The sequence below is a fragment of the Gastrolobium bilobum genome, unplaced genomic scaffold (assembly GCF_033153095.1).
Source record: "Gastrolobium bilobum isolate Gb01-03AN ecotype WA unplaced genomic scaffold, APGP_CSIRO_Gbil_v1 utg2530, whole genome shotgun sequence".
NCBI lineage: Eukaryota > Viridiplantae > Streptophyta > Magnoliopsida > Fabales > Fabaceae > Gastrolobium > Gastrolobium bilobum.
Window position 1 is genome coordinate 595644 of NW_026899712.1, and position 127202 is coordinate 722845.

Consider the following 127202-nt stretch of genomic DNA (forward strand, 5'->3'; position numbering starts at 1 on the left):
GAATATTAAATATTAATATATCAGGACTGAATGGTTTCTAAACGGTGTATATAAGTATTTTTCATTGCAACCGCTACTAGGCTTGGTCAGCAACGAACGTTCTTTGTGGGCTCAACCTTTAGTTCCGTTGCCTCAACATGAGTTGCAACTTATATCAGTCTGGGCTTCACTCTGTGGTCTGTGCCATCGTCCCCTACGGGCCTAGTCCATGTTCTTTATAATTCTTTTTTCAAAAAAGCTCTTTTAACAATATATCAACACATTATTTGACAGTTACTGGATAAAAAAATTATATTTACGTTGAATCAAATTTAAATTCATTTAACATTAGACTAAGGGAAATCCATACGGAAATGTCACGATATTTTTATATTGTAGATGGACTGTTGGAACAATGTTTTGTATCAATATTTCATGCATAAATGGATTCAAGTGACAACAAAGTGATCATGCTACGAACAAATAGTATAGGTGGCAACATGATCTATCAGTTCATTCATAGATTCATCATTATGCCAATTCAACATCCACAATTCACCGATCTACATTTATGGAACAAGTGGAGGGTAGAAACGACGCAACTACTCATCAATGCATCATCCAGTCAATTATATTATTAAATTTTAATAACTTTTGTTGAGATATATAGTCCCATGTTGATTGGATGGGCAACTAATATGACCTTTATAAGGCTTTGGGCACTCTCACCCCTTGAGCTAACTTTTGGGGTGGTGTATCCCAAGATTTTATATATATATATATATATATATATATATATATATTTATGGATTAGGTGCCTTCCTACGAAGAAATTATTTTACAAAAATTAAAATTAAAATTACACAACACTATTTTTTAATGTGAAATAAGTCAACAATTGTTTAACATTGAGATTTTATATTAATATTCTATTCATTTAATGAAAAATAATGATGTGTAAGTTCCAAAATATATTTTAGGGAAACAACATATATCCTTTTAAAAGATATAACCATATGTCATTTTAGATTCTAGTCGTTTATTGCCGTTCATCAACGGTTATGATTTATTGGGTTAAATTTAATGGGCCAAACATATTATTAATTAATTAATAATTTTGATCCAATAAATTATACCTGTTGATTGACGGAGATTAACGGTTAGAATCTAAAATAACATATGGTTATATCCTTTAAAAAGGATGGATGTTTTCCCATATTTTAGAGATCAAACAATTTTATTTTATTTTTTACTTTTATCTTTACCCATCACAAAACCAAATTAGTTAAACCAATGAATCTAACTAAAAAAAAAAAAAACAACGAATCTCGAGCGTTGGAAAGCTCTAGTGTTTCCTGGCAAAATTGTTAATGTAAGTAGGAGATAATATTAGACAAATTTCAATTTTCAATCAATTTACCATAATATGAACTCCCATCATCCTTTATCCAATGCACAGAGAGCAAAGAAAAATTCTTTTTCATACAAGTCAACCTAACAGAAAGACTTTTGTTCCAATTCTTCGTGGTCTATTTTTATTACAAAGAATTCATTAATTGCTCTGGAAATCAAAGGTTATGTTCATGCTATTTAATTGATATCAAGAATTTCTTGAACCATTCAACAGACTGCTTTGGGTATCTTCTCAGATTGTCTTTGTAATCAATGAAATACAAACCAAATCTAGAAGTGTATCCAGCTTGCCACTCCCAATTATCCAGTAATGACCACACAAAATAGCCCTTTACATTGCATCCATCTTTACTGCAATCAACCACATCAAAACTTTATTAGCTTAATAATTATATATATATATACAAAGTATACTCTCATAAGTATAAAATATGATTACATACATGATAGAAGCTAGTAAGTTAATTAAATAGTCATTGTGGTATCTAATCCTTTTTTCATCCTTAAGAGCATCTTTGATGGGGATAAATGGATCATTTGGATCATCCATCCCTGTAACAAGTGAAAAAAATACCAATTAGCTCACAGTTCTATTCTCTGTGTACTATGAATGAAAGTGATGGATCAACTGAAAAGAGAAGAACAATGATGCATTTTATTCCAAATTATAGAAATGTGAAAATCATATAAAACCTACATTGTCAAAGAATGGATCTTTCGTCAATTAAAAAGTTCAACGAGAATATACATATGACTGTGTATACATATTTGTAGCAAGAGTGAAAAATAGGGGAAGGAAAGATAGAATTCCATTTTGTAGAATTCTACTAGATAATTCTATAATTGTGCCATGGTAGTAACTAGCATAATAAAACCTGTTATTCTATAGTTTTGCATGTCTTTTTTCCTAACTAAAACGCAAATTTGTACTCGAGAAAAGTGCAACTCTTAAGGGTTAAGGTCAATCAAATTTTGTCAAATTTTGTGATTACCATTTTCAGTGACAATGACCAAAGGATTCCTGTACTTCTGTTTGATGTAATTCATTGTGCTTCTCATCCCTTGTGGTACTATGTACAACCATACTGAATTTGCCTGCAAGTCATAATTTGAATTTCATTACCATGCTTGATAATATAATGTATTCATATCAGTAACATTTTCTGGCTACCTAAATAGGATAATTCATTCATGATTGGACATTCAATTCATCCAAGTACAATACAAATATTAACATAGAGTTAAAGACAGAACATGAATATCTTCTGTATATTTTCCAGTTTGTTTCATCTTTCATTATTAGTAGTAAAAGATTGTTCATGAATCAAACAACATTACATTAGGGATCTTAGGTTAAAAGGAAAACATATTATTCTCTCATATAGAACTTACCCTTTCTCCAATAACTTTGGTACCATTGAATGCTGAAAGGAGTCAGAAACACAAACAAAATAACCTTCAATTAGGTGCAGTCATAAAACACAAATTATAAATAGCCCAACAAATTAAAGGGACTGATTGATAAAGGTTCAGTTTTAACTTACGAAGAGTAAGGGCACCGGAGTCTGCAATGTAGTCATCATGTAGTACAACCCCAAGTAAATTTGAAGCATTGTGCATTGCATAAAATGTAGTGTAATGATTGATGCCCACAAAATCAAATGAGCCCTTAAGAAGGCTAGCTTGAGAATTAGAAAATTTTGGCAACCTGCTCCCTTCTCTACTTCTCATAGAGGTTGGATAATCTCCAAAAACCAATGGGTCGAGAAACCTGGGAAGGAAGTTAACAATTTTTTTTTTATCCATTGCTATCATAACATATAGATACGCTGGAGGCATATTAAAGGTCTTAATTTCAAGTGTTAACAAAAGCAAAATCATGGATATGCTTCCAACAATGTTGTTTTGAAACAAAAATCCCTCTCTTTCTTTTTGAAAAGATTTTTTAATTGTGTGGTTTATGTCCTTCCTTATATAATATGAAACTTTCAATCTACAAGGTTTTGCATGATAATCACCAGCCAAGTTGAAAGTCTAAGGCTCTTTGAGTTGCCTCAATATCTTCTTTGGAATTCGTTGCTGACTCAAACCAAATGACATCCAAAGATATCCCAATAGATCCACCCTGTATTTTCTGTGGAAGAACACTACCATTACTCAGTATATTGATTCTAACAACTATACGTTAAAAATGAAGAGAGCACAAATGTGAAAATACACTTGTACATGCCCAAAAGGATAGATGTTTGTTTCTTTTACTATCTTTATTTTTAATTAAAACATTAGAATTTATAATTACAAAAAGATTGTCTTGTTTTCATTTTGTTTTATATTTTCATCATTTTGTTAAAAAATGGTGAAAATAACTGAAATATAAATTCGTAAAACATACTGGAAATAAGGTTGTATTTTGTAATTATAAATAAAAATATATCAACTAAAAATAAAAATAGAAAAAAAACTATAGTATTTCATAAACCTCCAAATTATATGAATGGCACAATTTGCAAATTTCAATTTAAATTTCCCAATATTATGCCCAATTTGTAAATATGATTCTTTCTACTGTATGTATGATAACTATTCCAATAACAATTTATAATGGAATTATAAAAAAATGTTAAATCCATTACTCATCTAATTTAGTTCTCAAAAGTATTTATTAAAATTTTTTGGTGAAAAGTTGTTATGACTTTACGTTGTAGTTTTTTCTGTAAATATCTGTTACTATAGCATGGGAAAGAAGGACATTATGAGCCACAATATAAGGTTCAGTAGAAGAGTTCCCAGTCCTACATTGGTTAAGGAGAATGGAGCACCGTCCAGGGGCCTGGAGTCCAAGATCATACCCTTGCATGGCAAATGTATGAGGCTCATTGAAAGTGATCCAGTGCTTCACCCTGTCTCCAAATTTCTGAAAGCATATCTCAGCATATGTTCTAAAGTCTTTTCTGTTGTATACAAATGTCAAAGATTCATATTGTATTATTACCATGATAATAATAATAATGTGAAACTAAAGATATATAAGAAGTTGAAAATATAGATAAAATTCTATACATGATTAAAGGGCTAAGCCATCCTTTGTACTTGTCTTCCAAGGCTTGAGGTAGGTCCCAGTGGTAAAGAGTCACATATGGTTCTATCCCTACAAATATTAGGGATCATGCAATCAGACTCCCAAAAAGCATGCTTGCGTCCAAACAAATTCACGTCTCTAATATAACCTTGATGATATGTAGAACTCATGCTTATACTAATCTAATTTGTGTTTCTTTCTCTCCTTCATTTATTTCCTATCTTTTAAGGGAGTTTGAAGAATTTTTAGATCCTCCATGAACATGTCGACAATTTGTTTAGTACAAATTAATTGTGCAAGAACTCGTAGATAACAACTTGGTTTTATGGACATATGTAATTATAGCAAACATATAAATAGGTTTGTATTCACTTCTAGGAAACATGATTCTAACCAATTGCACAACAATAAAATTTACCTTTGGCCAATAAAGCATTAATGAGTTTATTGTAGTGATCAATTCCTGCCTGATTGACCTCCCCAGATCCATCTGACAATAATTAAAATCCATCGTCAAAAATTTTCTTCATTAAGTTTGATAAAAGCTATGCTTTGTCTAAATTCAGTGTGAGAGATAGTCATGGTTTTCTTGGTTAATGCCAAATACTGTGTAAATTGAACAATAATTTTTTACAATAATTTCTCAAGCAGTAAACAGGAAGTTAATTGAAATTGAACCTCATTTTCTTGTATTAATTGCTTTCATTCTAGTTGTTATTTAACTACCCATAAAAATTGGGAGAGGGAATATAAAGATCGTTATGTGATTTCAAGCTTTTATTTAAGAAAAATTCTGATATACACCCGATATCGAATTTGGGGTAATGTGTAATTTGGTTTTTAGACTTTAAAAACATGCAACATGGGCCTGATTGATAACTATTTTGTAAAACAGTTTTTTGTTTTTAAAAAATAAAATAAAAAAACTTGTTTGGTAATGGGTGTTCTGAAAAATGTTTCCCAAAACAATGACTCTTTTTAAGTTTTAAAAACCAGAAAACCAAAACATCCTTCAGATGTTCTCCAGCGCTGTTTTCAGTTTTTTGCATTTAGGCGGTGGCAAAATCGTTAATATCAGAATTCATTAATGGCAATTTCGTAAAATTAGGACTCAAAACAATTACTTTATGGTGGCATTTTGGTAATTCTAAAACTTCATTAATGGCATTTTTGTAAATAACTAGTACTACAACTTCTTTATAACTTTAATTTATCTACATTCAAACAAGTTTTTTTTGTTTTTTCAAACTCAAAATCAATTTTTAAAATTCATATTCAAAACAGTTTTTGAAAACAATAAAACTAAAACACTTTCAAACACACCCATGATTTCTAACCTTTTTATAAGTGCGTGTTTTAGTTTTTTGGTCAAATATTGACAAAAATATCCTCAGTCAAATCATTGAATGACCTTTTTGTACCATTTTTCTTGATAGGAAATGTTCAATTTACTCCCACTAATTTTTGTCGTGCAAATTAAAAAATGTTACAAATTCTATTAATATTTGATAGAAAATTAGATCTATAAAATTAATATGCACATTTTAAAAAGTTTAAGGATTGTGTTGCACAATTTGAAATAAATTGGACTTTTTTTTTAATTTAAATTAACTTATTAAATATACCATAAGAAGAAAATTATCTCCAACAATCCAAAATGATGTAATTTTGAGGTTAGGAAAAAAAATAAAAAGGTATTTTAAAAATTTTACTTTTATCTTGTATTATAAACTTTATTAAAATACTGTTAATTTTTTTTTTCAAATCTCAAAATAACGTCGTTTTGGAGTTGCAGGAAAAATATTAATGGGTTCGTTTTTTCTGCAGTAGATAAGTTATCTACATTGAGCCCAACATGATGCCATTTTGAGGCAGAAATCAAGATATTTTTATAATTATAATTTATTTTAGGGTTATAATAGTCTTTTTCGTTATACTTTTTTAATCTTTGAATCCAAAATGATGTCATTTTGGGAGTGAATGTAGATAACTTATCTACATTTACTGTAGAAATATTAAAGCCAATATTAATTCCATAATTTAATTACTGAAAAAGTTGATGCATGAAAAAATAATCAACGATTTTTTTGTGAAAGTGATAAAAATGCATTCCTTCTTTCCCTAAAAAGAGGCTACGAGCGTGCAACATTACAAGATTTCTCATTGTCTTCAATACTGGTCAACACATTTTTTTTCCCCCACATAATAATGACTTGGTTTATTCTGAAGTGGTCGAAGTATATAGAGTCTAAAATAAGGAGAGTGAGAATGAAGAATGATGGGAAATGAATTAATTTTCACTTGAGATATTATTTCCTTGTTGTTCTCTTAACTTTTATTCCTCATTCTCAACCCTTTGTTTTTACACACTCCCCTACCATGTACACCTTAAACGTCATAACCTCACATGTAAAATACCTTTCACCAAGAAATGAAAATAGTGGGAAAGAACTCAAGAAGTCTTACTTGGGAAGATCCGAGACCAAGAAATCGAAAACCTATAGGCATCCATTCCCATGTCCTTAATGAATCGTATGTCTTCCTGCTTGCAAAACAATCCAAGATTCAAATGAAAAATACATTTCACATACCAATAATTTTAAATCTTAGGATACTTTTCTCTATAATCCATAATATGTAGTTTTTGTGTATATGGATGTGCATCCTCTTAGAAAAATTTAAATATAACTCTACTTGAAGATAACTACCAAGCAATAAAAATAAAAAAGCAACGTGGCAACAATAATTGCTTGCTTGACAAAAAAGTTTTGGAGGGGTTTGGGAGTTTGAAGGGAAAGAAAAAGAACGAAATTTAAAGGGGAGAAAGGGGAAGGAATGGAAAAAAATAAACGGTATTAGTTTCCCTTTAGTTGGGAGTTAAAAACATGATAGAAAAAAAACGAAGAGTTAATGAGATGTTTTTATAATTTTACCTTTTATTAAAAAAAACTAATATAATTATTATATTCTACAAAATAAAATTAACTCTGATTTGAAGGGTGTGAAGGGTATTGAATGTTTTACGAAAGTCATAATCTCTTTCCCCATTTTTTAAAGGGTTTGGTGTTTGTCATTTTAAATGACATAAGTTATGTCATTTTAAGAGAGAGATAGACACAAGGAATGAAAATCATGAGAGAGAAAGTTGATGATTTTTTTTTAATTTAAATTTTAAATAAAAAAATATTTTCTTGTGTTTATCTCTCTCTTAAAATGACATAATTTTATGTCATTTAAAATAACAAACACTTTCCCTTTTTTAAAACTCACATAAGAAGACATAAGCAAAATCTTCTCCTTCTTTCCCTTTCACTTTCCCTTTTAATGTTGACTCTCAAACACACCCTTCATGTGTAACATCAATGAAATTTTTACCAAGTTTCGCACATAAAATTTCCATGGTTATTTAGCCTCCAATTAAACCATGCATTACTTACTTCAAATCGATGATATTGATCCACTGCAACATCAGCAGTGCTGTTATCAAGTATCTTGCCTGCAACATAATGCAAGAGAAATTTCAGTCATACCACTTACGTTTGTGTTTTTCTATCTTTTAATTATCCACATTTACAAGTTTTTTGGCATCTCTTTATCCACACACAAAATAATATCATTTACACATAAAGATTTACTGTGTTATTTTGTTATACGTTTTTCTTATAACATGATTGTTCCCTTATGCAGATTCACAAGAAAATGGATCAATTTTTATTCAATTAGTTTAACGAGATTACATAAAAGAATTATCCAGTTAACAATTTTCAATTTGGAGCCTTCATAGTATCTTACCATTTGAATGTGAAAAAGTATCCCACACAGAAGGACCCCTTCCGTCTTCTTTTAGTGCCCCTTCGTACTACAACCAAATCAACAACATTATTTATTCAACCCACATGTAAATAATTATACTTTCTATGACTTTGATTTTGAAAAAATAACAAATTATAATACTTAAAATCCACAGTGATAAGTATTTCACTTGACTTAATTGCACGTGATTTGATGAAAAATTACACATAAACATATATTTATATTTAGGGTGCATATTTTCTTATGTTGTAGGATAGTAGGAGAGAAAAAAAGTAGAGATAAGTTAAATGTGGGTCCCACGTTTTAAATTAAAAAAGAAAAGAAAAATTAATTGGCACGGAAAATGAATTTGTGTAGGAAAAAGTTTTTATCTCATGTAGATGGAGATAATGATTTCCCTTATATTTAATGTACATTATAATAAAAAAAATTATTAAGAAACTTGGTTTTAAACTAAGGGTTTGGTGATTGTCATTTTAAATGACATAAGTTATGTCATTTTAGGAGAGAGATAGACACAGAAAAATGGAAATCATGGGAGAGAGAAAGTGAGTGATTTTTTTTAATTTAAAATTCAAATTTTCTATGTCTGTATCTCTCTTAAAATGACATAACTTTCTGTCATTTAAAATGACAAACACTTTTCCCTTAAACTAAACCAATTATTCTGTGAAATTACCAAGAGTTAAACTGAAAAATTGTTGTATTTTATTTTTCTTAAAAAAAAGTGAAAGTTACAATGTGAATATTGAAGAGAAGGTGCCAACCTGAAAAGATGAAGAACCGGTGCCAAAAACAAAACCCTTTGGAAAGCTTTGCCTGTTGAATTCTGATATGCATATTTGAATCTTAAAAATCACCATCAATGCTATTGTAACAATGCCTTTTCTCAAGGCCATGGTATCTCTATAATTAGTGAACATTCAAACAAAGGAGAAATGAGGGATTATTTCTTCTATTTCTTTGAATATATAGTAAAATTCTTTTATTCTTCTTGGCCGACTTATATTCCCTCCTTAACTATTTTCTAGAACATAATTATTGACGTCTAGTATTGTTTTGATCGATGATAGTTATTTACACCATTCGAATTCATACCTTTTTATATTTGTGCAACTCTTTCAATAATATGCAGACTATTAATATTAACAGAAATTATATTTGTGTATATAAAATTTCACACCATTCTTATAATATTTTTTATATAATAATTTTGTTTAAAAAAAAAACGCATACATCTCAAAACATTTTTTTTAAACCTTTTTCCCTTTTCTAAACAAGCAAAGTGTAAAAATACTATATCATTTTACTTATGTGTAAATATCATTTATCCAATGATAACCGCATCTCCGAATTTCTAAACCTATTTGGTACATAAAATTATTCGTACAAAGAAATAACATCGTTTGCACCATCGGAATGGAATATTCCGAAAAATGCATCTAGGGCATGACAGAGTAATTTGAATATTAGATTTCAATGAATGTTAGCAGATTCGGCAAATAATTGAAAAAACGAAGTTTAAATTAAACAGAAGCAAACACATTAAGATGGATTTTAATTAGATAGCAGCATCAAGAGCCGGGAAAAGTTGGAAATACAAGAGCGTGGGTCCACTATCCCATTATTCAAAGCTTTTTTTAGATTGTTATCTCCTCTATATTTTTATTTTAAAGTTGTTTTATCCCTTATAATTTTTGTTAGTATTGATATTTATAAATGGATTGGCCATAACTTACTTTGACAACTGTCCAACTCTTCATTCGAGGCCAGATTAAGTGCGGGCAAAATATTTTGGCACGTCAATTTCATTACCCGACTTATTTATTTTATTTGATTATTTAGCTATTCTAATTATTATAAAATATTTTAATATAATCCAAAAATAATACTTGGACAACTTATAAATGGTTTATATTATAGAAAAAGTTATATTTACAAATTTTTTTGTCTATAAATTATATTATGTCTGATTGATCATACTTCAATCAATAATTTATAAATAATTTATACGATAGAAAAAATGTGATTCGTTATACTTAATATAATTTGTGAAATAATTTATAGACCGATACTTCCTCTTATACGATTGACCAATTTTTTTATTCCACATCATGTATAATTAGGAATGTTAATTTTGGTATTCCCTGTAGATAAAAGAAGTGTGATATTATATTACAGCTTTTATCTCAATAGTTTAAAGATTTAAATGAAAAAGATAATTAAACCATTGTAGCAGAAAGAAAATAGACGAACGCAACATAGAATAAACCAGTTGAAGATGAGGCACGAAGACGACGAAGAGGAACCACCTTTAGCTGTTCAGATTCAAGGCGATGATGAATCTGTTTCTCAGCAATCTTCCGTTGGGGTTACCCTCATCACTGGCTATCTTGGTTCTGGCAAGTCTACTGTAAGCTTTTTGTCCCTTTTTCCATTTCTATGGACTCATTCCAAACGCCCCATATTTTTTCTGCACTTGATTTGCTCACAAATTTCCATTTTTCTGATTTTTGGGCATTTGGGTACTTTAAAGTTGTGTTCTTTTTCACTTTTTTGTTATTTCTTTTTTATGTTCTTGTTGTTGCTTGTTAGTACTAGGTTTTGGAATGATAGTTTTTGAATGATTTGTGATGTGGAATTGTGATCTTGCAACTGAATCATTGAGTTTCAGCTAGTAAACCATATTTTGAATTCGCAACATGGGAAGAGGATTGCTGTCATATTGAATGAATTTGGTGAGGAAATTGGCGTGGAAAGAGCAATGATAAATGAAGGGGATGGTGGTGCATTGGTTGAAGAATGGGTTGAGCTTGCCAATGGGTGTATATGTTGCACTGTCAAGCACAGTTTGGTTCAAGCACTTGAGCAGCTTGTGCAGAGAAAGGAAAGGTAAAACAAGAAAACACTTTAAATTTTGTGGTCAATTTGAGGCATGGAAAATTGAAGCAACTGACTGTTGAATCACACTTAGTTCATGTTGTGGTCCAGTTTTGTTAGACCCCATTTTCATTCAATTATGAATTGATATTGTGTTTAGTAAAGTGGATCAACTTTGCTGCATATTTTGGCACAATTAAGCAGGTTCTTAAGTATGTTGTGTCTTTAGGCTTGACCATATATTGTTGGAAACCACTGGATTGGCAAATCCAGCACCTTTGGCATCTGTTCTTTGGCTGGATGAACAGTTGGAATCAGAAGTGCAGCTTGATTCTATCGTCACTGTAAGTATCTTATTTTGGATGAAATTCATTTCCCTTTTCTTTGTTTCTTTTTCTTTTTTTTGGCGGGGGGTGGGCGGAATCAATATTGCTGTAATTTTCTATATGTTGTTTTTAAATTAATTCTCTAGAATTTTCTGTATAATAAGACTTCTGCTTATAGTTGTTTTGTTCCATGTCAAACAAATTAAGCTGTTTTAGTTATTCTCGTTCTTTGATGTCCAAGAAATAGTTCTTGGAGACTGAGGTAGGACATAGTATAGCACTTGTCTTGGTTCTTGAACTAAAATACTTTTATCATGTTAATTTTTGTGGCTCAGTTTCTACTTATATAATGTTATAAGCTGTTTCTTTCCTTGGTATATGAGAGCATGTCTTGTGAATCATGGTCTCTTTTTTAATTGAGTTTCTGCTCAAGTAGGTGGTGGATGCCAAAAATGTTCGTTTCCAGCTTAATGAGCATCGTGACTCATCTTCATTCCCTGAAGCATATTTACAGATAGCATTTGCGGTAATTGTTTATAATTGGTCACATATTTTTCCTTTTCTCATTTAATAATCACCAGAATTTTAGAGATTTCATGGAAAAGGAACAAAAAGATTATGGGAACACGATAAAATATATTTCACCAATGTGACTCCAAGTTATATATAACACTAACCTTTTACTCCTATTTATACTAATAATTTATGTCAAGGACAAGCATAGTACAACTAGTACAAGCATTTAACCTAGGGTACCTATAATATTTTAACAATAATATTTCTTTCTGAATGATAAATGAAAATAGTGGAATTCAGTACTGAAGAGCTAATAATTTTTCTGCTTGTTTCAGGACATTATAATTCTTAACAAGGTTGATTTGGTATCTGCAGAGGGCTCTGGAGCTCTGGAGGAACTTGAGGAGGAAATCCATAACATTAACTCCCTCGCAGAGATAATTCATTCTGTCCGATGTCAAGTTGACTTGTCTAAGATCTTGAATCGCCAAGCATACGATACTGCAGTTAATTATACATTATTTTGTTCTCCATCCATAATTTTTTTACCCCACCTGCGTAACTGCCATTTATTTTTGCTGCCTCTCTTTTCAGCATGCCACTCATTTAGAGACATTGTTAGAAGAAAGTCGTTCTTTGTCTACTAAAAAGCTTCATGATAGTGGCGTGAGAACCATATGCATTTCTGACATACAGACAGTTGATATTGATAAGGTAGATTTTCAAATTACATTCATCATGTTATTGTAGATTACATTATATAAAACACTTGAAATTTTTCATTTTTTTCTGTAGCTTATATGCAAGTATCAACGTAGTTTATTTTTTCTCTAGCTAAATACATGCATCATATATTTAGCTTCTAATGTAGAAAACTGATTAAAACAATGTTTCCCTCTTTATTTCCCCACTGGCATCCGCTCATAAACTATGCTGCTAGAGTACTCCTTTTCCTTCACTGAAATCTCAATCGATTGTTTGTTTCTGTACTGCATAACAGTGAATTCAGAGTTTTGAGTAAAATATTCCCTGTCTCATCTTGTATTTGTATATTATTTTAAAATATGACAGACTCGTTTATGGCTTGAGGAGATTCTCTGGGAAAAGAAATATGATATGGATATATACCGTTGCAAAGGAGTGTTAAGTGTTCAAAATTCTGATCAACTGCATACATTGCAGGTAAATTATACTTGATGACATTAAGATTTTCCCAGAAGTTATCTTATGCTAAGTTTTTCCAAAGTGCACTTCCACTCATGTTGTTCTGTATCTAAGTAGATCTATGGTTATCTTCATCATTGGTTGGGCATGTGAAATTGTTTATATTTTATAATTAAGTGTACCTTTTCATTGGCTCCTCTATTACTGTTTGAAGAGATATTTAGTATATAGGACACCACCTCTGTACTTTAAGTGATCTTGACAAGTAAACTTTGTTATATCACCAATCACCAAGCTATGATGCTATACTTTCGGTCTCTAGATTGTAGATTCAGTAAATGATTTGTTGTTCAGGTACTGACGCTTGTTGATTTTAATTTGGTATTGTATAAGAAAAATTTGACGACCCCAAATAGTTTGGGATAAAAGTGATATTGATGTTTAGTTAATTGTTTAAGGAAAATTGCACATCCAGACTTAATTGCTAACTCCTTGATTTACAAATTTGAGTTTGAAAATAAAATAAAAATTGCTCATCTTCATCTCAAAACAAAGAGAGAAGAAAAATCTGCAATAAGAGAAAATAAGATAAATTTTATTTATATTCTGTATCGTCTAGTCACATCTGGCAAGCCTAGATTCTGAAACTCTATATCCTCACCTTTTGAAGTTTGTATTGTCCATATCCTCATCATACCTGTTATTTGATTGAGCATGAGATGTTTGTAAAGAAATTGGCATGGTGGTGGAATTACTTTGTCTCTTAGGTTTCTGTATGTTAACTATTATTGTTATTTTTGGTATTATTGTCAAATCTTCTATTCTTGAAAATATGGCAGGCAGTGAGGGAACTATATGAGATTGTTCCAGCTCGCAAGTGGGAAAAGGAAGAAAACCGGATGAATAAGATAGTCTTTATAGGTACCTTGATGAGCTTTTTTGTTCTAAGCACTACTGTGAATAGTGAAAAGGCCTTCTTCAGATTGGTAACATACTTATTTGTTTTCTGATTGACAGGTCATAATCTGAAAGAAGATGTTCTAATTAATTCCTTCAGAGCTTGTGCTACATGTTAAGCTGTATTTGTTCCCATTTTGTGGATAATAGCTGGATAATCAATGATTTGCTGATGATTATGAGATTCAACCAAATCACAATGTGTTTAAATCTTAGGTGTTTTCAAATCCTAGGTCAAGTTCTTGGATGCCATCTTGCTCAAGTCATAAGAATTTAAAGTTTTCCAATATCTCTCTCTCTCTCTCTCTCCTCAAGTAGTAGTTTACATGCATCTCTTACCCATTCTTCTTTCTTCACTGCCACTCTGCCACATTTTGATCTTTAACTGTTACAATGCAAACTCCAAGAAGAGTGAAGTTATTTTATGAAATGAAATTTTATATACTAATTAAACTCAATGTAAAAAGGGGAATGCTTAAACCATCTCAGTAAATGAAATCTCAAAACTCTTCTGTTGGTCTTTTAAATGAAATTAATTTACGGAATAGAAAGAAGTTCGTTTTATAAAAATTGATTATTGCATAACCAAATAAAACATTTAACATAATATGAAACTTTTATTTAGTCAATTATCTAAATAATTATATACAAGATAGAATTATGTTTGTGAGGAGGGTGAATAGACTCAAATTAGAAATCAAATTAATCGGAGCAGTTAGAATACTAGTTGATATCTATAAAGTATATATTATATACAACTACCATTGCTTTCTAATAAAAAAAATAGAGTAAATATCTTTTTTGGTCCTCAGCAAATTTTACAATATTCGCTTTAGTCCTTGGCTAATTATTTGTGATCCTTAAGAAATTTAAAATGGATTCATTTAGTTGAAATCGTGATCCCTCACAAATTCAAAAAAGATCTATATTAGTTCCTCAAAAGGACTAAAATAGGTCCATTTTGAATTTCTTAATAATCACGAATAACCTTTTTATTTGTTAGGGACTAAAGTGGGCATTGTAAAATTTGACGATGAACGAAAATGATATTTATTCAAAAAAATATGCACCTGCCGATATAATGTTTAAGTTCCATGCATGAACTTGTCCAACATACATAAAAAATTAAAAAGAAAAGAAGAAAAGGAAACTGCTTTTGCAGGTGCTGATCTAGCAAGAAATCATTGGTAGAACATGATGATTAGTGTCAATCTGGAGATTCTTCTACAAGATAGAATTATGCGGCAAAGTAGTTGCCTTCTTCATTCCCAATGAGATCAGAAGGATTATCATGTAAAAGCTTTGTCAGAAGGCAATAAGTGTATAGGAATAAAAAATTAGAAAGCATTAATAATGGTCAATTCTCCTAAAAAGAGGTGATAAGTTTTGAGGGCTAAGATTATGACTTATATGGGTTTTATTAGTGATAAGTTATCTCTTATAGAGATAAATTTTTATGACTTCATCACCTGGAAAAAAAAAGATGGCATAATTATCAAAAGGTATGTAGGAAGGAAAATTTATCTCATGTAATATGAAAATCGTTTTTCCTTATGTATATATTATGTTTATGAGTTTAGTATGTGTCCTTTTAAAGGATGTAAGTTGTGTCCTTTAAATGATTTACACAAAATTTGACCGATTATACTTTGTGTAAATCTAAAAAGTTACTTTTTTCACTTTACACGTCAACAATGTGACTGGAGAGAAAAAAAAATAACTTTTCATATTTACACAAAGTATGACTAATCATACTTTGTGTAAATCACCTAAAAGGACACAAACTTGTGTCCTTTAAAATTATACTTCTTTTTCTCTATGTTTATTTAGTATAAGAGTCTGATTGTTTAAAAATATTTATTTCCATAGATCATAATAATATGAATGTTAGTTACTCAAACTATAAGTTAACTATTAATCTTAAATATCATAAATCAACGTTTGATTCCTTAACTATAATCTCCCTTTTTATTTGGAAAGCTTAGTTCTCCCTCTTTTATTTCTCATATTGGTGCTAATTTACACCTGTCATACCTCTATTCTAAGAACTATGAAGCACGAAAAAGAGATTAGGGGAAAAGAGTAGAGGTTAGTGCAAAGCAATTAAATTGCTTACTTTCTAAATTTAGAAGCAAATGATTTGCTTCTAGATTCTACAATGAACCGTTGCCTACATTATGAATATGAAGTGAGAAACAAGCAATGCTACTACAAATTAATTTAAGATATCTTATGTAATTATATTTATTACAATAAATTGGCAATAATAATAAATGTTTAAATATTACGTTTGTTTATGATGTGATTACATATAAATAAATAGTATTTTTTTATAGATGAAAATTTAAGAAAAAAAATATAGATCTATATTTATTAATATTTTACAAATTTTAAGAAAAAATATTATTAATATTAGTCTAGACTACCTCTTTTTAATCAAAGCCATACGTAACAAATTTAATAAATATTTTATAAATCACTCATATAGCAATTCAAATATACTTTTCCAGTGAGTAAACAATTGAATAAATAATAAATATTTGAGTAAATTATATTTTATCCCCTATAGTTTGACTCAAAAACAGTTTACCTTCCTGTGTTATAAATTTTGACACTGTAGTGGTTTACTCTTATATTATATACTCATTTGTTGATATATTCCATATATTTTTTTAACAGAATACACATATTAAAATTATCAAATATATTGAAATAATTTCTCTCTAATACTGTATTCACATTTTATTTTTGTGTCACATAGGACAAAATGAGTAGTCACTCTAGTAAATAAAAGTAGCATCAGTCGAGCAATATTTTTTAATGCTTGTGCAAACAACTGTCGTTTTAAGAAATAACCAAAAAGAAGAGTTGGAATGAGAAAGAAACAGAATGTGAATAGAGTGTTGGATATAAATTTTTTAAATATTTTATGCAATTATAATATGCATATTTCATTAATAAAATAAATAAACAATACCCTATATGAAACAAAATATCACCTAAAAATTTAAGTGGTTAAGTAATAAATTTTCAATAATTTTATGGAAAATAGTTATATCATGTTGTAGGAAATTGGTAGTGTCATGTTATAGACACAACCAACGTGGACTCCATTGTTTTTTCTTTTCTTTTTATTTTAAACGTGATGAAATTCACATTGATTGTGTCTACAGCATGACACACTCAATTTTCTACAACATAATACAACTATTTTCTTAATTTTATATTATATTTCTCTATAACGTGACAAACTGCATCACAAGAAAATTATAAGTATTAAATTTTATAACTCAACAAGTCCAAGTGTTTTTTACTTAAACTGCGTGGAGTAAAGTACACGACGAATCCAAAAATAAAATAATTTAAAAATAAAAAAATTAAAATTAGAACGGACAATTTACATTTCAAAAATGAACTTGAACTTGTCATTTTAGGTGAAGGTGACCATTCCAAATAAAGATAAAGAGTGATGTTTTAGATGGGACTTTGACCAAAGTAACACCTTTTGACTAATATTTTACCAGTATGTCACCTTACATTTCGAAATTTTCAAAATGCCACGTTTCAATCCTGCTACACCAACCAGCGATATTGTCAGATGACACGTGGCGGTCAGCCATGGTGATCCATTCCCGCTGGTATGACAAGCTAGAATGGCTTGTCAATCAACCAGTCTGCACACTTTGAAAAGCAAGACACGTGTCACCCTCCCACCATTCGCGCTGGTCAGCCCAGCTATATTCGCTGTACTTTCTGAAAAGCAGGACACGTGTCACCCTCTCACTATTCGCGCTGGTCAACCAAGCTAGATTTGTTGTACTTTCAGACACGTGTCAGCACCCCCTTAATCGCGCTGGGTTGCCTAGCTGGTTTGGTACGTACTTTCACGTCACGTGTCAGCACCCCCTATAATAAAAAATTTACATTTTATCCTATAATTTTTTATTAACGCTACTAAGAAAAAAATATTAAATATAAATACAAAACCTAATTACAAATTACGATAATTAACAATCCTTAAATAATATTAAACTAATTATTGTAATTAACATTAACAATGTCTCTTATCCTATAATTTGTTTATTAATAAATGCTAATAATCACAACAATATTAAAAAAATACTACCCAAATTACTAATTACAAAGATTTTAAACCGTAAAATTAACTTATTCTTTTTTTTTTGGTGTGGAAATTTACTTATTCTACTAATTTATATAATAAAAAATAATTAAATTTTTATCCTATAATTTTTTATTAACAAATGGTACTAATTAATAAAACTAACTAATTATATTTAACATTAACAATGTCTAGGGACCTATTTTGTTAATTATAATAGTTAGTTTAATATTATTTAGGGATTGTTAATTATCGTAATCAGTAATTAGGTTTTGTATTTATATTTATTATTATATTAATTAGTACCATTTGTTAATAAAAAATTATAGGATAAAAATTTAATTATTTTTTATTATATAAATTAGTAGAATAAGTAAATTTCCACACCAAAAAAAAAGAATAAGTAAATTTTACGGTTTAAAATTTTTGTAATTAGTAATTTGAGTAGTATTTTTTTAATATTGTTGTGATTATTAGCATTTATTAATAAACAAATTATAGGATAAGAGACATTGTTAATGTTAATTACAATAATTAGTTTAATATTATTTAAGGATTGTTAATTATCGTAATTTGTAATTAGGTTTTGTATTTATGTTTAATATTTTTTTATTAGTAGCGTTAATAAAAAATTATAGGATAAAAATGTAATTTTTTTATTATAGGGGGGTGCTGACACGTGTCGTGAAAGTACGCACCAAACCAGCTAGGCAGCCCAGCGCGATTAAGGGGGTGCTGACACGTGTCCGAAAGTACAACAAATCTAGCTTGGTTGACTAACGCGAATAGTGAGAGGGTGACACGTGTCTTGCTTTTCAGAAAGTACAACGAATATAGCTGGACTGACCAGCGCGAATGGTGGGAGGGTGACACGTGTCTTGCTTTTCAAAGTGTGCAGACTGGTTGATTGACAAGCCATTCTAGCTTGTCATACCAGCGGGAATGGATCACCATGGCTGACCGCCACGTGTCATCTGACAATATTGCTGGTTGGTGCAGCGGAATTAAAACGTGGCATTTTGAAAAATTCGAAATGTAAGATGACATACCAATAAAATATTAGTTAAAAGGTGTTACTTTGGTCAAATTCCCGTTTTTAGATTTGGTGAAAAAGAGACAAAATGGGTGAAATGTGACCTTTGCAAACTCGCCTGTGTGATTGGTTGGCACAGAAAATATGGCCCCCATTTTGGCCAACATGTGCACGTATTTATTGATTTATTTGCCGTTCATTCCGCTGACACCAAGATCTCTAAATGCGCTAAGATCAAGACGCCCAGCATCGCTACTTTAATTTAAGTTAACTACGATGATTTTAATCTATTTAACCACAGTTTAACTTTTTTAGACATTAAAGTTAATTGAATGTAATGTTTTACACTTTTGTTTAGTTTCAAAGAAGTGTTCGTTTTTTTAAGTTATTTTAGATAATTTATTTAATATTTACCGAAACAATGTTATTAGGGGAGGAATCATAATATATTTATAATTTTAATTTATTTTAGAGTTATAATAATTTTATTATTATAATTTTTTAGTTTTTTAACCCAAAAAATGACGTCATTTCGATGAATATTATATAAAACTGTCTAAAGTAATATTATATTTTTTTTCCCTTCAAAGAATTATGGATCATAGCCGACTTTGTCATGTAGGAGTAGTTTAAATATCTTCATTCCCGACTCGTCCCGCACTTTGGATTAGTCTCATAGTCAACTCAAAAAGTCGAAACTTATGAGAATATCGAGAATAGCCAACTCACCTCAAATAAATAATTAAGATTAGGTTAATTAAAAAAAAAGTTATGTATCATAACATTTATTATTTTTAATTATTTGTTTTAAAGAAAAAATATTTAGCTAGCCCTAAGGGTTTATTATCATCATAACAAAAAAAAGGTTATTAAATTACTTAAGTAAATTATTAAAAAATATGTAATTGAACATATATAAATGATTTTGATAATTAACAAAAAATATGTCACCCTTGACCGTAACCTAGGCTGTACGTAGGGCAAACAAAAGAACATCATTAATAGCAATATTCCTGGTTCATTTTCGTTTACCCAAAATATTTAAGAATATTTATTGTTTTTCTCTTTTGGATCTGATTTTATAAATGATTGTTGGCATGCATATATATATATAAATGCCAAATGCAACATTACAAGAAAACTGAACTCAACTTCCCTCAATTGCTCTCTGAATCTCACTCTCTTCTTAACCAACTCAACTTGCTTGGTACCAACCAAAACCCTAATTATCCATTTCCCTTTCTGTTTCTTTTCTTCTTTTGCATTGAATTTACACCTTTGATCTGATCTGTGTTAGTTTCCCTTTTTTGTTTTTTATGGAAAGTTTTCTGTTTCATTGCTGTGAATCTCTTTTGAATTTGTGTTGCAGGCGATCTGATCGGTTCTGTCAGTATTGCGTTTGATTCAGAATTGGGTCTTTGAATTAATTTTCTTTTTTCTTTGGGGTTTTGATGAATCCATTCCTTCGTTATTGGGGAAGGAGTGTGAGCTATTGTTTCAATGCTAGCAAGGATAGTGAGGGTCCATGGTAACATATGCATAGAATCCTCTATTATGTTAATGATAGGTTGTGGTTTTTTTTCTTTGTTGGTCTTGGAATTTTGTGTTGGGGGAACCTAGAATTTAGTGTTGGTTTTCAATCTGTCTGTCAAAGGAAGTTCCGGGATTTGGGGACATGAGAAGATCCTGTTTCAAGAAATTGTCGATCATATTTGGCCCTAGACCGCCAGTGAGCTGGTTAATCCTGTGCCTTATCAGTCTGCTCGCGCTGATCGTTGTCTTAGGTTCATCTTCTTCGAGTATTATTGATCCGGCGCCTCACATTCCGGTATCTCTCATCTACACAAACTATAGGAGGATAAAAGAGCAAGCAGCAGTTGATTATTTAGAGTTGAGTTCTGTTGTATGGGGTGGACAGAGAGAACTTGACTTTTGTGGCAAGGAAAGAGAGAATTTTGTGCCTTGCTATAATGTTTCAGCCAATTTGTTAGCAGAGTTTAAAGAAGGTGAGGAGTTTGATCGGCATTGTGAACTGTCAGTTGCAACAGAGAGGTGTTTGATTCGCCCTCCTAAGGAATATAAAATTCCCTTGCGATGGCCAACTGGCAGGGATATTATATGGAGTGGAAATGTCAAGATAACCAAAGACCAATTTCTTTCGTCTGGAAGTATGACCAAAAGGTACATCTTTCTCTTAAGTTAATTTCTAGAGTGTGAAGTGGGACCTCCTTTGGCTAGAACTGTGTTTAGGCTATAAGGCTATAACAATTGACTGTTTCAACGAATGTATTGCTGCTTTTACAAGGTTATTTATTGACTGATTATTAATGAATAAGGTTTTTCTATTTCTTAAATTTTGCAATAAATTATCTAGGTTAATGCTACTAGAAGAGAATCAAATTGCATTTCAATCGGAGGATGGACTGATGTATGACAGTGTGAAAGATTACTCTAGCCAACTTGCAGAGATGATAGGGTTGGGAAGTGACACTGAGCTTCCTCAAGCTGGTGTAAGTCTTCCATATATCATCACTCACAAGCTCTTCTCCTTTGGGGACCATAATATTTGGCATGGCTAGTTTTATGCAAAATGGTTTAATGTAGTATATAAAGTCTCTTTTGAATTCTCATTAAGGACTACGTTGTTTTTGTTGCATAATATATCTGTCTGATCTATATTGATCACATTATGGCAGGTTCGTACTATACTAGACATTAATTGTGGATTTGGTAGTTTTGGAGCTCATTTGGCATCGCTGAAAACAATGGCAGTTTGCATTGCGGCATATGAGGCAACAGGCAGCCAGGTTCAGTTGGCCCTTGAGAGGGGCCTTCCTGCTATGATTGGCAACTTTATTGCAAGACAGCTTCCATACCCTTCATTATCATATGACATGGTTCACTGTGCTCAGTGTGACATCAATTGGGATGGAAAAGGTAATTATATTATGTTATTGTTAATGGGCATTAATATATCGTCTTTTCTTCCTTGGCTGTAGACTTCCCTGTGGCTTTTTTAAAAAAATTCACATCCTCTTCTTTCTTAGTTGCCCTGCTGGCCCTATAGCATGGCAAATAACGTTTAGCTTCTTTATGAACTGCTGTCTTTCTTTTCACTCTCTAACATGGAATCATCGAACAGATGGTATGTTCCTTATAGAAGTTGACCGTGTTCTTAAACCTGGAGGATACTTTGTTTTAGCCTCGCCCACAAGCAGGCTACAGAGAAGTTCATCACAAGCTAAAGAGAGAAACATGTTGATGCCAATGGAAGAGCTGACCCAGCAACTTTGTTGGACTCTTCTAGCTCAGCAAGATGAGACATTCATCTGGCAGAAGACTGCTGATGTCGATTGCTATGCATCTCGGTAAGGATAACTGTATTAATGCAAATGCTTGCTTTGTTTAATGATATTATTTTCTAGACTGTTTGATTGATGTTACTAATATCAACTACTATTAGTTCTTCTATTGGCTTGCTCCATTGGTCTCTTGGAGTAGTTTGCTACTATAATTTTTTAATGACATGTTTCGTTACTCTGTAGCAAGAAGTATGCTATACCACTATGTAAAGAACGTGATGATGCTCAGTCATATCATCAGCCTCTTGTACCATGTATAAGTGGGACCGCTAGCAAGCGCTGGATTGCAATACAGAACAGATCCTCTGGATCTGAACTGAGCTTGGCTGAGCTTAAAATTAATGGAAAGTACTTTTTTAAATGCTTTCTGGTTTTTTGCTTCACCTCTTTCTATCCTTCATTCCCATTTTCTACTACTTTGCCTTTTCATTGACCTCTCTCTATTATAGCAGAAATTGAGCCTGAAGATTTTTTTGAAGACTTACAATTCTGGAGATCAGCTCTCAAGAATTATTGGTCTTTGCTTACACCGCTAATTTTCTCTGACCATCCAAAGAGACCGGGAGATGAAGATCCACTGCCTCCATTTAACATGATACGCAATGTGATGGACATGAGTGCCAAATATGGGGGTTTGAACACTGCCCTTCTGGAAGAGGAAAAATCAGTTTGGGTCATGAACGTTGTTCCTGCTAAGGCTTCTAATTCACTTCCTCTTATACTAGATAGAGGTTTTGCTGGTGTTATGCATGATTGGTAAGTTACTTTTTGTTCTTGGTCTAGGCAAGCTAACGAGAGTCCTAGAAAAAGTTTTTATAATTGATTGGAGGTGATAATACCATTAAAGCCTGATTAAACACATACCAAAATGAATTTGAGTGAAGTGTTGAAAATATTTAGCATATGGAAGTTCACTAAATGCTTTTTGGAGTAACTCTCATTTAATAAAATTATTAAATGGCTTTGGTTAATATAGCCTCATTTTATTTTATTTTATATAAAACGGCAACATTTAGTATTAATATGGCCTCACAGCCCTTTATACACATTCAGCTCTTAAAATGAAGATCTTTTCAAATAATCAAAAATTTCATTGCTGAAAATTTTCGTCACTTAACATTCAGTGCTTAAATTTAAGTGCTAAAATATTTAGGTTTATTGAACACACCCTTAGCTTTCTTAATTTCGTTTTCCTTTTGAGACTGCATCTGGGGATAGAATGTAGCAAGCATGCATGTACTTGATCTGTTGGCTTCAAACTACTTGGATTATTGCAAAATAAAATTCGAAAGAACATCTGTTTTTTAATTCCATCTTTAAACTTTCTTTTCGTTGGAGTCATCGATGATATACTTGCAAAGTAAATGGTTCATCTTTGTTATCTGTTGATTGATCTTCAGGTGTGAACCTTTCCCCACTTACCCCCGGACTTATGATATGCTTCACGCAAATGGACTTCTCTCTCATATCACGTCAGAGAAGTGCAGCTTGATAGACTTATTCTTGGAGATGGACAGAATACTGCGTCCAGAGGTACAATGTGCCCCTTATATGATTATTTGTGCTGTTATGATCAATGTGATAACTTGATTTTTTCTTATGCTTATGTCAAAAATATATCATTTATTAGCAGAACAGTAATCTGGTACCTTCATTCTTCCTTTCAAACATTTTTTTATTTGACATATCCTCCAGCATGATGATACTTTCGATTTGACTCTAATCATGCATGCTCATTTATTCGAGTGATGCACAACCAAAACAATTAATTGGATTTTATTTATTTATTTTTCCTAATACAAGTAATTGTTAGTATCAGTATATTGGCAGTGGTCTGTGAAGTCTAATATGTTAACATAGCATTACATGGCTTGGTAGGGATGGGTCATTCTCTCTGATAACATGGGAGCTTTAGAGATGGCTCGTACACTTGCAACACAAGTACGCTGGGAAGCAAGGTTAATTGACCTTCAGAATGGTAGTGACCAGAAGCTACTTGTTTGCCAGAAACCATTTCTCATAAAATAATTGATTGGCAGCACTATGTCTCACCATGGCCAATGAACACTATTTTTTTATCTGGTAATTCTTCTTATCCTTTTACTATATCGGTTAGCATTTAATTTAGTATAAAATTAAACGTTATTGGATGCTTTAAAACACAAATGTTTGTCATCTGGGACATGGAATCTGCATTGGTTTTGATGTGGATTTGTTTAGATACTACAATATTACTGCTATCTTATATATTTGTCAAATTAAGCTCGATAATGTTGCGAAGACTTCAATTGAACAAAATTGGAGGGCATGGGGGGGAGGGGTGGGGAAGGGAAATCCATGATAACTTAACTATGCAAGAAGCACAGCTATTTGGATTTTGGGTAATTTTTTTTAATATTGGAACCTGCCAATAATCAATTCCCACAAATTTGTGAATTGAATTCTCTTGGTGCATATCAGAATGTTTTGCAGCTTATCTGTAGTCTGAACTGCAATATTGTGTTATTGTTTGTTCAATTTCAGAGAATGGATTGTTTAGTTGGCAAAGGTTGTATATATTGCTCAGAGCCCTGACATTTTTCCATCGTTTTGCGCAATTGGGTCGAGGAATCGTGGAAGCTGTAGATTTTGAAGGTTCGCGTTGAAGTGAACTCCAATTCATTTTTTGTCAAAGGTGTTTGTAGTAATTCATTCATTTATTATATTGTTAGCATTTTTTTTCCTTCATGGTTTCTTTTATTGATCATTGGATTTGAAGGCTTTCTGTGTGACCAATCACACTAATTTTTGAGAAAGAATGTGAATGGCCACAAATTCAAGAATGAATTTGGCATTGTAACACAGTTCGAGCCTGTCAGTATTCACCATATAGAATAAATCTTTGTTGGGCACGATTTATCACAGGTTCTCAAATCACTATTTGACGTATGCATAGAAATGCACATATCATTAAAAGTATTTTTACGCACCAATTAATAATTTGAATGCCTAAGAAATGACGCCATAGCCATATTTAACTAATTTCTCCACCAAATGACACATCAGACTAACATGGACAGATCTTGCACTTTGGACTTTTGGAACGTTCAAAATCAAATTCCTGACCATTTTCATTTAGCCAAAAGACTAAGGTAGTCACAGACTTTCAATATGAAATAAGAGTTGGATGAAATTGTTAACCAAATTTGAACCCCACCAAGATGAAAAGAAGCATCCTGAACTTTGAATATTCAAATGCAAGATGATGACGGTTATTAATCAGAAATTAAAAAAGTGTTTACCAAATAATTTCCTGACTTATTGAAAAAAACGTAAAAATCGACCATAAACTAATTCTTCCCTTTTTCTCAGGAGTATTCAATACACCCATAATTCTGAGCTTCATGTTACTTATCCCAAGAGACAATGTCAAATCCAGGACATCCCAATTCAATTGAATGGGATGATAGTTTCTCATTCAAAATCTGTACAAAGAGGCCAAGGCTTGCATCTATGAAAGATTATTATTATTATTATTTTTTGTTATACAAAAGTTTAGATGAGATTAGACACTAGTATTCCATCATGCTCGGGGCAAACCACCCAATCTCTTTGAGAAAAGATTATTTTTTTTGTAATAACACACATAACCAATGCCACATATATCAGCTATGCTGGCCAGCACATTTTAAAGATTCAATCCAACTCTATTGTAATTCTCGGAGTATGTATGAATGTGAGAGAGTAGCTGGTTTGATAGTTAGTTGTCCAGGGAGATAAAGCACAAAAAGGGGTCATACTTCACATTTCTAGTTTTATTGACATATGATTGAAGTAAAAGGAGCAACCTAATATTCTCTTATTCAATATCCTGGAGATATTTGCCTGGTAACATTTATGACAAACGAAAAGTCAAAGAAGTTTACATGCAGCTTTTCCATTTGTCTCTTTTATAAGGACGCGGTTCGGATTAGTGACATTTGATTGCTAGATGAACTTAGCTCAGCAAATGTCACCTACCAGTCCTTAGGAAACTTCTGCAAGCACAGATATCTTGGGGCTCCTGATATACCTCTCCCTTTTAATTTTAAATATGGTTCATTCCAAACAATTTTCAAAACCCGAACACTGGGAAGCGAAAAAAGACATGATTACTTTTAGAACCTACAAGCAATAGAGATATCCTCAATACAGATTCTAGGAAAGCTGAGTATTTTAAAATCCATATAGGGTGTGAAAAAGGGCTAGGTTCTTACATTTGTCAATTCTTAATCCATATACAAGATCAGAATAATTTAGACTCCAAAATCTCATGTCAAGAATAGCACAGGAGTAGACTGGAGTAAAAAAAAGGGATAGTAACTCATCAACCTCTGTTGCTCGAGTCTTTCTTCAAGAAAAACCACAATTTCAATGAGGACCCTGAAAAGAATAAAAGTTGTTAATGGGGGAGTTATTTAAAGTTGTAAACTAGAAAGATTGCGAACTCCTCCCAAAATTTAATACAGATGCCAAACTATCGTCCAGCCAAAGAGAAGGAAACATGAAAACGATCTCAAGGTATCACGTTCCTATTTAATTTGTCACGGCCTCGCTCACAGGCACACAGGGCCAGTGGTGGTATTTGGTATGGAAATTTTGGTTGTTCAGTTCATCTGTGAAATGGGAAATGAGATGAACTCCCAGGGACTTGCATGAGTGTAGTGATCATTGGATTGGTATCCTATCCATTCCCCTCTAAACCTTACTCTGGAATCTGGATAACTTGGTAGTTGGTGCCACAAAGAGGTAGTCTCTGGAAGAAAACCCCCATAGGCATAGCCACTTAGCCACCAAAGCAATATTTTTTTTATACCATGTTTCCAAGATCCAATTCCCTTCATTTTTTTTGGTCTGCATCATAACTCCTAGCAGAAGATAATCTTAGACCAAAGAAAGTCTCTCATGATTTTCTCTATCCTCGTAGCCACTCCATTCAAAATACAAAAGAGCAAGACATAATAGAGTAGAAAACTGAACAAAGGTGTTTTTTGAACTGAGGTAATCCAAACTACTGAAAAACAAATGATAATACAGATATATAATATTTAAGAGCTATATACCTGAATCGTGTACTTCTTGCAAGCCAACCTTCTTCACTGTCATTAAGCTTACAAACGTCATGTTTCATCAATCTGCTGCTTCATTTCCAATAAACTTGGGTTTTTGACATCAATTTGTACAGCCTTTAGATTTACGCATCCTGCTTATCAATCATTAGTATCTTCAGTTATTGGACATCTGTTCCTTCTCCTATCTCTAGTTGCCATTTTCTGCCCATATCTCTCAAGTATCTCTGCCAAATCAACCAACCCTACCTCTCTCAACTTTTTCCCAACCTCCTCAAATATAAACACGCCTTCCTCATTTGAAAAGTAGTGCAAAAATTTATTATAATCAAACCTTGGCACCTCCAGTCCTCTGTTCATCACCCTCTCCACATACTTGGTGGCTTCTCGCGACTTTCCTGCTTTCACCAAACCGCCAACAAAAATAGTGTCAAAATTGATAAGTGGATCAGACCCCTTCCTTCCTCTCTTCCCCAAATGGCCTTGCAGCAGCATTATGTAGGTATGCATAGTTGGTTCACAACCTCTCCTTATCATCTCCCTAAACACCTGAGTTGCCTCACTTGCCCTTCTCAACCTCAAAAGCCCTTTTATCAAACCATGATAGACACTTATATCCGGCACATCAATCCCCTCTACAATTTGATAAGCCTCTCTAACTCTACGTTTTGTTAGAAGCCCAAATACAACAGATCCCAATGTTAAGTTATCAATTTGAATCCCTCTCTGGCGCATTTCTTCAAAAACTACCTGAGCCTGGGACACCATCCCCTTCTTACACATCCATTTAATCACCAGCCTATAAGTTGAAACACCAAGTTCATCCATCCTCTTAAGCCTCATCATCTGAAAGAGCTTCAAAGTCTCACCATAATGATTACCCTTGAAAAGGGTCTCCATCATTTTCTCAACAGCATCAACATCAGGCTTAAACCCTTCATCCTCCATTAAATTCCAAATCTTGGAAGCCTCAATGAAATCACCCTTATCACAATAACCCTTAATCAAATGCTTATAAGTAACCCCATCAGGCCTAATCCACTCCCTCAACTTGAAAACAACAACCTTAGCCTCCTCAACAAGCTTGCACAAACACATTACCTCAACAACCTTATTCAAAGTTTCCAGGTTATACTCATACCCATTGGAATTCATCAAGTGGAAAAACTCCACACACTTCTTCAGCTCTCTGGCACCACCAAAAGTCCTCAACGCAATCACGAAGGTCTTGTCATTGGCAAAACGACGACGTGCCATGTCCTCAAGAAGGTTCCAGAAGAGGTCAATGTTTCGAGACTTGCCAATAACATCAAGCATCTTGTTGAAGGAGACAGGGGTGTGGTCGAAATGAGGGTGTGCTTGCGTGTACATGAAGAAACGGTAAACGGGTCGCCATGAATAAGGGAAGTTGTTGCATACCTGGAGGAAGAACTCGTGGGTGAGTCGGAACTCGCAAGAGGCGAGTTTTGAGTGGAGCCTTGACTCGGGCGAGTTCTGCTGCTGGTAGAGCACGGTGCAGACTCGGAGGAGGTGATCCTGGTTCACCGGCGAAATGGGGTTGCTCAGGTGGCGCGTGAGGATGTTTGAGCATAAGAGCGTGGCTGTTCGCCGGAGATGCATCTTGATAACTAGTCATTCAGAGAAAGGTTTAAACTTTGATTTATGCATAATTATACTCTTATTATATAACCTATTTCTGATGTAAAGTAATGTGCGTAAAAAAATGGATTTGGACATTATATTTAATCACAATCAGATAAAATAAAAGAGAGCAAAGCCTGTAATTTTTAAATAAATGGCACATGATGATTTTTAAACATTAGAACATTCAAATCCGTAAAAAAAAAAATACATATATCGAATGTTATTCAGAAATGAAAGAAATATTGATGAAGAATTTGACGTATAATAATGAGCAATATTTGTGTGTTTGGGGCCAAAAAAAAATTTGGTAGAACGGAGGTGTGAGAGAAGGAGAGAAAAGATTGGGAAGAGAAGAAAGAAAAAAAAAAAATTGATCCAGATATCAATTTTTTAGTGGAAGGATCAGATAAAATAAAAGAGAGAAAAACGTGTAAGTTTTAAATAAATGGTTATGCGATATGATCAGTTTTAAACGTGAGAACATTCAAATCCGGAAAAGAAAAAAAAAAACATATATCGAATGTTATTCAGAAATGAAAGAAATATTAATGAAGAATTGGACTTATAATATTATAGGGTTTAAAGTTTTAAAGATTCTTTAAATAACTTTATTTAAAATTTATCAAAATATATATAAAAAATGTGAGAGACTCATATTTTTTTTTCTCTTTCTTCTTTTCATATGGTTCACATAGATCCTATATATTTTTATATGTATTTTGATAAATATTAAATAAAATTATCTAAATAACTTTAGAAACTTTCAATCCAATATTATAATCACATTTGGGAGCTGGTGTAAATTTTAGAGGTTCCGACTTCAAAATATATATATTTTTATATTTTTTTTCCCTTTAACTTCGACTAAAAAATCATAATGGTTTTCTTATAAAACTAAATATTAATAAATAGGGTCAAAATTTAAATAAATTTTTTTAAAATTTCTTACTATTGGCATGTGTGGAGATTTTTATTTTAATGTTTTATGTAACATCCTTTAAAATTTACTCTTATCAACAAATATTACATGATTTCTTTAAATTTATGTTTTCTTTTTATGTATAAACAGTAAGAAATTAAATGGAGAGGTGTTAATGTAATTAATTGATATAGATTGATTTATTAAATTTTACTATTGATGATAAGAAAAATTAAAAAGGAACTATATAAACATCTACCTACGATACTTTATAGATAACATTAAGTCAGTACATACGAAAATTATTTTACATTGGTCTTACATTTTACTATATATTACATCACTTTAACTTATATTCCTTGCATCATATAATTATACAATACAAAAGTCCTATCCTAATCTAGTCTATAGGTGTAAGTCTCAACACTTTCAGCATGGAATATTGCAACGACTTCTTGATTTCCTACTATAATATAATATTCCATGTGATCGTCGTAAGAGTAAACATTGATAGTCCATCCTTCACCTGACAAGCTTAAACTAAGCATTATGATTCTTTGGAAGGTTAGTATAAAAATAAACAAATGTGAGAAAATTCTCAGTAATATTGAGGTTTTTTTAACTATAATCATTTTCAGCCGTAATAATGGAAAATACCATTCTCTCGTATAATTTAATAAAATGAAATAATATAATAAATAATGCATTGTGTAATGTTTAACTGAAGCTAAATAATTTCCCAACTTTGTGATTCTCTGCATATGAAAGATTTATTGTGGAAGAACTCAAGCCACGATAAGGCGTCCCTCACGCCCTATAATCGTCTGAACCCAAACTTAGTGGGTCAGTTCATAGCAGTCTTCATAAGTTAAATTTACACATTCTCTTCGTAATTATTTGGTACCAAACAATTCATCAACTTGATAATCAGTTTGTGAAAGGAAATCAAATTTAAAAGAAAATAAAGATACTGTAAGAAATAAAATCACTGAATGAAATCAAACTACTGTAACGAAGTAAACTTGAAAAAAAGAATAACAAGAGTTTGGCAGTGGCAAGTAAAATTAATTTTCGTTCGAAGAATAAAAAAAAATGAGAGAACGTTTTTTATCACCCAATATTACCTTATGCTTCGTCGCTTTCTTTTTTCTTTTCCTTTTTGATCTCTCTCTTTCATTTTTCTTTCAGGTTCCTCTCTTTCTCTTCTCATATTTTTCTTCTTTTTTTCTCTTTTTTGGAGTTACCTAACCCTAATTATCTCTTTGAGACGAGTTGGCTCCCTCCGGTATCCCCACGAGCTTCGACTCTTTGAGCCGGCTGTGGGACTAATCCGGAGTGCGGGGGAACAGTGATGGCTAAAGGTTCAGCCCCCTCCCCAAGAATGCATTCCGCAGGAATCGAACACATATCCAATCTTCTTTTTCTCTCTCAGGCAACATATATATATATATATTATATATATATATATATATATATATATATAGAGAGAGAGAGAGAGAAAGGGACTTACTTACGTTCGAATCGTATTTCGTTAGCTTTTAACAAAACTCGTTAAATTGTAACTAAGTAATCATTTTTCAGATGATAACTAACCACGTAATCATCAAAGTGAATGTTTCTAGAAAAATTTTCGTAAGCGTTTGTGTGGTGCTTCCACATTTTCCGTCATGTGTTTATATGTATAAGGTTTTATTTACTTTATGTAGTTCATTTATATATACATATATTCATTTATTTATCAATTATATTATTATTATTTATTTTATTATATTGTTTTTATATTTAGTATTTATTTATATTTTATTATTTAATAATTATATTACAATTATTATTATTATTATTATATATATATATATATATTAAAGCCAACTGCGCTATTTAAGCGCTTAACGCCTTCAACCTCTATGCTAGAAGCGCAGCCTCAGCGCTGAAGGCTTCAATTTTTGTTTTCTGTAGTTTTATACACACACACACATATATATATATATATATATATATATATATATATATATATACAAATATCTATATTCCTTCATTTATCGATTTATTTATAATATTTATTATTATTTATTTTATTATGAACATATTATATATATATATTTATTTCTTTTAATATTTAATTACTTTTTTCTTTATGATTATTATTATTATATATATATATATATATGCAATTAGCGTTCATTGAGCGCTCAATTCCTCGAAAGTTGGCGCAAAAGTAGCTTAAATTTTATTTTATTTATTTACTTTTTTTTAATTTTTGAAAATTATATTTTACACATATTTTAATTATCTCTTTGAGCGAATCATTTCATGAATATCTATACAACCTTCAATTCTTTAAGCCGAATATAAGCAATAATGAGTCTCGGCTTTATTATAGTTAAAATTGGTAGTCTCTTTCAAAAAATATATTTGATGAAAATTGAATTCATATTCTCTTTCACCTACTCAACGTGTATCGCAAACTCGTGCAAACTATTACGTAGAGATTTGTAAGATACTTAAAAAAGTAAAGGGACAAAAAAAAAAAAAAAACAGGCATGAATAAAGTGCATGCATAATAATAAAATTGCCCATTATAATAATAACCAAAAGAATGTCGAACTGTTAAGGGTCTGTTTGGAGCAACTGATAAAGAAGATATGATAAGATAATTTATCGTATTTTATTTTTATCTCTTGTTTGGTGGATCAATAAGATATGATTAGCTTATCCTATTGTCTCATTTTATCCTATCCAATACATGATTTTTTATCGTATGGGGGGAGATGTGTTAGGATTCAACAAGATAGGATATCAATATTGGATATCTAATATATCCTCACGCTATCCAATATATTTGTATTTATTGCATTATATTTTGTTTTTTCTTTCTCCTTCTACATAATCTTATTAGATTACTAATCAGAAATTCATCAAACACATGACATGATATAGACTTATCAGCCCCATATCATATCCTATCATTATCCTATCTACTCCACCAAACGAGCCCTAAAAGTTAAAAGAGCTCTAATATTAAATCTGTGGGGCACATAACGACACTGTGAATATTTAAATTTTAAAATGAAATTTTCTATTTTTTTCAATATAGTTTCAGTCAATTTTTATTTTATTTTTACATGTGTAATTATTTTTAATATTACTTCCGTTATTTATTATTGTATAATATTATGAGGTTGATAAAGAATTATTGTGAAATATAAATATTGATTAAAAATATTATCACTTATAGAAACTAAAAATATAATATTTTTAATACTTATACATATTATTTATTTTTAATTTTAGTTCGTATATTTTACTGTATTATAATCTTATAATATAATCTTATGACAATCAAATATAATAATATTAACTTAAAAAATTATACGTATAAACATTAAAATAAATTTCCTATAAAATTAAATGTAAAATCAAAATTATATGTGTACACAGACATATAGAATAAATTTTTAGTGCATCATATATACCGAATACACAGTACATTTGTTCAATTATTTTATAATATGTGAATAAAAAACATCTTATTATTTATTTATTTTAAATGTTATAATATTTTTTTATTCACATATCATACAATAAATGGACAGATGTACAATATTAAGGGCTCGTTTGTATTGACTTGTAAAAAAAGTTATTTTTATGACTTTCTTATTTTAAAAGCACTTTCTATAAAAGTTATAGCTATTTTGATTTTTAAAACATTTTATTTTTGAAAAAAAAAATATTTGGCTTTTGACTTCTATTTTTTTAAGAAGCTAAGATTTTTAGCTTCTGAAAAAAGTAAATTTTTGACTTTTTTTACAAACTTTTGCTTTTTTTTAAAGTAGGTATCCAAATAGACTTTTTTCAAGAAATTTTTTTTTCCCTAAAAAAAAATAACTTTAAAAAAAAAAAGGTCCATCCAAAGAGATCGTAAATGCTGTACTAAATTTTTTTTTTTTTACATATATAAAGAATGTAAGCTACCTCAGTTTTTTCTCAGTTAATTACTTAATTGGATTGGGGACAATACTGGAAAAAAAAAACACGTTTTGAAAAGAAAAACAAAAAACACAGAGCGTCGTGTGCTCGTACGTTAAATTTGCGAAGTTACAGATAAAGATTAGACTTGTCTCACCCGATTTGCGCGCTTCCTCTTTCAAACTAGCCGATCCAACGGTCCAGATCTCGGTCTTCCCTTGACCCCCACAACATGCTCGATCTTTAACCACTATATAACCACTCCACCACTCTTTTCCTTCTTCCTCGCACCATCCCCATTTCTTCTTCTTCTTCCTCTTCTTCTCCCCTTTGTTTTTTTGTTTTCTGATCTCTCTCTGCAACAATGTCCGCTGAGAAAGAGAGAGAGACCCAGGTTTACTTGGCCAAGCTTGCTGAGCAGGCCGAGAGATATGAAGGTGCTTCCTTCTTCTTCTTCGTTTTTTTGTTGACTCTGTTTTTTTTTTTTTTTTAAATTTAATCGTTTTTCTTGATGTTTACTGGATGGGGTTTGTGTTTTTATGCTGACATTGTTCTGGATCTGTTTATTGAATCGTTTTGCGGTTATGTTGGATTGTCACTTTTGTTTGGATGGGTTGGAAATGTGGATTGAGATGCAAAAGTTTTGATTTTGAGATTTGGGTTTTAAATGTTGTTTATGGATCAGTTTGTGGATTAGATCATTTTGGAAGGGAGGTGTTTCAAGCTGATGGATTCAGATTTTGACTTGTAATTGTTTTTTTATTGTTTCATTGCATTTTATTTTTTTTGAACACATTGTTTCATTGCATTGAGTATTGGCAATTTGGCATGTTACTTGTTTGATTTGATGTTTAAATGGGAAAAAAAATGACGTGGGGGAAATGATGCTTGGAAACTGAAACAGCTTACCTAAGTGTTGTCATGGAGCCAAAATGGCCCTTCTGGTCTTCTCCACTCATGATTCCTTCTGTCATCAAAGTGAATCATAGAGAAAGAAGTGCTCTTTTGTCCCCCATTTTTTCTTTTTGCTCTTGAACCTTTCTTCCTCAATTTAATAAACTCTATTTGCATTATTTCTTTTACCTTTTGAGTGTAGTCTTTTTGCCTGATTAAGTGAAGATTAATTTTGTTCAAGTTTTATTTAGTTAATTTTGTCCGATTTGAGACCACAGTAAAAAAGTATTGACTATGCGCAGAATCTACATCATGTGAGCTTAATTATTGTTGCATGATGCATAGTGCCTGTCAGTAATCCCATGTTGGAAACTGCTTACTAATTACTAGCAATATTATCGATATGATGATATCTCTCTGAAACTTCATATTTATTTTGCAGAAATGGTTGAATGTATGAAGAAAGTAGCAAAACTTGATCTTGAGCTCACTGTGGAAGAGAGGAACCTCCTCTCGGTGGGATATAAAAATGTTATTGGTGCACGGAGAGCCTCTTGGCGCATTATGTCCTCAATTGAGCAGAAGGAAGAGGCTAAGGGAAATGAACATAATGTTAAACTGATCAAGAGTTACTGCCAAAAGGTTGAGGAGGAACTGTCCAAAATTTGCGGTGACATTCTGACAATTATAGACCAGCATCTCGTTCCTTCTTCCACCTCAGCAGAAGCTAATGTTTTCTACTGTAAGATGTGAGTTATGTTGCTTACATTGCTTCCATGCTACTTGCTTGATTAATTCAATTCCTTTCCCTGTCCTTTTAGACCATTACTTTTATCTCCTTTATTGAATATTTTCTTCCTTTGAGTAGATATAATTGTCTTTTTGAATTACGATTATATCTCCTTTATTGCTTCCATGCTACTTGCTTGAATTACCATTACTGTAAAATATATCATGACAGGTCTGATTACAGGGACTCCAATGCTATGAATGAGTCATTGGACTTACGTGTTATATTATGCTCATCCTTATGCGATATGACATCTCTTGATGATAGCCGCATACTTAGATTTTCTATACCTGATTTCCTTATGCTTCTTTTGATCCAGGAAAGGTGATTATTTCCGGTATCTTGCAGAGTTCAAGACCGACCAAGAAAGGAAAGAGGCAGCTGAGCAGTCACTGAAAGGATATGAGGTATGCATTTGATCTCATGCATTTCTGCGCTGAACTTATTCATAAATTATTTCTTAAGTTTATCTATATGTTGTACTGTCCCTTGATTTTCACAAGTATTTTATTTATTAGGCTGCTTCAGCCACTGCAAACACAGATCTTCCATCAACACATCCAATCCGTCTTGGACTTGCACTCAACTTCTCTGTCTTTTATTATGAGATCATGAACTCTCCTGAAAGGTAAGTTACTGGTTCTCATATTCTGCATGGGTCCATTGAATTGTTTTCGTTATAGCTCTTGTCTCAATGTCATCGATGAAACTTACAGGGCCTGCCATTTGGCTAAACAAGCTTTCGATGAGGCAATTGCAGAGTTGGACACCTTGAGTGAAGAGTCATACAAGGACAGCACTTTGATCATGCAGTTGTTGAGAGACAACCTGACTCTCTGGACCTCCGATTTGCCAGAGGATGGAGGTAAGGGAATGATTGATAAACTTGATATAAGATGCATTTGAGTTTTTCCTAGGTAAATGAGTAAATATCACACGATATGTTGCTGAATAATGATGCGCACGACGCAGAAGTGGTTGGTGTACAATTTGTACAATGTCACCACAACAATTGTCTTCCACTCACCTAGTCCCCTTCTTAACCTTTTTAGAAAATCAAATTAGGATGAATAGAAGGGAAAAAAAATTTCTTGCCCCTGGATCAATTATCCTGAAGGTCAAAGTCATTGTTTCCATAGTGGTGTCTACATCTGAATCACTCCTAGTTAATTGCATAATTAAGCTTATTATTATTTGTTTTGTAATACTCTTGGAACTACTCCAAATAGCGAGGCTCTAAAAGTTAATGCTCTCATGCAGGTGAGGATAACATAAAAACTGAAGAAGCCAAACCTGCTGAGCCTGAGGTATGTGTATGACAAGTTTTAGCTATATTTACATGATTTTCTCGAGAAACGATGTGTGCAAAGCCATTAGATTATAGTAGCAAATTTAATGGTGTAGAATATAAATGAATTATTGTAACTGAAAACGGGTATATATGTGAGAGAGGCTAATTTTCTATAGTCACTGTTTCAAAACATAATTACTTTTTACTCCCAGAATTTGACGTTCTTCTTTGTTTGCAGCAGTGAGAAGGTTCCTTCCTGACTCGGTAGTCAGATATCAAAGTTACTCTATAAAGAGGGCAATTTTCAGCTTGTCTTGCAATGGGTTTGGACCGGACAAAATGGACTGCGGCCACATCATAATTCTTGTGCTCTCTTAATATCCAACCAAAGCCAAAAGAACTGAGCCTGTCTTTTTCTTTTTCTTTTTCGTTTTTTTTTTCAATCTTTTTCTTTCTATTGCCTTGTCTATTTTAAGTACAGTGGTCAGTTGAAGCAATTGACAATTTATATTTACCTTATAAGCATCTCTTTTCTGTGTTCATTACGTCTGAATTGATTATACATTTGTTTCCAGTATAGTCCTAGATAAGCAGGGATCTTCACTATAAAAATTTAGCAATGACCTGATAAGAGTTTGGTTCAGTGTCATGTCTAAACTCAAAACATTTTAGTTTAAACTTTAGGTCGTGATTTTAACTCTTGGGGATGATTATGCATACTGACAATAGAAAGGGCATCGTTGCCTTATTCCACAATCCTCCCACTGGATATAAAGAGCGGATAATGTACAGGTCCATTTACCCGTGCTTTGAAATTCCACAAGAGAAAGACACTGAGATTTTGATTCAATATAAAGAATTAGTTCAACTCAAAATCTTAAGGTGTTGGATGAAGACATTTTTAATGGTTTATATTGTTCTTTAACAGTCATGTTACTTACACATCAAACATTTCTCACCATCGTTCATTTCTTGCCATGAACAGATGAATTCGCAATACTAGAAATATTTATCAATACTATGGATGTATCGACTGCTTGATACATTCTTTATCAAAGATAAAGAATGTATCAATATAAAGAATTACTTCAACTCAAAATCTTAAGGTGTTGGATGAAGACATTTTTAATGGTTTATATTGTTCTTTAACAGTCATGTTACTTACACATCAAACATTTCTCACCATCGTTCATTTCTTGCCATGAACAGATGAATTCGCAATACTAGAAATAAAAATATTTTCAATACTATGGATGTATCGACCGCTTGATACAACATTCTTTATCAAATATGGAAAAATAATAATAATACATTTATTTTATTTCCTTCCATATCCATTTTTTTCCTTTTTTTTTAGGGAATACCTACTCCACTTGTTAAAAACATAGACAGTTTCCTTTGTTTAGCCAATTGGCATACATCACATGATGACAAATTGTCAGTAATTCCAAGATTTTATAACCTTTTGATGCATTGCATGAGCCCAAAGAATCAGTTCCTTAACTCAGCCTCGAATAGTCCAGGAGCTAGCACTTTTAGTAAATGGATCAGCTAATTGCGCAGGTGAAGCAATTGGCAGAAAGTGAATAAGATCATTTTGAATTTTCCCAATGAGATGACAATAAATCTTGTGCTGGATTCTTTGCTGAAAACTTGGATCATGAGCCAAGTAAATTGCCAACTTATTATATCATAATACACTGGCATAGGCTGAGCCAAATCAACTTGGAAATCCGTCAGTAAATACCATATGTATAGACATGCATACAACGTGTATCGTAACAAGAATTGAAATAATTACTTTTTTTTTTACACTGTCCGTTATTATTTGTTTGATATTTTTCTCCATTTGTTTTATGTTCTTCATGATTATTATTTTTAAACGGATAATTAACTTGAATAATATTTTTATAATGAAATATATTTGTACCACTCCAGTAATTTTATTTTCGAATTTGACCCCCCGCTGCTCAATCAGCCAATATGCATGTGCCACACACAATGAGCCAGGATTACATAAATTTTACCCTTCCCACAACCACGAATTTCAACGTGAAAATGTTACAATGAGCCCAACAAATTGTGACAGTTTTGTAAATAATTCATTTGTGCAAGTATAATTTTACCACCCAACAAATTGAATAGTGAATTTCGAGATGGCTACTGGCATCTTGCTGAGACGTCCAAGATGACCATGCATTTTATATTTCTATGGTCAAATGCCGCTTAAGTAAAAATCCTATCCTTATAAATTGGAATGATTAAGTGGTAGGATGAAAAATAAAAAATAAAATAATAGATTACGGTGCATGATGGTTTATCACATCGCATATCTACATACTATAAAGTCCAAATGCATTATATCCAAATCAGTGTAGTTAAAAGATATACGTGATAAGAACCAGGCTTTTTGACCCTTATGCCCCTTAATTAATAATTAATTACCAAATTGCCCCTCATTCAAAACTATTTCGAAAATTTACCCTCCCCAACAAACATAACACCAATCTGCCCCTGTTTGACCGTTGACCACGAAGCCTACCCGGGTACACCATTACCTACCCGGGTAAATTTTGAAACTTTTTATCTACCCGAGTATGTAGGGGTGTACCCGGGTAGAGTTCTTGAATCTGGGAAAATGTTTGAATTATTTACCCGGGTACGGAGCAGTGTACCCGGGTAAATCGCGTCCAGAAACCCCAATATGTATGGGTTTCGGCCATTGTTGCGAGGTATAGGGTTTTTGAAACCCCAAATCTTTCTCTCTTACCCTCTCTAATCCGAAACATCACACATATTTCATCTCATCATTTCAGAAAGCTGAATCTTGGTGGGACATTGAGATTACATCTCCACACTCCCATTTTGTGCTAAAAAATCCGAACCAACCTCCAAACCCAAAACCTAGATCTAATTTTTGTGTGAAAGATGAGTTCAAGTCCAAACATGGTTCCTATAGTTGTTTACTACAATGGGAGGCATTTTGAAGGTCCGAACGGTGTCCGATTTGAAGGAAAAACAAAAACGATGAAAATCAAAGTGGGCACTACATGCAATGAACTGAAGGAGAGAATTCTTCAAAAAATGGGGTCAGAAAACATACATTCCATCCACCGCATGATAGCCAGGTTAGAGACTGTAGTGGATATGGATACAATATACTACATTGGAAACGATATAAATGATGATGAAGATGTGGAGTTCGTAACAGATGCGTTTGTTGAATGGAAAGTATTAAAATATATTGAGATATATGTTGAAGTTGATGTTGGACAATCTTCATCTTTACCGGTGCATACAACCACTACTGCACACTGTACCGGTCAAGAAGATACAGTTGTACGATCTTCTGCACCTCCTCAGGTAGCATGGGATGAGGATGAAGACGAGGACTATGTGGACAGCGAAGATGAGGGAGAACCTGAAAGTGCTATTCCAGAAGGTGATTCGTCAGACACTGACGTGGACGGTAATTTTGAGGCTGACATGAGCGCCGTAAGTCTCGGTACCCCAGCCTTGTCACCACTTCATGTCGACCCAGTCAGTAGTGGTAAGTTATTAAATTTGAATATTTGCTTTAGACAATTTATTATTTGTGGTAAGTTATTAAATTTGACATGATCTTTAGATGCAGGGTCTGAGGAGCCATTCTGGAATGAAAGCCAACATTATTCATTCATTAACTGGGCGCACCCTAATGACGAGTTGGAGATCCTATATGGCGATGATGACTTGCACGGAGGTTGGAAGTTAGGAGATCCGTTATTTGTGCAACAAGAATTTGGGTCCAAACCAGAATTGCAACATGCTGTGAAGATACATTGTATGAAGGGGCGCAGGACAGCCATAGTTGAAAAAAGCGACGAGTCAAGATTTGTTATGAAGTGTAAAAACCATGCTGACGGTTGTCCCTGGTATATGAGGGCAATTAAGCCGAAGAAGGGAGCTAACTGGGTGGTCCGTAAATGGGGTCAAGGTCACACATGCCTAAATCAAGGCCTAGCACAGGATCATAGACAGTTGGATTCAAATGTCATTTGTGCGGCTATAATGAGTATGTATTCTACTGTTTATTTAATGATTCAGATTAATTGAGAATATGGTAAAGTTAATTTTTTTTTCCAGATATGTTAAAGGAAGATCCATCCACAAGACCAGCTCTGATACAGGAGAGGATACAGGGAACATATGGATACAACATAACGTACAGGAAGGCCTGGAAGGCAAAAATGAAGGCCATCGTTAAGTTGTTTGGTGACTGGGAGAAATCGTACGCATTCTTGCCAAATTGGCTGAAGTATATGACGGAGGTGAATGTGGGTTCTGTGTTCAAACTTGATACAAATCAATGTTTTGATGAACGTCGGGTTTATACAGACATGGCCATTTGAAGAAAACGTTGATGAAATTCACTAACCAATGCATATGTCATGGTTTTTTGCAGGGTACACATGTTCAAAGATAAATTTCGACATTAGGTACAAGGAATTTATCGAGAACAATCCTGAAGTTGCTTCATGGTTGGATGCGATTCCGAAAGAGCAATGGTGCAGGTCGTATGATGAGACAGGACGTGTTTGGTCATATGACAACTAACCTATCTGAGTGTGTGAATAAGGTGCTTCGTGGAGCACGAAATCTGCCTATATCTGCATTGGTCAAGATGACATTCAGTAGACTCGTTGAGTATTTCGTCAAGAGACGTGAAGGGATTGAAAAAGATATCTCACAAGGTTGGATAATTTCAAAGAAGGTTGAGGCAGCGTTGCAAAAAAATGATGAATTGGCTGGCACTTATCGTGTGAGGATATATGATAGTGAGCTGTTATTGTTTGAGGTTGAGGATGCCTACAATCAATCTACACACGAGGTCGGTGACATCATGAGAGTGGACTTAATCAATCGTACATGTCAGTGTGGTAGGTTTACAGCAAGGAGGTATCCCTGCAGTCATGTATTAGCAGTTTGCAAGGTAGCCAAGCTAAACCATTATGATTATGTGGATCATGTTTTCAAAATTCCAACCATTGCTAAAGTATATGCTGCACACTGGTTTCCTATTGGCAATGAATTGTTGATTCCATCCGTTGTTGGGCCTACTGTAATTCCGGATGCTCAGTTGGTACGTGCAAAAGGAAGACCAAAGTCTTCAAGGATTCAGAATGAGATGGATTGGGTTGAGTCTCAACCCTCTAGCAGTCAGAGCAGATGTAAGCATTGCAAGCAAGTTGGACATAACATTCGTACATGTCCATTGAGACTAAGACAAGCATGATTACGTATTGTTTTTGTGTAGTACTTTGTTTTGTAATGACAATCACTTTACGTATTGTTTTGTTTCCTTGTACCCTAAACTTTATCTTGTATTAGTTATGTATTGTGTTGTTGAAATGTATTGTTGAACTGTATTCTTGTGTTGTTGAAATGTATCCGTTAAGTTTAGCGAGTCACTAGTTCCGTATTGTGCAATCCGAATGTCTACCATACCCATTTACCCCTTCCCCGAGTCAGTTAAGGTTATTGTATTACACATCAATTACCAAGATGCTAACAAAATGGATTGAACAGCACCTGCTGCTGCATCTGCAACTGGTCTACCCGGGTAACTCGTAATGATATACCCGAGTACATCCTACCCGGGTAGACTAGTTCGTGGTACCCGGGTAGACCAGTTGCAGATGCTGTTTTGGCAATTTTTGTTGCATTTTGGTAATTGTTGTGCAATACCTACATACGGTATGACTTGGGGGTGGATTGATTTCGTAGAAATAGGATGCAGTAATCAAGATGTGCGCCAATCAAAGTTGAACATGAATATTAAAGTACTTTGGGTTGAATTGATTTCCAAATTAATTATGACAATATTAATGCAAGGTCCCATACTAATGCATATAACCAACAAGTCTGAACGTGCGCAAAACGAAAATTTCATTCATTCAAATTTTGAACATCCAGTACAAAAATATCCATGCAATGTAGGTAAAGTTCCTAAATGTACCAAAATGACTACATTACATCAAACTAAATCAATGATATGAAACCCTATGGACACACTAATCCGATGCCGTGTCCTCCCCATTCTCTTCATCCGATTGTGTGTCATCCCCATTGTCATCATCCTCCTCCTCCTCCTCCTGAGTATGGGCACCCTCGCCAATTAAACCCTCCAAGCGTGAAACCCTTGTGTCCAACCGTGCAACCCTTGTGTCCATCTGGTTTCGCCACTTGCTCGTGCTCTGTCTATATCCTCTAAAGTCAGTAGTCAGATCATATAAGGATGCCATGACATGATCAAGTGTCCATCCACCCTCAGGAGGAGCTGGTGGTCGCCGACTGCGGGTGGGACGTGTCGGTCTGACATCAACCTCAGCAACGCCATCATCATCGTCATCATCATCAAGGCCTACATCATAAACCATGAAAAACAAACTTCAATACCACATTAAAAATTAAACAACACAAAATTGCATAAACTCATAAAGACCAACACATCACCTGCAGGTGCATCCTCCATCTCAGCATCGTGGTGGAATGGGATCTCAGGTGGTTCTGGTGCCTTCTTCCACGTCCAGATACCCGCTCTGTTCGGTAGGATCCCACACTGCTTCAGGAGCCTCTCACCAAATATAGCATTCCAGCCTCTGGCGGTCTTCAAGGTCTCTGTTGCCATAGGCACTCCAAATCTATGCAGAATCTTCTGCACCAGAAATGCAAAAGGCAATTCAGCCTTCTTTGACTTGGCTGCCTTCCACATCAGTATGCATATGTAATGCCTCCAGTTCACCTGCTGACTGTGAAGGAGGGCCCACAGGATGACAAAGTCCCCTTCCAGCACCTTTGAGTGATTATGCGGGCGCTGGAAAATAATATGTGTCACCACATAATGAAGAATGCGAGCAGAAACTGACAAGTTGCTAACAGGATAATGAGCAAAATGACCGGGCTCAGCGTCTGCCCTCCTAGTCTCTGTAACAATGGTCTCCCGGTTATAATCACCAAATATATGATGGCTGTCTCCATCATATAGTGCTGCTCCTGTAACACCATCAAAATCGAACCCCAGTAGCTCTGTCCAGATAGGAGCAGTCATGATGATATCAATCCCGCAGACACGGGAAGTCAGCTCGCCTTGCGAGTAGCCAAGGTTCTGGTAGAAGGCTCTTACCATAACCTCCGAGTATGGGCACCGCATCTCCGCCAGGTGAAGTAAATGTGTCTGCTCAAGAAGCGGCACAATGTCAAAACGCTCTAGGTTGAAGAATGCCGAATCCAGTGATTTCGGTTCGCAGATCTTCCGGGTCATGAAAAACTTCACGAACTTCTCGTGTGAAGGAATGTCATCCTCAAACAAATATCCGAACGTCAAGTCCGGAGCCTGACTCGAAGCAGCCTGGGGCTGAGAGGATGACGACCCATCGTGACGACTCTTGGTTCTTCTCTCGGAATGGGTCACTGGCAGCTTTGAAACGCGTCGAGAGGTCATTGTGTCACACTATTAAACTGAAAAAATAACCAAAATCAGAAATTAGATACATGTTAGGGTTAGGGTGGGTTAGATTCAGGGTTAGGGTTAGGGTTAGGGTAAGCGTATGACATACAAATTGATAAAATAATTCGGACAGAATCAAATGATATAAACGAAAATACAATGAATCAGAACAGAAATCATAACATAATTGAAAAAACTGAAAAAAAAAATGCACCTTTGATCGATTTCAATCGGTAGAAGGCAGAGAGGTTGCAAGGTCCGCGAATGATGATCACAAACAAGACGAATTAGTGCAAGATTATGCCTGAAATCGTTCAAGATGACACTCCTCCAGCAGCTCTACTCGGGTACCCCTTTTGTGGGTTTTCGAAATGGGGCTGCTGAGGTATTTTAAAACCCTACCGTCGATGTTTACCCGGGTACACTGCTCCGTACCCGGGTAAATAATTCAAACATTTTCCCAGATTCAAGAACTCTACCCGGGTACACCCCTACATACTCGGGTAGATAAAAAGTTTCAAAATTTACCCGAGTAGGTAATGGTGTACCCGGGTAGGCTTCGTGGTCAACGGTCAAACAGGGGCAGATTGGTGTTATGTTTGTTGGGGAGGGTAAATTTTCGAAATAGTTTTGAATGAGGGGCAATTTGGTAATTAATTATTAATTAAGGGGCATAAGGGTCAAAAAGCCTAAGAACCATAGTAGTTAATTGCATTACAATAGCGCTGCAAGCCACACTGTATGGGCGTTGCGGTGCCTCGCCACAAGAAACCGCACCACGCCACACCGAAACGCAATACCGGCCATTGCTATCGCATTTACGACCAAATCACGGCTATATTGTTGTCATAAGAAAAAATGTCAATTTTGTCTTAAATTTAAATGTGTAACAGAACAATTTTAAGGGTTTTTTAGTCCATCTGTGTCTCTCTGTCACTTCTGCTATCTTTACCTTTAAAAAATGTTTCTTTTTGTCATTATTTCTGTCATATATCTATTCTAATATTTTCACAACCGCAACCCACTATAGAGTTTTTCGAGATTGGCCGCGACATGCCACAATCCGTATTTGATGACTTTGATAAGAACTACCACAACTTAAAAAATATCCGTGATAATAACCACTACCAAAGCATGATCTAGCCCAAAATGTGGGGAGAGGGGAATGGAAGAATGGAATAACCAGCTTTACAAATCAAAAGGTGAAACATGGTTCAAATGAAAATATATGTACTCTAAAAATTGTTGCTCAGGATTCCTCCTTGATAAAGTAATTCGGAGGCAAGCAGAAATCTTCTTCATGATTAAGCAATTCGATCTCTTCATCATCTGTTTTCTGAGGGAGAAAGATAAACCACTACACTTTATCAGCTCTTAAAATCCAATGCAATATGTTAAAACCTAAAACACAACCTAACATGTTATTTGAGGGGTATATGATACATACCAGCATTTCTAAGTTGTAGAATCGATCCAGCAATTGAAGGACCTCCTCAGATGAGAAGTGTCTGTCAAAACTGAATGAAACATATACAGTTCTATAATTATATATCAGAAAATAGATATCTAGCACATTATGCTTGATAATCAAACAAGCAAGACAGACTTAGAAGTGGAAAGAAGAACAAACCTCCTCCTCATAAATTCCATCAGACCATAAAGTACAAAGTGACGATGTATTCCTTCATGAAAACAATATAAATTGTAAGCATAAAATTTGAGAATCTTGATCCTTGACAACTAGTGTTAACTTTCTAACATCGGAATGCTTTACAAGGATAAAGTGATCATCCATCTTATTAGCATAACTACCCTTGATAAAATAAGATATACAAAGTAATAAAAACTAAACAAGCAGCATTTGCATGTGACAGATTCATATATTAAACATTTAAACTAGAGAAAAAAAGCAGTTCAATCAATAATGATCAATTTCGTCATTCTTCTTGTACTCACTAAAAATGCTTACTGTTCACTTAAAAGGTTCATACATAATAGAGAAGTATTTAGGCTAATAGTGTAGTTGCTCTCTGTATTACTGTATAGCTGGCCGTACTAACAGCTTCAGCTAGGGTGTTAGTATAACTAACTGAAGTTAGTTAGATTTAGAAACTTCTACATATTAGCCTATATACTTTTCTATTAATACACGAAACTTGGAAAAAGCTTTTCAATCAACAAGGGTAAATAATGAATCCTTCTACTATAAGTGACCAAAATCTAGCCAAATATTACTCATTGCAGAAATGGAGAAAACTTTATTTCTGCATTTTCTCAATCAAGAAATCTCAAAGCAAAGAGTTTTGCCATGCAACATAATGCAGTACGCCTTGGGCTCACATCCATTAACACACAGGCATCTTTTATCTGGGACCCCCTTCTCCCCCTTACTAGATAACAAATATCATAGTCAGCAAAACATGCTTAAGTTAAAGCAAACACCCTCAGTATCTAATTTGAAATCCACTACTACTATTATAAAATAGAATTTCATCCATTCAAATATCTTCCATGTCAAGCATTCCAAGTGCATGCATTCTATGCAAATAAGTGAGTCCAATCAATAATAGAAAAAAAATAAAAAAACAAGCATTAATATATTGTCCAGGAACAAAATAGATAGTTTTTGTTGGGAATGGCTCATACTTCGCATGTTGATGAAGGCCCTAGTTGTCGGAGTCAGCAGAAAGGTAACTGGGGTCCCGCTCCCAGGTGAGCGGGCGGGGTCCGGGGGCAACGCCCCCGGGCCCGTAGAGGCTAGGTACTGTTGCGGGCCTCTGTTTTATTGTAATTTTCTTAGCAGTTTGGGCTTGGGCCCATGAATAGCTGCTGTTAGGGTCTTGTAAACCGAGAGAGACTTATAACGAGTGGCAGTGAGGTGAATATAGTACAGACAAGCTGGACGTAACCTATATTGGGTGAACCAGGGTAAATCGCTGTGTCTAATCTCTCTACTCTTATCTCTTTTTCTGTTTGATTGTCAATTTCCAACAGTTTTAAGTCATCATATCACTTATGGCGGAGAAAATGCCTACAACCCAATACCATATAACCGTCTATGATCACGCCCAGTACAAAATATTTACACACATAAAGAGATTAAATTCAAAACAGAAAAAGAAAAATCACCTTGTAGTTTTATTGGAGGATAAATTTCAAGAGCTTCCAACAATTTCAGCTCCAATTCAACCTGGGTTTGCTCCTATCATCATAATTCAAATTCAAATTCAAATTCAAACTTCAAATATATATATATATATATAGAGAGAGAGAGAGAGAGAGAGAGAGAGAGACCTTGGAGAGAGAGGAAGCGGAGGAAGGAGGAGGCTTGCAGGGAGAGTGTACAGACATGCCATCTTGTTCCTCTTCTTTGGGTTTGGCAGCTCCTCCACCACTACTCATCTATTTCTTCAATTTATGATCCTCAAACTGATTTCCACAATAATTTTCACAATGGGGTAGTGATTTTTCTGATCAATTCACCTGCGCGAACGGTAAAGAACATAACACGCTCTGTTTTTTGTTCGGTTAGGGTTTTGGTGTTTAATCCGAAAAGGTTTTGAAACAGAAACTGTTTGTCTTCTGTCCTTTTGTTGGGCCAGCCCAGTGAGGGCACCCTTGGCCCAAACCCTAATGTGCGTCAGTTGAGCCCATTCAAGAAAGAAAGAAAAGAAAAATATGAGTTGCAAATAAACGTTATGATTTATAAGTAGTGAACCAGAGTGTTGTTTTTGCTACATCTGAGTTCGTCTCTAAAATAAATAAATAATAGTATATTTGATTTAATTTAAAGGACATTAATAACCATGATATACTAAAGTCTAAACTCTAAAATAAAATAAAAAACTTTAATTTGCACATTCTAAAAATAAACCCATGTTGGCGAAACTTTTTCCACTCGAATAATATAACTAGCATATTCCTAGAATTTGACATATGGTTTTTGGCTGGCTAGGCAAAGGATAATTAAGTTTTGGTAATGACTATGTCTCAAGTGTTGGTGTTTGACTGTTATATTATATGGGGTTTCATAGTTTGTTAGGTGGGAGAAGAGTTTCAGTGGTCTTGCACCACCATTTATTCAATGGTCCAGAATCAAAATCATACAACTAATGAGGAGAGCGCAGAAACAGAAAAAAATAAAAAATAACTTTTTATTCAAGTGTCATCTCTTAAATGAAAGGACCACATAAGGTCTGGAGCATAAAAAAAAAAATTCTCGTTAGATGAAGACCAAGAATTTTGTTGAGATCGCAACCCACGTTAACACGTTGAACATCTGGTTTTGTTATTACGCAACATGCTTTATCTAATGTTTTTCAAAAAGTACTCAGTTAGAATCTATTTGGATTATACACACAATTCACAATTTTTAAATAATAAAAAGATAATTGAACATCTTCAAATCATATAAGGACTTGTACAATAATTTAAAAGAATAAAAAAAGTTCATGAACTATTTTTTATTTGATAAAATAATGCATATAAACTCCAAGCTTATTTTATTTTTTTGGTTTCCTTCTTGACTTTTTGTTCCTTTTTTAATCATTTTTGGATGTTGAATTTAATATAGGATCATGGTAGTCAAACAAAAGAAATTCACTAGATATAAAAGAACTTAATAATTATTTGATTTTTTGGTAAATGGATCTATAGCTATATTAATTCCAAATCCCAGTGATTGGTTTGTTGAAAATAAACTAATAAAATTTGGCTTCATTACCAACTCCAAAGTTCATTAAGTTAATATTTCATTTTCCATTCATCTAAAAACCAATAAAGCACATTAATTACTCATTACAGCAATAATAATGCATATGCTGACGAGTGACCAAAAAAATCACATTAATTAATGGGAACTATGTTTCTCGTATTATAAAAGATAAATTATCTTATGCAATATATAAAAATAAATAAATGAAATCCATTAAAAAGAGAGAGAAAAAAAAGATACATATATTTTTTATATATTGTATCAAACAAAATTATGTAACATCACAAACATATCTCCCTTCGTTAATAGGGTTTTATTAGTCTCATTCAACATAAGATAGATATCTTATGTTGTAGAGAGAAAATAGATGGATCCCACCATTACAAGAAAAAGTAAAAAAAAGTAAAAAGTAGGGCACAAAAATCGAAGTGAGAGAAAATGAGAGATGATATCTCATGTGGAAGGAGAGTAATATTTCCCTCGTTAATATTGATAGTTGATGTCAAACCTCATTTTGTGCTTTCGGAAGCAATTATTGAAAACGTCACAAGGGACCTTCACTTTATGAGTTTTTTAATTGTATTTAGTATTAAGAAACTAGGGCGGCACTGGTACTAAAAAAGAAAAAAAAATTGTCTTGATTTTATTTTACTTTTAAAACATGTCTTTATTTTATTTTTAAAACATGTCTTTATTTTATATTATTCATATGAAAGATTTCAGTCATTTATTTATATTAATTATTGAAATTTTAAAGAAAAAATTTATAAAACAAGAAAATAAAAATCATCACTTTAAATATGAATATATAGCTAAGATATTTCATCTAATATTATTAGATTAAACCAAAAGATGAGAATATCCATTCTCCAATAAACGTCACTAGAACTAAATTGTAATTTGACAATTTTATCCAGATATTTAATTATTATTTTTTTGAGTAATCTCAAGGATATCCTCCACCGTAATTGAAGATTAATTCTCATTCAGCACTCTCGCATCGGACCTTTTCGGAGGTGACTCTCTCAAAAAAAAAAAAAATTCATTCCTAGGACTCGAACACAAGATCTCTAGTTAAGGAGCTCAGGCTCCTTATCACCTATGCCAAAGGAGTTTGATATAAAGTTGTAATTTTGAGAGAATTTTAACCTATCACCAAAACTGTAAAAATACAACTAGGTTTTTTTTGATAACATGTTACATAAGAAAAATATTATGTTTTGCACAAACAATAAATAGGAAAAAAATAGAATTGGAGGTAAGAAAAAAATATTCTTATCTGACTCATTTAAAAAAGGGGTTTGCATTTAGGGTTTTATAAGAGTTATTTTATAGGAAAAATAATTGTGTAATGTTATAGAGATTCGTTTTGTGTGCTGTAATTTTTCTTTTTTCTTCAAAAAGTGTGGGCCCCACAAAATGTTGTGTGTGTAGGAAAGTTTGTTGTGTCATGTTAAATGATAAATGCAAGGGGTTTGCATTTGTCATTTAACATGACACAAAAATGTTTATTACACACACAACATTTTTCGGGGTCCACACTTTTTGAAGGAAAAAAAAAAACTACCGCATGCGAAACGAATCTCTATAACATTACACAATCATTTTTTCTTAGAACATAACTCTTATAAAACCTTTTAAAAATATGAATATAAGAGATAATATAAGAAAATTATTATTTTTTCTTATTCTGCTTTGTTTTATGAAAGGGAAACTTGTAAACCATATTGATATTGAAATGCATTGTACTTTGTAGCTGTGTCTGTTGCTTTGTTTTTCAGCAACACCATTTCATTTCAAGTTCCTGAAACTGAAACTGAAAGGCATCTATGTGTTGGTGTCTCTCTCTCTCTCTCTCTCTTCCTTCAATCCTTGAACTGTTCCATAAGATATTCACATTTCACATAGTCCATGCTCTCTCTCTCTCTCTCTCTCTAAGTTCCACACTTTAGCATTTATTTTTTGTTACCATAATCATAATTTCCATATTGGGTCAGTGAATCTAATCCAAAATATCCTCCTTTTCCGCTATTGAATTTCAGATTCCGTAAAATCTACATCTTTAACCATTTTTCAGAAGAAAAAAAAAAAGCTTCACTCTGTGTTCTCTCCTCTTCATAGTATCCTAACAACTTGGTTTAATCGTTTCCGTTTGTTTCATTGCGTTGTTATATGCAACTTGTTTCCAAAACCCTGAAAAACTAGCAGAACCCGTATCGTGTTTGCATTGTGGTTTTGAAAGAATGGCTTCTGCTACCAACCCAGTTCAAATATCAGTTCAGAGACCTCTAATTTCTTCAGTTCATTTGCTACCCAAAAGAGTTTCAACCAGTTATGGATTGCTCAAGGCTCGGGCACCTCAACTTGAGGCTAAAGATTCAAGCTTGGGGTCCTTTTCATTGGTGGGGAGTGGGAAGCATGTGGTGCCAATGCAGATTTTGCACTCTGAGAAGGCCTCGTGCTTAAGCATGTTTGGTTGGGGTCAGCAACTAAGACATCGAAGGTTTCCTGTTGTGGCAGCCTTTGCAGCAGATGCTGCTGATGACAGTGAAATCGGAATCCAAAATGGGTTAGAGTTACACACTTTTAAGTTTGATTCGATTATGACCAAACAAAATAAGTCATTGTCTTACTTTTTGCTTGCATGGGATCAGAATGAGTAAATAGCTAAAAGTCATTGAAATTTGTTAGAGAAAGGGAAATAGTGAAATGTTGTTTATGAAACTTGTGTTAACAGAAATTGGATTGAATTTCTGATACTGTGCAAGTGTGCAGTGTTTAGTACTTTACATCCCAGCAAACTAGCAATTTTCTTGAACTGTTGAATTTTTTCTGATAATTCCTTTTTTTTCCCTTTGATATTTGATGCTCAATTACAGGTCTGTTAAACCCTCACAGAGTTTTGGTGAGAAATTTCCTGCATTGGTTACTGGTTTCTTTTTCTTTATGTGGTAAGAATTCCTCCCTTTATTTTAGGTGGTAAGAGATGTATATGAGACAAGGATTAGTAGTGGCTGGATGCTGCTAAATTGCAGCTACTATCTACTATCAATACTTCCATCTCTTATAAACACTAATAAGAGAGAAAAAATAATTAAAATGCCAAATGAGGAACATTAAAATAATGAGATCATGCATTCATATTATACAGGCTAGATTGTTGCATACTTACAATTTATTTTTGACATTCTCTTTCTTCCATGCAGGTACTTCTTAAATGTGATTTTCAACATACTCAACAAGAAAGTTTACAATTATTTTCCATATCCATTGTATGTTTTCTTCCAGAGTTGACTTTAAATCTTCTGCATATACCAATTTTTATCACTGTACTACATAATCAGGCCTAGATAACTGTTCTTTCTAGTTTAACTCAACATGATTTTCTAGCTTTTCAAAGATTCCTTCCCCTGTAACATATACAAATCTTTTCAAATCCTTTGCAGTTTTGTTTCTGTTGTACATCTCCTTGTTGGGGTTGGATATTGCCTTCTTTGCTGGGCTTTAGGTCTACCAAAACGTGCAGTAAGTTATAGTTCCTACGTGTTATATTTTATCGTCAAGGCTTATTATAAATTTCAATAACATGTTATTTTCCTCTTACCAGCCAATGAATAAGGAGCTCTTGGTTTTGTTGACTCCAGTTGCAATTTGTCATGCCCTTGGTCATGTCATGTCCAATGTATCATTTGCTGCTGTTGCTGTGTCTTTTACACATACTGTAAAAGGTAAGATATTTGGACGGAAAAAAAAGACAACTAGAGATTTCTTTGGCTGTTTTTATTTGCACACTATATGCATCTGTTGTCAACGATTGAAGTCAGCAGACATGCCTTTGCAACAAGAAGATGATTATGAAGTTTAGGTCAACCCATATTTATGAATTTCATACAGGGAATTTTTATCCTGATTGAAGTCTTATCACCTATGAGCGTCCCAGAGTTAGTTTCATTATATACTATGCAATCCAGACTACAATTACACACATGGGGCAAATGACAATGTTGGTCCAGGATAAGTTTGTTTGACATTTTTGGCTCCTGATTTACTATTTCTACTTGAAAATGAGCAAATGACTCAAGCATTGTGATTTAGATTATTTATCAAAAGAAGTTCAAAACATGAATATTCATGAAAATGTACTACTCACAATTCTCATAGATTTGAATATTTGGTTTTCTAGATTAATTGTCATTCTGTTTATTAATAAACTTATTTCTAAGTACTCATATTCATTGATCAATACTCTGGCTAAGAATTCATAACTTGTTTCTGTGTTTTTCCCCCTTTGTAGCTCTGGAGCCATTTTTCAATGCTGCAGCTTCCCAGTTTGTCTTGGGCCATCAGATTCCATTATCTCTCTGGCTATCATTAGCCCCAGTTGTTATAGGTAAGCTGTTGTCCCTTCTTATTTCCTTCTCTTTGATTCAAAGAAGAGCTAATATGCTACATATTTAAATTTTGGCGCATTCTCAGTGTCCTCTGCTTTATTATATCTTTATAGTCCATGTATGACCAATTCTTAAAGTTGACAGTTGCCTCTTGTAATGCTTATTTACTGATATGAGTTTTACTTTAGGTGTATCAATGGCATCACTGACTGAACTGTCTTTCAATTGGACCGGTTTCGTTAGTGCAATGATTTCAAGTATAGCATTTACATACAGAAGTATATATTCTAAGAAAGCAATGGTAAGATCTTTTAGCACATTACTTTTGCTCATAGGGTCTTCATCCTAGTGAGCAAGTAGGCCTGTTCATATTTTTGTCTGATCTTTTCTGGATTGGGATGCTTCACCATCATTACACATTCTAAATACTTTTAACTTTAACAGACTGGAATGGACAGTACAAATGTATACGCATATATTTCAGTAATCGCCCTCTTCTTTTGCATCCCCCCAGCAATACTTGTAAGTTTATTTGCTACAAAAACTGATGGAATATTTAATTTTGCTAGTGCTTTTCTATAAGTTCATGATTGATTGGATTTTGGCTGCTTCCAGATTGAGGGTCCTCAACTTATGGAATTTGGATTTAGAAATGCTATTGCCCAAGTAGGCCTGTTCAAGTTTTTGTCTGACCTTTTCTGGATTGGAATGTTTTACCATCTTTATAATCAGGTATCCTTATGTTTCAGTTAAAAATAAAGTTGATCATATTTGGAACCTTTTCTTTTCTGCAGACACAAATGGATGTGCAAAAGATGAACTTTAGCAATTTTTTGACAAATAATTGTAGCTTGCTACTAATACTTTGGAACGGGTTGCACCTCTGACACACGCAGTCGGGAATGTGTTGAAGCGCGTTTTTGTCATTGGATTTTCTATAGTGGTGTTCGGTAATTACTCTAATTTGCTTATAAATTGAAAATGGCAACTCACCATTATTGTTAAAATACAAGCAGTCTAGTAAATTTGAGTGCAGTTCTGCATTTAATTTAGCTTAAAATACAAACTATCCCTTCAACTTTGATCTTTTGGAAAATAGTTCTCTGTTGATTTAATACTATTGGTTCAATTCAGCAATTGAACACAAGGGATTATTTCATTTGAAACCACAGTAGCATATGTTAAAAGTTCAAGTAAGTTGAATTGCTAAATTTGAGACCTCGGGGGAGTTATTTGTCAAAGGGTCAAAGTTGAAGGGGTAATTTTAATTTTAATACATTTCCCTATTCGATTCTAACATTTGCTAACTTCTGCAGGCAATAAGATATCAACACAAACTGGCATTGGCACTGCTATAGCAATTGCTGGTGTTGCCATCTATTCTCTGATAAAGGCAAACATGGAGGAGAATAAATGGGTAAAATTTGATTGAAAATATTGCAATTTTGTTTATCCCATGTCTCTTGGCATCTTGATGAAATGCTAAATTTGTATATGTTGTCCATCATTACGTGACTAATTTGCATCATATTCACACTCTCACTAGTTTAACCGCCCTGCCCGTAGGGCAACCGCAGAAGAAATTTATCACTCCTGAGAGAGTATAGTAGTAACATTTCCTGTTTAAATCACATTGTATCGTAAAAGGAATACACATACTTACGAATAACTTTATTCCATTTCAGAAAGCTGCTGCAGCCATTGCATCATGATGGATGCTCTTTTTCCTATTAACAATGTTAGATCATGCTACATTGGCATAGGTTAAGTGACATGAAGCATTCAGATAATCCAATACTTGGAAACATATTTCATGGCTCATACCTTGAAAATTAAAAGCTGAGAAAAAGCGGATTGTGGAAGATGTACATCAGGTAGACAAGGTTGATTTTGCTTCATTTTATGTATGTTTAGTATTTATCTGCTGCTGTATAATTCCAATGCTGGTGGATCTTAGTTTATGAGTACCTGCACAACTTGGTTGCAGTGTTTAATTAAGCATAAGTTGCAAAGCCACCTTTCACTTTTATCTCTTTTTCTCTCTTCTCTCCCTCTTTTTTTTTTCCTTGCATCAAATGGTTGAAACAGCTCCTGTGTAGTTTCTGTGCTTGCACTTGTCTGAGGAAGCAACATTTCCCTTCTCTTATACAAAATATATCATGACTTTATTAAATAGGAGTATAAAGTTACAGCCTAGCATAGAAGTACAATTGCTACTAAACTGTTATTATATATGACAATGTGTGATCTAATCACTATATGTGTATTATTTTAGTTGGATTTGCTTCGGTGTTAAAGCTTTGTTTTTGTTATTGTGCTAGCACAATGAGCCATTACTCTATACAAAAATTAAAAAAAGAAAAAAGAAATAAAAAAAATCTACGTTTATCAAAGCATCTACATTCTATAAGGTTCATATTTCAAACTCATCTTCCTTCTTCACTCTCTTAAGCTGAAATAATGATGACATAAATGACTAGATGCTTGATGGAACTGAAATAGAAGCAAAGATTATCAGCAGTTGCATTGAATGATAGTAATACCGTAGATTGAAGATACGTAACACGCATTAGGTGTTGTAAAAAATGGACAGTTTATTCGAACAAAATGTGTGGATTTAGTTGAAAATTTTCAAGGATATAATATAACTTGGCCCCATTTGACTTGTTATGTTGCAAGTTGATCCACAGTAGGCCAAATTAGCAGCTAATTTGATTTTTTTAATTATTTTTTTATTGATTCATAAAGATTTTATCCTTATTTTTTCTCATATAAATTATTGTTTTAATTACAAAAACTTTTATTTTGTATTTTTTGAGATTAAACTATGTAAAAGACAACATAAGAATAAATTGATGTGTAAAAAACTATTTTTTTACAAGATATAATTCAAGACAGTGGACCAAGCTGCCCAACTTGTGGTCCACATAACGTTGGGCCTACAGTAATTGACTTGGTCTACATGGACCGGTTTAAATGAACATCTCTACTCCCACTTACATACTAATCACATCATATCATAAATAATTAACCTACTAGCAACAACCCACAAGGGATTAGACCCAACGGTAAGCAAACTGCACTTCTAAGGAACTTATTTGAAGAGCTTAACTCTGTTGTTTTAAGAAGAATTTCGCATTCAAAGGTTATAGACATACCTGGAAAAAGTAAAAAGCCTATTTAATCAAAATTTACGTATACTCAACTACCAGTTTAAAGGAATTATAGTAATAGAATACAATATAACTTACAAATAAGAGTAAATACCCTTTTCCGTCCCTGGAAATATTTGCGAAGCACAATTTAGTCCCTCGGTTTAAAAAAGTCACATTTTAGTGTCTAATTTTTGAAAAAAAGGGACACGTTTGTCCTTCTGTTACATGGATTGTGACGGCCCTGTTGACGGAGGCCAGGTGGAACGTTAAGTGGCTGAGTCACTAACGTCCTGGCCACGTGGATAGAAAGCGACATCGTTTAGGTAGATGTCTTGTGTCTATCCCAATGTTTGGACAGGTGACCCTTGCATGAAAGGGTCAGTGACCCAAATTCGTCCCTGTCAAATTAGGAACCCTAAATCAGCCTAAGCCATGAACAAAAAAAACTCCAAAAGCTCCCCACGATGAAGATTGAATAGAGTGTCAAGTAGAAGGTGTTTACTGGCTATTTTCTGGTGCGTAGAAGAAGATGAGTATGTCATCTGGCTTGGGGGGATCAAGTGGGAGTACGTCTTTTGGTTGTAGAACAAAGGGACTACCTGGCGGTCGAAGGTGCAAATGTGGGAGGCAAACAATCGTCTATACCTCCAAAACAGAGAGAAACCCAAATAGGGCATTCTTTGGGTGCCCTAATTTCAAGGTATACATTTGTAAATTGAGTTTTGATAACTTGGAATATTTGCTTACGGTGGACTGAAATTTTGGCAGGATAAGAAGCCCTTTTGTAATTTTCTTAGATGGGTAGATGATGTATGTAATGAAAGCTTGGAGCTTGAAGATGGAAGAATCAACAAGGTGGAGTTGGATGTTGCTGAAATGGATTTCAAGTTGAAGCATATGGACATGATAATCAGTGACCAATTGCAAGCTAAGTTGAATGACCATGGTGTGAAGATTAGTGAGCAAGAACTGAATATCAAGGTGCAGAAAAGAAAGCTGAATGAGCTATACCTGAAGATGGCGGAGGAGTTAGATAGGATGGACAAGGAAATTAGGCATGTTGGTAGGGCAGCTAGGGTCTTAGTTGCTACTTGTGTAGGGTTTTTGATGATTTATTTTTTGATTGCAATTGTTGTAACAATTAAATGTAGTGATCGAAATGTTTTTTTTCTTCAATGAAATGTAATGACAATGTAGTTCTGTTTGGTGATGATTAAAATTCACAAGATGCCATGATTATATGGCTTTGTATTTCTGTTTTATGTGCTATAAAATGTGAAATTGTGTATACTCGACCCTTTCATGATATACTAAGAATATGTCAATAGCAATTGTTATTGAGTTTTGGAGTAATACAACCCACATGGCAATGAACATATGAAGTTTAATACTGTTATGATTACACTGTCATGATGGGGCATAAGCTTTTTGTATAGGGGTTCACTTTTTTGTTGTATTGGCAACAAAGTTCATGACTGTATTTTTTGGTACCCCCATAGGTTCTGGTGCCCATCATAGGTTCTGTTTTTTGTGTATGAAATGGATGTTTTAGAATGGTTTTGGTGCCCATCATAGGTTCTGTTTTTTGACAAGCCTTTAATTATGATGGAAGGGTATGCAATTGTAACTGACTACAACTTCTTTTTTTATATCAGTTGTTTCCCATTGCTGCAAGTTGTATCTGTATGCTGATTTGTTAATTTGTGTATGAATCTTTTTTATTCTGGCTACAATGCAGGTGGTCCAATTTTGGGTACTGTTTGGTCGTTGCTGTTTGGACAAATTTGAATGCAATGTGTTCATGTCCAATTTTTGGATCGCAGCTTGTATGAATTGCAGCTTTTGAATTGCTGTAGCTTGCTGATTTTTGAATTGCTGCATTATGTCTTTGTGATGAATAGCTTTTGAATTGCAGCTTATGTCCAATTTAGTCTAAACAGGACATGTCCAAATTTTAACTGTCAGGGACCAAAAAGTGCCCCGATATATTTTTTCAAGGACCTAATTGGCCCTCGATAAAAAATCCAGGGACTAAATTGGGTTCTAGTTTATATCATTAGGGTCCAATATCCAGGGACTACATTGGGTTCTAGTTTATATCATTAGGTTCCAATATCCAGGGACCAAAAGTGCATCTTCTTAACATTATTCATCACAGTGGTCAACAAGTCATTCAATTTCATTCAAGAAAAACTACATTTCGTACGATGCATTTCATTGTTACAACCATTGCAATCATCACAGCTTTCTTTCCTGCACCTTCATACTCAGATCTTGCTGAACAACATCTTGCACCTTCGTCCAAAATTCCGTCAGGTTGTTCTACTCCCAAATGCACCAGAAAACTTGATCCCCCAAGCCAGATAACATAGTCATCTTCTTCTACGCACCAGAAAATAGCCAGTAAACACCTTCTACTTGACACTCTATTCAATCTTCAACAAAATGTGTTTTGGGGTTTTTTTTTTATTCTTAGGCTGATTTAGGGTTCTAAATTTGACAGGGACTATATTGGGTCACTCACCCTTTCATGCAACGGTCACATGTCTAAACATCCAACTAGACACAAGGCAGCTATCAATACGACGTCGTTTTCTCTCCACGTGGGCATGACGTTAGTGACTCAGCCACTTAACGTTCCAGGTGGCGTCCGTCAACAGGGCCGTCACTTTCCACTTAACAGAAGGATAAACGTGTCCCTTTTTTTAAAAAATGAAACACTGAAATGTGACTTTTTTAAACCGAGGGAGTAAATTGTGCTTCGCAAATATTTCCAGGGACTAAAAAGGGTATTCACTCTACAAATAATTGTCATTTTACGACAGAGGACCTTTTCCGCTAATCTTTAGGTAGTGTTTGGTAGAAGATTTATTTTGGGATTGATGAGAAAGTGTAAGTGGATATTGAAAAATATCACGTTTAGTTCAGGTTTTTGAAAAAAATACTAGGCAAATAGGATAGATGGGAAATGACTTTTGTGTTGATTTTTGGATGAAATTCTCTGTTACAGAATACCACTTGAGATATGGTATTTTGAGATAACTGAGGAAGTGAAAAAACAGGTGTGAAGTTTTTCCCGAACATAAATTTTGCAAATTTAAATAAATTTTCCTGGTAATATTTCGGTCAACCAAACAACTTTTTTTACATTTTCCTACCAAACTCACTTTCTAACCATTTCCCTAGTAATTACATTTTCATAGTATTCGAAAATTTTCTCTTCAACCAAACGCCCCCTTAAGGCTTTTACAAAGTAAAAGGAAAAACGAAACTACTGATTAAGCACACAAAGATTTTTTGGTCGAATAGGTTTCCCAGTTGATTAACTAGATGTGATAAATAGTTCAAGTGTACCTAATATAATATATTTAGGGTCTGTTTGGTGTGATGTATAAGACTTGATAATATAAATTTATACTGTATGTTATGATATTTTTAATTGTTTAATATGACAATCATATAATATAAGTTTATACAACAGAGTCTCTTAATATATCAAAATGATGTATAACTTAATCAAGCTTATGAGAGTTGGATTAGACATGATAAGATATTAATGTATTAACATCGCTAATTAGTATAATTCTCAAGAATTAATATAATATTTTAATATTAATAAATTAAAATAAAAAATAATTTTTCAATATATTAATTTTTAAAATATTGTAGATTTTTATTTTTATAAATCCTTAAACCCTATCTAGTATCCTATCCAGTAACGTAAATGAAGCTTTGGAAAAATACTGAGAAAAGAAGTAAAATTTAAAATTCGTTAAAGATTAATTTAATTATGATATATTTCAGACATTACCAAGAAATATTTTTTTTAACTTTCACAAAGCTTATCTTATGCATGTTAAGTTAACTAGTGTTGAAGATGCATTATAAAGGCCCTTTTGGTGATAAAAATAAAGCAAATTGACTCATTTTATAATATCCACAACACGATAAGCGAATTTTTACAGAAACTCGGATTAGAAATAGACAAGATAACATAATAAATGTCGCACTTCTCTCTTCCCAAAAATAACACTATGTTTTTCTCCAGCAAACTTTGTTGGGCACATAACGGTCAGCCCTTATCACTGGCCAACCACCGTTGGCCATCAACCACTTCTACAATCCACTATCGCCATCACTAGTCATTTATCAACCATCATCATTGGCCACTACTACCACCTCAGGACATCGTCAGCCACAACCATCAACGCTTCCATTAGCCCCATCACCAACAAAATATGAACTTATCAAACCCAAATCATTTTCTACATCCGCTATTCATTTCAATCATATCATGTTCACCAAATAAACCCTAAATTAGCTCGAGTTAAACCCATATTTGGCAAGAGAACCTTGGCATACATTTTGGGCAAGAATAACATTAATACAATTTGCTTTAACTAATTGACGTCATTAACATAATATATATTCATATACAATACAGTACAATTTATCAAAAAGAAAAGTTTAGGGAGAAGAAAACTTATCCATGTTAAAGTTAGCACATGTCACAAGATAAAACATAAAACTTAACAACCATTTATTTTGATAAATTTAAGAGATTAATATTTCTCATATTATAAAAGATAATTTTATCTCTTATACACATAAAAATATGAAAAATCTATATTTTCTTTTTTTCTCTCTTCTCTTCACATAAACCCCACACACTTTTATGTCCCTAAATTTAAACCTAAAATAAGTTTTATCAAGACAATTGAAGCAACTCAAAATTCACAAAGTATATTTAGGTTAACATTTCCAAACACAACCCGTTCCTTCAATATATTTTTTTAAATCCAGTAATTTTAGACATTATCAAAACTTGAAAATGTGACCATTATTTGCAGTAGAATTTAATACAACCACAGCTCCATACATGCAGCAGACCTGTAGTTCTTTAACTAAGGTTTCCAAATCCTTGCAACTTCTAGTCGTTGGCAGCACTAAGTTATTAAAAATAGAAGAGCCAAAAAAAAAAAAAATGAATCAAGAACAATGAGAGAAGTAAATGTCTGCCCTGATATCTATCCTACGGAAATTGGATCTGTCCTACAATTATTTCAAATAACTTTGCTGGAAAAGTCACTGCCCCCAGTTTTCCCCAAGAAAGCCAATTGCATCTTCAACCCCCTCCCCGCCTCATAAACACAAATACAAAAATGAAGATTGCAGGAAGCTATCCTTACATCATCCTGCTACGGCAAACCTAAGTAACATCCACTAATATACATACAGGGATTCCCCACGGAAATGGATGCAATATAAGATTTGCCGATTAGCTTAAATAATTCATTTCAACATCAATGACAAGTGCCCCTGCCAAAAAGAAAAACTATATATCAATATGAAAAGTAGATTTAGTACTAACACTATTCAACTGCAAGGATATCCATGTTGCAACAAGAACTCTCCACATGAAAGGAACAAGGGGAAAAGAAACCGAAACAAAATAATACAAGGCAGCCCTATAAAACAGTAACACACGTATATACCAGTGTGTCTGAAAGAAACAAAACCCTAAACCAAAATGTATACACAACAACATTCCCAAAGTAAATATCATCACTCATAAGAAAAATAACTCAATTCAAAAAAAATTGTTCAAAAAAGTCAAAACTTACCATTCAAGCATAATCCATACTGTAATCAAGATTGAACAGCATGTCCCGCCGGCCATCTGAACCCATTCGGTAATTCAGAGATTTAGCAACTGATTGCACTCGGTCATCACTTTCATAGTCCATCTCTCGCATGCATCGCCTTCTGACCTTTTTTAGTGTCTCTTTTGATGGTTCAAATCCAGCAGCTATCTGCCAATAAATTTATAAGTCAATAACCATTGCTTGCAAAATATACTCAAATTAAAACACACACACACACAAGAATGTAGTTACCATATCATCGATCACTGCCAGAGCAGATTTGACATCCCGGTTAATCAGGTGGGCATTAACAAGGAGTGAATATGATTTTGCATTAGGCTTAAGACCCAAACTCACTAGGTGCTCAAACACCCTTGAAGCTTCATGTGTCTGCCACAAGATCATTGAAGTTATAAGTAGGTTTTCAAGGTTTGACACTTCAGACCCTGCTGTAGCACATAAAAAATAATCAAGCAGGAAAAGAACATCCAAAAGGAAATGTGTTTGCCATTCCTCCATCAGCTTCAAATCAGGCCTCCATGACATAAGCTTCCCTTGATGCCTCTGAGGACCTTATGTCATCTCCTAAAGGCCCCCGAAGAAACAGTTGAAATGACAAAAAGGAGCTAATTTGAGTGGCAATTGACACCTATATATGTCAAATGTCATGCATGCAAAGCACATGCAAAACTGAATTTAAGTCCAAGGGCTCGTTTGTATTGCCTTTTCAAGAAAGTCCTTTTTATCACTTCCTTATTTTAAAAGTACTTTCTATAAAAGTTACAGCTATTTAGATTTTTTTAAAAATATTTGGCTTTTGACTTCTGTTTTTTTTAAAAGCTAAAATTTTTAGCTTTCGAAAAAAGTAAGTTTTTGGCTTTTTTTATGACTTCTGTTTTTTTTAAAAGCAGACATCCAAACAGACTTTTTTCGAGAAGTGCTTTTTTTCCTTAAAAAAAACAGCTTTTGAAGAAAAAAAAGTCCATCCAAACAGGCTCCAAAGCATGCTTTCAAAAGGAGGAGGTAGTGGAAGGAGCAGAGAGGATGAGCAGAAAGATACATAAAAAAAAGATGGTTGGGAGAATGAGTCATCACCTTCTTGAGCTTCCCAAAGGCATACATCAGCCCATTGTATGAATGAATATCAGGGGTCAACCCAAAAGTAGATCCAATTGATTCAAAAGTTTGGTAAGCACGATCAAGGTCCCATATGTTTGCACATCCTAAAATGATGCAGTTTAGTGCAGGAACAGATCTATAGTTCTCTTCACGGCTTAAATGCTCCAGTTGAAAATAAACCTAAATAGAAGATAACATGACTAGATTAAGCTGCAAATTAAAATACCATTATAATAAACCAAATATATCATATCCACAGTTTAATTTAAAATGCATGCATGCCAACAGTTGCAAAAAGGTAGTATAAATGGAAGGTATGTCAAAGAAACATGGAATTTTTTTATAAAATAAATTTATGTTTAATACAAGACATCTATATTTTGTAAAGAAAGAAAATTGGTATATTCTATTTCCAACAGAAAACTTGTAAATAAAATGTCAATAAAAGCTATAAATATCATGACAAGATTGGAGTAATAACAAATCCTAAAATTTAGGTGGTATGGATTATTTTCTTCAACAGATAGAAAGACATACAAGATCCAAAGTCTCAAAACCCTTCTTGGAGAATGCCACAACCAATGGATTTAAAGAAGTAAATGGACAGAACAAGTCTTCAGCTTCTTGACTGGAATCTCCATAAACAGCCCCATATTTATGCAGAGTTTCAAAAGCCTCTTTTAGACTTCCCAATGATGCAAGAGCATATATCTTTGCAAGATATGATTCTGGATTAGGAACTTTCTTTTTACGCAATGAGCGATTCAAAACAGACCATGCTTTCCCTACCAGCTCAGAATTATAGGTTCTACCTGCAGTCACAAGAGCTGACACAACTAAACCTTCATCCACAGATAGCAACACAGGGGGTCTCATACGTTCACCCTTTACAATCCATCTAGACAAAAACTCCAGCCCATGAAAAGCTAACTTGCTATTATCCTCACGAATTGCAATTTCGGCTAAATAATAGCACAAGTTCCAGGAGGGGCAAAGAGCTTTGTTTTGATCTGTTGTCTAGAAACACCAATGAGAACATCACAGAGAAGAAATGTAAAGTTATTAGTAAATCTGCTACCAAAAAATATCTTAGGTATCAACAAAATTAATCACTCACCATGCACCTTTCAATTATTGTCACCAATGTATCGAGCCTGCCCTTTTTGGCACAACTCTTCACACAGTCCATAAATACGTTCATCGACAACATGTAACCAGACTTCAAAGTTAAATCTATATATTTGAATGCAGCATCAATCCGGTCAGTCGAAAAGAGCATTGCAATGACCAAGTCATATGATTCAGCATCAGGGAGAGATTCATTTCCAGTCTGCAGCATCCTGAAAATAACAAAGCAAAGCTTGATACATAAAGAGGCAAATGAGCTCAATTTACACACATACAAGTAATACAAACAAATAGTGTATATTATCTATTAAGAGAGTAATTATGACATTGGTATGCTTATTGGCATTTCAATATTTTGTTCAATAATAAAGCGGGGATAGGATGCAAAAGCGAGTCCCAGTCAGCTGGGTGTGAGAAGTGAAACTCCATTTAAAGTAGAGGTACTCTCCTCTTAACAACCTAGCTTTTAGGAGTGGGCTCACCTCTAAATCAAATGGTATAGAGCCCACTTTGTTCACCCTCCAGCATGCATGGATTGTTCTTTCAAACCCGATGAGATTGACACAGAAGCCAGAGTCTCATACTGGCTGGGGAGTTAGACAAAAAAACTCCCATTTTTATATTAGTGGCTTTCAACTCCTAACAGCATGACTTTTAAGTGTGGACTTTCCTCTACATCAAGATCAACAAGAACATGCAACAGACACAGAAAAGAGTCAAAGGAACAATTAAAATTTAGAATTTCATGACAAAAATATTCAGTTTAATAACAATAAACTCAACATTTAGCTAGTTAAGTTAGCAAGTATATGGCTAACCCATTCAAAATTCTTTGACCATTCTTAAACCGGTAAACTGAAAATGTTTTCAACAGCAATTCCTAAATAGTAATTCTCCTACAACCAAATCCATAATGAGGTGGACGGCGTAAAAGTTATTCATATCATACAACTGGCTACTGGGGAAAGAAAAATGGAAAATATAGTACATATTGGTAAGCTTGAGCTTCTGCCAATCATTGACTAAAAAACTAATTGGAAAAAGAAAAAGTCAATTTTTTGTAACAACGCAAATAACTAAGTTAATATAACAATATAACATGCATAGCACTAAACACTTGCCCTAGCATTTCTGAAGGCAACTTTTCCTGGTTAATAAAACCAATGGATCCTAAAAAGGGTGGACGATCCCACCGTTGTAGGGTCTGGGAAAGGTTGTATGCAACCTTGCCCGCATGACCAGAGAGGAGACTGTTTCAGTGAAGGTTCATAGCTAAGTTAGCAGAAAATATCACCAGGCCATTATTTGTAAAATTTGCCTCTCAAAGAAACTGCTAGTTAAGTATTTCTTGCCGAAAGGTTCTATTTTTCATTTCCTGACAATGATGCGGATAAAGAACTACTAGCCAAAAGCTACTACTACTACTAGCAGCTCTAGCTCAGGTAATAACAATAGTAACCGACAAAGAAAAACATATTTTAAATCATTTCAGCTGTCTAAAACAATCATTAGTATCAGCACAACACTTGACAAATATGCTTGAGCCCAAGTAATTAGCAGATTTCAACAACGAGATTTACAGCTAACCATTTCAGCCATTTTTTTCATCAGTCTCAGTCACGAGACATCATTTCGAGAACAAATTAAACATGCAACGATGATCTAACCGTTCGAGCAATTTCTCAGCAGCAACGCCCTCATTTGCATGGTGCATAGCCTTGAGGACCAAATTAAACGAAGCCGTATTGGGGGAGATGTTGAAGTCGTCCATCTGAGCGACGAGGTCGAGTAACTCGCCGGCGGTGGCTCCGATCATCAAATTAGCCCTGAGATAATGGTTGAAGAGGTTGACATCGGGCTTGTTGGGCTTTCCATCTTTATCGAGTGAGCGAACCCAGGCCTCGAACATGTGCTTAACATCGTGCCAGCTCTGCGAGGTCATCCAATCGCCGAAGAGGTTCAAGAGAGAGTTGGAATCGTAGGTGTGAGGGGAATGGGCGCTATTGAAGAGCCCTAGTGGGATGAGAGTGTGGGAGACTGAGGGAGGATTGGGGCTACGCCAGTTCTCGTTGTAGAGGGGGCTACCGGAGGCTGGATTCGGAGGGAGTGACGTGGCGGCGGAGGGAGCGACGGGTTCGGAGGCTTCTACCATCTGAGGCTCCTGCGAGAGGAATGGGAACGTTGTGATGGTTTTGAAGGCGGTTGTTTTGGCGAGAAGAGAGCGAGTTCGACACAGGATCGCCATTTGCGACGCCATTGATGGATCAGTTGAGTGAGTGAGTGAGGGGGTTTAACACATTTAGGGTTTGTGTGATTCCGATTGGGTTTCGTCGTGGTGGCGGATGAGCGATTTGTTTGAAGAAATGATGGTAGATTCGAGTTTGGTTATTTTTTGTTTGAAGAAATGGAGATTTGAGATTGGGCCTTCGTTGTTTGAGATAGGCCCAATAATAAAAACCAGGCAAACACCCACTAAAAATGGAAACAAACAACAGTAATATTTTGGGTGTGTTTGAAGGGAGAAGTGTTTGTAATTTTAAATAATATAAAATTATGTCATTTTAAATTTAAGAGAGAGATAGACACAAAATAATAATTTTTTATTTAAAATTTAAATTAAAAAAACCCACCACTTTCTCCCTCGTGATTTTTATTTCTTGTGTATATCTCTCCTAAAATGACATAACTTATGTCTTTTAAAAGGACAAACATCAAACCCGTGTTTGAATGTGTTTTTATTTTTTTGTTTTTAAAATTATTTTATAAAACAACTTATAAAAGCTATTTTGTAGAAAAAAGACGAAAACAAATCTGTTTGATTATAATTATTAGAATGTCATTAATGAAATGTTGTTCTTCGTGTTTCTGTCAGTTTTAAACGTAAGAGTAGGAAAAGAGAACAAAAATAGGTAAGAGGTGTTCTCTATTTTTTGTTTTAAAAACTAAAGAATAGATGTTGTTTTTAGAACAACAAATACAGAAAACTCATGCCAAATAAGTTTTTTTAATTTTTTTGTTTTTAAAATTAAAAAATTGTTCAGCAGAACAGAAATCAAATAGAGCCTTTCATTCTCAGCCTAGCCAAATTCTCAGTAACAAGTATAGGAAGAATGATATGATTGACTCAAACTGACCCAATATTTTGATTTAGTCATTTCTTTGGACTTAGATCTTACTAGATCATGGTCTAATTAATGACCAGATGAAGACTGGGTAGTCCTATATTTAAATAAAATGCATTAAATTAGACATCATGCATAGTTAATTTGTAAGATTTTAGAAGTAACAAAGTAAACGAAGGAATGTTTTATAATATACATTTCAAAACAAAATACAATAGTATTATCACGGGGAAAAATGTTTCCGCAGTTAATGCAGAGAAGTTATTTATATTTATTCTCAAAACGACGTCATTTTGGTATTAAAATCTTAAAAAATTATAAATATAAATACTATTATAACCCTAAAATAAATTAAAATTATAAAAACATCATGATTTCTGTCTCAAAACGACGTCGTATTGACTTACTGCAGATAACTTATTTGCAGTAACTGCAGAAAAAATGAACCCATTATCATGACATGTAATATGAGTTTAAATTTAAATATAAAGAAATAGTATTATGCAACACCAAGTTAGATCGGATTAGGATTTAGGCCAACTTGATACAAACATAAATATAAAGTCAATGAGGTTTGGCACAATTAGTTGAACTTTCTGTTTGTTAGTTGTGGATTGGATTCGATTCTTAGCTTTTTCTATTGGATAGGTGATATACAATCTCATTTTAAATCCTCTTAACTTTTCCAATACGACGTTTTTTTCCCCTAATTTAAATTTTAAAATAATTCAAAATTTTAAACCTGGACTTGGCCCAATTAACTTTGGATTGGGATGGGTTATCAAGCCAAGCTGGTTTGAACACCCTTAATGCCTAGGTTACATCACAAAGCTTTATTGTCATGAGATCTAGGCTGATTATATATGTGTGACCTTGAAAAGCTTCAAATTAACAAAAGCTCATAAATAGCTAAAAAATGAGCCCATGATTAAGCAACTCAAGGACATAATTTAGATAATCACTTAAGTATGTGAATCACCTGATACACGATTGTTTTATCTTACTTAATGATCTTGAGTTTGAGTAAATTCAATAGGAAATTTTTTATTACTCTTGTGATTTTATCCGACCGGAGCAATCAATCAACCGGTAAAATAAAAAACACACGCAGCTTGGACGAGATGCTATATAGAGCTGATCAAATAACATGTCCCTTTTTTACCTTTATCAACTGAAGTTATGCATGAGAAAACAACTAATAGTTACAACTTTAAGCTCATTTTGAAAACTTGAACTTTTGTGAAATCATCGAGTCACCATTAGCCTATCATATAATAAAGATGAACTTGAACTTGTGTCCAAAAAAACAGTTGGTCAACACATTTTCTTTCTATCGTTATATATATTCCTATCATGCCAAGATCACGCCCAAAAACCAAAAGCTATGTACATAACAAAACATAAGCCCCAATCAAACCCCACTTTATTCTTTCAAATACTAGGCTGAGCTGCTTCTAGCTACTACTCCTCAAATGTAAGGGAAAGGTGCTCCGTTGATCGCTCCCCCAGTGCTTCATTATTCTCTCCTACGTTGCAATAGCCAAATTTCTATCTAGTTTACGTCTTTTTATGCTTGAGAAACTACACTTTTTTTTCCGGATATATTAAAGAATTGAACACACACTTTATTATATAACTACTTACACCCCTCATCGCTAGGCTAACCCAGTGACTTGAAATTACAATATCTTTATAACTTCATCAATATTACCTCGAAACAAAAGTTTACATATTATTGATAAACTGTTTAAATAATAAATAATTTGAAAGAAGATATAATTAAAATCAATTTTTTATACGATTATTGTTTAAAAAAAATGAAATCTATGAGTTTGATTGTAGCATTATATATTCATCTTTGGTTCCCTTTTCAAATATCGAATTAAACAAGTATGGATTTGGACGAGAATAAAGGGGGACAGATCATCGAAAGAAGCGTAGAAAAGTTGCAACTTTTGTTTCTTAGGCAATGGTCTTTTCAGTAGAAGGATTTACTTTTAAACAGTTGGACACTGGGACTTGGAGAGTGAACCCTCCATGATGAACCTTTTTATTAGCCTGATGAAATTTTCAAAACCCAATTAAGCACTTCAGAGACACATAAATAAAGTGATAAAAAAGCAACCACAAATTTTCAAGGTATGCTTCCATTACTCCCTTTAACGAAAAGGCGAAAGTTCCTTATTCCTTTGAAAGTCCTTGTCATGTTTTATAATAGTGTTCTCACTGATAACGAATCCATTCTCTCGTCATTGATAATAATCAACAACATGAAAGGTATATATAACACCGACTAAACAAGTTTTGCTGGTTTTGGATTGCATCTTTCTCCCTGTATTTTAGTTTGTTTTAAAAAGTTTTTATGTTAATCGAGATTAATTTCTTAAAAAAAACATTTTTAAGGTTATAGGTCATTATATTTAAGAAAATTAATTTTCTTAAATATTAACTTTAGGCAAACTCGAATGTGTCCCTTCGCGCTCCCTGTACATGTATAACCTTTTATCTGTCATGCGTCATGTAGTTTCACACCTAACGAGGTTCACGAGATTAAAAACAAGAGTAAATATTTTTTTTTTCCCTAACAAAAAATACGGTCCCTACTTTAGTCTCTTAGAAAAATAAATTAGTCAGTTAGTTCCTAACAAATTCAAAGTGGACCCATTTAATTAAAATCGTGGTCCTCACAAATTCAAAAAAGATCCATATTAATCCCTCAAAAGGACTAAAATGGGTCCACTTTGAATTTGTTAAGAACTAACTAACTAATTTATTTTTATAAGGGACTAAAGTGGAGGACCGTATTTTTTGTTAAGGACCAAAAATGATATTTATTCTAAGGGTTTTATAAGAGTTATGTTGTAGGAAAAGTGATTGTGTAATGTTATAGAGATTCGTTTTGCGTGCCTTAATTTTTTATTTTTTTTTTTATTTTAAAAAGTGTGGGCTTCACAAAATGGTGTGAGAGTAGGAAAGTTTGTTGTGTTATATTAAAGGATAAAAGGAAAACCCTTATTCTAAAAACAATTATGGTATCACATTTTATACATTTGAAGATAATCCCCAACCTCTTACATAAATGAACCTTGGCTCCCTTATTATTCATTTTCTCTATTTGTTCTTTATTATTGTTACTTTGCTGCATTCTCATCTCAGGTATAATCGTAACCCTAAACAACTCCCCTTTAGCACCCCCAGTTCATCTAAGATGACGACGTCTTAAAGCTGTGATCTATACCACTATCTCTTTCATTTATGTCAAATTGACATATTTCACCGTCTTGAGAAAAAGATTCATTTCATACTCTAATGTCAAAGATTTTTCATGAAATCGAACTTCTTTAAAAAGTTCAATTTCATCAAAAACTTTTGACATCAAAACCCATAACCTAACTTTTTAATATCTTGAAACCCTATAGTTATTAGTTGTAAAGTTGCGTTGCTTAAAGTTGATAGCATACAAACATAATAATTAGCTAAAAGTGAATATGCCCTTATTAACAATCATCATCGGCTGGACGGACACAATATTGAGTTGGATTTGACATAATTTGTTATCTTGATGGTTAGGAGTCCTTATGTTTGGGGCTAGTTTTGGATAAGGTTTATTTGAAGTCATTATACAATAAAGATAGATAGGAGTAGTAAGATACGGAAATTATATTGTACTCAGATGTTTGTTTTCAATAATTAATTTTTTTTTATTGTATTGCAGAACTAATAATGATATTTATAAAGGGTTAACTTTTTTACCGCTCGAGGTAGAAAAAGTTTCCTAGTCACTCTCACAAAAAAAAATAATGGGTCCCATCAAAAAAGAAGTGAGACCCTTTGCAATAGCTAATTTCAAAAATTACACTTTATATTTTCAAGAGTATATAATATAGGACAAACAAAAAAATTTGCAATAATTGCAGAAATAATTTTTTGTATTTATAAATAACTTATTTAAGTCAACTCATATTAATGCTTAAGAATTGAAGCGTGAATAGTAAAGTCTCATATTGGTTAAAAAAATCATATAAAAAAATTGAATACTTTGGGTTGTGAGATAATATTATATTCATTGGTAAATTGTCACTTAACCTTTGATGTTATAATAATTCTATATAATAATAAGAGTATTTTAACATATCCATAGGGGCAATCATATTCCTAATCTCACATAGGAAAGGAATAGATAAATATTTAACTACATCGTTTCGTATAAGTGATTAAATCAGTTAGTAAATAATTAAATTAGTTTATAATTAACTTTATGTTATTTGGTAGTTAAGCCAAATAAATAATTAAAGTTATATGCACTACAACATCCCAAATGGGGTAGTGTGACCCATGATATTGTACGTACACCTTCCAAATCCCCACTCTAAAAGAAACGATATTTACCCTGAAATTGTAAAATTTAAATCAGCCAATTATCTTGTGGTAGAAGTATCGATTATAGTATTAACCACTTCTCCTAACCAACAAAAATAAAAAAAACTATAGAAACCAAAAATGAGACAGATCTATATGTGGTAACCACCACTTGTCTACTTATGTCATGAAAGAATTCATTGTGCGAAGTGACATTTCATCAAACACTCTGAGTGGTAGAGAATCTTTATATGTTCTGGTCTTGTTCCTGTATTTGCAAATAACTGAGTCATTTATCTGATATAATGCTTTTATTTAGGAATGCTTGTGCTAATTGCCGGTTCCATAGAACTATTTGAATCATTGTATTTCACAAAACACTCAGCAGATTCAAACATATATTGCATCCAAGATGAGATTGGAACGTTTGTAAAGCATTAGATATTTTTATTACAATAAGGAATAGTTTAATATTGGAGCTGAAAATATTATATACTCCAATTGGCAACTTCAGTGCAATTATTCAGAAACATTGAGGGCCACTATCACCGAGACAATATATAGTAAAGCAATAACTTCATGTTCTTTAACAATAGGATCATATGGGGAAAATGATTATTTTTCTTCTTCTCTTAATAATTTTTTTAAACATATAAAAGGGAACGATTATTTTCAGGTTATTTTATTTAAGACAGGGAAGAACAGATATTAAAAATATTCTCATGGGCATATAACGGACCTTTCTCAAGTTTATAATCTGATTTTACAACGTAACTCATTCTGCGTGATTATATTATAAGATGATATAATTTACATACCTCAAATCATAAAAACTATATATTTGAACGAAGTGAGAGGGCTGAAGATCAATGACAAACGTTTAAAATATACAGAAGAATTAAGGATTGTGATTGCGAGATAACAGCATTATTTGATAATTCTCAAGTGACTTGTTTGACTTCTCAAAATAGTTTTATGTGTCAAGCAAGTCTCAAGTTTTTTTTTTTTTTTTAATATATACATTATTTTTGCAATTCGATCCGGTTTTCCCAAAAATGTTTTTCCAAGGATCAAACTATCGATATTGAGATTCAAATAACCACTTTTAACCATTGCGACCAGCAATCACGGCGTACATTTTCTTATTTACCATGTGTAGCTTAATAGATACTTGCTTGTTCGTCAACTCATTGTATAGTTTGTTTCTTGTAGAGTGATTCATCATTGTGACCCTGTGTTTAATTTTTTTTAATCATTTTACCCTTTTTTAAATTATTTATTAATTGGGGAAATATTTCTATTTTAATAGCAGAGAACATTGTCTCTGCCATACAGACAAAATCAAAGAGAGAGAAAACATGTTTGGTTGAGAGAGAAAAATATGATGGTGTCCACTTTAAATTATCTCTTTGTTGCAGATAATTTTCTCTATCTTTAAAGCACAAATGGTTTTCCCTTATTAATTTTAACATTTTATCAAAACTATATATCAATCCGCTCATATTTAACCACATTGACTGCCACGTACTTTAGTAGCTAGGCTAGTTACTTGAGTAACTTAGACAAGATGGTAACTCAAATTTGCATCCATAAATATTTTTAATTCAAACCAAGTTCTAATGTCCTGTAGGTATATAAATGGACTTGAGATGAGTGCTTGCAAATCCTTTACAATTGATGGCAGTCCTCATATGCAATTAAAGGTGTCAAAACATAATTTTCTCTTGATTTTCAATATGACTTGTTAAATTATGTTCATTTTTTATTAATCCATGCTTACTATTATATCATGCACACACATATTTGAGGCTATTTGACCATTTTTCTCTTCATCAATTAATTGATAACTATTTTGTCCCTGATTCGAAACTATCTATCATTCTGCCCCTCTTTAATCGACTACTTTGCATGTTTAATCGACTAAATGGTTGTTGAGAGATTTAATCGACTAAATCTCCTTACTTATTTTTTTTGGTCAAATATGGAGATTTAGTCGACTAAATAGGGAGATTTAGTCGACTAAATAGGGAGATTTAGTCGACTAAATATCCCTATTTAGTCGACTAAATCTCCCAACAGCCATTTTTTGTCTGTTTTAGCCATTTAGTCGATTAAAAATGCAAGGTAGTCGATTAAAGAGGGGCAGATTGATAGATAGTTTCAAATCAGGGGCAAAATAGTTATTAATTAATTAATAAGGGGCAAAAGGGTGAAAAAACCCATATTTGAACATCATATGTGGATTCGAGGGCTCAAAACAATTGAGAACTATCTCCATATACCCTAAACTAAATTTACTGAACTAAGCTTTAAGTACATCTTTATGTTCATTTGGCATTGTTTTTAAAGATATATGTCTATTTACTATGTCATTCCCAAAACCTATGAAGGAACCATTTTTTTAGAAAAAATTTTAGCCAAATTTCTTTTAGTATTTGCCTTCGAGTAGATTTTGAAGAGTCATATGAAATAAAAAAACATCTGATTCGGTCAATCGAGCCAAAAGTTATACTTTCCAAAGTTTACACAGTTTTAGGATATAAAGAGATTGCCCTTAAAATTGTTTAAATCCGCAAACACTCATCTCAAGTCCATTTATATACAAGACATTAGAACTTGGTTTGAATTAAAAATATTCATGGATCCAAATTTAAGTTGCTATTTTTCTTGAATTACTCGAGTAACTAGAAGTCAATATGATTAAAAAAAAACAAGGGTAAAAAGTTCATTAGCCCTTTTTGTAGCAGAGAATGTTTTTAACCGCTCCAAGTTATTGTGCCTTAAGAATCGAACCAGAGATCTTTCGTTCAATAGTTCAATTTTTTAGCACAATCCGCTTATTAATTATGTCATTAAAGTATATTAATTTAAACAAACATATTTATTGAAAAAGAAATATGTTTTTCATGTTACATTAGATAAATTATTTCTATAATATAAAAAAATTGGATGAAACTCACTAAAAAAAGAAAAAGGTAAAAAAAATTATAATATTATTTTTTACCATATAAGAAATATATTCCTCTTATTAAAAATGTATAAATTATAAATTCTCAATTTATGTACAAAAGTCAAAAACTGTACTACCAAAACGTATTCTTATAACAAAAAATTGGGTTCGCTTTTTCTCCAGCTACTACAAATAAGTTATTTGCAGTAAACTCAATACGACGTCATTTTGGGACGAAAATCATGGTGTTTTTATAATTTTAATTTATTTCAGGATTATAATAGTCTTTATATTTATAGTTCTTGGGGAATGATATTGTGACAACCCAATCAATCTTACCGTTAGATCGATTATATTGATCTAACGATTATATTTATTTCTATTTTTGTATGGTCATGATTCCCCAAATTTAATACTTTATATTTATTTTCACTTTGTATGGTTATGATTTTCCATATTTAATGCTTTCACTTTAAATATGGGGAATCATGACCATACAAAGATGGAAATAAATATAACCGTTGGATCAACATAATCGATCTAACGGTGAGATTGATTGGTAGTCACTTGGTTGTCACAATATCCTTCCTATAGTTTTTTAAGATTTCAATACAAAAACGATGTCGTTTTGAGAATAAATGCAGATAACTTATCTGCAGTAACTGCAGAAATATTTTTTCCAAAAAAATTATACCAATTCTAATTATAACTTTGAGACAAAAAGACTTCTAAATATTCCCATAAACAAAAACTTGTTTTTAAAACGGAGAAAATGTGTATCATTTTAAAGGATGTAAAGTTGTATCATTTTAAGTGAGAGAAAGAGATAGATAAAGGAAGAGAGAGAGAGTTGACAAAAAATTATAAAGATGTGGATCCAACCTTTTTATGAAAGTAAAAGAATATAAATTGTGTCATTTAAACTGACAAATATTTTTTGCTTTTAAAACTTGAAAGTCGAGACAAATAATAAGAAATGATGTTAGAATTAAAAATATATATATATGTGTGTGTGTGTGATAAGACTGAATTCAAGTGTGAAGTTTTACTGATTAACATTACCAACTCAAAACAGGGAGTTTTACTGATTAACATTACCAACTCAAAACAGGGACTGCTACAGTTCCATCCCCATAGAGACAGACTTGTATTGTAGCTACTGGACAGTACTAGTGCCAACACACAACCAAAGGAAAATATCAATAGGAACCTCCCTCGTACCAAAGCAAGCAGTACAGTGGACCATTTAGGACCTAAACCAAGTTGAGTTACCACATGAGTTTAGGACCGTTTGAAAATACAGACAAAATAGTCAGATACATATTACATATGTTGGGAAACGGTATTTTATATTGTATAGTATAACAAAAGCTTCACTTTAATACAATTCCCCATAACACTCTCCTGTCTAGCATATACATAAAGTTATTACTTAGTATTCTATATTAATTTATTAATGTTTATGGTACATATGTTACACACATATGAAGGCTTGAAAAGTGTACCAAACAGGTTCCTACCACCTCATTCACCTCTTGTCCAGAAATCTCCATTCTCTCCATTCTCATAGCTGCTTCTTCTCACTGTCTCTCTTTCTTTCTCTCTACCTCATACTGGAGTACCCTCCTCAAGTTCATCATATTCAGATCAAATAAATTTTTCTTTTACCATCTGAATACCCATCATCATCATCCTCATTAATCATGGCTATTTTGGTTTATTTTGTGCTTTTTCTTTCCCTGACTGGCCATTCAAGTAAGCACCTAGATTTGCTTGTGTTTGTTTCAAGTTTCAAGATTTAATCATGATAACTCATCTCTGAGATGGGTTCTCATGATTATTTGCTCTTCCTGCTTTTCTGTTTTAATTCTGTGACGTAGCTTTGGGATGGTGAAATGGATTTTGTTCAAGGAGTCTTTTTTACCTTGTTTTCTGTTATGATGAAAGATTTTAATGTTCTATTTTGTAGTGATAAAGAAAAATCTGGGACAAATCCATGCACCTCATTTTGTTTGAATAAAAGGTGGGATTTTGTGTGAACTAAATATTTTATTTTTATTTTCCCCTAAATTTTATCCTATAGGTGCTCTTTACTGTATATGTAAAGATGGTGTGGGTGATCAAGGTCTTCAGAAAGCAATAGATTATGCTTGTGGTGCTGGAGCTGACTGTACCCCTATTCTCCAAAATGGACCTTGTTACCAACCCAACACTGTGAAGGATCACTGCAACTATGCTGTTAATAGCTATTTCCAGAGAAAGGGTCAAGTTCAGGGAAGCTGTGATTTTAATGGTGCTGCCAGCCCCAGTCAAACTGCACCTGGTAAGTGTCATGTACTTGTTTTCAAGCCACCTTCAAATTTTTTGACATCCTTGTTGAATTTCACTTTTACTAATTCTCTCTTGTGCTTATCTCTCTGATCTACAGCTTCGACATCTACATGTGTTTTCCCCACAAGTCCTGGGTATGTTTCTTGATTATGCATCTTGCTGTTTTTGTTTTTTATTTTTCCAGTGATTTGGCTTAATATTCTTTTAAATCCAAGGAATTTTTTTGCTTGTGGTTAGTTGTTGGGTAATTTCCACAATGTATTAAATCTATTTTCCATTTACAGAATATAAAGGTCATCTTACCCAGTTATGAAATCAATTACCTGCTTTTTGGTTGTATTTTAGCATTTGCAAAAAAGTAGCTCTAAATTTGGTTTACTTTATACTAGTTAACATACATTCTTGTTTTGGTTTCTGGTATTTTTTTTTTCTTTATTTGGTACAACATACTTGTAGTTTACATTAGCCAAAAGGCCATTTTTAGGTTCATGTATCCACCGCCCCTGAATCAGATTTAAACACAACTATTTTGAAACATTAGCTGTCATGATTAGGATGTTTCACAATTATTTTTGTCCTCTTCATCCCTAGATGTTTGATTCTAGATCTGTGAACATATATAATATTTGGTGAAATGGTTTCTTTTGCTTAGTACATAATATTAGTAGTCTATGTGAAAGATCATATTAGTAACATAATATTAGTTGGCTTCTACTTGCAGCAATGCAGGTACACCAGGCACCACAACCCCAACAACAGGTACACCAGGCACCACTACCCCAACAACTGGTATACCAGGCACATCACCTTCCACTATAAACCCAACTACTCCTTCAAGTACAACACCAAGCACAATCCCTGGCACTGGGACAGGGACAGGCACAGGCACAGGAACAGGAACAACCACAGGAAGTCCTAATGTGTTTGGAATGAGTCCAACATCTTCAACTGGAACAGGCTTCAATGACTCTAGCAATGGAATGGTTCATTTGAAAGGCACTCATGTGTTACTATTATTATCCCTTGTTCTTACCTTCTGGTTAGTGTTGAGCGTCTAATGGTACAGTGCTAGTAAAAACTTGTGGCGGTTTGATGTGTGGATGAGATTTTGCCAACACATGATGGGTATTCACGTAATTTCATCACAGAGAATCATCCAGAAGCAAACCCCACTTTGTGGCCTTAAATGTTTTTTTTTTTTGTTTCTTTTGGTTTTGTTCCTCCTAAGTCCTATGCACACTTGGGAATATGGTTCCTTTTTCAGTGGCGAATATATTTGATATGACTAGTAATGGGGGTAGAATCTTATCGGTTTCCATTTGTATATTATTATCTATTATCTATGATTATGAGAGGCACTATTTTTTAATTTAATTGAGCCTTGCAACCTCTTATATATAATCTGTTTCTAATCCGTGACACTATAACTTTTTTTTTTTTGTTGAATTATTTTTCTTGCATGATTTGCATTCATCCATCGTTTTCAGCTGCTCACATTACGTAACTAGATTTTCCTATGTTTTCATCACACTAATGAGTGATGACTCGATACGATTATCACTTATTTTGGAAATATAAATAAATATAAGTATGTACTGGCAACGATTAGTGCATACTTGCATAAATTTACATTTATACACACTTTTTTTTTTGTATAGACATTTATTCACACTTTACATGTCCTTATCTTTTACTATTGAATGACGTTGACATTAGAGTATCTGCCTCATTTATTTTTTATTAATTTTTAAAAAAAAATTAATAAAAGATATGTTGGGTTTCATTCTCCCAATTTTGCTCCAGGTGTGCAAATTTTGCCACTTGGCTCAATTTACATGTACAAGTGTCTCCAACAGAGCCAAGTGCATTTGAATGAAAAGTGAAGGTGGCTCAACAAATGTCTCGGCATCACATGCTTGGAACACAATAATATGAGATAATTTGGAATTTCAATAATATTCTCTTTCCCTTGTGAGTTGTGATTATTCATGGTGGGGACCAATTTCTCTTTGGACATAATGTCAATACCAATTGTAAATAATTGAATTTAACATGCTTTCCCTAAACATATGAAATGAATGACGGTGCATGCTTTGGTCGACATGTTTGTATTCCTTTTCTTTTTTTCCCCTGATCTATATGTTAATCCAAAAACCTTAAAATAAAGTTGATGAGAATTTGAAAGAGTCAAAATAGAGAGACTAGTTTACTCGGTTTAAGTCACAAGATGATGACAGCTTACTATATCGGAACACTGGCCACAGTGTCACTGTTGAAAAAAAAAAAAACACTAAAATGTCACGTCAACAGTAAATTTTGCCAAAATATCACGTGGCATATTTCGCTACACGGTGTAGCGAAATATGCCGCGTCAGAATGCACAGAACCAAAAATGCCACATGTCAAACAGGAAGAATTTCGCTACAATGTGTAGCGAAATTCTTCCTATTTGACACGTGGTATTTTTGGTTCTGACGTAGCATATTTCGCTATACCGTGTAGCGAAATATTTGCACACATATTTCGCTACACAGTATAGCGAAATATGTCACGTGACATTTTGACAAAATTTACTGTTGGCATGACATTTTAGTGTTTTTGTTTGCCAACAATGGTACTTTGGCCACTGTCCCTACTATATCAGTGTTATTCCACTGCAAAAAACCGTCTCACGCATTTTCCTATTGGCATGTCTTAGCCACACACAACCATCCCGCCATATGATCCCTATCTTATAATACCTTGATTGTACCTAAGAATAGTTTATAGTATCTTACTATCTTATTTCATCCCTTAGAATAGTTTCCTTATTTCTTTGATTTATTTCTTTATTTGATTATGATTTAGATTCAAATATTAATATAAATAGAAATGAATACTTTGTAGTTTGTATCACATCATAACACATTAATCAATACCAATTTCACATTATCTAGTATTCCAAGCTTTTTTTTCTCTTTTCTTCACGGACAAAATGTTGCGACTTCAACAAATACATCAGTCGTATAAGTAATAAAGTGGTAAAGAGTGAGATTGTCATTCCCACACTTATTTATATAATTAAAGTTGGACTAATCTTGTAAGTTTTGGAGAATATAATTTTAAATTAATAAAAACATAATTTTAAAGAAAATATTTTTGGTTTTCAATATTAATAACTAAGACGCAAGAACACAAACAAGAGCGAGTTAAATTCAATTAAAGACGACGTAGCTAGGGATTCGACTTCCCCAATATTTTCCTAACGAGTCTAATCTTTCATGCAATTAACACTCAAGATCAATAATTGACAATCCTTTCTAATTTAACCGAATCTCCAATCCCTTGGTGGTTTCAATTTTTTACTTTATTCCAACTTTAAGGTCAAGAATTATACTATAGAATTTATAAGACTATTCATAGAACATACAAACTCTAGCAATTAATCAAACGGAATCAAGAAAACAATATTCCTATTGACATGCAAGATTCTAATGCCCATTCAAGATTGACCAGATCATAAACGAGACTAGAAATTTAAAACAAATTAATTACATAATTTAAACATGAAAAATAATTACAAGAAAGATTAAATAGCGTTCAGGAACTCATTGGTTCTGTCTTGCCCTAACTACATAAAAAGAACTAGCCTATCATGTTCAAGAAAACAAGAACAATAGATAAAAGAAAAAGATAATTTATGATAAAACCTAGTTAAAGATGATCCACGGTGAAGCTTTGAGTTGCTTTTCTTCCTTTTCCTTTCCAAAAGCTCTCCTTTGCTTCCTCTCCAGGCCTCTGGCTGCGTGAATCCCCTCAAAAGCCCTAATTGCGTCTCTTTTAAAGAAATAAATCAAGACTTTTAATTTGGATCAGGCTCGCTGCTCAGCGAGCAAATTTTAACTCCTCGCTTGGCTTGCTCGCTCTAGCGAGCTGTAGAGCAAGGGAACGCGAATTAGACAAACGTTCTCATTGGGCTTGCTCACTCCAACGAGCAAGAATTAATTTCGATTAATTTTTTATTTTTCTTAATCTTCATCCTTTTCAACTGCTTTTATTCTCTAGTATTTGTAATTATTATTTTATACCTAAAATAAGATGAAAAAAGATCAAAATCATATCAAGTATAAAAATTTATAATCTTTTGTATTTATTAATTTATATTATATTCTTTATCATATTTATCTTTATTTAATATAATTTTGCTCTTAAAAACATAATGTTTTTGACACTCATTACAAGACAAATACTTCTAAGAGCTTGAAAAATGTCTAGTTTTACTGTACTTTCTTTATTAATGAAAGAGGGGGGGGGGGGGGGGGGGGGGGGGGGGGAGAAGCTGTGCATGACTCCTCCAATAAGTTTAGTCTGATACTTATATTTATCCATTAAATGAAGAAGCTGTACATGACTCCTCCAATAAGTTTAGTCTGATACTTATATTTATCCATTAAATGATTTTCCAACCGAGACCTGATACTGAAATTTTGAAGTTGCTATTTATAGAGTTCTCATGTCCAAATATGCGTTATACATTTATCCATAATATTGGTGATTTATATATTAGAATTAATATTTCTCATGTGAAATAATTTTTTCTCCTATTTATATATAAAAATATGTGGGAGTCATATAAGGCCATATAAAAAGAAAGAACAAAATATAAACTCCACACACATATATATATATATATATATGCGTGTAAAAGATAAAATTATATCCTATAATAAAACAAACATTATTCCCTCATATTATATGATGACATCCAAGATTCTGATGGGTTTAAATGGTTTAGTATTAGGTGTAAGAGATTCCTATAATCGTATTATACTAAGAGCATGTTTGAATCTCTTTTTTAAGCTAGTTATAAGCTAAATCTAAAAATAAGAGCTTAAAAAGAAGAAGCTAAAAGCTGTTCGGTAATTACATAAAATTTTTAACTTAAAAATTACTTAAAAGCACATATTTCAAGAAAATTATCTCTCTCTCTATCTTTATAAATTATAACTCTTCATTTTTTTAACAAAAAGCACGCAATTCAAGAATAACAGATAAGAGCTTAAAAAAAGGCTCCTCCTAGGAGCTTTTAACTTTCAGTTTTTTTCTTCATTATAAAAAAAAGAGTTTTTCGTTATAAGAGCTTTTCTCAAAACCTGTTTGACCTAGCTTATACTAATAAATAGTTTTTAGGTTAAAAATAAAAAAATCCAAACAGGCACTAAGTATGAGATCGCCCTCCTATCAAACACCTTTTACTACCTATATTAATTAGAGGTAGGATATTCTTCCTATCAATTTTTTCTACTACCACCCCACTACCATTTTAAACACTATTAGATTCAAAAGCTAATTTTCTTTTCTCTCTCTTCATTCAACTATTCCTCTAATCTAATGGTGATTAGAGTGGTAAAAGAAAAAATTGTTAGTAAGAATATCCTATCCCAATTAATTATTATAAAATATTTCTAAGTCCTTAATTATATTTGATGAACTTCGTAAATCAGCAATCAATAAATACTTAACAACTCATTAATCCTATTAGTATTAAAAAAGAAATAAGAAAAAAGAAATGCATAAAAAAAAAAACAATTTTATTATCTATGGATACCAAACATGAACATCTTAATTATCTCAAGTGAGTACTTGTGCACCAAACACCACATATTTTCATGTCATCCCAACTAGAGACATCAACATCAACAACACCTTTATTCCAAATTAATTGAGATCGGTGGTAGATGAATCCAAATAAAAGATACGAAAAGGTTGAAAAAAGATAAAAATAAAAATAAAAAATAAATAAATAAGTAAAGTAGTAATAATAATATATATATATATATATATATATATATATATATATATATATATATATAAACATAAATATAAAAGTGATAAAAGAAGGGGAAAAGAAGAAAGGGAAGAGATGAAGAGAAAAAAGAACTAAAAAGGGACCATCTGGAACATAGGAATAACAATGGGCCTCCATGGAACTAAAAAGAACTAACCCTCCACCATACATATAGATTTTCTCCATTTCGTTCTAAGGCACATCGTCCGCCAATCTATATCCCAATCCATTAAGTCTTGTTTTACTACCTTTTTCCAAGTTTCGGTCTACCTCTACCTTTCTACCTTTCTTTGTGTTGAGCTCTTGGTTCTTACGGGAGCATCCAGGGGCCTTCTCATTACGTACCCAAACCACCTCAATCTATGTTCTCTCATCTTTTCAGCCACCGGTAGTGCTCCTACCTTTCGTCGAATATTTTCATTTCTCAACATCCTCATATCTGCTACTCCCATTTTATCCTCATCTCTGCTACTCCCAACTAGAGAATAATTGAAAAAGAGGGACACAAGCCCGACTTGCAGAAAATTTTATATTATTCAGGCAAGAGTCATGTTAGCACCGTCACAAACATATATGTGTATTTTGGCCAAGAGTTAAAACTCTCTTTAATATTCAAGTAAACAGTTCAGTACATAATATGAGAAAGGCTTCTGCATTGAAAACAGCATTAGGCTACTGCTGCAGCAACATTGATTCTATCTTACTCTACAACTATAGTTAGGGAAGGAGCATTCCGAAAACTTATTTAGCTCCATCACCGGCTGGTTTGCCAAAAGTCAAATTGCTAAGTTGCCTTCTTTGTTAGAGAAGGGCAAAAAAGATGTTCAACCTTCATACTTGTGAAACACATTGATTTAATTTCTTGGCCTCTCTCTGCAAAAATTCAGCAATTAATTTGATAGTAGTATCTGGTCTTTCCACATGAGGAAGGTGCCCACAATTGGGTATTTGGCGTACAATGGCATCAGGTAATTCACAGTGTAATTGCTGCAAGATAGAAGTTCAAAAGTAGTTAACTTCGGTTATAGTATTATTAGCATGGAATATTATTCCCTAGCAGTCAAATAAAGTGAAACAAAGTAAGAGAGCATTATGCTTCAAGATCATCACACGCTACAGAAATAGTACTACTTTGTAACTAACCACTGCAAACTTATTGCTGATGATGCGGTCATTTTCTCCCCATATTATCAGTGTTTTCTGCTTTACCTGTTAAACAAATTCAAAACATCTATTTCAGAAGGAAATCAAGCTTCTGGAAATAAAAATGGAGTCCAAGGTGCCCTTATATATCCATAGTTCATACAAATCTGACTCAAAATATGGACTAGAAACAATCTGGGGCAAATAAGGAAATCAAACTTCTTCTCCTGTTCAAATGCCATAAAAACAACATATATCACATACAACATTCTTCAGCAACTAGTAATGCTGCATATACCTTGTTTATCAGGGAAGCAACATTGTAACCACCGCTAGTCATAAAATCTACAGTAGCATCATCCCACCAAGGCAATAAACAATGCAAGCGGCCCACCTATAAAGACAATATGAAGACTTTATTAGCATTCTTCATTCTTGCAACATTCAAAATGACAAAGGATATGAGGCCCATTTTATAAGGGGTCTTCTGTACATAAAGGTACTTTTACAATTATCTTTCTTGGGTATCAAGGATATTTTTGCAGACAGTAATCACATAATATACATGAAATCTTCAGCTGACAGAGACAGTTGCTATAACAAATATAAGGTTGTTCGGATTATCAGCTATCCTATAACTGGCCTAGCACAAGGTGCTTGCCATGTGATGCTGAGTTATCCGTGAGTGCATGTCGCAAATGGCCCATTATCGAGCCAAGTATATAATATGTATACCATGTTATATAGATAAAATGGTAATTTTAGGAGCAGGCAACTCACATTAGTCCAATCAAGGCTGGTGCTGAACGATAGGTTAGTGAAGTTCAAATAGTTGGCAAGTAAGCGCAATGGAAAGCTCTTCAGTAAATATACCTGATTCAAGAAATTGTCAGTTGTGAGTTGCAACTAGTATAATTGATTCCTCAACATCTTCATCATCTCATTCTTATATCTCCCACAACAGAAGCATAAAATTCTAGTGAAAAGATTAAACTAGTCATGCACAAAATCCAGCAGCAAACAAACATTACTGGAGATAACAATGAATTATACAATCTTTAATGAATAAATACTATCATTAGAACCAGAAAATGTTAGGGAATAAAGTTATCCAAGATGAACTGTATCTCATGATTTAATTTTAAAATTCTGAAACATTGTAATTTGCTATCTTTTCGGCAAGCAAGGTTCTTTCTTACTGTACAAACTACAGAGGAGGTTCATCCAATAAAGACCCATTCTTTTTTCAGTACTTTCTTCTTGTTCAACCAGTTTCTATCAACTGGTATCGGAGCTCACATCCAGGGAGTTCTTTCATGGTTTTAACGAGAATGGAGGCATGATTGGATTCTTTTGGAAAAATCTCCAACCAGCTAATTGTTATGATTAATTTGGGTTTCCAACATAATAACACCAACAGATGTAAAAATAAATAAATAAAAAGATGCCATTTCCAAAGCTAAATATCATATTAAGAAATTGTGCACTTGCTTAAAAGTTTAATGAAATAGCCTCTTTATAAACATGTAAAGGTAAGGGTAAGGGTAAGGCCACGTACTAGGATTATCCTCACCCAACCCTTGCAAGTCGGGGTTTAATGGAGAATGGTTTTTTTAACCAAAAACATCAAATGAAGACCCAGAAATAACATGCAGAAAAATTCCATTGACTACTCTTTAGGGGGTAATGAATATTTCGAAATAATTTTCTAGATGATTGAATATACAAGTGAATTAATCCAGCAAGAGAACATTGCATAGATAGAGATGGGAAATGGTGTAATTTTATAGATAATTGCCAGGGATATGTACTTAAGGTTTAAGTAAGTTGGAGAATCCTCACCCCAGCATAAGCTACAGCTCTAGGTAAGGTGGCCAGATTTCCGGTTCCCTCTGCATATACACTAGCATCAATCAAAACAAGCTTTTCCACCTGAAAAGATGAACTGTAAATAAATGACCGAGTACACCAGAGTCATTTAATGAAAAAAAAATTATTAAAGAATTTTCTTGCCAATTGGATCGTGGTTGATTTTCAGAAGTTAAATTATTGGATGGCACATACAGCTTCAGGATAATTGACAGCAAAGTCAATAGCAACAGCAGAGCCAAGGCTTGGTCCAACCAACATCATTGGCCTTCTTATGTAGGACTTCCAAAACTGTTATGGATAAATCCAACTCAGCCTCAACATAGTGTGCAACAATTAGGAGGAAAACAAAAGAGATGTGGATAGAAATTAATTGACAATAGGTAAAAACATCCATTTCTTCAGAAGTTAGTTGATGAATAAATCAAAGCCTACATTTTAACTGATATGTTACTCCAAATCACACATGTTGATAACTAAGGCATACAATTTACTAAGTGAAGGTATAAGAGATACATTAACTACTACACAAGTACCTGATAGAAGTGATCACGCTTTGACACCACATCACAAGGTGGAAGTTTTTCTGATGGATAAAAGAAGAATAAGAGAAGAAAGCATGAAAAAAATCTCGCAAAATGGGAAAGGAATAACATTCAATAGGCAAAGTAGTAAAACAAACCTAAATCAGAGAAACCCCAACCAAGAATGTCAACAGCCCATGTCTCAAAACCAGATTCCTCAAGCAATGGATATGCATATCTCCATTCTAAACATGAGCTGAATAATAAGGCAGCATAAAATTCAGGGGCAACTTAGCATAAAATGCATAAACTAAATTTATCTCTTGCATATTTTGAGCACCTGTCAAAACCATGTAGAAGAACAACTGGAGTTTCCTTGGTCTGCATCAGTGGCTTCACACAGCTACTCATAATGGGATTTTCTGAGAACCTAACCTGATTGAGTCATATGGCATAGATAAGATATTTAGCTACAAAAAATGATTGTGAAGTTGACCTATGCTTAGCATGCTGGACTGTTGAGTGACCATAATGGATGGATGACAACAAGCACAACTCAAACAATTATTGCAAGTGAACAAGCTTAAATAACTTGGCAGACATTTTGCTAATCTAAGCAAATTTGGCAGATAAACAGTATTTCGGTGGAACAGACAATGAAAGTGTGTGTTCATAAATGCTAGGGAGTAAGAGGAAAATCAACAATCCACAGGCTTAGGAAGTCAGGGCTAGTTGCACAATTTTACTAAAATTATAAAATGGCAATGCACAAAGATGCAGTTTAGAGATCCTTAACAAGGGAAATGAAGACCCTTTTCTCTAATGAAAAATATTTGTCAATTGTGTATAATAATACCGCTAAGAAATTATGCAAGAAAAAAACATGTTCTAGAGGCAGAAAAACTTTTTTAAGTTTGGTAAAGAACTTGAGAGAACTGTGTCTAAGGGCCCACAATAAATATTAATGGAAAAAATAAAATAAAAAACTCTAAAGGACCACATCACCAAAGAATGTGTCCCAATAATAAATTCAACCAATCTCCAGCACTCCAAATCCAAAAGAACTTTTAGGAACAAAGAATATTTGAAACTACAGCAAATTTCAGATTCCAAAAAAAAAAGAAAAGAAAAAAACTTAGTCCCAGCAAAAGCGAGCCCAAGGATTTTGTACAAGTAAATTAGTTACATCAGGCTTGTAGTGATTTTCTGAGCAATGTCAGGGATAACACACACATAAATGTAAATAAAAGCATAAAACAAAGAGCAGTACTACTAAACAGTATACAATGCAGTAATTAACGAGTAACCAAAAATTTAGAAATGGAAGCAAATGAAATCCTGCAAAAACGGTGACTTTAAAAAAAAAAAAAAAGAAAGAAAGAAAGAAAGAATGTAATAGTTTACATGTACGGGTAGTCTCTCAATCCGCATGGCTAATTTTCGAGCAAAAGGGTCTTGAATTTTCTTAGCCTCCTTAGGAAGAAATGAAGGTAACCCAAACCCATCAGCAACAACCCTTAATCTCATGGGCAAAAGCCCTGAACCGAGGGACAGAGAAAAATACATCTTGTGTGTTCCTAGGAATAAAGTTTTGGAGGTTTTATAACAAAGACAACAAACAGCCTCCACGAGGATAAAAACTTCAAGCACGTTCAATACTGAACTCCATGTTTTGTTTTATGGCAACATAAGACTAATTTTATTTTCAATAGACTTTTCTTTTTCTTTTTCTTTTTAAATAATAAATCTCACCACATATGTCTCTAACATAGATGAACCCTTTATTTTATTAAACAGAATTTTTTTTAGTTAGTTTTTTTTTTTATATTTTAGGGTCGAGGTTTTCTCGACAAGTCTCAGCTTACAAACGAGAGAGGGCGGTTAGGTGTGTCAGTCTCATGCACATCACACAGTTCTTGGTGGTGTGCATAACGCGTTCTGAAACAGGAACGTGTTTCAAACTCGCGCTCATGTGATTAAGGATCTTGTCTCACGCGTTTACTTGCGTGTGGGTTAACAAGTAACAACAATAGTTTCCTTCTTCTTACTAATTGCAGAGTGATAAATGGTAACCGATAAATGAGTAAACCCGTAACTTTCTGCTGTTCTGACAAGTACAGTTTTAACTTTTAAGGCATTTTTTTTAATAATAATACTGTTTTTAATTTTATTTGTAGTTCCTATAAATTAAAGTAATATTCATTCATAATATTAATATGTAAAATACTTTAGAATAATATTATGCTTTGGTACAATAGTTACAATACTCAAGTGTTATTATGTGTAAGGGGATGTCTGTTACACGTATTTTGTTTTTTTAATTTTCGGCAAAGTGACATTCAGAATTTTAAAGGATTGTAATTTTTTTTTGCAGAATCTATTTTTTTTCAAGATTTTGATTTGTAAATACTTTTTAAAAGAAAATGTCATCAAAAATACTATAGAGGGATGATATTCTTGAATTTCTGACAAGTGAAAAAATATTTTAACACTAATGTGATGATTGCATCATTAGATATAAAATCAGAAAATTTGAATCAACACTCTTCATAATATTTTAACCTATCAAAATAGCTTTTTAGTCAGATTTTCAAACAATTCATTTTTTCAACATATTCTTAATAATCATGATTCCTAATCATAAAATAAATTTTCCTATACCAAACGATGTGTAAGAGTTAATTATTTTTATTTATATCACCTGGAAGTATGGTTACCATATATGGGCAGCGTCACCAGAAGCATTACTCTTCTGTTTTTGTTTTCCTACAAGACTATTAATGGTTCAAGAGGGAAACGTTGCTTTCTATTTAATGTGAAAATAACGTTAGTTTTGCTGCATTAAATATTAGAGTACAGTATCCACCAAAATAATAATAATCAGAGTACAGTATATTTATTTGACGATGTATTTTTGAAATGAGAAATGAATTCCTTGTAACTATTACAAAATTGCAGGATATATTAGTGGGAAATAAAAAATTATTGTCATACAAAATATTAATAAATAATGTAGTTTCATAAGTCTCAGTCTTTGAATTGATAGCTGTCCCGTCTACTCTTTTTTTTTAACTTACTGTTCAAATAGTTCTTTATGTGATTGATTTCCTAACCGTGAAAGGCAACAATTGGTGACGAGTGATCTATAATTATAATCAAAACAATATTATACTTACAACATTCTTTCATTTATAATAGGGAAATTCTTCTCTTATGTCGCATAAGATACTTGTTTTATGTTGCACGTTCATAAAATCTTGTGTTCATTTTTTTTTTTTCTAAATATTATGGGCCCCACAATTTTATTTCACCAACATAAGATTAATATCTTCCTTTATAATATTATAAAACCAAATTTTAATTGTTAATTTCTGTTAATTTAATAATTATAATTTATTGGATCATACTTATTAATTTTTAATAAATTATAACTTTTAAATTAATAAAAATTAATAATAAAAATTTAGTTATAAAATATTATAAATAATTTTTTTTTATAAATATAACCTCCTTTTATAATCGAGTTCAAGACAATCGCAAATGGTTGTTGGAGATTAAGCATCAATATTTTGTCTCATTGTTTAAAGACTCCGTCACTTAAAAGCTCTTGTACCTCAAATGCTCAAAGAAGAATGTTAAAGATTTAATCCAAAATGTTTACATATATTTTTTTTCATTGTACGATAATGATAAAATTCCTTTATTTTATTCCAAATTACTCATGACTAGTATAAGAAGGTCATTTTATAATATTGTTGCATATCAACATATCTACACCGCTTTAAATGTTTAACTTTTCTTTTTTTGGAACAACGTTATACTCTTTTGATTTCAATACAATAACGAGTTTATGTTTTGAAGAGATTTATTATTGCATGTGTTACTCTTCGTAGAAAAATAGTTACCTATAAAATAAAATTGTAACAAAAGTATAAAAAGTTATTTTCCATTGTGCTATGATTGAAATGTTGAATGCATTGTATCAACAAAAAAAAATGTTGAATGCCTGCCTTTTATTGCCGTGGTTGAATGCATGTCCCCTTTTTTTTATACCCGTAATTGATTGCACACATATCACCATTGATAGAACTCTTCCCACCAAAGGTAAGGGAGGTGAGTTTAATCCACCGAACTCATCTGAATAAACTGTTTTCAGATATCATGTCACCAAAAAATGAATGCATGTAAATGTAAGTAGAAAAGATTTTTCATAAATATTTATCATGAATATATATTTTTTTATGTTGCATAAAATAATTTTGATTCATGCACATATAAAAAATGGACGTTATCTCATTTTTTGTGTTTTTCTCTCTTCTTTTTCATAGGTTTCACTCGTTTTTTATATTATATAAAATTAAATTATCTTGAAAACATATTTCCCTCAAATGAAAAAGGTAGGTTGATTTATGAAGAGTATTTTCTAGCTACACTCAGAAATCCGGAAAGCGAAATTGCAGATTGCGGAGCACACAAATCAGAGACTAGTTGCCGTTAAAATTTTAAATATATAGTTTAAATTATTATTTATAAGTGAAATTTTATATTTTATTACAAAATTTATAAAGTTTTTTTTTTTAATTTCAATAATAAATATGAATAGCAATAGTAACCATTATAAAGTAAGGAGTATTCATAACAAAAGAAGCTTGAGCAATGATGACTTTCAATCGTACATATGAATCACCTATAAAGTGGAATTACTTACAATGATAATTAAACCAAGAACTTAGAAATAAAATCTTTTTAATCAGTACCAGCTAAGGCAATTCCAATTGCACAAACAGCAACTAAGGCATGTTTGGTGTATAGTATAGGATAAGGCTGGAAAGTATAAGGCCTGATAGTATAAGACCTGATTGTATAAGACCTGATTAAATTTTGATACTATCCAGCATTTGGTATGATATTGTATAAAGATAATATCTTCCAAGATTTTAAAAATTAATATATTAAAAAAAATTATTTTAATATATAAATATTAAAATGATATATTAGTTCTTGGGAATTGTACTTGTAAGCAATATTAATACATCAACCTCTTATCAGGCCTAATCCACCACTCTTAGGCCGGATTAAGTTATACATCATTTTGATGTATAAAGGGATCCTGCTGTATAAGCTTATACTATACGAAAGTTACACCAAACAACTAAAAATATCATAATGTATGATATAAACTTATACTATCAGACCTTATACATCACACCAAACAAGCACTAAAAGTAGTCGGTTAATGGGAACCTCGTAGGGACAAAGTCATTTGATGTCACGCCTAAGAAAGTTTCTTGGGCTCCCCTAAATTAAAGACACTAGTACCAAGGAAGGGTTACTTTCATAGGGTTTGTACTTGCACAAAACAGACACATGTATAAAAAAGCACAACAGAAGAAGTCATTATTACAGGTCACAACTGTGCAAATAAATGCGTGAAAGTCAATACACGGTGATTTATAAGTGAAAGGAGGAATTTAATTACGAAAAATCAATGGTTTTGAAGCATAATTAATAATTCACTACCATAGGGGTGGACCGCTTTCTTCTTTCATTTCTTTCTTCCTAATTTTTTTTTTATTAGAGAAGATCAATGCAACTTTTTTTTTCTTTTGGTATATATAAATGCTTAAATTAATGGAGTTACCTCCCATTCAAGGTTAGGGAACAATGTCAATCTTAATGAGAATTTAAAGTGAAATTCCATATCACCTATAGGAGGAAAGAGAGAGAATCAAATCCAAACTCAAGATTAATGCACCTTTCATTACACAAAAGATTTTCGTTTTATCCTTTAACATAACACAACAAATTTTTTTACACTCATAATATTTTGTGGGGTCCACACTTTTTAAAACAAAAAAATAAATAAAAAATTAAGACACGCAAAATGAATCTTTATAATATTATACAATCATTTTTCCTACAACATAACTCTTATAAAACCTTGACATAAATTACATAAAATAAACTGAGGTACTTCTTAATCTTTTTGCTTTCTTGGCCCTCCATTTGTTTTATTTATTTATTTTTAACATTTTACCTCCATCTATTTTTGTCATAATTCACAGGTCATCATAAATCAATGTTATTAAATCTTGACCAGTCATTGACTCGACTAAGGTACTGAGTTAATGAATTATTAGTTCAATCAATTAAATCAAATTTATATAAAAATATATAATAATAAGTATATTTTAACGTCAAATTTCTTGTAATATAGAAGCTCATTTTATGTGATCCAGACTTCATAATCCTTATCCTAAAATGGAAAGAAAAAAAGACCGAAGAAAATTTGAAAAGAAGAGAAGAATGTAAATAGATTTTTTTTTTCTTTTTTAAAAAAAGTGCACCCAAAAGATTATGTATAGGATGTATATTAAAAAAAATCCCTAACATAAAAAAAATCCCTAACATAGTGATAACCATTGCTGGCAAGCCCTAGCAGGTCATGGATTTGATTCTTAGAGAGTCTACAACTTCAAATATTTTATAAAAATTTCAAAAGCCAATCAATTAAAAAACCCGATACTAATTCCACGCCAGTTGGACTGTATTTAAAATATTAAAAGTGAATTTTTAGTATTTTATTAAATCCAAACCGGACTGTTTGGTCCGTCCGGTTCACTCAAGCAGTGGATCATGGATATCCAGATCAGTTAGTAGATTGGTTGTGCAATCAACCCGATGAACCAAATATAATCCGAAAATGGATACTCTCATAGTAAAAAAAAAAACATGATATGATCATGTGAGAAGATCATAATCATACAAAGGTAAATCAACGGTTATGATTTTATAACTATCTATTTTAACATTTTTTTTCTCTCCTTCTTTATTACCATTGATCCACCTTTGTATGGTTATGATTCCTCACATGACATGGTCATGTGAATTTTCACGAGAGGATCCAGATCCACTGAAGTCTTAGAAGAGTATAGGCCAACTCACACTCCGTAAATAAAAAGCTAGAACAAACACCGGATAAATATTTCTTATTACACATATTAAGTTTGAAGGGGAATGTTATACTTACAATCTATTCAACGGTTGTCATTTATTGCGAATTAATAATTAATTGATAAATTTGATTTGCAAAAATCTTAACCGTTGATTGACGAAAATTAACGGTTAAGATATGAATATAAGAAGTTGTAAACGAAAATATATTCTATGTATAACCTTCCCAAGTTTGAAAGTCCAAACATGCATAAAGTTGTGCAATGATCTAGGAAAGGACAACAGTAAACAACCTTGTATTATATTTGTAAGAGGCTGATTACTTGCACCAAACCTGAACTCCGAGTTCCATGGCGACAACACTAACCATTGTGGCTTTGTTCCTGCCTTAATTCTTGTTCAAAAAAAAAAAAAAAAATAGAGATAAAAAAAAAAAATCAATAACGATACTTCAACTCCGTTCCTGCTTTATTTCTTGTTCTACACCTACAACCTTAAACCCTTTTCTTGATAGTTTTGTTTTTGTCTCTGGTTGACACCAATGAACATTGCGAATACTTCTCCCTTCGCATTGGGCAATCTCTTATTTACGTGTGTGCACTTCAGTTAATCCTAGGCACATGCTTAATTGTCCTATTACAGTTCAATGAGTCATTTCAATGTCTTGCAATAACTATGAGCAGTTCCTCTTCAGCTGAATGATCACTGTTTCCTATGCCCTGATGAGGCCATGAGCACAGCAACAGCCACAATAAACATAAACAACATACTTCCTAGCAGTATATATGTTCTTCCTGATGATTTCCTATACTCCCCAAACAGAACGATGCCCCAAAAAGTGCTCACTAGTGGAAGTGCCTGTTTGAACAATTCAAGAATTCATTGAACACACAAAAGTCAGATATTGAGAAAATTGGTAACTCGTGTGTCCATGACAAAGTAAGTTTTACATTATTATCGTCTAAGTCTAGGCACACCAGTTGTTGCTGTGTAACTAGGAGGTTACAAGTTCGATTCATGTAATTAGTCTCTTGCAAATGCAAATTGTAAAGTACCATTTCTCTAGCATGTCCCCTCACATAAGAGTCCATTGGGCTTAAAGGGTGGACAATGCATCAAGACCCGCTTATTTGTGCTACGAAACTCCACAATATTTAATTATTTTTTTAATAGAATGAGGGGTGGTAAGGATCGAACTCATGACCAAATGACCACGAAAGCTCTTATACCATATAAAGAACTATTTCAACCCAAAAATTTAAGTTTTTAGATTAGACTACATTAATGGTTTTATATTATATTTTTCTAACACAAAGTAAAACCTTTCTTGGACCTTGAGCAAAGCGGGAACTTTATAGCACCATGTTGCCCTTTATGGTCATATTATGCCCATAAATTGTTGATATAATATGATCTAATGTTATAGATGTAATAAAACTCACTTGGACAGCATCTGCTGCTGCATATCCTGCAGCTTGACCTCCCATGAATTGGAGACCATTCCCAAACCCACAAAGGAGACCAGCCAACAAGGCCCAGCCTCTGCCATCCCAGTCCCCCAAATAAGCCTTCAATGATGAGTTGGGTAAGTTTAAGATAGGGTGGTAAAGGAAGGTGATGTTTAGAATTATGGCAATAACAAAACAAGAGATTGAAAAATAGAAGAAGGCAGTATAAACAGTCAAATGGGGAACCCCTTCTTTTAAAGTATGCCACTGGTCATTTGTTGCTAAATTGAATGCTGGTGAGAACAAAGAGAAGCAAAGTCCAGCAAAGAAAGTTATAGTCAATCCAATGAAAGTGCTCTTCCCAAAAACCTGCAGCAGAATTTCATTTTAGAGTAACATTTACGATTAGTGAGAAGGCTTTGGTTTCTGACAAGTGTATCTGCTTTTCAAGGTAGATTAATAGAATGCTTCTTCAAAGTCATCATCCCTTAACATACTAAATATATGAAATATTATAGTGACCTGCCTTAATAGCTCTTCTTTTCTCAAGCTCTATAAGAAAAACTGCAGTTCCTGCTTTGGATTTGTCTGCTGAATTACTTCCGCTCTCAAGATCCTTTGATTTAACTACATTAATATATATTGAAAAGGTAGAAAAATTTAGTATCTTAGAAAATATAACAATCCCACAATTTGAACCTTATCCGAGCTACTTACCTCTATTTCCTTCTTTCATAGTGTCCCTGGAAAAATAAAAAAAGTTGCTGATAAAATTAGCAAAATGCAACCAAATATAGATAGCGAAAGAAGACAGACCGCAGCAAAATCAAATACAATCAATGGCATGATAAGTGATACGCCAGGACTTAAACAGCTCTATGCAGACTATGCTAATACTCCAGTGAACAAGATACATATGGAAGACCTATAAACAACCAAATCAACACTCATCAAAATCAACACATATGGAAGACCTCTTTTATTGAGTTACTGTTCATAACATTAATTGAGCTGGTTGTTAACTTTTTGCTTATGCTAGTGTGACAATTGCCTTCATAAATTTAGCTGATTTACATAATAGCTGACAGTTCCCAAAGCACATGCACTTCCTGATTTGTTTCCAAACACAGCCTAAACAAGGGACCCCCCCCCCCCCCCCCCCCCCAAGGAAGAATACAGGGTCAAAAACAAGTTGAAAAGATACTAGGAAATGAGTAAGGGACATTAACCATAAACTTAACACCTGTACCCAATAAGTCATATCTCAATATAACTATAACCAAACAATACATACGAGGCTCCATCTTTATAATCACTTGGCAAATTGTTGAGCTTGGCTTTATTATCAGCATTATTAGATGAATGAACAGCAGAGCCTAGACAAACTGCAATCAAAAAGCAACCAACTCCTGGGAAAAGGATCTCAGCTTTATTGATTTTGTCATCCAAGAAGTAATTCAATGTTGTGCCTGTTACAATTGGAAACAAAGACAGTGCAGTAGAAATCAGTACTGGAGCAAGCCCAAAATCATTAAAGATGTCAAAAATTTTCAGTGCATAGCCTATGCACACTCTCATCCTTACATAAATCCCTACATGGCATGTTCATCCATGTCATTGAGTATGTATATATATATATATATATATATATATATATACTTGTTTGCTTTAGTTATTTAATTATTTTAGAGTGAGTATGTCAGTGAGATACCTATGACAACAGTTATGCTTGCTGTGATCACTTCAGTAACTGAGAGCCCAACAAAAGCAAATGCGTATTGTGAGGACAGATTCCCAAGGCTAAGGACCACACCACCCGCCATAGCAAACATAACAGAGGGCCAATTATCCTGCACGTAATAACTTAAGTAGATTGTTAAAGCAATTGCAGGCTATAATATGCAATTACAGATAAAGTTCAAAGCTAAGCATGCTTTTAACTGTATAGTTTCAAAGACAACTAAAATTAAACTCAGTACATAATTATTACTAAAGTTTGAATGATTAAAATATTAAGCTAAACATTACAACATTCCCTAGATTTTGCTGATTGCTCCACATGTGCCCTATATTTTAAAACCTACACATACCTGCCCTCTTGACATTTTGTAAGGGATGAGCGTGTACATGTTCAAATTAGCAGGATGGCTTGATGAAAATCAGGAACAAGCAGGGAAGGAGGGAGCCAATTCCCCTTTTGTTTGTAGATTTTCATAAAGCTTAATCATTAAGAGACTCAGCCATTTTGATTTGATTGAACCATTACAATATAATACCATTAAGAAATATTATTCATAACCCATTAAAATCGTTTTGCACCTATCACGAACATCGAAGACATTTTATCTACAAATTATATTCCACTTATAAATAATTCTTAGGTTTCTGGTATTCATGCACAAATCTCATAGCATATTAATGATAGTGACATAGCATGTAATTCTTCAACACGTCCAATTTTTCGTGCATGTTTTTGTTTCTAAAATCAAAATTTCCAAAATATCATCTACTTATAAGACTAGGGTGGTAAACAAACCAGGAGCCTTTGGTTTGGCTCGTGAAGGCCTGAGCTTACATGTCTAAAATTGGTTGTTGGAACCAGGCTTGAACTTGTATAAAAGCTCGTTTAATAAAAAGGCCGCAGGCTCCAATTCAAAAGTTCGACCTTAGAGCCTTCCAGGCTGGCCTAGTATATTAATTTTTTTATTTTAATTTTTTATACTACTTGTAATAGTCTTCTCTCTCCTCGATCCATTTCACCCCATTTTATTGGTTAAACAAACTTTTTGAATGATTTTGTTCTATATTATGTTGTTTGGATATATATTGAATTTACGAATATTTATGGAATTACTAGTACTGTTGATTGTATATTATGTTTGGATAAATTTTTGTTCTCTTATTTTTTCTAAACAGGCTAAAGCAAGCTTTTATTTTTTGTAAATAAGTCAGGTAACAGGCTGGGTCTTGCTGACACATTTAAACACAGACTTAACCTTTTAAGACCAAAGCTTGGCTCGGCTCGGCCCGTTAACACCCCTAGATAAGGCCTCTGTTTAGGATTAAGGTGACTCTCACATGCCTTGATAAAGTATCTTTTATTTTTCTATGATGATAACAACTTCAGAATACAATGAGTAACAGTACCTGAGCAAGTTGAGCTAAGAAATTTGGCTCACCAGGTGTGCTCTTGCCTATCTCACCAAATGTAAAAGCAATGATTAGAGCAGCCAAGAGATTGGTGATTGAGTAATCAAGGTAGGTATGCTGAGGAAGACGACCTCGCCTTTCTAACAGAGTTAAAAAAGCAGGCCATGTCCCCAAGAAGAAAAGAGACAAGAGCATGCACCCTATGGCTCCTCCCTTGCTCTCCACCATATACATTTTCAACTCAGTACATAAAATGCTTTCAGAAAGTGAAGTAATCAAGGAGGAAATACCAGAGAAATCCTGAAAGCAGCATCAATTAGTCGAACTTCAGAACAATACCAAAATGACAAGCCATTACTGGAATGTTACAAGCAATAAGGTCCCAAAAAAATTCACCCACAGAAAAGAGGACAGAAAATCATGCAACCTTATAAGCTGAAATAAAACTTAAAGGGGGGATGGATCTCCTGAAACATTAGAAATCACAATCAAAGTCAAAGGCAAAATTATGTATATAATAAACGGCATAAAAATTATTTTTAGAGTAAAAACTCTTTTTGGTCCTCAGCAAATTTTACGATCCCTGCTTTAGTCCCTAGCAAAAATAAAAAGGCCCATCGTGGTCCCTAAGAAATTCAAGATGGACCCATTTCAATCATTTTGAGGATTAATATGGGTCTTTTTTGAATTTGTGAGGGACTACGATTTCAACTAAATAGGTTCATTTTGAATTTCTTAGAGACCATGATGGGCCTCTTTATTTGCTAGAGACTAAAGTGGACATCGTGAATCTTGCTGACTACCAAAAAGAATATTTACTCTTATTTTTAATAGTGAAAAACTCAAATTGAATAAGATGGATGAAAAAGATAAGCATTATCTCCACCCGAGACAAAACTGCACATATACACAAGCACATAGAGAAGAACTGAAAATAGAAACTCATATTCTTGGTTTCCATCGATTAAAATTCACTGAAATCCGGTTATCTCTCCACTGATATGTTGAAAGGGGTTGCCAGCTAAAGGCAAGTATATAACAAAGTAAAAATTAAGTTTTTAATCTTGATGAGAAAAAAAGGAAGAAGCATAATCTTCACAAACTCAAGAATGCATATACACAGACACGCACTGACAGAGAACTGAAAAGAATCCTCTTACCTTGGAATCCATAGATCAGAAGCAACATAAACAAAAAGTCAGCAAAAAAAAGTCTTTATAGTAGCTTGCAAGTTAAAGGCTCAAACAGTGTATAAAAAGATTAAAAATCCACCCAGTTGATTGTAACGTTAGCAATAGTGGGCCAAACAAATTATTCATGGACCAAAATTTCCCGGGAAAAGGTTTCAGAATCTCACAAAACTGTTGATGGGGTCATGATTTTATCTCTGCAAGTTTGAAGAATTTGGAAGTACTTGACTTGATATCAGTAAGAAAAAAACTGTGAATGGAATTGGGTTCTCAGTTACCTACCTCTAAGAAAACGAGGAACCCTTTGAATTGTGAGTACGATCCATTGAGGCAATACAATCAACTGAACTGGAATCTGGACAAAGATTCCAACTTTTTGACTTGGAATATCAATTACTTGATTATTTTTGTTTTGATTAGACGAATATCTTCTCTCTCTCTCTCTATCTCTCTTTTTTTTTTTTGTAGTAGATGTTCTCTTTATTATCCTTAATTACTGTCTCTTAATATAATATATATTATGTATTAATACATACATATATATATATATATATATATATATATATATATATATATACGCTACTATCTCCTGTTACAGTGTATTTATTTTTCACTTTGTTTTGAATCTTCATTCACAGCTTTAGAATTGCAATTATTGTATTCTTGAAGAATGTGGGACAAAGTCATGCTGATGACTTTGATATCATGTCAAAGACTTACTTGACGTGTTACTTTAGCATTGGCAAGTTTTGTTTCTGCTTTTGCTCAAAATGCTAATGTTCTTCACAAATCTTTCAAGACTAGTGCAATTTAATCATGATTCAATTGCAAGTTTAACTAATTAATCTAAATAAATCATAACTTAAAAATATTGCCAGTTTAATTACTGATTGGGTTTTTAAAACATTAGTCTAAAGACTCAAAACTAAGTTGCTTTCCACCAAGATTACCATGAAGAATGATTATTAATCAAGTTATCTTTTCCTATCACATCACACAATTTTATTTCCTGCAATTCCAAAACAATTATTTTGAAATTTTGAAAAAAAAGAAAAGAAGAAGAAAGTCATAACCATTCTTTTGATTACCTTGTTCAAACTCAAGGCAAGCTATTGCTAAGGAATCCTGTTAGACTCACAAAATTCCGATGCAAGGGGCATTCTGTGTTGTACTATTAATACTAGCTATATTAGACTAGTTTAATAGTAATAGTGCCTTTTGATTCTTTGAATCACATTGGCGAACCCTTTCCGATTCTGAAAGGCAAACAGGCAACAGCCCCTGCACGTTTGAGTCGAGCCAGAAAGAGTATTGACCATTTGAGTCATAAAAGGGTCGCTTGCTTAATCTTTCTTTTATACACACACATATACACATGCCATTTTTTTTTTTAAGTGTCCTATTATATCTATATACTATATGGTTATCCCGTATGGTGTACTGTGAAACGATACCATAGCAAAAGGCCCTGCCTGAACATAGTCAAGTCTAATAGCTTTGATCTTTTTGGTGAGTTGATTTTCAACTTCAATTTTGAATGTTTTGAACACATCCAACGTCCAAGACTTTCATGAATTAGATAGAAGTAGCTATAACGGGAGTAGTCATCTATGAACAAAATGAAATATTGTTGTTGACTATTCAATGAAAGATATAGGAAATGACCCACAAATATTAATACGAATGAGTTCAAAGACATTTATATTGTTAGCACCTAATGTCTTAAGTAGTGTTTGGTAGAAGATTTATGTTGGGATTGATATGAAAGTGTAAGTGGATATTGGAAAATACCATGTTTGGTTCAGGTTTTTAAAAAAAATATTAGGCAAATAAAATAGATGGGAAAATGACTTTTGTGTTGATTTTTGGATGAAATTCACTGTTACAAAATGCCACTTGAGATGTGGTATTTTGAGATAACTGTGAAAGTGAAAAAAACAGGTGCGAAATTTCTCCCGAACATAGATTTTGCAAATTTAAATAAATTTCCCTGGTAATATTTCGGTCAACCAAACATCTTTTTTTTACATTTTCCTACCAAACTCACTTTCCAACCATTTCCCTAGTAATTACATTTCTTTAGTATTCAAAAAATTTCTCTTCAACCAAACGCCCCCTTAATATTTACTTCTCCTTTATGCACTCAATACAATTTTAAAAGTTTGAATCTTTTGACTCTAATACAACATTAAAAAATCTTACTTTCTATCTCATCCGTTGATTTTTGTCTATCTAATAGCAGTAATTTATTTGAAATTAATAATTAATTAATTGATATAACTCGATAAACTATAACATTTAAATGAACGGAAATCAATGGATGAGATGTAGAATAAGACTTCTTAGTCTTACACCAAAGTCAAAAAATCTCCCATCTTTTATTTATATAAGTATTTTAAATATTAGTAAATTAATAAAATTACTTATTTACAATTTACGAAGTTATTAATTTTCTTATTATGAAAATTATAATGTCAAAATTATTAATTTTTTTATTCCTAAATGACTTATTAGTGTCGAAAATTTAACGGAATTTTTTCCGTCGAAAATTTCAACGGAATTAAATTTTGTTTCAAATTTCAACGGAAAAAATTTTCGTTACAAATTTATAATAAAAATACAATCAACATAAAATTCGTTGAATAATTTAAAATTTGAAACGGAATTTTTTTCGTCAAAAAATTTGAATGAAAAACCACAATCCTCGTGAAACCTCATTAGCCAATGGGAACACTTGAATAATTTAAAATTTGCAACGGTATTTATCCATTGAAATTTTTGAATAAAAAAAACACACCATCCTCGTGAAACCTCATTAGCCAATTGGAACGCTTGAATAAATTAAAATTTGCAACGAAATTAAATTTCATTGCAAATTTCAACGGAAAAAATTCCGTTGCAAGTTTCGAATAAAAACACAATTCGTGTTCGCTTGATGAATAAAATAAAATTTGCAACAGAATTGTTTTTTGTTGAAATTTGCAATGGAATTTTTTCCGTTGAAAATTTTGAAATAAAACCTTTATATATCATTCCATTTCATTAATTCCCAATGTTTTTCATAGTTCCAAATAGCTAATGGGGAAGCAAAATGCAGCAGAGAAGCAAATGCAAAGGGGAAGAAATCCATGGTTGCAAAGAAACCAACACCGGTGGAGAAGAAGTCGGAGGTTGGCAAGAAGCTACCGAAGGAAGGTTGTGCTCCGCCAGCAAAAAGAAGAAAAGGAGAAACGAGAAGATGAAAGAGCAATGCTTTGATAAGAAAATCTCTGTAGTTTTTTTTTCATGTTTTTTTTTGTTATGGTGATAAAATCGTAGTTTGTTTTTTATGGAGAAAATGAGAAACAAGAATATAAGACCATAGTTTTTTTTCAAGTTGCAGTTGTAGAAATTGGGTCTGGTCAATCCTCTTGTTGGTATGAAAATGATTTGGATTGATGATGATGCACTTCTGTTGTTTTTGTTCTTTTGTTCTTTTTGATTTTGTCGGTCTGTTTTGTGAAGAAGAAGATGAACAAATTAGAAATGCTGGACCAATACGAAATTTCTCTTCTTTTGTGTGCGAGAATTTCCAACGAAAATATTTTCGTTGGTATTTTCGACAGAAGTCTAATTAAATTTCGTTGCAAATTGTGACGAAAGTCAAAATTTTCAACGAAATTTATGAAATAAATATTATATTATGGCTTTATTTGTTGACGGAAAAATACGGCTTGCGACGAAAAACATTTTGTGGAAATTTTAAACGGAAAAAAGAAATTCGTTGCCCTTTGACGAAGGATTTTCAGACAGAAAAATTCTGTCAAAAAATGCATTTCTGATGGAATTTGCATCATTTGTAACGAAAAAATTTCGCCAAAACTATAGATATTTCTAGCAGTGAAGAATAGGCAGAACCAAATATTTCAAGAAATCTAAGAAGTTTGAATCATACAAAAGAACAAGGTTCTTGGTCATCTTGCTACTACGTAATGTAGATATTTATATAGCAAACATTTGCATAAAGTTTTCGCAAACTTCACTCTCAATGCCCGTCAGCCATAGATTATAATGTCAAGTGCACATTTCACTAGATTACACACACAACAATAAATACAAAGTTATGAAAAAAAAAGAAAAAAAAAAGTGTTTATCTTTTTAAATGACACAATTTGTGTCTTTTCACTTTCACAAAAAGACGGGATCCACACCTTTATTATTTTTTTGTTCAATCTCTCTCTGTCATGATCTATCTCTTTCTCTCACTTGAAATGACACACATTTTTTTCTAAAAAATATATTAATCAATTATAATTAAATGATCATGAGTTTGATTTTCACAATCTTCCATTCTGTTCATAAATAATTAAATATTGAAGAGCTTCTTAACACAAATATGTGGACCTATACACTATCCACCCTTCAAGTTCAATAAGTTCTTGTATAAGAGATATGTTATAGAAATAAAATTAAAATCATTAACATGAATTTAACCTAACAACATAAACTTTTGAATTTATTAAATTGGTTCTTTACATTTACTCTTCTTAAAATCAATAACTTTTTATACTCTCTTTTTTGGTGAACTAACTTTTTATAATTTTTAATTTCTTTATCATATACATCTTTATATATTTAAATATTTTTCAATAATATATATCTTCTTTGGATAATCTGTTGTACAAGTAAAAAGTTTAAGACAAGAAATTTAATGTCTATTCTTCTTAAGTGTATGCATTCGAAAATTAAATATTTTTGTTTTCATCTTAACAGCGTTGGCTTCATTTATTGTCATATCTTAAAACTCGATGCGCTCTCATTGTTGCCCTGTGACGCTGTGACTCATACGTTTATAAGTTCAAATCATAGTTTATAAAAAAAAAATTAAATCAAATCATATAATCCAATGCAATATAGTCGATTCACACAATTTTACATTGACATCTATTAATATTTTGACACATCATTATTAGTGTTATGGACTGTATCCATATCCTAACAATCCTATTACTAGCAAGATTGGATAGGGATATTGCAACTATATAATCTAGAGAGAATTAGGGATAAGATCCATATCCCCGTCAATTAAGGCAGATTTCATATCGATTGGGAGATCTCAAAGGCCCAAACTTATTAAGGTAATTCTTATAAATAAGAGGCTAAAGACCCCAGGTACACACTTTGATCTATTTACTATTACTGCCAACACTGTGCACACACCCACGTCTTGGCTATAAGTTTATTGCTTATGCGCAGAGATTGGAGTATTGGCTATAAGCCAATCAAGATATCTATCTCAAAGATATCTCTGACCGCATACCCTTGAGGTATCCTTATACGGTTCAATAGAACCGAACATTGGCGCCGTCTGTGGGGATCGGAAAATTTCGACTCCCATCCATGGTGAACACGCGCGGCATAGCACGAAGCCACATATTGAAGGCTACCTCGCGCGCCCTGAAATTTCTAAAACCACATATATATGAGGAGACAAACCCTACCACAAAAAGGGCTTTTGATCCTCCGAGAGACTTTAGAATGGAGCTCTAGATCCAAGCAAATGACGATTTGACAAATATTCTTGTCGCCGCAATTCTTGATGGAGCAGGTGCAGATTTGGAGGAGGTCATTAAATCATAAGGAAAAAGCTTCAATCAAAAAGAGAGCTTAAAATTTAAAAGCTCGGCCTCGGCCTTGAGCTCCAACTCAGCCCAACCAAGGGCTTCAAGATTAAAAGCTCGGCATCAACCTTGAGCTTCAACTCAGCCTAACTAAGGGCTTCAATTTTAAAAGCTCAGCATCAGCCTTGAGCTTAAACTCAGCCCAACTGAGGGTTTCAAATTTATTAGCTCAGCCTCAGCCTTGAGCTCAGCCCAACAAAGGGCTTCAAGTTTAAAAGCTCGGCATCAACTTTGAGCTTCAACTCAGCCCAATTAAGGGCTTCAAATTTATTAGGTCAGCATCGGCATTGAGCTCAAACTCCGCCCAATGAAGGGCTTCAAGATTAAAGCTCGGCCTCAGCCTTGAGCTTCAACTCAGCCCAATTAAGGGCTTCAAATTTGATAGCTCAGCCTCGGCATTGAGCTCAACCCAACAAAGGGCTTCAATTTTAAAAGCTCGTCATCGGCCTTGAGCTTCAACTCAGCCCAGTTAAGGGCTTCAAATTTATTAGCTCGGCCTCGGTATTGAGCTCCAACTCAGCCCAACCAAAGGCATCAAGATTAAAAGCTCGGCATCAGCCTAGCTTCAACTCAGCACAACTAAGGGCTTCAAATTTATTAGCTCAGCCTTGGCATTGAGATCAGCCCAACAAAGGACTTCAAGTTTAAAAGCTCGGCATCAGTCTTGAGCTTCAACTCAGCCCAGTTAAGGGCTTCAAATTTGTTAGCTCTGCCTCGGCCTTGAGCTCCGCCCAACGAAGGGCTTCAAGTTTAAAAGCTCGGCATCAGCCTTGAGCTTCATCTCAGCCCAACTAAGGGCTTCAAGTTTAATAGCTCGGCCTCGGCCTTGAGCTCCAACTCAGCCCAGTGAAGGGCTTCAAGATTAAAGCTCGACATCAGCCTTGAGCTTCAACTCAGTTCAGTTAAGGGCTTCAAATTTGTTAGCTCGACCTTGAGCTCAACCCAGCGAAAGGGCTTCAAGTTTAAAAGTTCGACATCAGCCTTGAGCTTCAACTCAGCCCAATTAAGGGCTTCAAATTTATCAGCTCAGCCTCGACATTGAGCTTAGCCCAACGAAGGGCTTCAAGTTTAAAAGCTCGGCATCAGCCTTGAGCTTCAATTCAGCCCAGTTAAGGGCTTCAAATTTGTTAGCTCTGCCTCGACCTTGAGCTCAGTCCAGCAAAAGACTTCAAGTTTAAAAGCTCGACATTAGCCTTGAACTTCATCTCAACCCAACTAAGGGCTTCAATTTTATCAGCTTAGCCTCAACCTTGAGCTCAGCCCAGTGAAAGACTTCATGTTTATTAGCTCGGCCCAGCCAAGGGCTTCAAGTTTAAGAGGCCGACCTCAAATTAAAAACCCACGGAGTAAAAAACAAGGTTCAAATTAAAAAGTCTTCGCGAAAGAAGCGAGGCTCAAATTAAAAATCACGGCATAAAAAGTCGGGTTAAAAAAAAGATGGAATTAGAGAGATGTGATCATAGCAAAAGGATCTCACCCTAATCCGCGATAAATATGAAGACAGAATTGGAGAGATGTGATCCTAGCAAAAGGATCACACCCCGATCCGAAAAAGAAGAAGATGGAATTGGAGAGATGTGATTCTAGCAAAAAGGATCACACCCGAATCCGAGAAGACAAATTTAGAGAGATCGTGATCCTAGAAAAGGATCACACCCCAATTTAAGACAAAAGAAAAATCGAGGCGACATATGATGTCAGACTTATATTCAAGATTTTGGCAACAAAGCCAAATGAAAAGTTTGCGGCCCAATAGGCCAGCCTCAAATTCAAAATCCATCGCTAATGAAGCGTTGCTCAAAATAGAAAGCTACGGTATACAAAGCCGGGCTCAAACAAAATATGGCTAAAAGTCTAGTCCAACAGTAAAGCCACGGTACGTTAAGTCGGGCTAAAATCAGAAAGGCAAAGATACCACCTTCAAAAGTGTAGACAAGGCAAAAGCTAAGTCAATTTAAAGAAAGCCACGATATGTGAAGCTGGGCTCAAATGAAGAAGGCAGAAAATTATCCTAGTAACTTATGACTACAACAGCAAAGCCAAGTCATTAAGATTTTGGCCATATATGCTTAACAGCCTAGCCTCAAATTAAAAAGTCATCGCGAATGAAGCGGGGCTCAAAATAAAAGCCACGGTATACGTGTTCGGTCTTAAAATTGAGGAGGCGAACTCCTCCTTCAAGAATCCAAGACTATGGCAAAAGAAGCCAAGTCCCTCAAAAACAAGAGAAGTCATGGTATTCGAAGCCGGACTAATCGTTCAAGAAGGCACGAAAGACCTTCCCAAAATTAAGATATAGGTAGCAAGCCAAATCCAAAAGGAGGAAGTCGCAGTAAGAAAATTCCTGCTCCTAAAGTACAATACACCTTTGCAAAAGGATAAATCCATCCTAATAGAGATCTCGGTATGCGAAACTGAGCCAAATCTAGAACCATGACACTTAAAGCCAGGGAGTGCAAAGTCGGGTTAATTATTAAGGAGGCATAAAGCGCCGTCCTAAAACTTAGGTGGACGCCTATATCAAAGACTGACAATAAGCCTAGTCAAAACTAAAGAGCCTCGACAAGAGAAGCCGAGCTCAAAGTCAAAAAAAGGCAAACACTGCCTCACCACTCAAAGACTTCAAGAGAAAAGAAGCCAATATAAAAAGATAAACCAAGAAGATGTAGTCTCACCAGACCCAAGGCAGGATCATAGTACCTTGGTAGGGTCGAGCAATCAATCGGACTTAGACACCACAGCAGTCCAAGCTTCCGAACTGCCGAGCTGGGGGGCAACTGTTATGGACTGGATTCATATCCTAATACCCTATTACTAGCAAGAGTGGATAGGGATATCACAACTATATAATCTAGAGAGGATCAAGGGATAAGATCCCTATCCCCATCAATCAAGGCAGATTTCATATCGACTGGGAGATCTCAAAGGCCCAAGCCTATTAAAGTAATCCTTATAAATAAGAGGCTAAAGATCACAGGTACACACTTTGACCTATTTACTATTACTACCAACATTGTGCACACACCCACGTTTTGGCTATAAGCCTATTGCTTGTGAGCAGTGATTGGAGTATTGGCTATAAGCCAATCAAGATATCTATCTCAAAGATATCTCTGACCGCATACCCTTGAGGTATCCTTATACGGTTCAATAGGACCGAACAATTAGTATTAAAAAAATTTATATTGACAACACATGCTAATCAAATTATTTTATAGTTTAAATGTTTTGATTAAAAAGATAAATTTAGAGAAGAGAAGAAGCCGAAAATAAATTGGGTCAAAGTCTAAACAATATAAAATTAAGAAATTATCAATGTTAGTGAATGGGTATTTTTATGCAACATTTGAAAAATGAAAGATGAGGAGAGACAAAAGGAAAAAAGAAGAAGGAGAAAAGTTAAATTATTGTTTAAAATTTTTGTAACAAAGTGAAAAATGAAACTGGAAAATAAATATGAAAAGTTAGTACAATATACATAATATATAAAGAATTAAATTGGTAAAATAATAAAGATTGTGCCTATAATAACCCTCACATGTAGTTATGGATTTAATATTGAAGAATAATTATAAGAAAAGTAGAAAATAAATAAATAAAGTCACCTTTGAGGAAAAATGAGTTAAAATGACAGTTAAGGGGTAAAAATGTGAGTAAACAAAGTTATCCAAAAAGTGAAAGTAAAAATAGAAACATGACTAGAAAAATATTCTAGTTCATTGAGTAAAGTTTGATAGTGAATAGAGGTAAGTAGATAGATAAGCTTATACTCGCTGGTATAGTGAACTTACTTAAGTGACTCAAGTGAGTCACTATTCATTTTTCTTCTTCGTTCTCCAGCAACGACGTTAACAGAGAAGGGGAGAAAAAAAAGGGATTTTGATTTAAAATCTTCCGAAATTCATAACTTAGAGACCTCCAAATCATTCCGTTCCAAAGCCAAACTTGTGAGAAATTTCAAGAGGAACACATTGGTATCCATATTTTCATGTGAGGTTCACTGTAGAGAGATCTTCTTCCCCGAAGATTTCAAATTTCTTGGAAAATGAGGGTTTTGATGGAGCTTGAGGCCAAGGGAGCTTGAAGTAAGCTTCCATCTTCATTCTAGGTAAGTTTATATTAAGAAATCCTAGTTTTCTTTGAGTTTTGAGGAAGATTGAATTTAGGTTTCCATTGAAAGTTTAGCTTGATTGAGCACGTTAGAGCTTGATTGAGGCTTAGCTCATGTTGAGAAAAATGTTTAGATGGAGATTTTAACGGTGAAAATGTATTCGGAAAAATAAAGATACCGAATTTTTGAATAGTGTCGTATACGTGAATAGTGACGTATACATGAATAGTACTATAGAGATGAACAGTACCGTATGTATGCATTGATGATGGATACTAATGGAAATATGTTCCTTGGTTATAGTGTGAGATCAAGTGGACTTGTGGAGTAAGAACATGGACATTGAGCAAAGCTCTTGACTACTTGAGATTGAGGTAAGTATCAAACAATGGTTTGATGTGAAACTTATACGAAATGGATATATGTTTAATTGTGATAAATTCACCATGGATAGGTGTATTGGTCATTTGTTGAGCATTTTATTGGCTTGTGGACCTTTTGACATAGAAGAGGCTAGAAAAAGAGCTATTCCAGATAAGCTTTCGGTCCTTGGGGTTAATCCTCCGTTTGTTCCACCAAACTCCGAGGGAGGGTGGTAGTTTGATATGGTTTGTTAAAAATAAATTGTTATGTATTGCATGTATATGTATGTATGTTTGTGTGCCACACAAGATGGTGTTTTCTTGTGTGAGGCATAAGACAGTGTTTTTTTATGCATAGTATGCGACTCTGTTTCCTCATACAGTATGTTGCAAGACGATGTTTCCTTGCGTAATGCATACTTGCTATATTCTCTGGCCAGTAGGATTACATTATTGCACACTGCATTGTCATACATATTCTGATGCATGCATGGATTTTTATATTGTGTTTATACCAAAAGTGAGCTTAGGGGTGAAGGAGCCCTCCAAGGGTCCCTAGCTTACTGAGGTAATTATATTATCTCACCCCGCGTTATGAGGCTTACCATTTCAGGTACAGGAGCTGATGGTGCTGAGACATAGTGTGGCAAGAAATCAGACGAGAGATATTACCTGACCTGATAGTCAGGATTAGTTTGTTATGCTAATACGTATTTGGCATGATTTTATTTTGGATATGTATTTATATGCCATGTCATTATTTTGAGAGCATAGGAGATGTCTATGTCATGTTGATAGTTTATCTATTTTGTTAATTATATCTGTATATGTATAAGTTACTTATTTGATTACATCTCTTTTTTTTTTTTTTTTTGATAACATTGATTACATCTCTTTTGGTTGGTTGATGTAGTCATGTAAGTAAACTGTATGGATATTATTTTGAAACTTGTTATGTATAGAATAGCCTATGCCATGGATGACCGGGTAATATGTTGTATGCCTGGATTATATTAAACTGTCAATCGGTTGAAATTATCTTGGTGGAAATTATCTCCCGTGATCCAAAATACAGAGGAAATGATGTCCGTTTTATTTTGGCCATGGACGTGAAAAGGTTTGCAATACATAAGAAAAAAAGAGAAAATTTATTCAATTAACTTCCGCATTAGTTAAGTTGAACATGTTGCGCTTACTATCATATAAATATTAATTAACCGGTTGTAAACGGGGCGTTCTATCACATAAATATTAATTAAACGGGGCGTTAGTGTGCCCTGATTATTAACTATATCTTTTTAATCTTTTAACACCTCCACCTGACTATATATAACTCATATTTATGTAGGACTAAGTTATGATGAATCGGCGGGTTAATAAGACGCATCAATTTTGGCGAGTCAATAGGACCACCCTTGCCCTGTTGACGTTCCTATACCGCTGTGAGGAGTGACAGAATGATAAAGGTTAATATACTCATCACCGCAATAAATATGCAAGAAGCAATTTCCAATTTCCATTACCACAACAATAAGTAATAACTATACCAGAAGCAAATTTTAGTTTTTCTTCTACATTTCGCACTCTTTTATCTATCTTGTCTTTAGAAGCTTTGGAGTCAAAGTTCTTATCACGTACATTAGGTTCATGAAGTTTCATAAATTTAAAAGTAATTAATTAAAACATTATTAAAATTTTATTTAATGCATATTATATTATAAATTTTAAATCCTTATCATATTATGACACTTTTCTTATTGTCAATTAATTTCTATCCATATCTCTTTTGTTTTCCTTCTAATTGTTGAATACTGTGTTGAGGCTTAGTTGGATTTATCCATAAAAAGTTTTGGAAGTCCTACATAAGAAGGCCAATGATATTGGTTGGATCAACGAAGCACAAAACTTGCGTGTGGGACACTGATATGCTCTGACACGTGATCAACATTTGGAGACATGCAGTTAACTCTTCGATAAGTTTTTCTCACACGCGGTCAACTTTTTTCGACACGCGGTCAACGCTCTGACATGCATTCGACACATTTTTTTTAATTTTAGGTCTTAATTTTTTGTATTAACAAAACATCAAAAAAATAATTTATAAATCAATTTTTTTCTATTATGAAATTTAACATGAAAATTTAACAAGGTACGAAAAATTATTTTTGTTTATATTTATGTTATAAAATTTGAATATTTGATTGATTATATGACTTATTATAGGCCGTTACATGTATTAAATATAAATTATATTATATATATTAAAAATATTATTTAATATCAAAACGTGTCCCAACGTGTCAAAATATGGTATTTTTTAAAATTAACGTGTCGGAGTGTCATGTCATATCGTGTCTCGTGTCAATATCAGTGCAACATAGGGATGGACCAAGCCTTGGCTCTGCTGTTGCTGTTGACATCTCATATCATATCACTGGCAATTATCTAAAAAATCTCTATCTATGCAATGTTCTCATGGTGGATAAATTCATTTGTATCATTTGTATATTCATTTATGGGGAAAATATTTGTTTTTTTAAATGACACAATTTGTGTCATTTCCCTCTCATAAATAGGTGGGATTCACACTTTTTTTTTTTTTTTTGGTAAGCAAAATAACACAACTTTATATCTTTTAAAATAACACACATTTTTTGATTCAATTATCTAAACAATGAACCGCCTCATGGGCAATAAGTTTGCAGTGGTTAGTTACAAAGAAGTACTATTTCTATAGCGTGTGATGATCTTGAAGCATAATGCTCTCTTACTTTGTTTGACTGCTAGGGAATAATATTCCATGCTAATAATACTATAACCGAAGTTAACTACTTTTGAACTTCTATCTTGCAGCAATTACACTGTGAATTACCTGATGCAATTGTACGCCAAATACCCAATTGTGGGCTTTTTGACCCTTATAACCCTTTATTAATAATTAATTACTAATTTGACCTTTATTTTAAACTAATTCGAAAATTTAACCTCCTCCAAAAACATAACACCAATCTGCCCCTGTTTGACCGTTGACCACCAAGCCTACCCGGGTACACCCCTCCCTACCCAGGTATTTTTTGAAAATTTTTGTCTATCCGAGTATGGAGGGGTGTACCCGGATATTTTTCTTCGCACCTGAGAAATTGCTTGAATTATTTACCCGGATAGGGAAGGGTGTACCCGGGTACAGCCTTTGTTTTTTTTTTTAACCGGCAAGAGGAACAAGTTATGAACTAATGTCGTCGAGCTGGAGACAGCAGGGTGCAAAGATCGTCGAACTGAAAGTGAAGGTGAATTGAAAGAATTTTGCTATCCTTACTGTGTTCACATGTTTATAGATTGAAAGAATCATGCTATTTTGAGATCAAAGCTTGAACAATGCGACCTTTGGTTTCTTTAGTGAGCCTTGAAATAACTTTTTACGATTTTCTACTCTCCTTGTAGATTTTTTAGTGTGAAGTTATTGATTTAGGAAAAGTAGTCTCTTTAACAGAGTTCAGCCTCATTTGCATGCTTTTGATGTTATTCTTCTCCTAGTTAATTTCTTTTCGTTTTCCTTTTAATTTCCTTTTAAAGGAAGAGTTTCAAAAACAATATCATCATCCACATTCACATTCTTATTTACAGACTCCAGAATATATTCACATGTATTAGGAAAAAAAAAATCAGAAAAAGAAAACAATTATGATGCAGTGGTGATGGGTTTACAGCAACAGGTGGCTCATACATGTGTTGACTTCGGAATGAATGAAAAAAGGTAGATGCTATAGTAGATCTTTTGGGATCCAACAAAGAAATACACACTGAAAAAGGGAATGAATTTTATAACAACCTGCAGGGGAAGTTCAAGCTTTGATCTCAAAATAGCATGATTCTTTCAATCTATAAATATGTGAACACAGTAAGGATAACAAAATTCTTTCAATTTACTCAATTCACCTTCGCTTTCAGTTCGACAATCTTTGCACCCTGCTGTCTCCAGCTCGACGACATTAGTTCATAACTCGTTCCTCTTGCCGGTTTAAAAAAATAAAAAAAGGATGTACCCGGGTACACCTCTCTTTACCCGGGTAAATAATTCAAACAATTTCTCAGGTGTGAAGAAAAATACCCGGGTACATTCCTCTATACCCGGGTAGACAAAAATTTTCAAAAAATACCCGGGTAGGAAGGGGTGTACCCTGGGTAGGCTTGGTGATCAACGGTCAAATAAGGGCAGACTGGTGTTATGTTTTTTAAGAGAGTTAAATTTTTGAATTAGTTTAAAATAAAGGTCAAATTGATAATTAATTACGGGTAAAAAAGCCCCCAGGGCACCTTCCTCATGTGGAAAAACCAGATATGTTGTGTTCCAAGCATGTGATGCCGAGACATTTTAGCCACCTTCACTTTTCATTCAAATGCATTTGGCTCCGTTGGAGACACTTGTACAAGTAAAATGAGCCAAGTGGCAGAATTTGCAGATCTGGAGTAAAATCGGGAGAATGAAACCCAACAATTTTTTCATTAATTTAACAAAAATATTGCACAAATTAAATGAATTATGTCAACGTCATTCAATAACTTAGATAAAGACATACAAATGAGTGTATAAATGTAAATTTATGCAAGTATGCACTTATTGTTGCCAGCACACATTTACTTATCTTTATTTTTATTTTCACAATAAGCATTTGATAATAGTTCACCGATATTTTAAAAAAATTGAAGTGTCTTCCTGACACGACACTGTGACATGCTCCGACATTTATAATATTTGAAATTTCATTACATATTATAAAAAAAAATGATCGATGTTTTATCCAACTGATATAATAAATATTAAAAATAGATACCAAATAAATCTTAGGAGTGTATAAGAGATTTTTAATTTGTAAATATAATAATAAATATTTACATCTTATGTTTCTTTGCAAAATTGAAAAGTATTATAAGTTTATTTTCATTTTTTTGTTAAATTATTGATTATTAAATATAATATACATTATATAAATAAAAAATTATTTAATATCAAAATATATTTTAACGTGTCAAAATTTAATATTTTTAAAATTAACAAAGTTCATATGTCGTATCTGTTGTCGATATCGATGCAATATAAATAATAATAATGAATCAACGTGTCTAGGGAAAACAACGAATCAAGGATTAAAATTTAAATATAGGATGACCTAGTTACGCAATGTCAGCAGCTGAAAACGATGTATCAATACTAATCATGATAGAAAAATAGCTCAACAAAAGAAAAAGTTATTGCGTCATGGATTAAAAAAACAGATTATGCATAACAGGTAGCAAGGCTCAATCAATGTTAAGAAATCTAAGAAGTTTCAGTCAAAGAAGAAAGGAAATGGATTTCTATCATGTGAAAAAAATATATTATATGATTATGTGAGAATATTTATAATCATATAAAGATAAATAAATGGATATGATTTTATAACTATATATTTTAAGATTTTTTTTTTCTCTTCCTTTATTATCATTAATTCACTTTTGTATTGTTATAATTCCTCACACCATCATGTTATTTTTTTGATAAATGTTTTTCTCAAGTTATATAAAATTTTTTATCTCATGTTACAGACACATCGCAATCCGAGCCAGCATTTTTTTTTCTTTTAACCGTGGGACCCACCCAATTATGTCTTCACATGAGATAATACTATCTCATGTAGCATGAGAAAAGCATTGCCCTATTTTTTTTAAGAGAAAAAGAAGTATCCTTTTAAACGACACAAGCTTGTGTCATTTTAGGTGTTTTATACAAAGTACAACCGGTAGTACTTTGTGTAAAACTGAAAAGTTGTTTTTTTCTCCTCTTCTCAGTCACATCGTTGACGTGTAAAGTGAAAAAAAAGTAAGAATTACACATAGTACGATTGGTCGGACTCTGTGTAAATCACTAAACGTACTCTGTGTAAATCACTAAAAGAACACAACTTGTATTCTTTTGAATAACACAGAATAAACCTTTTTTTAATATAGGAATATCAAAGATCCAACAAAAAAAGCAAGGTTGTTGGTTCGTATGACATATCTCGTGTTAATATTGGTGCAATGTAAATAACGGTTGCGAATCAACAGTATCCAGGGAAAAACCACGAATCAAAGTCTCATTCATCTAAAAACGAATCAAGTATTAAAATTTAAATATAGGATGATCTAGTTACGCAATGTCAGCAGCTGAAAACGATGTATCAATACTAATCATGATAGAAAAATAGCTCAACAAAAGAAAAAGTTATTGCGTCATGGATTAAGAAAACAGATTATATATAACAGGTAGCAAGGCTCAATCAATATTAAGGAATGTAAGAGGTTTCACTCAAACAAAAAAGCAGGGTCGTTGGTTATACGTTATTGCGTATAGTTTGAATGGCCAGTTTGATATGATATATAAAACTTTATAATATAATTTTATATTATATATTATGATATTTTTAATTATTGTGTGTTATTATTGTATAGTATAAATTTATATACTAGAATTCTTTAATATATCAAAATGATGTATAACTTAATTAGGCCTAAGGAGGTGGAATTAGGCCTGATAAGGAATTGATGTATTAATATTACTTACGAGTACAATTCTCAAGAATTAATATATCATTTTAATATTAATATATTAAAATAAAAATTAATATTTAATATATTAATTTTAAAATATTGGAAATTTTTATTTTTATAAAAACTAATATATTTTTTTGGACATACTGATCAATAGATTTTTGTAAAAATTAATATCATATGCCTCTTTTGAAGAATTATATAAATTCTTTATTCAAGAGTATTTTTTTTTAAAATATTTATTTTTATCCTATTTAGTGTTATACAGTGCATTACCAAACACTGAACGGTATTATCTTATACAATACCATGCCAAACACGGGATAGTATTAAAATTTAATTAGGTCCTATACTATCAAGTTTTATACTATCAGGCCTTATGCTATACTATGCACCAAACATGTTCTAAGAAACAAGGAACTCAAGGATTGTGATAATTGGTAAAGTGGAGAAATATAAAAAAAGTATGCTAATTTAATTTAATAGGGAAGTTTATATTTACAAATTTTTTGTTTACAAACTCTTACAAACTACATTTTGTCTGACCAGTCATACACTAATTTGTAAAAAAAAATTTGTAAACGGATCATTTTTCTAATTTAATTATAAAAAATTAAATTAATTAAAAAATTTAAATTAACATCTAAGGACCATATTATGAGCATTATGAAAATAAACTTTTGTTATATTGGTGGGATTGAAAACTCGATAACAATCATGACAATAATTCATAATAAACTGAAAATGGTATAAAAAAAAACAAACAAACTGAAAATGACGTGAGCCACCTCATGGATCATGGCCCCTTTATAGTGACGATTTTAATGTATTTATTACAACAAGAGTAACCTTACGGCATTTATTATTTAAAGACTATCCCTTAGAATATCAAACTAGATTATATTCTTTAAGTTTTTAATTAAATTAATTCCGTACATGATATCAAAGTGATGTCACGAGTTTAATCTTCATCGCCTTCATTTAGTTAATAATTAATTAATTTTTGTGAAATTTCTTAAAACAAGTAGATAAGTATGTACATTGTCTTATTTTTAGACTAGTGAATTCTCGGATAAAGATATATAAAATTATTAATGTAACTCAGAGTAAATTGATTCTTTATATAGATTGCTTACTTTTTTTAGGGAAAACTTCAAAAAAACCCCTACAAGTTTCCTCAAAATCACTTAACTCCCTCCCCGAAATTTTTAATCATTTACCCCTTACTTAAATTTTTTTTATTACTTACCCCCCTAATTTGATTTTTCATCCAAAATTTTGTTAACAGAGTTAAATTTTTTAAGAAAATACCAAAATTATCCTTAATAGAAAAAAGAAAAACATAATTTTTTCACCAACACAATTTTAGACGAACTCACATAATGTTTTCTTTAAGGTAGCCTTGTTAGAATTAGTAATGATTAAAATTATTTCCTACAAATTTCATTACTATTAAACACCGTATTCATAATTATTGGTGTCGTTGTTCAAATAAAATGATTAAAAATTTCGGGGAGGGGTTAAGTGATTTAAAAATATCAATGAGTTGATTGCAAAGAAACCAACATGATACTCAATAAAAATTGGCATACTGGTTTTATTATACGTGAAATACGATTTTGGAAGTTGTATTGTTTGTGGATTCCTAGAATTCGAACATAAACCTAGATTCAGATTGGAAATTTGCCTAAGGTCATATTTGTTGATCATATAATAGAAGAAAACCCTAAACAACGACACTAACAATTGTGAGTACAGTGTTTTATAGCAATGGAATTTGTAGGAAATAATTTTAATCATTACTAATTCTAACAAGGCTACCTTAAAGAAAACACTCTGTGAATTCGTCTAAAATTGTGTTGGTGAAGAAATTATGTTTTTCTTTTTTCTATTAAGGGTAATTTTGATATTTTTAAAAAAATTTAACTCTGTTAACAAAATTTTGGATCAAAAATCAAATAAGGGGGGTAAGTGATAAAAAAAATTTAAGTAAGGGAGTAAATGATTAAAAATTTCGGGGAGGGGATTAAGTGATTTTGAGAAAACTTGTAGGGGAGTTTTTGAAGTTTTTCCTTTTTTTATAAATAACTCTAAATTTAAACAACTGTCATGATCCCTTCGCATGCTTTTCACGTCTTCAATATTTTGATCCTCACAGATATAATTATTGATTTCGTCACATAGCAGAATTTTGTATAGTGAAGGTATCGGCACCATCGGATAAAGTATATTATTAAATTCTGATGGGTTGACTCCGTATTCACGTGGTACTTTTGATTCTCATATACATATATTCCTAAAGCATACGACAATGCTTTCAGGGTTCTTCCTTGATTTCTTCGTATATATACATAGCAATAATCGATCATTTTTGTGTAGTGAGTTGAAAATGTATCTGGTGGAGAGCAAAGAAGGTGCCATAGGGTGCATGCTATTGTCCCTTTTCTTCTTAGGGACATGGCCTGCTGTAATGACTATGTTGGAAAGAAGAGGACGTCTTCCTCAGCACACTTACCTTGACTACACCCTCACCAATCTATTGGCTGCTGTTATCATTGCTCTCACTTTAGGTGAGATAGGCAACAACAAGCCTCATGAGCCTAATTTCTTATCTCAGCTTTCTCAGGTTGGTACCATGAACTCATGATTCATGCAATATGTTTTTTTTGAAGTTACTTTAACGAGGGGAGTAAAGGTGAGCTTTGAGTAGAGGTAAAGTTGCTCCTTGTATCGAAAGGTTACGGTTCGAGTCTAGAAACAATCTCTTCGTCAAAAAATACAAGGTAAGCTTGTCAGGCGAGCCAGGGAGAATTTATGACGGGGGACCACCACCAAAGGACTAAGTTAGACCAACCATACCAAGTGGGTCCGACACCATGTCACAACCCAAAACCTAAAGGGTATTGGATTCATGGGTCCCCCCCACTTATATACATTTCACTTAGTTCATTATCAACCAATGTAAGACTCATCACACTTGAATATATCTACCCCTCAAGTGTGAAACTCATCATTTGGTATGCTTTCCCTCAACCGAGTACCCCAAGTCCAAGTACTCAATCCGCCTTCTAGCCAAACACCTGGCTAGCCTGAGCCCAACTCAGCTCTGATACCACTATCAGGCGGGTTTCAGAGAAGTCCGTGGCGGGGATCACCACCAATAGGCTAAGCTAGACCAACCATATAAAGTGAGTCCGACATCATATCTCAACCCAAAACCTTAAGACATTGGGTTCATAGGTCCTCCCACTTATATACTCTTAACTTAGCCCATTACCAACCAATGTGATCCCCCTCAACCGAATACCAAGGCCCAAAGCACTCAACCTGCCTTCTAGCCAAATATCTGGCTAGCTTGAGTCCAATCTGACTTTGATACTACTGTCAGGCGGATCCAGGGGAAGCCCGTGGTGAGGGACCATCACCAATGGGCTAAGCTACTCCAACCACATAAAGTGGGTCCGACATTATGTCCCAACCCAAAACCTTAAGGTATTTGGTTCACGAATCCTTCCACTTAGTCAATTACCAACCAATGTGAGACTCATCGTACTGGAATATAGTGGGTCCAACACTGTGTCTCTACCCAAAGCCTTAAGGTTTAGGTTTGAGACATGGTGTCGAATCCACTTGTCAATGCTTGGTCTAGAATAGCCCATTTGTGGTGATCTCCCACCACGGACTTTTCCTAAACCCGCCTGATAAAGTTGCTCGTATAATCGACCTTCATTCCTACCCTTGCAAATTGGGAAACCTTATGCACCGGGGTTTGTTCTTTATTTTAACAAGGGCAGCCTTGATGCCCTTTAACTTTAACGAGGCATGTGAGCAGAGGCGGATCTAGGTTAAGGAGAAGGGGGGCAAGTGCACACTCTTAAAATATGATGCAAAAATACAAAAATATCCTTCTCTTAAAATTCAAGTTTTTCCAATTTAATTTTGGGGTAGGATATTGTAACGACCAATTAGGGTTACTACCAATCAATTTCACCGTTAGATCGGTTATGTTGATCCAACGGTTATATTTATTTTTATCTTTGTATGGTTATGATTCCCCATATTTAATACTTTATATTCATTTTCACCTTTGTATAATCGATCTAACGGTGAAATTGATTGGTAGTAATCCTAGTTGGTTGTTACGATATCTTACCCCTTTAATTTCGCTCCTTCTATTTTATTTTCCCGTGAGTTTTTTTTCTCCTCCATCTTTATTAACCAAACCTAATAGGAGAGAGTTCTATTCCAAACCCATCATTTGCATCTACATACTGTTTCATCTCCTCTCAAACCTCAATCTCCGTTCTTTGGAAGTTGGAACATTTGCTTCTTCGTCCATCATGGGTCTAGTTGAGTCGCAATCCGTCCAGATCTAGATCTCAACCAGACCCAGCCAGCTGGCAGCTGCTCGCAAGTCGTGTTTCAGACCAAACCCAAATCTATATGTATTTAAACTTACTGAATGTCCACCCTTCATTAATTTCCTGGATCCGCCGCTGCATGTGAGTCCTCCATAGAACTCTCGTTTTGGATGATATTTTTAGTTATGAGAGATCTTAGAAAGTAATATTTACAAGCATGAATAATTTGTAGGGAAAAGTGTGTGTCATTTTAAAGGTCGTAAAGTTGTGTCATTTTAAGAGAGAGAAAGAGATAGATAAAGGAGGAGAGAGAGTTGACAAAAAAAATAAAGGTGTGGGTCCCACTTCTTTATGAGAGTGAAAAGATATAAGTTGTGTCATTTTAAAGGATAAACAATTTTCCCTAATTTGTATGTACTATGTATAGAAGTTGAAGACTTTAAAGTATTGGGTACAAAGTCATCTTTATTCAGTCACGTCTTTAATATCTACCTGAATTAGATGCATATGTTTTGTACATGGGTACGGGATTTGAAAACTAGGCATCCAAGCCGCATGTGCAAGCATGCAATTTCCCTGAATTCCATATATCTCTGCTTACTATAATTAAGTTGTGGGGTGGTGACACTCCGAAGGTTTGCTTTAGTTTTATGAATTCATTAATTTTTTTTTATAGTTTTTCAATTTTATTCAGAACATGGGATGTTACAAACATATTTTGTTTTATATTTTAATATCTTGTGCTCATGTATTCAACATACTTAAAAATGAAACATCTACCTACCAAAATAAAAAAAATAAAAAAAATGAAACATCTCCATAAAAGTAACCGGTTGAATGCAGCATTCTCAGAGTTGAACTTGATAATTTATTGGGTATTATTGTTTACACTTGTTTATGAATGTGCTGTGGTTTTTTGATACAGGATAACTTGCCTTCTGTTCTGTTTGCCATGGCTGGTGGGGTAGTCCTTAGTGTTGGAAATCTGTCCACACAATATGCTTGGGCTTTTGTTGGATTATCAGTTGTGGAAGTGATCGCATCAAGCATAACTGTTGTTATAGGTATTTTTCATTCATACTCTGTAAAGAATCTTACGATATACACACCCCAAAAACATAGTTCAAAAGCTAGGGGTGTTTATCAACCGATACAAACTGATTCAAACCGCGAAAATCAAACCAAATAAACCGAAAAATCAAAGACCGAAAAAACCGCAAATTTTAATTGGATTGGATCGGTTTTCGGATGGGTTGATGAAAACCGATCCAATATATTAATTATCCTCTACCTACTTGTCCTTTCTACAATCATAACCCAACAATTTCTAAACTCAAGACCCATTAACTCATCAACTAAATCCAAGAAAAAACTTAGTAACGTCTCATCAACTATAGTATTGTTTACTGATATTTTTGTATTTCAAATTTTTTTTTACAAAACTAATGTATACAAAAGATGTTATTTGTACAATAATTATGAAACTAATTTTAGGATATTCAAAAAACCGAAAACCGATCCAATCCAAACCGAAAAAATTGGATTGAATCGGATCGGATTTGAAAAAAAATATAAACCGAATGGATGATTACATGATCAAACCGAAAGGATTGGATCGGATGAGTTTTGCTTCCAAAACCGATCCAATCCAGACCACGAACACCCCTATCAAAAGGTGGGAGTGTCCAAGGCTTTATAAATTCCACATTAATTACTCATACGACCAATGTGAGATTATATATCTCAACAAAGTAATGTTGAGCCTTTTTTCAAACTATAACATTTCCATTCTCATACAAAAACAATTTAACACAAGAAAATAGATATATAACACAAGAATTATGCACTATATATATACTATATATATATGAATTTAGTGAGTGTACAGTGACTGGATGTAAAAATCGGTCCAGTGCACTATGTTCTCCCGCGAGAACACAGTTATAGTAAAATTTATACTATGTTCTCCCGGGAGAACACCATTGTAATATTTATTGCACTAAGTTCTCGCGGGAGAACTTAGTGCACTGGACGATCCAGTGACTGAATTTTTAATTTATCATATATATATATATATATAATTAAAATTAACTATGCCTTAACTTTTGAGGCCTTAAACTGTGACTCTGTGAGAGACTTACATGTGGCCGAACTCTAAACTAGAATAGGATTGATTCCATTACTAATTGAATTAATATCACATCTTAATCTTCAGTTAAAATTTCATTTTCCCTTCCTTCGAGATGTTACATTTTATCTTGTACATTTAGGTAAATGGCAGACAACAGATAAAACAATAATTCACAGCATCAAAATATAAAGGGTTCCTATGCCAACCTGATTATACACAATCTAAGTATATAACTGAAAAAAAATCATAAAATAATATACAACACTAATCAAGTTATATTTACATATTATATTTACTCTTGATCTTATTTTATAATTGATACATAGTCTTGCCAAATAATTCATAAAAGTTTTAACTTCTAAAAAAAAGCAGAAGTCAAAAGTGAAAAGTTAAATAATTTTTTCAAAAACCAATTATTTAAAAAAAAATCTAAATAGCTTTACTTTTTTTTGTTAAAAATAAACAAAGTATAAAAAGCACTTTTTTTTGAAAGCCGATTCAAACGGGCCTAGAAGAACAAACATCAAACCCTTTTATTTATTGTTTTGTATATTACACTCCTCCTTGATTCTGGGGCTATGCACTCAAAAAGAGGTTTCAATATCTGAAATAGTTTACAGCTTGCTTTTGTCCTCTAATACTGAATTTCATTGCACTGTTTCTGTTATGATTGTAACAGGAACAACATTGAATTACTTTTTGGATGACAGAATCAATAAAGCTAAGATTCTTTTCCCAGGAGTTGGTTGTTTTTTTATTGCAGTTTGTCTAGGCTCTGCTGTTCATTCATCTAATACTGCTGATAATAAGGCCAAGCTCAACGATTTTTCAAGTCATCACAAAGATGCAGCTCAGTACGTGTTGTTTGTTTATAACTACTTTGAGATATGACCGTTGACCTTCTACAAAAAATAATAAAAAAGAAAATGTTTGCTGCTTCTGTTTGGAAATGAAGTTAACCTGTGCTGAGAGAATTGTCATGACTATCATGTTTAAATGATAAATTAATGAAGGCAATTATAGGAGTAAAAGAAATCAAAATAAGAGAATTATTATTTTTTTAATCCAATGTAAGAAGGTGATCTTTTCTTTTCTTCCTTTTTTAAAGCATAATTTGCAAAGATAACTGAATCTGCTTATTGGGTACTGATGAATTTCTGTTGCTGCAATTGTTTCTGCACTATTTCTAAGGGGGGAAAAAGAAAGAAAACTGTTTTCCCCAAGTTTAGGAGCAGAAGCATTTGAGTTGGTTTTTTAGTCCGTGTTGAGATATATAAAACCATCAATGTAATCTCACCCAACAGCTTAAACTTTTGGGTTGAATTGGTTCTTTATATGGTATCATAGCCTTAGTGTACCGAGTTCGATCCTCATCGCCCCCCACTTTCTTTTTAGTGTAATTTCTTTCTTCGCACAAGTAGGTGGACCTGTGCATTGTCCACCCTTCAAGCCCAGTGGGCTCTCGTGTGTGTTGACTTTCTTTTTAGTGTAATTTCTTTCTTCGCACAAGTAGGTGGACCTGTGCATTGTCCACCCTTCAAGTCCAGTGGGCTCTCGTGTGTGTTGAGATATATAAAACATCAATGTAGCCTCACCCAACAGCTTAAGCTTTTGGATTGAATTGGTTCTTTACACTCCGGTTGGAATGGTTATCCTGGTTTCTTGATTAATGTTGATTTCGTTTTGGATTATGATTTTACTGTGTCTTCTCTTCAAATCATTCTGATTTTACAACCAAATTTTGCTCTTTTGCCAGGGGTACTAGTTTATCCACTTTGAAAGAAACAGATGAAGGTAACAATAATTGGTCTTGTTTCCAATTTCATGGGATTGTTTTATTTGATAAATGCTGGTCTTTTTCCTCTTCTTTGTTACATATATAGTTGATTCAAGGGATCTAGAGAATGGAAGTGCTTCTGCATACGAAGCCAAAGCAGGAACTGCAGTTTTTCTTATAGAACTTGAGAAAAGAAGATCAATTAAGGTAGGTGGTTATGCTTCATGGAATTATACACTACAATTTTCACAAACCTTTTCACTTTATGCTTCGTCTTCTGTTAAACCTTTTGTAGGTGTTTGGCAAGAGCACTTTCATTGGATTAGCTATAACTTTCTTTGCTGGAGTTTGCTTCTCTCTATTCTCACCAGCATTCAATTTGGCAACAAATGACCAGTGGCACACTTTAAAGAAAGGGGTTCCCCATTTGAGTGTTTATACTGCCTTCTTTTACTTTTCAGTCTCTTGCTTTGTTGTTGCCATAATTCTAAACATCACCTTCCTTTACCACCCTATCTTGAACTTACCCAAGTCATCACTGAAGGCTTATTTGAGAGATTGGGATGGAAGAGGTTGGGCTTTTTTGGCTGGTCTCCTTTGTGGCTTTGGAAATGGCCTCCAATTTATGGGAGGTCAAGCTGCAGGATATGCTGCAGCAAATGCTGTTCAAGTGAGTTTTTACTTTCAATTTATGTTTTCAAATTTACTTTGCCAAGAAATTCAGATACACCAATTGTAAGAAAATGTTCTTACGCTATATAATGTTGGCACAGAACAATCACTACTCTTGTTATAAATCACTCAATTTACAAGGCAAATATAAATAAGCTTAGAAATCCTAAGCAACATTAATGAGTCAAACCCAAACTATTTAAAAAAGATAAAATAGAATAAATCTGAAGCCCACAGCAATACTAGTAGGACCTTATTTGACTTTCTATATATTCCGCTAATAAGAGTTATTGTCTCCATCCTAAGAATGAGCTATATACCAACATATAACATGTGTGACATGACCTTTGTCTAAACATTTGACTTGTGCTTGTTCCTCGAATCATCAATTCTTGGTGACTGAAGATGTGTTGTTTAATATACAGGCACTTCCACTTGTGAGTACCCTTTGGGGCATCATACTGTTTGGGGAGTATCGCAAATCATCAAGAAGAACATATATATTGCTGGGGGGCATGTCGCTTATGTTTATTGCGGCTGTTGCAGTTCTCATGGAATCATCTGGGCATCGAAAGTGATCATATAGCTTAAGGGAAAATGTTGATAAAGATTGAAAGGTGTTGAAATGAATGGTTCAGTGCTCAAAGGATAAACGTATAGTATCATTGTTAGAGATGCAAAATATGTACACACACTATTAGTTCCAACTTCAGTATGAAATAGATTGTCCAGTACAAAGGGAAAAGTATTCTCTAATTAAGTTGAACGGTGTTAGTCTCAGAATGAAATATTGTCGAGCAAGAAAGTAAATTAGGAACCCAGTTGAAATATTTTTATTGATCATGTGTGTTTAGTGTGTCAAATATTTGTAACATGAGTATTTTATATAAATTAGAGTAAACACCCTTTTTGGTTCCTGACAATATCTACGAAATCCTTTTTAGTCCCTGACAATAAAAAAAGACTAAATTGGTCCCTAACAGTATGTAAAAAGGGCCACATTAGTGACCGAGGAGTTGACATAAGGACTAACAAGACCATTTTTTCATTATTTTAGGGACCAATTTGGTCCTTTTTTATTGCCGGGGACTAAAAAAGATTTCGTAGATATTGCCGGGGATAAAAAAAGGTGTTTACTCTATAAATTATACAATGTTTTTGAAGCTTCCAGTATTCCCTTGTTTAGAAAGTTGGTTTAAGATTTTATCACTTCCATCTAACATTTTTCCTTGCATTCTCATCCAAATAATATGCAGGCATATAATGGCTTCGACCACATTTTCTCTTGAAGCAAGTATGGTAATTGTTTTTAATGAATTATTAGACATGCTAAAAATCGTAAAAGACTTTTAATTGTGACACTGGCTATCTTATGCCTTTGTTTGTTTGTTTTCCCTAAGTTTAAAAGAGTTGCCCACATTATCATTTACAAAATACAAATACATAGGACTTATACCTAAGTATATAATTTCAAGCAAATTAATAAAATAAATTAAGATTGTATTTTGTAATATTTTCCCTAAATTTTCATTTGTGTCAGGTGACAATATCGCTAAATATTAGCTTGCTTTGCCAGATTGTGTTTTTCACAAAGTATAAAATAAATACAAAATAAAAAAACCAATAAAGGGAAAAATTATTAATTTAAACAATTAAAGTTAAATCAAATTAAATACATTCAAATATCTCTTAATTTGAACAGATTTATAACCAAAACAATTTTGAAATCAAATTAATTTTTATTTTATAATTGATAAAAAAAATAAACTATCTATTTATGAATTCAATAAACTCTTAAAATTAAAGCCAGATTGAATTGT

General features: G+C 33.1%; 13 protein-coding genes and 1 pseudogene across 22 annotated transcripts; 7 read left to right on the forward strand and 7 right to left on the reverse strand.

Moving 5' to 3' along the window:
- Nucleotides 1–1565: 1565 nt before the first annotated feature.
- LOC133292824 (beta-glucosidase 40) lies at nt 1566–9183 on the reverse strand. Its single transcript, XM_061491278.1, has 13 exons — nt 9052–9183; nt 8264–8330; nt 7909–7967; nt 6938–7013; nt 4890–4961; nt 4453–4540; nt 4091–4343; nt 3411–3526; nt 2937–3163; nt 2785–2816; nt 2385–2487; nt 1836–1944; nt 1566–1743 (listed from the first exon to the last, which is right to left on the reverse strand). Exons 1-13 carry the CDS (start codon nt 9181–9183, stop codon nt 1566–1568), a joined length of 1512 nt encoding a protein of 503 aa, XP_061347262.1.
- Nucleotides 9184–10468: 1285 nt separating this feature from the next.
- LOC133292826 (uncharacterized) lies at nt 10469–14515 on the forward strand. Of its 2 annotated transcripts, none has more exons than XM_061491280.1 (9): nt 10469–10697; nt 10959–11176; nt 11394–11508; nt 11927–12016; nt 12342–12512; nt 12601–12720; nt 13078–13188; nt 14010–14103; nt 14188–14515. In XM_061491280.1, exons 1-9 carry the CDS (start codon nt 10566–10568, stop codon nt 14244–14246), a joined length of 1110 nt encoding a protein of 369 aa, XP_061347264.1. In that variant the 5' UTR covers nt 10469–10565; the 3' UTR covers nt 14247–14515. The 2 variants fall into 2 exon arrangements, with proteins under 2 accessions (XP_061347264.1, XP_061347263.1); XM_061491279.1 differs by having other exon boundaries at nt 10476–10697; nt 14010–14091; nt 14188–14512.
- A 5910-nt stretch (nt 14516–20425) lies between these two features.
- On the forward strand, nt 20426–25523 carry LOC133292827 (probable methyltransferase PMT5). The gene is made up of 10 exons (XM_061491281.1): nt 20426–20487; nt 20650–21461; nt 21655–21790; nt 21977–22217; nt 22423–22648; nt 22826–22990; nt 23138–23398; nt 24043–24175; nt 24521–24724; nt 25166–25523. Exons 2-9 carry the CDS (start codon nt 20956–20958, stop codon nt 24668–24670), a joined length of 1818 nt encoding a protein of 605 aa, XP_061347265.1. The 5' UTR covers nt 20426–20487; nt 20650–20955; the 3' UTR covers nt 24671–24724; nt 25166–25523.
- Nucleotides 25524–26835: 1312 nt separating this feature from the next.
- LOC133292878 (putative pentatricopeptide repeat-containing protein At1g26500) lies at nt 26836–29349 on the reverse strand. The gene is made up of 2 exons (XM_061491363.1): nt 27724–29349; nt 26836–27043 (listed from the first exon to the last, which is right to left on the reverse strand). The coding sequence occupies exon 1, from the start codon at nt 29347–29349 to the stop codon at nt 27871–27873; it is 1479 nt and encodes a 492-aa protein (XP_061347347.1). The 3' UTR covers nt 26836–27043; nt 27724–27870.
- A 5267-nt stretch (nt 29350–34616) lies between these two features.
- Nucleotides 34617–37721, forward strand: LOC133292829 (14-3-3-like protein GF14 iota). Of its 2 annotated transcripts, none has more exons than XM_061491285.1 (7): nt 34617–34695; nt 35595–35901; nt 36262–36349; nt 36461–36570; nt 36659–36807; nt 37203–37249; nt 37472–37721. In XM_061491285.1, exons 1-7 carry the CDS (start codon nt 34623–34625, stop codon nt 37475–37477), a joined length of 780 nt encoding a protein of 259 aa, XP_061347269.1. In that variant the 5' UTR covers nt 34617–34622; the 3' UTR covers nt 37478–37721. The 2 variants fall into 2 exon arrangements, with proteins under 2 accessions (XP_061347269.1, XP_061347268.1); XM_061491284.1 differs by having other exon boundaries at nt 34619–34695; nt 37475–37721.
- A 5469-nt stretch (nt 37722–43190) lies between these two features.
- Nucleotides 43191–43824, reverse strand: LOC133292814 (uncharacterized). Its single transcript, XM_061491263.1, has 2 exons — nt 43729–43824; nt 43191–43636 (listed from the first exon to the last, which is right to left on the reverse strand). The coding sequence occupies exons 1-2, from the start codon at nt 43745–43747 to the stop codon at nt 43287–43289; spliced, it is 369 nt and encodes a 122-aa protein (XP_061347247.1). The 5' UTR covers nt 43748–43824; the 3' UTR covers nt 43191–43286.
- A 1739-nt stretch (nt 43825–45563) lies between these two features.
- LOC133292856 (uncharacterized) lies at nt 45564–48250 on the reverse strand. Of its 3 annotated transcripts, none has more exons than XM_061491336.1 (5): nt 48017–48250; nt 47852–47921; nt 46353–46404; nt 46170–46239; nt 45564–46058 (listed from the first exon to the last, which is right to left on the reverse strand). In XM_061491336.1, the coding sequence occupies exons 1-5, from the start codon at nt 48122–48124 to the stop codon at nt 45972–45974; spliced, it is 387 nt and encodes a 128-aa protein (XP_061347320.1). In that variant the 5' UTR covers nt 48125–48250; the 3' UTR covers nt 45564–45971. The 3 variants fall into 3 exon arrangements, with proteins under 3 accessions (XP_061347320.1, XP_061347318.1, XP_061347319.1); XM_061491334.1 differs by having other exon boundaries at nt 45568–46079; nt 47852–47924; XM_061491335.1 differs by having other exon boundaries at nt 45759–46058; nt 47852–47924.
- Nucleotides 48251–51679: 3429 nt separating this feature from the next.
- Nucleotides 51680–55539, forward strand: LOC133292879 (triose phosphate/phosphate translocator, chloroplastic-like; annotated as a pseudogene).
- A 1972-nt stretch (nt 55540–57511) lies between these two features.
- On the forward strand, nt 57512–58814 carry LOC133292881 (uncharacterized protein At4g04775-like). The gene is made up of 3 exons (XM_061491364.1): nt 57512–57682; nt 57751–58082; nt 58721–58814. The coding sequence occupies exons 1-3, from the start codon at nt 57512–57514 to the stop codon at nt 58812–58814; spliced, it is 597 nt and encodes a 198-aa protein (XP_061347348.1).
- A 2943-nt stretch (nt 58815–61757) lies between these two features.
- On the reverse strand, nt 61758–67224 carry LOC133292840 (pentatricopeptide repeat-containing protein At1g26460, mitochondrial). Its single transcript, XM_061491303.1, has 7 exons — nt 66542–67224; nt 64864–65086; nt 64284–64763; nt 63723–63926; nt 62880–63017; nt 62607–62795; nt 61758–62301 (listed from the first exon to the last, which is right to left on the reverse strand). Exons 1-6 carry the CDS (start codon nt 67129–67131, stop codon nt 62610–62612), a joined length of 1821 nt encoding a protein of 606 aa, XP_061347287.1. The 5' UTR covers nt 67132–67224; the 3' UTR covers nt 61758–62301; nt 62607–62609.
- A 9483-nt stretch (nt 67225–76707) lies between these two features.
- On the forward strand, nt 76708–79022 carry LOC133292823 (PLASMODESMATA CALLOSE-BINDING PROTEIN 3). The gene is made up of 4 exons (XM_061491277.1): nt 76708–77060; nt 77389–77628; nt 77734–77770; nt 78358–79022. Exons 1-4 carry the CDS (start codon nt 77009–77011, stop codon nt 78692–78694), a joined length of 666 nt encoding a protein of 221 aa, XP_061347261.1. The 5' UTR covers nt 76708–77008; the 3' UTR covers nt 78695–79022.
- A 5036-nt stretch (nt 79023–84058) lies between these two features.
- Nucleotides 84059–88705, reverse strand: LOC133292855 (alpha/beta hydrolase domain-containing protein VTE7). Its single transcript, XM_061491333.1, has 10 exons — nt 88404–88705; nt 87340–87434; nt 87158–87255; nt 87012–87061; nt 86671–86766; nt 86449–86538; nt 85387–85479; nt 84905–85000; nt 84607–84672; nt 84059–84450 (listed from the first exon to the last, which is right to left on the reverse strand). Exons 1-10 carry the CDS (start codon nt 88563–88565, stop codon nt 84295–84297), a joined length of 1002 nt encoding a protein of 333 aa, XP_061347317.1. The 5' UTR covers nt 88566–88705; the 3' UTR covers nt 84059–84294.
- A 5563-nt stretch (nt 88706–94268) lies between these two features.
- LOC133292812 (ureide permease 1-like) lies at nt 94269–100200 on the reverse strand. 2 transcript variants are annotated; one of them, XM_061491262.1, is made up of 8 exons: nt 100024–100200; nt 98549–99018; nt 97113–97251; nt 96696–96870; nt 96119–96144; nt 95928–96028; nt 95396–95770; nt 94269–94811 (listed from the first exon to the last, which is right to left on the reverse strand). In XM_061491262.1, the coding sequence occupies exons 2-8, from the start codon at nt 98783–98785 to the stop codon at nt 94656–94658; spliced, it is 1209 nt and encodes a 402-aa protein (XP_061347246.1). In that variant the 5' UTR covers nt 98786–99018; nt 100024–100200; the 3' UTR covers nt 94269–94655. The 2 variants fall into 2 exon arrangements, with proteins under 2 accessions (XP_061347246.1, XP_061347245.1); XM_061491261.1 differs by lacking the exon at nt 100024–100200 and having other exon boundaries at nt 96115–96130; nt 96692–96870; nt 98549–98851.
- An 18618-nt stretch (nt 100201–118818) lies between these two features.
- Nucleotides 118819–125960, forward strand: LOC133292843 (ureide permease 1-like). Of its 5 annotated transcripts, none has more exons than XM_061491308.1 (7): nt 118831–119067; nt 121728–121866; nt 123613–123796; nt 124281–124294; nt 124817–124917; nt 125006–125380; nt 125808–125960. In XM_061491308.1, exons 1-7 carry the CDS (start codon nt 118831–118833, stop codon nt 125958–125960), a joined length of 1203 nt encoding a protein of 400 aa, XP_061347292.1. The 5 variants fall into 5 exon arrangements, with proteins under 5 accessions (XP_061347294.1, XP_061347292.1, XP_061347289.1 ...); XM_061491305.1 differs by lacking the exon at nt 124281–124294 and adding an exon at nt 124690–124727 and having other exon boundaries at nt 123613–123787; XM_061491306.1 differs by lacking the exon at nt 124281–124294 and adding an exon at nt 124699–124727 and having other exon boundaries at nt 123613–123787.
- The last annotated feature ends 1242 nt before the right edge of the window (nt 125961–127202 follow it).

Coding starts and splice junctions, on each gene's coding strand:
- LOC133292878 (XM_061491363.1), bottom strand. CDS start 29,349: ATGCATCTCCGGCGAACAGCCACGCTCTTATGCTCAAACATCCTCACG.
- LOC133292829 (XM_061491285.1), top strand. CDS start 34,623: ATGTCCGCTGAGAAAGAGAGAGAGACCCAGGTTTACTTGGCCAAGCTT. Junction 36,350..36,460: donor AGTCACTGAAAGGATATGAG/GTATGCATTTGA, acceptor TTTATTTATTAG/GCTGCTTCAGCCACTGCAAA. Junction 36,808..37,202: donor CGATTTGCCAGAGGATGGAG/GTAAGGGAATGA, acceptor GCTCTCATGCAG/GTGAGGATAACATAAAAACT.
- LOC133292823 (XM_061491277.1), top strand. CDS start 77,009: ATGGCTATTTTGGTTTATTTTGTGCTTTTTCTTTCCCTGACTGGCCAT. Junction 77,629..77,733: donor CCCCAGTCAAACTGCACCTG/GTAAGTGTCATG, acceptor TCTGATCTACAG/CTTCGACATCTACATGTGTT. Junction 77,771..78,357: donor GTTTTCCCCACAAGTCCTGG/GTATGTTTCTTG, acceptor TTCTACTTGCAG/CAATGCAGGTACACCAGGCA.
- LOC133292826 (XM_061491280.1), top strand. CDS start 10,566: ATGAGGCACGAAGACGACGAAGAGGAACCACCTTTAGCTGTTCAGATT. Junction 10,698..10,958: donor TTGGTTCTGGCAAGTCTACT/GTAAGCTTTTTG, acceptor ATTGAGTTTCAG/CTAGTAAACCATATTTTGAA. Junction 11,509..11,926: donor AGCTTGATTCTATCGTCACT/GTAAGTATCTTA, acceptor CTGCTCAAGTAG/GTGGTGGATGCCAAAAATGT.
- LOC133292840 (XM_061491303.1), bottom strand. CDS start 67,131: ATGGCGTCGCAAATGGCGATCCTGTGTCGAACTCGCTCTCTTCTCGCC. Junction 63,927..64,283: donor GTTTTGAGACTTTGGATCTT/GTATGTCTTTCT, acceptor TCTTCTATTTAG/GTTTATTTTCAACTGGAGCA. Junction 62,796..62,879: donor TGGCAGTGATCGATGATATG/GTAACTACATTC, acceptor ATTTATTGGCAG/ATAGCTGCTGGATTTGAACC.
- LOC133292812 (XM_061491262.1), bottom strand. CDS start 98,785: ATGTATATGGTGGAGAGCAAGGGAGGAGCCATAGGGTGCATGCTCTTG. Junction 97,252..98,548: donor TCTTAGCTCAACTTGCTCAG/GTACTGTTACTC, acceptor TATTACGTGCAG/GATAATTGGCCCTCTGTTAT. Junction 95,771..95,927: donor AGAAAAGAAGAGCTATTAAG/GCAGGTCACTAT, acceptor ATTCTGCTGCAG/GTTTTTGGGAAGAGCACTTT.
- LOC133292856 (XM_061491334.1), bottom strand. CDS start 48,124: ATGAGTAGTGGTGGAGGAGCTGCCAAACCCAAAGAAGAGGAACAAGAT. Junction 47,925..48,016: donor CCGCTTCCTCTCTCTCCAAG/GTCTCTCTCTCT, acceptor TTATGATGATAG/GAGCAAACCCAGGTTGAATT. Junction 46,240..46,352: donor ATGGAATTTATGAGGAGGAG/GTTTGTTCTTCT, acceptor TGTTTCATTCAG/TTTTGACAGACACTTCTCAT.
- LOC133292827 (XM_061491281.1), top strand. CDS start 20,956: ATGAGAAGATCCTGTTTCAAGAAATTGTCGATCATATTTGGCCCTAGA. Junction 21,791..21,976: donor CTGAGCTTCCTCAAGCTGGT/GTAAGTCTTCCA, acceptor ACATTATGGCAG/GTTCGTACTATACTAGACAT. Junction 22,649..22,825: donor GTCGATTGCTATGCATCTCG/GTAAGGATAACT, acceptor GTTACTCTGTAG/CAAGAAGTATGCTATACCAC.
- LOC133292881 (XM_061491364.1), top strand. CDS start 57,512: ATGAGTATGTCATCTGGCTTGGGGGGATCAAGTGGGAGTACGTCTTTT. Junction 57,683..57,750: donor TTGGGTGCCCTAATTTCAAG/GTATACATTTGT, acceptor AAATTTTGGCAG/GATAAGAAGCCCTTTTGTAA. Junction 58,083..58,720: donor TTAGTTGCTACTTGTGTAGG/GTTTTTGATGAT, acceptor GCTACAATGCAG/GTGGTCCAATTTTGGGTACT.
- LOC133292855 (XM_061491333.1), bottom strand. CDS start 88,565: ATGTATTTTTCTCTGTCCCTCGGTTCAGGGCTTTTGCCCATGAGATTA. Junction 85,001..85,386: donor CCAGCCTTGATTGGACTAAT/GTGAGTTGCCTG, acceptor TTGTCTTTATAG/GTGGGCCGCTTGCATTGTTT. Junction 84,451..84,606: donor TCAGCAATAAGTTTGCAGTG/GTTAGTTACAAA, acceptor TCTATCTTGCAG/CAATTACACTGTGAATTACC.
- LOC133292824 (XM_061491278.1), bottom strand. CDS start 9,183: ATGGCCTTGAGAAAAGGCATTGTTACAATAGCATTGATGGTGATTTTT. Junction 8,331..9,051: donor CCGGTTCTTCATCTTTTCAG/GTTGGCACCTTC, acceptor ATTTGGTTGTAG/TACGAAGGGGCACTAAAAGA. Junction 3,527..4,090: donor TTTACAGAAAAAACTACAAC/GTAAAGTCATAA, acceptor GTTCTTCCACAG/AAAATACAGGGTGGATCTAT.
- LOC133292843 (XM_061491305.1), top strand. CDS start 118,831: ATGTATCTGGTGGAGAGCAAAGAAGGTGCCATAGGGTGCATGCTATTG. Junction 121,867..123,612: donor AAGCATAACTGTTGTTATAG/GTATTTTTCATT, acceptor TGATTGTAACAG/GAACAACATTGAATTACTTT. Junction 123,788..124,689: donor CATCACAAAGATGCAGCTCA/GTACGTGTTGTT, acceptor CTCTTTTGCCAG/GGGTACTAGTTTATCCACTT.